Source organism: Amblyomma maculatum, chromosome 9 (assembly GCF_055883805.1).
Source record: "Amblyomma maculatum isolate TAMU_Amacu chromosome 9, ASM5588380v1, whole genome shotgun sequence".
Classification (NCBI taxonomy): Eukaryota; Metazoa; Arthropoda; class Arachnida; order Ixodida; family Ixodidae; genus Amblyomma; species Amblyomma maculatum.
Genome location: NC_139352.1, coordinates 102,518,682 through 102,662,860, shown reverse-complemented (window position 1 = coordinate 102,662,860; position 144,179 = coordinate 102,518,682). Strand labels below are relative to the sequence as shown.

Below are 144,179 nucleotides of genomic sequence, written 5' to 3'. Positions count from 1 at the left end.
TAGGTCGTAAGCTGATCTATCGCCTCGTCACTGAGGTTCCTTATTAGCGAGTTCCGGATCTTGTCCGCCCCCGCCACCGTGTTCTTCGTGGCCGATCTTATCGCCTCGACGGCCTCCTCTCTCGTGATGGGTCGGTCTATGGCCGGGTTCTCTTCGCCACGGTATTCTTCTCGGTAGCTCTCGACCTGATCTTTGCCGTAGCACTTGATCCGAACCTCTTCGAGTAGTTGTTCGTCCGTGCCTTCGTATTGGTGCGCCAGCCTCTGTATCGACTTGCTGCCTTCGGATTTGTTTTTGCTCGGGTCCATGAGGGCCTTGAGGATCTGCCACGTTCTGGCTGTGCTGAGGGTGCCATTCAGCGTGTTGCTGAATTGCTGCCACCCCTGCCTGGCCAGCTGCGTCGCGTACCGGATGTAATTATGTTACAAGAAACAAACAACACCCCAACACTCAGGGGCTAAACGTGTCAGAAAAGCGGACGCACTGCGACCCTCATAAGCAAACAAGTAGTAGCCATAGCACACAAAGAAATAGAGGACACCCAGGTCGAACACGTAATTACAGAGATAATTCCCAAAAAGAAAACAAATTCTAAAAGCACCTATATCGCAAATCTATACAGCCTACCCAAGCAAACAAATGGGAACTTTATTAGGCTCTTTGCGGAGGCGAAAGAGTTGGCGGGACAAAACACCGTAATTATAGCGGGCGATTTTAACGCCAAGAGTGCGAGATGGGGCTATACCAGAGAGGACAAAAAGGGGCGCCGCATCTGCACGGCGGCAGAGAACGTAGGATGCGAGCTGCTAACCGACGAGCCTCAACCGACTAGGCAGGGGAACAGAGTCAGTCCAGACACGAGTCCCGACCTAACCTTCATAAGGGGCGCCAAACAAGCGGAGTGGGAAAACCTACTCGAGAACCTTGGAAGCGACCACCACATAATAAGGATCTGCACAGTGGCGGACAATGTCAGGAGGAAGATTGGCACGGCTCGGCTGACGGACTGGGATGCCTTCAGAGCTCACAGCAAGCAGCTCGAGGGCGACATCAGTTCTGCGGAAGAGTGGAGCCAACAACTCAGACGAATCCAAGACCTATACACGAAAGAAGTAGACAGAACGGAACAAACGCCGGAGGTGGACAAGCGGCTCCTCAAGCTATGGGAGGCGAGACGCGGGCTCACCAAGCGGTGGAAGAGACAAAAACTCAACAAGAAGCTAAAGAGGAAAATTGCGGACAGAGCAAAATCCTGGAGATCCGAAAGTTCCCCACTTCGAACAAAGCAAGGGTCACCTTCGATGGGAAGTACAAGCCCAGAGCTGTGCTGTATAACTCGGAAGTTATACCGGTAGCCACTTACCGTCGCACCATACCAGCGTGTAACCTGCGTGGCACGGTGGGACATAGAGCAGACGCCTGCCCGACACCAAGGCAAGAAAACTGCGGACTCTGCGGAACGCAAGCTCCGTTTGTGGAGGGGGTGCGGGCCCCTCACGAGTGCAATCCAAAATGTGCGGTATGTGGTGGCGAACACGCCACGAACACTAAAGACTGCACTGCGAAATTCCGAAGGAACGAGCAGCAACAATCCAGTAACAAGAACAAGAAAAAGAAGAAAACAAGAAAAAGACAAGAAGGAGCGAGAATCTCCCGCTCCTTTCGATTAACATGGAGCCAAATTCTAAACAAAACAATCAAGAGAGGAACTGGGCCAGCATGGTCAAGAACGGGAAGCAGCCGGTAAGTGAGGTCGCCCCTCCTCCTTCCAATACTACCTCTCCACCTACACCAAATTTGGTAGAAATTGAATTAAGAAAACAGATAGCAGCCCTAAAAGCTAAAATAGAGCTACTAACCAGCAAACTAGAAAATGCACTAGCTAAATCTCAGCCGCCTCAGCAAGAGGAGGCGATGGAAAGCGACGCAGAGCCTAACATGGAAAACAAACTAGAAGCTATGATGAGGAAGATTCAGGAATCCATTCCCTCCATGGTATCATGACAGGTAGCGAAAGCAATGACGATTCGCAAGTATGCTAACACAAGGAGACCCACGAATCCCGTAACTCATAAGATGCGTAGGGTGATCAGTGAGGGTGAGAAGCTGCAGCAATTCCCCCTCCAGAATAACAATCTTCAGGCACAACATGGCGGAACGATGAACTAAGGAGAGTCCTATAATTTTAACACAGTGGAATAATCGAGGCTTTAAATCAAAGACTAAAAGAGCGGACCTTAGGATGCACCTTTCCACGTACGAGCATAATCCGGCAGTGGTGGCCGTACAGGAGCCAGACGGCAACGCGAGCCTCACAAACTACAAAACGTTCCAACTCGACCCCCTAACATGCATCTTCGTGCATAAAAATTTCACAGCAAATCTGATAGATCTGGAATTACAAGCCAGCTTTTCATATGTGGTGGTGACTCTCCTGCCCATAAAAAAGGATGATCCGCCGCTCCACATCCTGAACGTGTACTGCCCACCTAAAGCAAAAATGTAACCTTCTCCACACTCCTGAGTAGGGCTGTCAGGGAAGCGGGACGAGATCCGTTACTAGTGTTAGTAGATTTCAATGCGCAGAGCCTCTCATGGGGCTACAACCGAGAGGACATACGAGGACGGAAGCTAGCGGAGGCAGTGTCCACATTAGGCCTAACCCTACACACCGACCCGGCGTACCCCGCGCGAATTGGGAACTCGGCGCAGAGACACTTGTCCGGACTTAACTTTTTCAAAAAACTCGAGGCGAGTGCAGTGGACGAATACGGAGGAAACATTCGGTAGTGACCACTGTCTGATCAACATAACGATCCGCACTAAACCCCTTACCAGACCGGCGGGGCAGACTATGATGCCCGACTGGGCACAATCGAGAAAAGAATATAATGTTACTTCTATCCAGGAGCAGGGATACCAAGCCTGGACCAACCAGCTGCTGACCAGTCTCCTTTCAACAGAAACGCGGATAAAGCTCTCTGAGGCGGTGACGGATGTGGACATCCACCTCCTCCACCTCTGGGAAGCCAGACGTAGCATGGTTAAAAGATGGCGCAGGCAGAAACATAACCGCAAGCTAAAAACCCGGATCGCGGCGATAACAAGAAGCGGCAGAATACGCGGCGCAACTCACGGACGCTAACTGGGTAGATAGGTGCAACGCGGCAGCAAGGCAGATGTCTGGCAAAAACACATGGCGTCTCTTCCGGGGTCTCATAGATCCAAACCAGACGCGCACCGAGTCGCAGAAACACCTGCAGAGAGCAATACACGCGTTTCAAGGAAATACGGCCCAGTTAGCGCTGAAGCTCCGAGACCAGTACTTGAGCACGACCCAAGACCCAAGGGGAGAAGCTTGCAGGTACAGTGGAGACGAAAATGTTGAGCTAGATGAACCTTTCAAACTATACGAGCGAGAATGAAGCAAACTAGCGAGAATGAAACGCGGGACCGCGCCAGGAAGGGATGAGATCACGGTAAAACTCCTAGCAAACCTACCAGACCACGCATACCAATCCCTGCTAGAACACTTCAATTCGATCTGGACGGGCGAACTTCCTCTTCCCACCGAATGGAAGACGGCACTCATAACTTTCATCCCAAAGGCAGGCAAAGCCATAGGTACGGACAACCTCAGGCCCATTTCTCTCACGTCGTGCGTAGGCAAATTGATGGAAACAATGATTAGAGACAGACTTTTCGAGAATCTTGAAAATAAGCGAGTCTTCGCCGACTCGATGTATGGCTTCAGGCCAAATAAATCGGCTCAGGACGTCCTGCTACAGCTTAGCAGAGAAATATTGAATCCAATAGAACATCCGAACGGGGATAAGATAGTGCTGGCCCTAGATCTGAAGGGAGCCTTCGATAATGTGACGCACGAGGCCATCCTGACACACCTTTCGGAGACGCGGTGTGGAAAGAACGCGTTCGAGTATTTAAAACGCTTCCTCACAGACAGACAGGCCTACGCGAGGATCCAACGCAGACCACGGTCCCTTTCTATTAGGCACGAGAGGTACACCACAGGGAGCGGTGCTATCACCGCTTCTTTTCAACATGGCAATGAAAAATCTCCCGGTCTACCTGGAGAAAGTCTCGGGTGTGCAGTACGCACTGTACGCGGACGACATCTCCATATGGGCCACGCAGGGCTCTCTCGGAGAAATGAAGCCCAGCTTGCAGGAGGCAGCCACCGCTGTAAATGAGTACGCGAAAAAATGCGGCCTTCAGTGCTCACCAAAAAAATCAGAATTCGTCCATATTCTTCCCTCCAAAAAATGCGCAGACAAGATAGAATTGCGACTTGGATCAGAACCAATATCTGAGAGAGAGGAAATAAGAGCACTGGGCCTTTTCATTCACCAGCGTAAACTAGTGACGACCACGCTCGACAAGCTAAAAAAGGTGGGAGACCAGGTGGGTCGAATGGTCCGCAGAGTCTCAAACAAAAAAGGGGGACTGAGAAGCAAAGATGCTCTACGGCTGGCCAGTGTCTTTGTGACAAGCAGAATCCTGTACTCGACCCCCTATCTCCACCTCAAGAAACACGACGAGAACATCCTCGATGTGATCACGCGCAAAATAGCGAAGAAGGCCCTCGACCTCCCTATAACCACGTCGAACCTAGGACTCCAAGGTCTGGGTATGACGAACTCGTTCGAGGAGCTGAGAGAAGCCCACCTCACGAGTCAATACACGCGACTATCGCATACACTGTCGGGGCGTCGCCTATTAACCCGTCTACACATACAACACACGACTGTAACCGAGGAAAGAGTAAGGCTTCCCCAGGAGTGGCGATACGCCCTGCACGTAAAACCACTACCCACTAATATGTCCAAGGACGACCACGAGGGTAGGCGCATGGCCAGGGCAGAGGTCTTAGCTCATCACTACGAAGGGAAACCCGGAGTGTACTATGTGGACGCGTCCGGCCCGCACCAAGGCGGGTGGTACACGGCGGCAGTGATCCACGAGTCCAAAACGGTAAACGGGCTCACATTTAAAGCCCGAAGCGTAACACAGGCAGATGAGGTCGCCATCGCGTTAGCAGCAACACATTCTAATTCCAAACCAATCATAACGGACTCGCGAGGGGCGTGTAGGAACATTCAACAGGGCTGGGTCCCGTACCTGGCCTACCGGCTACTAAAAAACAGCTCGGACCTGACCTACCGACTACTGCAAAACAGCTCGTACGTGGAAAGTCCATCCCGCCGCTTTATAGTCTGGGCTCCGGCCCATTCTGGGCTAGAAGGAAACGAGGCAGCAGATGCCGCCGCCCGCGCGCTTTCTAACCGGGCAACCTCGTCTCCTTCCTCCTCAGAAGAATTTACACAAGCCTACACTTTCAGAGAAATTACGCAGCTGTACCAAAACAGGCACAATATTTACCCCCACCCGTGTAAAGGGTTAACAAGAGCGGAGGAACGCGTGTTTCTTCGCCTCCTTACGAATACCATGATGTGCCCGGCATCACTTAAACACTTTGACAGTGCCTTCTCCGGGGAGTGCCCGCACTGCGGGGAAATGTCCTCGGACACTTTCCACATGGTGTGGGCGTGCCCCTCCAACCCTGCCTTTGCACCAAACCAAAACACCACCCGGGAGGACTGGGAGGCGACCCTACTCGCCTCCTCCGACCTGAAAGCCCAAAAGGCCTTGGTCAAAAGAGCAATGGCGGCAGCAGAAGCCACTGGGGTCCCGTATTAGGGACTCCACCGAGTGTTTGTGAGGGGAAGGGCACTAAGCCTGACCCCAGAGCAACCTTCATGTAACTCCATATTTTATTAAACATTTTCACCACCACCACGAGTAATGTTCTATCGTTCATTCTTTTTACCTTGTGCACGAGGGGCGCGCCGTGAGAGACGGTACACGGTTTGCAGCGAGGGTTCCTTGCGTCCGAAGCGCCCCGTCTGAGACGATAAGTTGAGAAGACTTGAAGGCTGGAGCTTGAGAGAAGAATAACTGGATATTTATATGCACAGCAAATATTTACTACATTAACAGCAAATTTGTAAGGTGGAACTGACTAACACGGAAATATTCCTACCTCGGCATAGCCGAAGATGCAGAGCATCTAAACCTAGCCCAGAACGCTGGACTGGGCCCTCGGGCTCGGTTTTAACCCTCTGAGGTCCAGCCCTCATTTCCACACCGTCCAATCACCACAGACGTCCACATTGTTGGTTCGTTACGACGTAGAACTCCCCCTTCAACCTTAATAGGACTAAAATCCTCTCTCCACGAAAAAAAGGAAAAGCAAAACTACTAGGTCACGTCCTTCCCACATTCCATGGTACACCTGGCAGTTCACCATGCCGTTGTACCGTTAGAGACAATGAGTAACGTTGCTACCAAAAAAAAAATAAAAATAAAAGAGCGGTCAGGTGGTCCTGCCACGGCTCGCCTGTCGCCACAATTGCAGCGCTTTTGTTAGGCGCTCGCCGCCGCATTCCATCAGATGCTGGCGTGAATGGTCGCCTCAAATCGAGACGGCGCGCTCAAGCTGGTGTGCACAGTGCTGTCTGTCTCCCTTGTCGGAGACTCACTACCTGTCATTCAGCTATAGTAACGCACCCTGCGGTTCGCGACGCCCTCCTGTCTGCGCACCACCTGCGTCCACTCCTGCTACGAGAACAGAGAGGAGCTGGGCTCATAGCCACATACTTTTCCCGACTTCCCGCGCTAATCCGTTGTGCCCGTAGGTTCCTTGACCTGTGTCACGTCCAAACATCGAAATGTTCAATCCAACAAATATTGTTGCTTTTGCTCTTAATCCTGTGAGCTTTCTTCGTCAATAAGGCTCACTGTCAGCGTAAAATTCGAGAGGGAGAAGTAAGTACTTAGGCAGAGTTGTCCATATAACATTGACGAAGATAGATGGGGTCCGGGGCCATTCACTATGCCAAAGTCCCGCGAACTTTCCCCAATTAAATGTACTTCCACTTGCTTCACAGAAAGCTTCAACCTTTCTAACCACTTCCGAAATGCTTTGGCAATTAGAGCAGAAAATAGCCACATCATCAGCGTATGCCAGCGCAGGAACCTCTTCTCTGTGCAGTAGTCGAAATCCTCCATACAATTGTTATGTAGGATACTTAAGCAGAATGGTTCAATATAGATGTGGTACTCCCCTGATGGGGCTGAGACAGGTGGCTCACCACCGTTCGCGGCGCGGGCTAGCCTACCGCAGAATGTTTATCTGTTGTAGTCCGTCATTGCACCCGCCACCGTTTCGGTGTGGATGACGGCCGTTGTTGCAGCGCGCGTCTTTCTCTCTCTCTTTCTTTTCTTTCTTCTCTATTTTCTCTTCTGTCTGCACAAGGCATTCCTATAAATAAATCAGTTTTAATCAGTTTTAAGAGGTGGCTCAGCTACAGAGCCAATAGCAGGCCCGTGCATTTTCTTGTCCTGATTTAAAAAAACTGATTTATTTGTAGGAAGAGAAAGGCACGGTAACTGTCTCACTTGTTTTCTGTGGACACCGCAACCGCGCCGTAAGAGAAGGGAGGAAGGTGGGAGTGAAAGTGGAAAGAGAGAAAGAGGAGCCGTAGTGGAGGGCTACGGAGTAATTTCGACCACCTGGGGATTCTTCCTACAGCCACCACAACAACAAAACAACGGCGCTGAACGAGGACACCTTTGGCACACAGAACGTTGACCCCAAATTCTGTTTCCAACCTTTTTGTTCACTATAATATGTGTTGTGCTACCATGTAAGCCATTTTTACTTTTTTGTGTAATATCTTCCAAACATTGACATGCTCTAGCAGTTTAAGAGGAATGTTGTGAGGGACACGCTCAAACGCTATTTCCAAGTCTACTTGAAGCAGTGCAACATGTGTTCCTGTAGAGTCGCATACCCCCAGAAGACTGTGCACTTTCTGTATATTTGTAATTCGTTCTCTAATATCGCGTATCGCGGCTGCCAACAATATTTCTCATCACATTTTGAGGCCTAGTCGTCAATACTTTCTTAAACATTTTGTAAGCCATATTCCAGAGTGTTTCGCTCTAGTATGAAGGGGTGTCTTGGGTATCCTTTGCCGTACACATTGTCTTTGGACAGGAACTATTACGAGGAGCAAATATTTAGGCAAATAACAGTGTACATTTCCATAAATGTCGCGCTTGCTAACATGCAATTTGGTGGCGATACCATGCCGGTGGCAACCACAACTCAGTCTAGTACGACTTCTTTAGGGTGGATGGCACCGCCACGTTACTGGGGGCCGCTCTTCGCTACTGACTAACAGCGCGGAACGTTCGTATATGTTGTCTTCGTCTTCTACAAGTGTGAGTGTTCTATCTATGCCTTACTGCTCAGGAGCCAACTAGAAGTGCGGACGGCGCATGTGCGTCTGGTCCCCGTCGGCGGGGCCGGCCTACTAAGTCTGAAGCCGAGAAGGTGGAGACGAAGGCTAGGCGAAAATGCGCGATTAGGGTTGCACGGGGCGAAAGTGTCGAGATGTGGGTACGAGAGGCGGAGGCTATGCGACAGAAGCGTGCCCGAGAGGCGGATTGTCGTGAGACCCAGGCGGAGGCAAAGCGGCGCAAGCGGGCCGGATATTCTGACTTCCAAGCTAGAGAGGCGGACGCCATGCGCCTTAAGCGGTTTTAAGACGCTCAGTACTGCGTGAGGGAGGTGAATAATAACAACAGTTGGTTCAAAAGAAAGGAAAGGCGCAGTATCTACCACACTGACCCTGCGGACACCTTAACCCCGCTGTAAGGGAAGAGTGGAAAGTCGGAGTGAAGCGAAGAGAAAGAGGGGCTGTAGTGGAAGGCTGCGGAGCAATTTCGATCAGCTAGGGATCTTTAAAGTGCACTCATGGGGCGCCTGCTACTGGCCTACGGGGCTGGAACTGATAGGTCACCGCCGCCTTCGACGGGGGCTAGCCTGCCAACGGACTTTTATCTGTTGTAGGCCGTCATTGCACCCTCTGCTATTTCGGTGATGAACGTCGACTGTTGCGACGTGCGAAGCGCGTATACGTCCCGCTCTTTTTCTTTCTTCTCTATTTTCTCTTCTGTCCGCACAAGGCAGCGCAGGGCCCCGCCGGGGTGGTGCAGTGGTAAGACGCCCGACTACTGTGCCGGAGTACGCGGGTTCGAACCCGACCTCGGCGGCTGCGTTTCGATGGAGGCGAAACGAAGAGGCGTCCGTGTGCTGTGCGATGTCAGCGCACGTTAAAGATCCCCAGGTGGTCGAAATTACTCCGTAGCCCTCCATTACGGCTCCTCTTTCTCTCTCTTTCCACTTTCATTCCCACTTTCCTCCCTTCCCTTGCTGAGGGTTGCGGTTTCAACAAAAAACGATTGAGAGAGTTACCGCGCCTTTCCCTTCCTATAAAAAATAAATCAGACAGCGGAGGAGGCGGGAGGGTGGCTGATCCTGCCCCTGATGGGGTGGGAGCTAGCCTGCCACCGAATTTTTATCTGTTGTAGGCCGTCATTGCCCCCGCCACCGCTTCGGTGGTGGACGACGGCTGTTGTTGCGGCGCGCGTCTTTCTCTCCCTCTACCTTTTCTTTCTTGTCTATTTTCTCATCTGCCTGCCCCGCCGGGGTCGTGCAGTGGTAAGACGCCCGACTACTGTGCCGGAGTACCCGGGTTCGAACCCGACCTCGGCGGCTGTTTCGATGGAGGCGAAACGAAGAGGCGTCCGTGTGCTGTGCGCTGTCAGTGCACGTTAAAGATGCCCAGGTGGTCGAAATTACTGCATAGCCCTCCACTACGGCTCCTCTTTCTCTCTTTTCACTTTCACTCCCACCTTCCTCCCTTCCCTTTCGGTCCGGTTGAGGTGTCCACAGAAAACAAGTTATGCAGTTACCACGCCTTTCCCTTCCTATAAATCAATCAATCAGCGGAGGTGGCTCAGCTACAGAGTCAGTAGCAGGCCCGTGCATTTTCTTTTCCTTCTTCCCACAGCCACAAGGCGCCCACAAAACAACTGAACAGATACTGAGCCTTTTTTCCTGTAGACCACTTATTATTTTTGTTTTTGTTATTATACTATAATTGTTTTAAAACCAACTTTCTAGCCTAAATATTGTGCGTTAATCCTGCTTTTTCTCCTGTTCAAGGTTGTCTGTATAACAAAATTTTATCCGTTCCTTACTTGTATTTTAACTTCAAAACTTTATATTTGAATTTCACTGTCCCGAGTTCAATTGTATTTCTTTATTGTATTTCACTTTATTTGCAGCCTTTGTTTTAGATACCACCATTTGTTGCACCTGGGTCCGTATTCCAATTTTGCGTCGTTATCGAAGTGTCGCTATCTCACGTGACCTCGAGCCATCTGATTGGTCGAAACGCCGGAACTGGGTGTTGCCAATACGGAACCAGAAGAGGTCGCCACATGATATTACGGGGTTTCCACCAATCAGATTTCTCGAGGTCAGGGAGAAAGCGACACTTTCGATAACGACGCAAACTCGGAATACGGGCCTTGGAATGAATGAATGAAAAACTTTAATTCTCCCGGCGTTGGTGGGGCCCTCAGTCCAGGGCCCCAGTGGCCTTTGCCATCTTGCGCGCTCTGTCAATCAGCTTGAGCTGGTCGTCAGGCGTCGAGAAGGACAGCGCAGCCTCCCACTTCTCCGGTGTTGGTGTGGTGTTTATTGGTGCTACCTGTGTTTCTTGACAGGTCCATGTAACATGGTAGAGTGTAGGGGGTTCTCCGCATAGTGGGCATTTATTTTCATATGTAGTGGGGTGGATTTTACTGAGTAGACTCAGATTGGGGTATGTGTTAGTCTGTAGCTGTCTCCAGGCAACCGACTGCTCTCTATTGAGGTCTTCGCGGGGAGGTGGATAGATCCTCCTTAAGGCTCTTTGATGTTCAAGGATGGCTCCATAGCGTCTAGTGACTGCGTCCGGCTCCCCGTCGTTGTGCGCCCCCCGGTTGGCGTATGCTCGGGCATTGGCGTCGGCACGTTGGTTACCTTTGACAGTCTCATGGCCTGGTGTCCACGTTATGAAGCATTTTGAAAGCTGATTTTTCTTGCCTTGAGTATGCGGATGGCCACAGTGGATATGCGTCCGCTGCTATACCTTCTGCATGCTTCTTGCGAGTCCGCAATTATTTTTGTGGTAGCCTCCTCACCCTGGTGGGTGCTAGCGAGCGCGATTGCCGCTTCCTCAGCCTCGAGAATGTTGTTGCTCTTGATCGAGGCGCAGTTGACTTCTTTGCGCTGGTGATCAACCACACTGGCTACCGCTCCGCGTTGTTCTTTGTATGGGGTCGCGTCGACGTACAATATGTTTTTTTTCCCTGCGAGGCTTCTTTCGTGTGCCTCGGATCTTGCCTCTCTTCTGGCCTTGTGTATTTTCGGATGCATGTTTTTCGGAATCGGGTTGACCTTAATGATCTCTCTTATTTCTTTCGGTATGCTGTCCGTGCTGTTTATTTCTCTGCAAGCATCTCTCATGCCCAGTATATTTAGCGTGTTCCTTCCCGTTTGCGTTTGCATGAGTCTTAGTTTCTGCGCGAGAAGGTGGGCCTCGATGTGCTGTTGCACTGTGTTGTTTATGCCCAGTTTATTGAATTTTTCGGTCGAGGTGTTGACCGGTAGTCCAAGAGCGCATTTGTAGGCTTTTCTCAGGATTTCCTCCAGTTGTTCGTGTTCCTGTTCGAGCGGAATTTGGTAGGGGACGCCATATACAATTCGGCTTACAACGAGGGCCTGTACTAGCCTACATGTGTCCTCCTCGGACATGCCTCGTCTTTTGTTGGAGATTCTTGCTATCATTCGCGTGATCTGCGCGGTGGTACTTGCTAGCTGCCTTTTTGTTTCATCTAAACGGCAGTTGCTTTGTATCCGCATGCCTAGGATTTTTATTTGCGACACTTCCGGGATCTTCTTTTCCCCTATGTATATGTCTATGGAGTTGCGCAGATCGTACCCTCTTCTGTGGACTCTGAGCACCTCAGATTTCTCCGGAGAACATTCAAGGCCGCAATGTCGAGCGTATGCGTTGACAGCGTCTGCTGCTCTCTGCAGACAGTCTTGCTTTTCTCCTAAGGCTCCCCTGGTTACCCAGATCGTGATGTCATCAGCATAGATAGCATGTCTGGCTCCTTCAATTTCTTCGAGGTTTTTTGCTAAGCCGATGATAACAATGTTAAAGAGCATAGGGGATATCACTGAGCCTTGAGGTGTTCTCTTTTTGGGGGTCGAGAAGGTGTTTGTCCTGATGCCGCCTATTCCAATAGTGGCGGTTCTGTTACTCAAGAAGGCTTTCACGTAGCTGTGTATTCTCTGCCCGCAATCTAAGTTGCAGAGCCCGTCTAGCACTGCCCTGTGACTGACATTGTCGAATGCCGCTTTGAGGTCGAGCGCGAGCAAGATGTTTTCTCCGTATTTCGGGACCGTGTTAAGCACCTCCTCCTTGATCTGCAGGAGGATGTCCTGTGTTGATAGATGTTTTCGGAATCCGAACATAGTGTGCGGCATGAGGTCATTGTCCTCCAGGTGGGTCTGCAACCCCTGAAGCACAATTCTTTCGTATACCTTTCCCAAACATGACGTCAATGAAATGGGTCGTAGATTTTCCAGGCTGGGAGTCTTTCCGGATTTAGGAATCATTACTATTTCCGCATGAGACCAGTCTTTCGGGATGGTCCCCTGCTCCCAGTGTGTGTTGATGAATTCAGTAAATCTGTGGATTGAATTCTCGTCCAAGTTCCTAATCATGGCGTTGGTAATGCCATCCTTGCCTGGGGTGGTGTTTTTTGTGGCAGACATAACAGTGTGTCTGACTTCTTCTGTAGTAATGGGTTCGTCAAGAGTGGGATTTGCTTCTCCCGTGTATGGCGAGCTGTAGTCGGCGTCCGTTTCGTCACCGACGTATCGCTGCTTGATGTTCTCTAGCAGTTCCCGGTCTGTACCTTGGAATTGGTGCGCGATCCTTTGGATTGTCTTATGGTTTTCACATTCGGTCTTAGTTGGGTCTAAGAGAGCCCTTAGCAATGCCCACGTCTTGGCCAAACCTAGAGTCCCCTGTAGATCGTTGCATTTCTGGTCCCAGTCCCGTTTTGAGAGCTCCATCGCATATTCTTCGGCTTGTTTTGTGACCTCGGCGATCTTTAGCTTGAGCTTTCTGTTGTGCTTCTGCCTTTTCCATGTCTTTAGCAACCCCCGTCTAGCATCCCAGAGGTGTAAGAGATGTTTATCCACGTTGGGCGTTTTGTTGGTGAGAGTGACCTTCTTAGCGACTTTTTCCCTGTCGGATTTGATACCCTCTACCCAATCCTTAATGTCCTTGATCTCTGTATCCTCGGACTCCGCCCTGGTCTTTCTATAGGCTTCCCACTATGTGAGTCTAGCTTGGCCATAATTTTTCCTGATCGGAAGAGTTTCTATCTGGATGCGCAAGATGCAGTGGTCACTGCCTAGCGTCTCCCCGTCGTTTTCCCATCTTGCCTGCCTTATTCCTTTGACGAACGCTAAGACAGGGCACGAATCGCGGTTGATGCTATTTCCCACTCGCGTTGGCTGGGTGTGATCTGTGATTAGGCTGAGGCTTCTGCGATCAGCTTCTCTGGCTAGATCCTTGCCTTTCGGAGTTTCTCTGACATAGCCCCAGCTTTTATGCCAGGCATTAAAGTCCCCAAGGATGAGAAGACCCCTCTTGCCTGCTGCTTGTTCTGCCTCGCCCAGCAGGTAGCTGAAGCTAGCGTTCTTTTGGCTGGGCGGGCTGTATACGTTAAGCAGGAAGATGCTTTCTTGGCTTCTCTTTTGGGTAATGACTTTGATAAGAACGTGGTCAATGTCCGTTCCGTCGAAGTCGTGTCTGACTGCGGTGATAGCTTTGGCAACCAGCGTGGCGACCTTGCTTTCCCCCTGCCCCTCATATGCTGAGTAGCCCGGGAGAGTGGGTGAGCAGCCGGTTTCCTGTAGGGCGATTATGTCTGGCGGTACTGTACAATTTGTGATATGTTGTTTAAGAAGACCCCACTTTTTGCTGATCCCGCGGCAGTTCCATTGCCATATTTCAAGGGTTTCCAACTTGACCAAGCTCTTACGGTGCCTAGCCATGCTCGGTCAATGGCCTATTATAGGGTTTGCCTCTGGATTTCATGCTCGTGAATTGTACTAGGCGTTCTCTATCTCTTTGCGCCTCTGCTTGGATGTTAGAGATGAGATTACTAAGATCAGCTAGTGAGTTGTTCATGGCTGCCATGGCAGTTGCGAATTCTTGCCGCCCTATGGTGGCTGGCTGAGTTTCATCTGTTCGAGCGTTCGTGTCGGTCTGCCCTGTTCTCTGGGCTTTGAGCTCTTCTATAAGGTCGTTAAGCTTCTGTCTCAGTTCAGCATTTTAATCCCTGAGTGTCTGAATGGTCTGTCTTAGTTCTTGCACTTCGTTAAGTTGTCCACTAGTGTTTTTACTGAATTGCGCCTGCGCGTTCGTGTTCTTTGGAACAGTGGGAGAAGTAGAGCAAAGCTGCGCTGCCCAGCGCAACTTACTCTGTTCCTCCTTTTTTATTTTCTTCTGCTGCCCCTTTTTTGTTTCTGGTGGCTCCCTGGTCCTTGATCTCGAGCGCGACGCCGACCTGGACCTGGATGGCGAAGTAGCATCTGAGCTGAACCAGCGTTTCCGAGCCCGGCCGCGTCCGCCCGTGCCGCCATCGCCCTTTGCTGCGCTGTCGATTTCCTGTTTCGTTCTGGTCCGTGGACTCCTCGGTTTTCTTTGGCGTTGCTTGCACTCCTTTGCCTCTGTGGGATGCGCTTCCTTGCACAGCGCACACCTGGGCTCACACGAATGACCGCCCTCGATGACTGGTTCACCGCAGTTCGAGCACACAACGGCGTCAGGTGTCGGGCATACGTCCGCCCTATGCCCAGGCTTGAAGCATATATAGCAAACTTGGCGCGATGATCGGTAGAGGTAGCAACGCGTCTCACCGCCGTAGTAATAAACGTAGCGGGGAACGATCTTGCCTTCGAATGTTATGACGGCGCTTTGAGATTTTCCAAGCATTCGTGCATAAAGGATTTTCACTCCTTGGGTGCGTACCCTAAGATGGGACAGCAATTCGGTAAGTGTTGTACCGACATCCAGTCCGTGGATCACTCCTTTGCATGAATTGTCCGGCGCGGCAACGTAAGCCGTCACAGCGTAGTCTTTTGCACCGAAGCGTAGACTCGGAATGTTCTGTACAACGTTGGCAGTCTCCTTGCTTGGCGTGCTGATTATGGCGATGTTAGATCCGTTGTGCAGCCGTATAAGTAGGCTGCCTTCGTTGCAGATGTCTGGGAGTCCACATGCTTTAGTTATAGCCCGGGCCATCTGATGCGTGCTAAGCTGGCAGATGTCGAGCCCATTCTTTCGTCTAATAATGATTTTGAGTTCTGCTTTCGGCAGTGGAGGTAGTTTGCCTTTGCGAATAAGATTTTCCTTTTGTTTGGGCTGGCTCGATGGTGGTTTGCCTGCCGCTTCGGTCCCGGTCTCCGGAACGGCAGTCAGCCTCGATTTGTGGTAAGTTGAGACGAACCATCCTCCGCTGTCGAGTGTCTTCTGTGAGTCGTTGGTAGCGTTCTCTTTGTGTTTTGTCTCTTGAGTCGGTGTCGAGGCTCCGGTCGACGCCGCTGCGTTGTCAGCAGCTATCCTTGGAGGCTCCCGCGTGAGCTTGAGCAGCGTTTCGTCGGGCCGATGGCCCGAAGCTGCTAGGCTTAGCGCGGCGTTCTCCGCTTCGGATCTGCGAACGGCCAGAATATGGTGAAATCTGGACTTACAGATGAAAATCTGTTATCAGCAGATTCAGCTTGATTAGTGGAAGCCGATGGAGTATCCCACTTTCTGTAGCCTTGATGTTTTCCGGGTAAAATACGGCATCGAAGCAGGAGGTCATGTGGAGCGCGTCCGCTCCATCTGGCCCCCTAGCGGTGTTCCACGGGCCCTGGAGTGGTTATTTCCTGTCTACTTTTGTACTACTATGGTCAATGACTGTTTTTTTTTCGTTTATCATTTTCTTTTGCGTGGTCTGCAACACATATTACTCATTGATTTCATTTTTTCTGTGACTGATTTTACCTAAGCTTCATTTCGCCCCGCCGGGGTGGCGCAGTGGTTACGGCGCTCGACTATTGTTCCCAGGGATGCGGGATCGAATCCCAGCCTCGGCGGCCGCTTTTAAATCCAGGCGCAAAGCAAAGGCGCCCGTGTGCTGTGCGATGTCAGTGCACGTTAAAAAAAACAGGTGGTCAAAATTACTCCGAATCCCTTCACTACGGCTCCTCTTTCTCTTTCCACTTTCACTCCCACCTTCCTCCCTTCCCTTACGGCGCGGTTAATGTGTCCACAGAAAACAAGTGAGACAGTTACCGCGCCTTTCCACGACGACGACGCGAAACCCAGGAACGGGCGCCCAAGAGCTGCGCTTATGCGTTCGTGCCCCCATCGTTCGCCAATGAAGGCAACCCTCCCCCCTCTTCCTGCGAGGCTCCAGTTTCCGAAGCGCCGGCTACGCCCCCACTACGGCCTCTCTCATAGCCTGAGTTGCTTTGGGACGTTAAACCCAACAAACCAAACCAAACCAAGTTCGATTTCATGTGTTATTTATTTCTTTTGTCTTCTCTGTCTATAAAGCTTGAGTGTTCATTTTTTATTCTTATTTGGTGCTGCAGCACTAAAACCATATTATTATTCCTGCGCACATTAAAATAAAGATTGACTTATTATCATAGTTATAAATATTGGTATTATTATTACATTTGAGTAAAAATAAATTGGTTTACAGAAAACGCAAGGCGGTGTCAAACTTTTTCTTCTGATACCTGATCCGCGCCGTAGGGGAAGGAAGGGAGGTTGGATTGAAAGTGGAAAGAGAGAGATGGAAGCCACAGCGGAGGGCTGCTGAGTGATTCAACTAGTAATTTTATTATAATTATTATTATTATTATTATTATTATTATTATTAATAACGTGCACTGACATCGCACAGCACACAGAGAGAGAGAGAAATAACATTTATTGCACCTGCCAAAAGGTTGGTGAGGATCCGAGGCGAAGCTCTGTCCCAACCATGTCCTCCCCCTCAGCCGTCGACCTGGATCCCTTGGATCTTAGCAGCGGCCAGGGCAAGACGGATGACTTCTCGTTGCCCTTTTTCGTCCTGCTTGAGAAGTAGTGCCTCCCAGGACCCATCTGTTTGGTCAGGTTCTCCAAATCTAGGACACGTCCATATCATATGGATCATGTCCGCTATGCCATCGCAACGTTTGCACCTGGGGCTAAAATTTCCGGGTGCCACTTGCTGTAAAGCTGGGGGTTCGGGAATACGCCAGTCTGTAGCTTACGCCACATAACCTCCTCGCTTTTGTTGAGTTGCTTACACGCTTTTGGTAGCACTGATCTGCCTAATTTGTAATGATTTAGGATATCTTGGTAGGTGTTAAGGTCATCGTCGAACTGCAGGGGCTCCTCATTGCGCAAGGGGTACGGGGTTGCGCATAAGTCGTCACTGGGATCCCGGAATGTAGCTAATCCTCGGGCCAGTACGTGCGCTTTCTCGTTCCCCCTCAACCCCTGGTGCGCCGGTGTCCAAATGAGCGCGACCTGCTCTGCCGGTGGTGAACCACTGGCCAACACTCTTGCTGCTATGGCCGAAATGCGGCCCGCGTCAAAGTTTCTAATCGCTGACTTCGAGTCTGTAACTATAATTTTGACCTGTTGTTGTGTTAGAGCTAGCGCGATGACCACCTCTTCCGCCTCCGTTGTGGTCGAATTTCTGGTGCTGCAGCATACTACCGAGCCCCCGTCTTCTCTAGTTGCTACTGAAACACGTCCCCTACCGTTCGCGCATTCTGCAGCATCCGTATATAAGACGTCCTGTCTTCCCTCAAAACGGGCTTGTAGCGCTGTAGCTCTATCACTCCTCCGGCTCTCATGGTAAACGGGGTGCATGTTTTTGGGGAGCGGAGGTATCTTTAATTTGTCTCTAACCTGTCTAGGTACTTTTTCTGTACGTCTGGAGCATGCTTGCGGCTCATACCCCAGTTTTTCCAAAATGCTCCGACCAGTACGACTGCGCAGCAGTCTCTGGTATTGTGAAGTCCTTGCAGCTTCAATGAGCTCTTCGAGGGTATTGAAGACCCCTAGTCTCATAATCTTGTTTGTCGAAGTATTGGGTGGTAAACCTAGTGCCGTTTTTATCCCTTTACGAATGAGAACGTCAAGTTTCTCCTTTTCTGCCTTGTGAAGCCGTAAATACGGCGCCATGTAGACTATCCTACTGATTATAAAAGACTGGACTAGCCTAAGAAGGCTAGCTTCTTTCTTTCCCGCATGTTTGTTTGCGATCCGCTTCAGGAGTCTACAGGTTTGACTCGTGCTAGCGTCTAGCCTCTGTATCGTTTCCGAGTTCCTGCCGTTGGCCTGAATTCGTAATCCCAGAACTCTAATGGTTTCCACCGTTGGTATAACGTTACCGTTGGCCCTTAGTGTTATTTTCGGGTTATCCTGCTTTATACGTCGACGATGGGGCGACCGCATTGATGTGAGAACGAGCGCTTCCGATTTCTCGGCCGAACATCTGAGCCCGATCGGTTCTAAGTATCTTTCTATAACTTCGATTGCCCGCTGGAGTGTCTGTTCAATTTCACCGTCACTGCCCCTGCACATCCACAGAGTCAGGTCATCTGCATATAATGTATGGTGTAGCCCTTGGATTTCGTCTAGTTTTGGGGGGAGACCAATCATGGCGATATTAAACAGCGTCGGGGACAACACCGATCCCTGTGGTGTGGCTTTGTTTCCCAGTCGAATACCTTCTACTGTGTGTCCCCCCATACTGATAGTTGCCGTTCTATCGCTGAGGAAGTCGCGTATGTAGTACGTGCGAACTCCAACATCTAATGCACTGAGATTCTGCAGAATAGCCGAGTGCTTCACGTTGTCAAAAGCTTTTGACACGTCTAGACCAACGATCACCCTGGTGTCTACTGTTGAATTGTGTATGATCTGTTCTTTTAGCTGCAACATGACATCGCATGCGGCCAAATGCGGTCTAAATCCTATCATGGTGTTCGGATATATATCGTTGTCCTCCAAAAACCGGTTCAGCCGGGCCTGAAAAACATTCTCCATTAGTTTCCCCACGCATGACGTGAGCGAGATCGGACGCAAGTGTTCGAAACCCGGCCGCTTCCCCGGCTTCGGGAGGAATACGAGGTTTGCGGCCTTCCATGTCGCCGGCAGCCGACCGGCCTCCCAACACTCCTGCATGAATGCTGCGAGGTGTCGGATCGACGCGTCGTCCAAGTTTCTTAGCATTCGATTGTTGACTCTGTCTGGACCTGCAGCAGTCTTTGTTCTCAGTCTATTTATTTCTGCCCGGACTTCGGCAACCGTTATCGGGCTATCTAGCTCCGGGTTTTCCTGGCCCTTGTAATCAGGCATTTGTTGGCCTATACCCTCTGCACAGTTCAAATACCGGTCTCGGACTTGGGCTATGAGAGTAGCCGCGGTCCCATCAAAGGTATGTATTAGCCTGTGAATTTGCTGCCTGGCCTCCAGTTTAGATTTGTCGGGATCTAGAAGATGCCGAAGTAAGTGCCACGTACTTGCGTTCCCGATATTCCTGTCCAGTTTTTCACAAATGCTGCCCCAGTTTTGCCTCGTTAAAACAAGCGCATATTCTTCAATTTCTTTGTTAAGCACTGCCAATTCTCTGCGCAAGTTCCTATTCCCTCTTTTCTGTGTGAGTCTCGTTTCTAGATCCTTCTTTTTACGCCAGAGCCTGACCATGTGACGGTCTACTCCTTCAATGTCCTCGTCAACCTCCACCTCCTCCGTTGCTTCGTTGACCGTCTGAATGACCTTTTTATTCCAATCGTCAATGTTACTTATGCCTTCTTCGTCACCTGTGCGGCCATTTCGGAAAGCCTCCCAGTTCACCAACGTTGCCTTTTTGGTGCGGACGACCGGTGGGCCGTTATCTACTACGATTTCTATAATTTTATGGTCGCTGCCTAAGTTTTCACCTGTGTTGCACCACGTGGCGTAAATGCAGCCTCCGGTTAGAGTTAAGTCCGGAGATGTGTCTATCGAAACGCTGTTACCCTGGCGGGTTGGTTTCAGGGGATCCGTCAGAAGCAATAAGCCATTCTGCTGAATGCTGTTCCATAGTTCGCGTCCTTTTACCTGCGTGTATCTATACCCCCATGCCGTGTGATGCGCGTTAAAGTCCCCTACTATCAACAGGGGTCCTCCTTTTGCGATCACTCGCGCTTTGGCGAATAGCTCATTGAAGTTGCATTGACGTTTTTGTCGAGGCGGGCTATATACATTGAGGATGAATAGACTTTTGAATTTTCTTTTTTGTGGGATTATCTCGATTAGTACATGGTCAACATTTGTTGTCCCGGTATTATGCTGCAGCACCATTATATTCCTTTTGACAAGGGTGACCACTCGCGTGTTGTCATCTCGTCCCGCGTATGATTTGTAACTCGCTAGCTTAGCGTGCTTACTGCACTCCTGCAATGCGATTACTTCGGGTTTGTCAATGTTCGTCAAAAAAGTTTCCAGTACCGCGCGTTTGCGACTGAAGCCCCTACAGTTCCACTGCCAAATGGTATTTCTACGGTGATGCAGAGCCATTTTTAATGTAATGAATCTCTTGGTAAACCAACTGAATTCTCTCGTCTCTCCTAGCCATTTCGACCCGGATCTCTGCCATAGCACTGTTCAGGCGTTCTAACGCGGTCTAACTTGTTGTTGGAAAATTTTGTCGTCGTCTTCTTTTTTAGCGAATCGTTTTTCCAATCCTTGGACGCGGGTTTCGAGATCCGGCTCTGGATCTCTTTTCTTTTTTGCTGCAGGAGGACTGTCCCTAGGGGTCTTTTCCTGTTGCTTCTGCGGTGCCTCCGCTACCGGCATTTCGGTCTCCATTGGTTGTGAAATTTTGCCTATCGCAATGATTTGTTCCTGCAGTGCCTTAACTTGCGCCTGTAACAACTGATTCTGTTTTTTTAGAGCCTGAACCTCAGCCGAGTCCTGAGAGTCACTACTCACTCCTTTTGATGGTGTCTGCGGCGGTTCCTGCTGCTGCTGCTGCAGCTGCGGCTGTTGCTTTGGTCGAGAGCCCTCCATTATCGTCTTGGACGACGGCGGCTGCAGTCGCGGGAACGAAGAGGAACGGGTTTTTGTACGGCTCTGGGACCGGTTGCGGGACTCACTACGCCCATCGCGACGGCTAAAGTGGACCTGTTGCAGCTTCTTCGCCTCCTCATCGGCGGCTAGCTTCTGTTTGGCTGTCTCCTCGGCGGCTAATTTTGCCTCCCACTTTCTCTTCTTGATAACGTAGGGTGTACGGAAGAGTTCTTTGCAGCGTCTGTCTCCCGTTAGGTGGCCCTTTCCACATAGGCGACATTGGGGAGTGCACTGCTGATCTTCGGGCGGCGATACCACCCCACAACCACGGCGCTTAGGTTTTTCACTATCGCACACATCTGAGCGATGACCAAGTTCCCCACATCTGAAGCAAACTTTATATCTTTTTAAAACAATCGACATGGCATAAGCATGCCTTCAATCCTGACAAACCTTGGGACTTCAGGTTCCAAAAAGGTGATAATAATAGTGGAAGTCTTCCCCATCCGTCGCACCCCAGCGGCCGTTGGGTTCTGTGGATCCTTCCTCAATGCTCTGAACAACTGTTCTTCCGTGTATGTATGACAGATCCCATGGACGACTCCTCGGCCGCAATCCTCCGGTGCGATCAGATTGGCCACCACTTCATGCTCCTTGTCATCGAGTTTAAAGCAACGGATTGCGGCTACCTTCACGCCTCGACTAAAGTCCAAGGAATGAAAGAGCACCGTACCTTGCTTTCCGTTGACACACCAAGAGTCCAGCTCCGACCAGCTGATTCCGGCAGCCATGGCGAGGGCCTGACTAAGCAGCGGGCCCGACGTGCGTTTAATGACGGCTAGGCCTTCACGAGGCCTAATAATCACCTTGATACTTTCTTCCGGGAACCTCGGAAGATTCATAGCTATTGATCGTTCAGCCAATTTTCTTCTAGTTGCTCTAGCAGCGCCATGAGCGGCTTCCCCGTTTGGAACGCGGTGTCGCACCACCTTGTCCTCCTTGGAATCATTTAGAAGCGTCCGCTTGGTTTTCGATTCAACCTTTTTCCTGAGCGTTTGTACCCAGGTGCTGCCGTAGTCTTCTGGATCGAGGTCAGTACCTTCTACGGTCACGTGCATCGTCATTTTTGGTCCACAAACGTGGCGGTAGACCAGCGGTGAAGGGGCCTCCGGGCCGGTCTCCTCGGCCGAAGCTGCGCTAGGCCAAACGGGCGCTAGCGTTTCGCAGGTGGTCCGCACAAGACCGACAATAAAAACCAAACTGCTGCACTCACAGTCACAAATTCGGTGTCCACAAGATCACGACGCCTTTCGACGCACAATGGCAACACTGAAACCAAATTCCGGTGAAAATTTCTGGCACATCGAGACAAAAAGTGTGGAGCCGACGCAAAACGCGTCCGCACTCCTCAGCCCCTGGTTGCCAACCCCACAGCACACAGACGCCTCTCCGTTTCACGGCCACCAATATGGAGCCGCCGGCGGTCGGGTTTCAACTCGGGTACACCACCCCAGTAGTCTGGCATCTTAACCACTGCACTGTCGCAGCGGGGCCATACGTTTTAGTAAATAATAATTGGTTCACAGGAATGGGAAGGCACAGGATATGTCACATTTGTTTGTGTGGACACCTGAACCGCGCCGTAAGGGAAGTGAGGAAGTTGGGACTGGGGGCTGCGAGTAATTTCGACCACCTGGGGTTCTTTAATTTGCGCTGACATCGCACAACACGCGACAACCTCTTATATAATAACTGGTTCACCGGAAAGGAAAGGCACAGTATCTGTCACACTTTTTTCTGTGGACACCTGAACCGCGTCATAAAGGAAGGGAGGAATGGGGAGTGAAAGTGGAAAGATAGGAAGCCTGTTCGGTACTTTAGGCTTTCTGGAACGGGGGGCTCAATATACTGCGGGTGGGCACCACGGAATCGTGGACACCCACACTTCATTAGATGAAGGTCATTTTAAGGTCAAATTTAGTGCCCGCGAAGACCAACTTCACTTAGTGCAGAAACCAGGAATAGCCACCCTTCACCACCTCTCTGAGGTAGGTGGTGAAGGGTGGCTGCTCCTGGCCCTACAGGGGTGACGGTAGGTCGACGCCGCTTGCGGCGGGGGCTATCCAGCCACCGAATTTTATCTGTTGTAGGCCGTCATTGTGCCCGCTACCACTTAGGTGGTGGACGACAGCTGTTTCGGCGCGCGTCTTTCTCTCCCTCTTCTTTTTCTTCTCTATTTTCTCTTCTGTCCGCATGAGGCATCGGAGGTGGCTCGGCTACAGAGCCAGTAGCAGGCCAGTGCATTTTCTTTTCCTCGTTCCTACAGCCACAACAACAAAATTTTCTTTCATTATAAATTAGTTTTAAGAAAGGTGCAGTATCTGTCAAGGTCCTTTGAAGGTGAAAACCGACGTCACGCACGACCACGCTACGAAACACCGTTACGTCAAACCATAGCATATACCAAGTAACCACTCACCAGAAAACGTTGCCCTCCAAAAGCAGTGGCGACATGTCTTTCTCGTTGGCAGCATTCTTCGCCAGCGTGCGAAGCGCAGACGGCGCGTATCCCAAGGCCGTGCCCATGCACAGGCCGCCCAGCCAGGCAGCGGTTAGCGAGCGGTACTGGGTCAAGCATGGAGCCTTCGGGCGTCCCTTGCCCTCCAAAGGCACCGAAGCTTCGATCTCCGGCCCCAAGACGGTCATGGCGGCATGCACGACAGTCAACTATCGCATCACTTGAAGACTGCCAGAAATCGGGTTGTAAGCTGCTGATCCGCGATATACAGAAGCAGAGTTGTCTTTCAAGCATCCCTTCTTGCACCTATCCAGGTTCTACTGGTCCTGCAAGAAATAAGAGGCGTGGAACTCATTTATTTTCGTCTTCTTTTCTTCTGGCACCTTTGCTAGCCTTGTAAGCGCGTCTTGCAAAAATGGGTTCGGCACATCTGTCCTTAACAATAAAAGCTAAAAATGGTCATTGGACCTCAATTACCACTTTCTTTACAAAGTCAGCTGGCAGCACTATTTTCCAGCCTGGAATCTATAGCGCTGGCACTTACCTCCGAGGCAGCAGCAACGCAAATCTTTGTTGTGGACATCGCAGAAAGCAGGAACCTAGCAGCACTTCACTGAGACTTGGATCATCATCATCATCATCATCATCACCAGCCTGACTATACTCACTGTAGGGCAAAGGCCTCTCCCATATTTCTACACTTAACCCGGTTCTGTGCTAGCTGCATCCACTTGACCCCTGCGAACTTCTTAATCTCATCCGCCCCTGCTACGCTTTGCTTTCCTTGGAATCCAGTTTGTTAACCTAAGCGACCATCGGTTATCCTCTCTTCACACTACATGTCCTGCCCATGTCCATTTTTTCTTCTTAATTTCCACTAGAATATCAGTAACTTGAGTTATTTCTCTGACACACTCTGCACGCTTCCTATCTCTTAATGTTACCCCTACCATTTTTCGTTCCATAGCCCTCTGGGCTGTCCTCAACTTAAGTAGAACTCTCTTGGTTAGCCTCCACGTTTCAGCCCCATAGGTGAGTACAGGTAAGATGCAACTATTGTATACTTTCCTCTTGAGCGATACCAGTAAGCTGCTAGTCGTAATCTGCGAGTGCTTGCCAAATGCGCTCCTTCCCAATCTCATTTTTCTTGTTATTTCCGGTTCGGAACTGCGGTTACTACCTCTCCTAAGTAGACATATTCGCCTACTACTTCCAGTACTTCGCTACCTAAAGTAAACTGCTGTTCCTTCCCGAGGCTGTTCAACATTACCTTAGTCTTCTGCATATTGATTTTCAAGCCTACCTTTCTACTTTTCCTGTCTAGGTCATCAATCATTATTTGCAGTTCATCCCCCGAGTTGCTTAGCAAGGCAATGTCATCAGCAAATCGCAGATTACTGAGGTATTCTCCATCTACCCTTATCCCTAACTGCTCCCATTCCAAGTCTGAATACTTCCTCTAAGCAAGCTGTGAATATTACTGGGGAGATTGTGTCTCGTTGCCTAACACCTTCCTTTATGGGAATTTGGTTACTTTCTTTATGCAGAACTTGGATAGAGTGTTGTAAACAAGGCACATTCAAGCGCCCGGAGTGCGCTGTCATATGGTATTTATCCTTATAATTTCGCAGAGTTTCTTTTCGCTGACTAAACTACGCTATGCTAAGGCTACCTTGTCGGAAACATCCGGGTCTGACATTTTCCTGGTGCTTGATAGCTTCCCTGTTCATACTTGAGAGTTAGGGCGATACTTTAAATGGTTGGTTGGTTGGTTGGTTGGTTGGTTGGTTGGTTGGTTGGTTGGTTGGTTGGTTGGTTGGTTGGTTGGTTGGTTGGTTGGTTGGTTGGTTGGTTGGTTGGTTGGTTGGTTGGTTGGTTGGTTGGTTGGTTGGTTGGTTGGTTGGTTGGTTGGTTGGTTGGTTGGTTGGTTGGTTGGTTGGTTGGTTGGTTGGTTGGTTGGTTGGTTGGTTGGTTGGTTGGTTGGTTGGTTGGTTGGTTGGTTGGTTGGTTGGTTGGTTGGTTGGTTGGTTGGTTGGTTGGTTGGTTGGTTGGTTGGTTGGTTGGTTGGTTGGTTGGTTGGTTGGTTGGTTGGTTGGTTGGTTGGTTGGTTGGTTGGTTGGTTGGTTGGTTGGTTGGTTGGTTGGTTGGTTGGTTGGTTGGTTGGTTGGTTGGTTGGTTGGTTGGTTGGTTGGTTGGTTGGTTGGTTGGTTGGTTGGTTGGTTGGTTGGTTGGTTGGTTGGTTGGTTGGTTGGTTGGTTGGTTGGTTGGTTGGTTGGTTGGTTGGTTGGTTGGTTGGTTGGTTGGTTGGTTGGTTGGTTGGTTGGTTGGTTGGTTGGTTGGTTGGTTGGTTGGTTGGTTGGTTGGTTGGTTGGTTGGTTGGTTGGTTGGTTGGTTGGTTGGTTGGTTGGTTGGTTGGTTGGTTGGTTGGTTGGTTGGTTGGTTGGCTGGTTGGTTGGTTGGTTGGTTGGTTGGTTGGTTGGTTGGTTGGTTGGTTGGTTGGTTGGTTGGTTGGTTGGTTGGTTGGTTGGTTGGTTGGTTGGTTGGTTGGTTGGTTGGTTGGTTGGTTGGTTGGTTGGTTGGTTGGTTGGTTGGTTGGTTGGTTGGTTGGTTGGTTGGTTGGTTGGTTGGTTGGTTGGTTGGTTGGTTGGTTGGTTGGTTGGTTGGTTGGTTGGTTGGTTGGTTGGTTGGTTGGTTGGTTGGTTGGTTGGTTGGTTGGTTGGTTGGTTGGTTGGTTGGTTGGTTGGTTGGTTGGTTGGTTGGTTGGTTGGTTGGTTGGTTGGTTGGTTGGTTGGTTGGTTGGTTGGTTGGTTGGTTGGTTGGTTGGTTGGTTGGTTGGTTGGTTGGTTGGTTGGTTGGTTGGTTGGTTGGTTGGTTGGTTGGTTGGTTGGTTGGTTGGTTGGTTGGTTGGTTGGTTGGTTGGTTGGTTGGTTGGTTGGTTGGTTGGTTGGTTGGTTGGTTGGTTGGTTGGTTGGTTGGTTGGTTGGTTGGTTGGTTGGTTGGTTGGTTGGTTGGTTGGTTGGTTGGTTGGTTGGTTGGTTGGTTGGTTGGTTGGTTGGTTGGTTGGTTGGTTGGTGGCGTTTAACGTCCCAAAGCGACTCAGGCTATGAGAGACGCCGTAATGGAGGACTCCGGAAAATTCGACATATGCGTAGCCGGCTGAATTGGTCGTATTCAGGCCCGGCCTCTGTACGCAAGGTGCCATGCTCAGACTACATAACGATGTAGTCAGAGACTTCAGGAAAAAAATGCGAAAGCTATTCTAGGCTTAGATCTTAAGAAAGCTTTCGACAACGTGAGCCACGACGCCACTCTCGACGGGCTCGCTGAGCTAAGAGTAGGCGAAAGAACCTACAACTACATTAGATCTTTCCTGCGATACAGGACGGCGATCATCAGCTTTCAGGGCTTCAATTCGGAGGAGTTCCCGCTGGGTAACAGAGGCACTCCGCAGGGGGCTGTGCTCTCACCTTTCCTTTTTAACATCGTAATGAGGAAGCTCCCCCGTAAGCTTGGTCATCTCGATGACTTAAAACTAAGCATCTACGCGGACGATGTGACCCTCTGGATGTGCGAAGGGAACGACTCGTACATCACATCCCGGCTCCAAGAGGCGCAGATATAATCAGCAAACGCCCAGAGGACGTAGGTCTATGCTGTTCGCCAGAAAAATCGGAGCTCCTGGTAATGACCAGCAGTAGTGGGAAGATAACTCCAGATATCAAAATTAAAGTCAACAGGAACGAAGTCCTGAAAGTAGATGAAATTATAATATTAAGTATGATTATCAGCCGTAGGGGTAGTAACAAAAGCCTGATTAAGAAATTAAAAGATCAGGCGGAGCTCGTAGTCAGAGTATTTAAGAAGACGTCCAACAGCTGATTCTGGATCGCGTATCAGTTCTGTATTCTTTGTTTGTTAATGCTCGATGTTGCGAGACGCACCTTTATCCGTTTCGTTATAACGCAAGATGCACTGAGATCTGTCTCGAAGATTCCGGCCACTCGTGTGTCTTTCTACAATGTTCCAGATTGTGCTTGTAGCAGTCGCGACGTTATCTAGATTGTTCTGAGCAGCCTTTAAATTGAGCGTTGACGAGTGCGACGGGCATTCTTTGTTCGACAATCGCCGAGCACGTTTGTAGCTATCGCCGCCGCCGAGTTACTTTGTTCTTTTACGGGCGCAAGTCAGCCCAATAAAGAGTTAATTTCAGTATCATCAAGCCTGTATCTTCTTTTGGTGTCAACGGCCTTGTCACCACTACGAGACATCTGGTGGAGGTGCTGCCTTTGATCCTTCAAGCGAAGACCCCAGCCTTGTTCCAGTTACCCTGGAGGACTAGCCAACAGGCTACCGAACCAGTCGCCGGCTTCAAGGGCTCCAACCTGAACACGGTCCGCTGCTAGACCTCATTCGATCTCTGAAGGCATCGACGCTGACAATGGCCCAGCCTACAGCACCGTTTGCTTTCGTCCAACCCCGTGAGCCCCTATGCTTCCATGGACGACCGGATGAAGCTGCGGGAGACTGGATGGACCTTTTCGACCGTGTGGCAGAATTCAACGACTGGAACGACGCTGCGAAACTCAAGCAAGTCTACTTTGTTCTTCGAGGACATGCCCGAGTTTGTTACGAAAATCACGAGACTTCTTTCAAGGATTGGGAGGTATTCAAAGCACAGTTTTTGATGGCCTTTGCAAGCTCTGTCCGAAAGGAAAGAGCTCAGGCCCTCCTCCAATCAAGAATTCAACTACCAAACGAGCCAGTTTTAATCTACGTAGAGGAGATGAAGCGCATGTTTCGCCGCGCCGACCCTAACATGACTGAAGGTGAGAGAGTGAAATTGTGAATGCAAGGCGTTAAAGAGTCTCTTTTTGCAGGACTTGTCCGGAACCCGCCGAAAACTGTCGACGAATTTGAAAGGGAAGCATCGACCACGCATCGACCATCGAAACGACGTTGGACATCCGGATGCGCCACTACGAGCTCCCACTTTAGCCGGACTATTCAAGCCACTACCCCAGCGCATCTGCAAATGGAGAGCACCTTCGGGACCTCATCCGGGAGATCGTGCGAGAGGAGCTCCGCCGAGTGCTGCCATTATGAAATGAAATGAAATTTATTTCAGCAGAATCGGGGTACGTATACTTGGGAGTTTTCGTTTTTACATCCGCTGAGGTTCAGAGGCAAAATGCGTCCATATGGCGCCTGACGGAGCCTCGTGACTTTCACAGACGCTGTGCGGCGAACAGTGCCAGTATTTGCTGAAGGAGACCTTGTACATTAGACCAATCAGATCACATTCAAGCGCTGTCTTTTTCAATTCGAAACAAAAAAGAAATAAAAATAAGTAATAAAAGCAAAAACAGAGCATCGACAAGACAAAACCAACAACACAATCAAAACAAAAGGAAGAAATATACATAAGTAATAAAAGCAAAAACAGAGTATCGAGAAGAAAAAGCTAACAGCACAAAACAGTTTCACACATTCTTTGGTGACGTCTCAGGTAACATCAGGTTGAAAAGTTATCAAGGTATAACTCGCCAACAACCACGATTGAAGGTCCTGGTTCTGAGTTAACATACGATATGAGCCGGCTCGTATTGGTTGCCTTTTTTGTTTCTTATTTCAGGTTTTTCTTTTGAGGTCTCGGTAAAATTAAAACATTATCGCGACATTTGATAATAATCTGCAACCTTTAGCAGTAGTGCTCCTTTCACTTGTTTTTTTAAAAGAATAGCGTGTTTTAGAATCGTTTGCGATGGAATGCAGTTCTGGAAACGTGTTTATAATAACGGTAGCTGATAATCTATTGACTCCTCACCGTACGTTGTTCTAGACCGTTGTTTCACGTATTTTTCAGCTCTTAACATATGACCACAGTCTGGTCGTCTGTATCTCGTAAGAAAATTTCGTCCGTGTGATTTATTTTTAACTACAGGTAGTTTGCCAGACTCTGCTTTAACACCTAAGTAATGGGTAATACTTTATATTTTAGAAGCAATGGAAATGCATGTTCAGCTATAAATCTAATACACTTCTTTTGCAGGCCGTACAGTTTTCTAAGTTACCCTTACCGGTGCTGCCCCAAACTGGTATGCAGTAGTATAGGCGGGAGAAAATCATTGCGTAATAGAGGTTCTGTTTAAACCAAGCTGGCAAAATAAACCTTAACCTCTTGAGGAGGCCAAGCGTTTTTGAAACGTTTATCCGCAGTTTCGATACGTGATGTGTCCAGCTCAGATGTTCATGGAAGTACACGGCTAGGAACTTATGTACATCCACCCTAATAATTTGATGGCCCTGAAATGTTAACTTTATATTATTGTTAATTAACTTATTCCTCGCTCGGAATATTATATAATTGGTTTTTTTCCACATTAAGCGATAGTTTGTTTGAGGATAACTATGTCGACAGAATACAAAGCCACACATTTGCCGTATCATTACTTCCACAAGACCGGGACCACTGAAATATAGATTTGTGTCATCTGCGTACAAGATAATGTTAGGTGTCAGCGGTATCATTACAATATCGTTTATATAGCAAAAGAACAGTAATGGTCCTAAAATCTAAACCTGTATCACACCATATTTTATAACTTGCAAACTTGATTTAACGTTACCAAACCCAACGTACTGGAGTCGATTCTGCAAATAACTCTTGATTAAACGAAGCGAAGTTCCACGAACACCGTATCTTTCCAGTTTATGGAAAAGAATTTCATGCTTTATGGAGTCGAAGGCCTTCTTGAAATCTAAGAATATGCCTACTGTGTAGAGTTTATTTTCAATGTTCGAAATTATTTTTTTATGTTTAACAAAGCAGACTCTACTGATTTACCTTTCTGGAACCCTTACTGCTTCGGTTTGATGACGCCCTTGCTGTATAAGAAGCTTCTCAATTTACTGTTGATTACGTGCTCCGCTATCTTTGAAAACACCGGAAGTACGGGAATAGAACGGTAGTTCCCGGAAACGTTTCTCGCCACCCTTATGTACCGCGCCGACGCGGGCAATTTTCATTTTTTCAGGAAACAAACCGTCACGCAAAATACAGTTACAGATGTGTGAAAGAAGTAAGCTGAGCAGGTAAGCCACCGCTTTCACTGGACGAACTGCTATTTCATCATACCCGCTAGCACAGCTGTCCTTGAGACCTTTCAGCACGAATTCAACTTCATACGGCGTAGTTGGAGATAAAAATATTGAATGTGCCAACAGATCATCAAAATACAATTCAGACTGGGCGCTATCGCAAATATGCGTAATGCCCGACGTTAGAAAATGAGTATTGAATTTTTCAGCTAATGTGGAGCCTGAATAAGCAATGCCATCAATTATGAGTTCTTGTAGGGCACTATGCGCACTTTGCGAAACAAGGGATTTCATTAGTGGCCAAGCTTTTTCGCTGTAGCCGTAAACCGTCTTAAACTTGTTAACATAATACTCTGTACGGGCTTTCTTCAGGTCAGTGTTGAGCTTGTTTCTAATCTTCTTATATTGCAGAAGTTTACTTACATCTTTAGTCCTGATAAATTCCTGCAATAACCTGTCTCGATTATTTATTATTTCCAAAAGCTCCCTTGTAATCCATGGCTTTCTTGCTTTGCGACATTTAACGACTTTCTCAACAGGAAATGCTGCTTCATAAAATTTTACTTTGTCAACAAAAGCATTTTACGCATCATTGGCATTTTGAATGCTTAAGACTTCACTCCAATCTGTATTTGATAGCATGCTACCGAAAAGAATCATTCTATTTTCGCTAATGCGTCGTCCATGAAGCAGAGTTCGAGGAGTCTGGTTTTCAATAGGGTGGAAACAGAAAAAAAGCATGTGGTCACTAATACTAGCTGCTAGGACACCTGCACAGACATCTTTTAAACAGCTAGTAAAACACAGATGAATGAGCGTTTCACTTCTGGCGGTCACACGAGTGGGTGCACCAATAACATTTTTCAGTCCAGCTGAATGCGCTGATTCAAGGAGTGCAACTGATGATGAGTCTTTGCACAGTACATTAAAGTTAGAGTCAGCCACAATAATGACGGGAAGACCTTTCGATGTGAGATATTCCATGAAATGTTCAAAAAGTTAAGGAACACGGGAAGGGATCCGGACGGTGGGCGGTATAACACTGTTATAATAAAACCTTTGGAAGTGATTGTAAGCACTTCGTAGTCAATGGTGACCACAGAGTATTCTACCAAGGCAGTATAACTGAATGTATTAATAATGTATAGTGCTACACCGTCGAATGCTGTGACATGGGTCAAAGGCATTAACAGGGAATTTGCGTCTTTCAGTTGATCTTGCTGAGATCACCTTCGGTCTTTATCAGGATGGCGAGCTCACCTGCCCTTTTCCTAACATAGATTCTTCCGTTCCTCTGCCAAGAAAATTCGTACGACTTCTCGGTCGCCCTTGTTTTGACTAGCCAATAGAGCTTCTTATTTTGCGGGCTCAAGTTATCGATCAGTCTGATGCCTGGCACTTTTGTCCTCAAGAGTGATCGTTTATCAACCCATTGGTTTTTCCGCGTACGTGAAGAAACCCGCACTAGCACTGGAGGCACTTTGTCGGGTTTGCAAGGGAGTCTGTGAACTGCCTCGACGTCTCGCGTTGTTGCTTCCGGGATTTCCAGTTTCTGTGCGATAGTGTTTGGTTTTGCCAGCACATTTTCATCTTCGGTATGTTCCATGCCATGAATTTCCAGGTTCTGTGTACGGCTAGACTGATCCATGTCGTTTATCTCTCTTTTCAGTTCTGTAATTTCTTGAAGGAATGCCTCCGACTCGACTTTGTCTACCCTTTCCCTCAGCTCAGTTATCTCTGTTGGGCTGTGACGAGCTCTACGACGCTATCATATTTGTCCGATAAGAACTTGACATTCTTTTCAATTACTTCCACAGTTTCTTTCATGGTCATAAGTTTCTCGATATTGCTCAGGAGGGGGAGAAGGGCTCCAATTTTCTATTCATATTGCCGCAATATCATCGTACTGGCGCCGCCATGTCGCGAGCTTGGGACACTGGCACGCGCTCGTCTTCTTCGCTCTCGGTGCTCGCCCGCCAGTCAGTTCCGTGCCTGATCTTGCCGGTGCTTTTACTTAATCCTAAGTAAACCTGCTGAACCAGTTTCACTGGCTTCTGTGACATTTTTGGTGGAGCTTCTGGGTAGATCCCATGTACGAAGAGCCTCTGGCTGCCCCCTACGCCAATCTACACACCGTGGACACGACACCTGTGCACAAGGCGAGCCGTCGCTTGAGAGGCTTAGCACCCGAGTGTGGTCCTCTTGTTTCCCCACCGCGAACCCCGATGACTACAGCGGCAATTCAGACCACCACTCAGTTTCCCGTGAGTGCCCAGCAGCTGATCTGCCATACTCCACGTATGCCCATGCCGTTTCATGGCGACAAGTTTCGAAGACGTTGAGGACTGGCTGACCAGCTACGACCGGGTCGCTGTGTTTAATGCGTGGGACGAGGAGCGAAAATTGCAGAATGTTTATTTCGCACTAGAAGACGCCGCCAAGATGTGGTTCGAAAACCATGAGGCTACCATTTCCACCTGGCAGGATTTCCGGCGGCAGCTGCTCGCAACATTCGGCAACGATGCAAGAAAAGAGATGGCCGAACTCGCTCTACAGTCCCGAGCACAGCGGCCTAATGAAAGCGTCGCCATGTTTGTGGAAGAAATGACTCAGCTTTTCAACCGGGCGGACCCGTCCATGTCGGAGGTAAAGAAGTTGCGCTACCTTATGCAAGGCGTCAAGGAGCAGCTGTTCGTTGGCCTTGTACGTGATCCTCCACGTACTGTTGCTGACTTTACGAGAGAAGCAACAAGCATCGAGCGTGCCTTGAATCAGCGATTTGTACATTTCGATCGCTCTGCGAACATTGCTGCTGTAGACTTCCGCTTGCCAATGGCCGGAAACGACAGGGAAGCCCTTCGCGAGCTTATCCGAAGCATCGTGCGCGAAGAGCTGCAAAAGCTGCCCTCTCTCGGACAACATCCACGTGTTGGGGGCATCTCGGATATTGTGCGCGAAGAGCTCCGTCAAGCAGTGCCATCAGTGCCATCAGTACCATCACCCCAGCCGCCTGCGCCACAGATCATGCCGTACAGCGACGTGTTGCGTACCCCTGCACCTGAACAATTGGCACCCAGCAACCCTGCTCCTCCCGCACATCCTCCACCGCAATATCCAGTTTCGACTGGTGTGCCTGAACCTCGACCACCCGTTCGCAAAGCACACGCGTGGCGCACGCCGAACAATCTGCCTTTGTGCTTCCACTGCGGCGAAGCCGGTCACGTTCTGCGACACTGCCCGTACCGTCGGATGGGCTTGCGCGGATTTTCCCCGGATGCCCCTCGGCCGCGCTATGGCGAACGACCACGGGATATCGACCAATACCTCAGCGACCACGTCCCACCTGCGTCCCTCCAGCGACGCCAGTCCAGGTCACCACCGCCGAGACAGTTTTCCACCAGCCGCCGTTCTTTCCTCAGGCAGTCCCCAAGTCCGCACCGGGAAAACTGAAGACGGCGACCCTCGGGGGTAGGGCTGCCGTCGATGGACACTACGACCAACATCCTCCGCTCACCGATTCGATCACACAGACCGACCTCCGACCCTTCGCTCCGACCAACAGTCCGACCACTTTTCGACGATCGCCGAAGTTTTCCTCCGACGCCCCCAATCGACGCACCGCACGACCAACGAGTCCGACGACCTCCCGACGATCACAGAAGCTTACCTTCGACGCCGTAATTCGACGCAACGAACGACCCGTCAGCCCGACGATCCCTGACACGCCGCACTTTGTCGACGGTGAGCTACATTCCGCCGAAATACCGATCGTCGTTGATAACCACAACACGACTGCCCTTGTAGATACCGGCGCTGATTTTTGCGTTATGAGTCATGGCCTTGCTACCATTCTGCGAAAAGTCCTGACTCCTTGGCACGGAGCCCCGATAAAGACAGCCGGAGGGCACGTGGTAACGCCGCTCGGAGTGTGCACCGCTCGCGTCGAGATTCACCACGTAACTTTCTCGTGCTGCTTTGTTGTGCTAGCAGAGTGCTCCAAGGAGCTGATTCTCGCCCTTGATTTTCTTAGAGAAAACGAAGCAATCATCGACCTCCGTGACTTCATGGTGACGTTTTCCACTCACCGCGCAATTTCCGACGAGTACAGACAGCACAACGACGACTACACAGACAGGCCAGTTTTCCGAGTGTGCGACGACCATGTCACTCTACCTCCACGCACCAGCTTGTTTGTTACAGTGCAGTGCGACAACCCTCCCGCCTTGCAAGGCCTCGCGGAAACGAACGTGAATTTATTGTTGAGCCTACAAGTCTGCGTCGCTCGGGGGATCTTTGCCTTGAGAAATAAACGAACTGAACTGCTTTTAACGAACTTTAGTGCCGAATACCGCCCCTTACCGCAAGGTACAGCTATTGCTTATTTTGACGAAGTCAGTGCGTCATCCGCCCATTGCGCCCTTTCGCTGGCCAACGAGAACCCTTCCGAGAGCACTGGACATACTGTTCAAACTGACGTGAACCCAGCTTTGTCTCTTACCCAGAAACGCCGCCTTCAAACAATTCTGGACACTTACCGTGACTGCTTTGCCGTCACTTCCAAAGTGAAGCAGACGTCAGTAACCAAACATCGAATTATAGTTGATCCCACCGAGCGCCCTATCCGCCAACACCCCTACCGAGTATCGCCGAAAGAACGAGAGGCTATTCGGGCGCAAGTTGATGAAATGCTCCGCGATGATGTCATCCAGCCGTCCACAAGTCCATGGGCCTCACCAGTTGTGCTGGTCGCTAAAAAGGACGGAGCACTCAGATTCTGCGTCGACTATAGGAGGCTTAACAAAATTACGAAAAAGGACGTCTACCCATTGCCTCGAATCGATGACTCGTTCGACCGACTTCGCCACGCCCGATACTTTTCATCGCTCGATCTACGCAGCGGGTACTGGCAGATCGAAGTCGATGAACGTGATCGAGAGAAAACCGCATTCATTACTCCTGACGGACTGTACGAATTTAAGGTGCTTCCATTCGGTTTGTGTTCCGCTCCCGCAACCTTTCAAAGAATGATGGACACTGTCCTAGCCGGCCTGAAATGGCAGACGTGCCTTGTCTACCTTGACGATGTTGTCATTTTCTCTGCGACTTACGAAGAGCACCTCAAACGATTGACGGCCGTGCTAAATGCCATCCGCGGGGCCGGACTCTTACTAAAACCAGAAAAATGCCACTTTGCATTCCAACAGCTCAAGTTCCTGGGTCACGTCGTGAGTGCTGAGGGAATTTGCCCTGATCCAGAGAAGACGGCTGCCGTAGCTGCTTTCCCGACCGCTACTGATAAAAGCTCCGTGCGTCGGTTTTTGGGCCTCTGTGCATATTACAGGACATTTGTGCACGACTTCTCCCGAATAGCGGAACCATTGACTCGTCTAACAAAGGACGACCAGCCTTTCATCTGGGCCGACGAGCAGCAAAGGGCCTTCGAGGAGCTTCGCAAGCGCCTTCAAACAACGCCCGTACTTGGCCACTTCGACGAGGAGGCCGACACAGAATTGCATACCGACGCCAGTAACGTTGGCCTCGGTGCAGTTCTCGTTCAGTGGCAAGAAGGCGTTGAGCGGGTGATTGCTTACGCCAGCCGCACCCTCTCTCGTTCCGAAGCGAATTAGTCTACTACCGAAAAGGAGTGCCTTGCAGTTGTGTGGGCGGTAACAAAATTTCGGCCGTATTTGTATGGTCGGCCGTTTAGAGTGGTAAGCGACCACCACTCACTCTGTTGGTTAGCGAACCTTAAAGATCCTTCAGGCAGGTTAGCCCGCTGGAGTCTCCGCTTACAGGAGTTCGACGTCACTATTGTGTACAAGTCCGGCAAGAAACACAGTGACGCTGACTGCCTATCCCGAAACCCTATCCCGTGCTCTTCAAGTGAAACAGATGACTCCGTCTTTCTCGGCGCTCTCTCGACGCCAGATCTCGCTCAACAGCAGCGAGACGCCACCGAACTGCGGCCCCTCATCGATTACCTCGAAGGAACCGCCTCATCGCCTCCTCGCCTTTTCACGCGTGGCCTATCGTCATTCTGCTTGCGTGACGGCGTCCTCTACAAGAAAAACTACGCTTCCACAGACATTCAGTATTTATTTATTCAAATACCCTAAAGGCCCGGGCGGGCATTACATAGGGGGGGGGGGGGGGGGGCGGAAAGTGGGACAACAGTACAAACAATGCATCCAAAATTGCGATAAGTATACAGTGGTTAACAATATAGCCAGGCGCAAAATGTTGAAAAGCTAATGCTTCAAACACTCAAATAAAGATACAGATGGCACCTAACATTCACGTTTTTCGAAGAGCAGCGCTTTAATACGAACATAAAAAAAAGAAATGCAAAGATGAAGGTTACAGCTCGAAGTGATTTTTTAGTCCGGTTAAAAACGTTTCATAATCACTGGAAGATGCAATGGTGGCAGGCAGCAGATTCCATTGACGGATGGCGAGGAGGAGAGGCGAGTGAAAGAACAGATTGGTTCGAGCAAAGATGGGTTGCACTTTCAGTTGGTGATCAATGCATGGGAATACATGATGAGCCGGCGTGATATGATACAACGCAAAGGAAGAATTACTATAATATAATTTGAAGAAAAAGGACAGTAAGGAAAACATTCTCCGTCTTTCAAGAAGAGGTAAGTTGAGGGCTGTTTTTATTTCAGTTATACTTGCTGATCGCGAATAGTTTTTAGATATGAAACGGGCGGCTTTATTTTGCAGAGACTCCAATTTTGTTACTAGGTATGCTTGATGAGGGTTACAAATTAAAGAGGCGTACTCCAATTTAGAGCGCACTAATGTGGTGTATGCTAATAGCTTTGTGTCTGGATTAGCTAATCGCAGGTTGCGTCTTAGGAAGCCGAGTGTTTTGGAAGCCTTATTGATGACCGTATCTAAGTGACAGTTCCATGAAAGGTCTGATGCTAAATGTACACCTAAATACTTTATGATGGGTACCGATTCAATACGCACGTTGTTCAAAGTGTAATGGAATGGTTCGGTGTTAGATGTTGTGGTAAATCTGACAAGTTTTGTTTTTGAGGTGTTAATTTCCATTTGCCATTGTGTGCACCAATTGTTGATTTATCAATGTCTGATTGTAAATGAGTACAGTCTGAAAGATCAGTTATCTGTCTGTATACCACACAATCATCAGCAAATAATCTGACCGTGGAATTTAGGTTATTACTGATATCATTTATATAAACTAAGAACAAGATAGGTCCGAGTACAGACCCTTGCGGCACTCCAGATTTAACGGGGGAGTGGGAGGAAGAATGGCTGTTAACAAAGACTGATTGATAGCGATTAGCCAAAAAACTCCTTATCCAACAAATAACCTTATAATTTATGTTTAAATTTTCAAGCTTCTTTATTAGACGTATGTGTGGGACTTTGTCGAATGCTTTGGCGAAGTCTATAAATACGGCGTCTATTTTAGAGTGCACATGAACAGCATGATGAAGGTCAGTAACCAATTCAAACAGTTGTGTTTCGCAAGACCTACCATGTAGGAAGCCGTGCTGATTGGGAAAAAAGAAGTTATGCTTCACCAGATGACCCATTATGGCGGAGGAGATTATGTGTTCTAGCAATTTGCAGCTTATATTGGTTAAAGAAATTGGTCTGTAATTTGATGGCAGAGAGGCATCACCAGATTTGAAAATGGGTATGACACGCGCAATTTTCCAGTCGTATGGTACACAACCCGTATCAATGGATTGCTGAAAAATAGCAGCTAAGATGGAGCATATTGCAGGTTTCGCTATTTTTAGTAATTTAGGACATATGTTATCGAGGCCGGGTGCAGAGTTAGCAGGGAGGCGGTCTATGGCAGAGGATACACCTTCTGCTGTGACAGTTATGTCGGGCATGCTTTCGTGTAGCTCTGGAAATTGCAGGTCAGTAGGTAAAGGGCTCTCATCAGTGAAAACTGAGCAGAAAAATTGGTTGAATTCCTCTGCTACTTGAGGGGAGGTAAGGAGCTTTCCTTCTTTAGTTATTGACACTGAGGTGTTTGCACCATAGTTTGGATTAACAACGCGCCAAAATTTTTGAGGATTGTTCTTTAACAGACGTGAAATGTCACTGTTATAGAACTTGTTCTTTGCGATTTCGATTTCAGTTTTGCACTGTTGGGCATGTGTACGATACTGATTCCAATCGTGCTCAGATGCTGACTTTTTAGCTTTCGCGTACAACCTTTTCTTTTTGTTTATACATCTTTTGACGCTCCTTGTGAACCATGCATGCTCTCTGTAGATGTGGTGATGGTGACCTTAGGTACGTACTTATCTTTTAGCAAAGATAGTTTATCCCGAATAAGAGACCAGCTTTCATTCGCGTCCCGCGAATTGAAGGAGCGAAAAATATCTGCAGAGAACAATGATAGCTCATTAAGTATCATATCAGTATCTGCTCTGGTATAATCAAATATAATTTTATTTGCTTTTTCTGGTTTGTTTCTGGCTACTGTGAAATCGCACTGCAAAACTTTGTGGTCACTGAGACCATCCAGCAAGTTTACAGACGTTTGGTCAGGCTGCGTTGTCAGCACTAGATCTAAGATTGAATCGCCACGCGTAGGTGTGGAAACCATTTGATGTAGGTTGAAAAGTGCTAGCACATCCATAAAATTCTGACATTCACGCTTTCTTGCGCCGTGGAGGGGCCGGCATTCCCGCCACTCAATATTCGGATAATTGAAGTCACCTGCCAGGAATATTGGTGAACGTGGAAATTTGTTCTGCAGGTAAGTTAGGGATTCATTCAGTTTTTCAGCGAATTCCTCGTGTGAATCAGGTGGGCGATAGCAGACCCCAACGGCGCAAGTTACCGATGATGATAGACGTAATGCAACCCACAAAATTTCCAGGCACGATCCTGTATCAACAACATGTGCTTGCAGGCTTTTCCTCACGGCAATTAGTACCCCACCACCGCGCGAAGTAACGCGGTCTTTTCTAAATAATGAAAACTGGCTGGACAAGGATAATTCAGTATCAGCAATATCGGGCGATAACCAGGTTTCTGTACCCAACACAAGGTCGGCTGAGCATGCGTCGACATATGCACACAAATTATCTTGCTTTGGAAACAGGCTGCGAAAGTTTGACACTAAAATTGACAATACGAAGCTTATGGGTTTATTCTGTAGTCAGTGTTCCTGAGCGGCCTCAGAATCAGAAAGGGCAGACATTTCATTTGTTCCGCTATTGTCACAAACATCCACTTCCTTGGGATCGCGCTTTGGGAGAGCAATCACTTTTCTAGTGGCACTGTTAAATGAGTACAGAGTATTGTTAAGAAGAAGCTTATCAAATAATAGCTTATACTTTTCACCAGGATTTCGTATACTTCGAGCGAAGTCTCTAAGCTGTTTCCTAATAAACTGCATCCTAGGTGAAAAGTCCTCCTCTATCCAGACGGAAGCAGAGTCAAGATCCTTAAGTTTGGAAGCATTTTTGAGAATGTTGGTCTTGTCTTTGAAATTTAAGAACTTCACAATTATTGGGCGGATGCTGCCCTGCTTTCGCTGTCCTATTCTGTGTGCACGTTCGATTTCGCCAACTGAGATTCCCAAGTTCCTGGTCACGAACTTAGACACAACTTCCTCGGTATCTTTCCATGTTTCTGTTGCTTCCTCTGTAATGCCTTTGAAGATCAAGTTATTTCTACGCATGCTGTTGTTAAGGTCGTCAACAACTATGCTCGACTGACGCATTTGTGCTGTTTCTATGCCTTGGAGCTTGTCCTGGGATTCCTTCAGCATCGAGCCCAAGTTGCTGACTTCCTTAGACACGTCACCAACAACATCCGAGTTTTCCTCTAATTTTGATAGGCGCCGTTTGATTTCTGTCACGCTGAGCTGGACGTCTTTAATTTTTCCAAGGATTTCTTTTTGAAACTTTTCATTGGACAATGCCATATCTTTGATAGCAGCGAGAACTTGATCACATTTGTCAGGGCCAGGATTTGTTTCAATGTCACCAGCACAAATCAACAGGAGCCATATACACGACACGGCTAAGGTCAGCCGACCGCGTACGCAGAAGTTAGCAGTAGCTGACCCCGGGCGAAACAATACTGGCGCAAATGACAAAAGTTTCTTACCGAATGGTACAAAACAACCTATTCGAACACGGCATGTGCTAAGGTCAACACCCATCACCGCAAGATTGACAGCTCAAAAACACACAAAATATACAGGTGGGATTTGCAGCCAAAGTGTTCGTAGTACTCTACAGAGCCTATGTATTTGTAACACACTCACCTACAGGTGAGGAACAGCAGTGATTAGATGCAAGAATTCGGCCGCAAATCCCACGCGGCGGCTGGTCGTCTGTCTTTTTATAACAAATCCGGGTGGCGCGCTGTCACGGGCAGTGATGGCGCTTGCGCTGTAAACTGTCGGTGAACCGATGCCCTTGCGGCGATCCTAGTGAACGTGTGGCAGCTGGTAGCTGCCGCCAACGGTCAGTAGTCAGCAGATCCGTGTCGATTATGCGTCCGCAGCAGTCATTCCGTCCACTACAGGTGAGGAACAGCAGTGATTAGATGCAAGAATTCGGCCGCAAATCCCACGCGGCGGCTGGTCGTCTGTCTTTTTATAACAAATCCGGGTGGCGCGCTGTCACGGGCAGTGATGGCGCTTGCGCTGTAAACTGTCGGTGAACCGATGCCCTTGCGGCGATCCTAGTGAACGTGTGGCAGCTGGTAGCTGCCGCCAACGGTCAGTAGTCAGCAGATCTGTCGATTATGCGTCCGCAGCAGTCATTCCGTCCACTACAGGTGAGGAACAGCAGTGATTAGATGCAAGAATTCGGCCGCAAATCCCACGCGGCGGCTGGTCGTCTGTCTTTTTATAACAAATCAGGGTGGCGCGCTGTCACGGGCAGTGATGGCGCTTGCGCTGTAAACTGTCGGTGAACCGATGCCCTTGCGGCGATCCTAGTGAACGTGTGGCAGCTGGTAGCTGCCGCCAACGGCCAGTAGTCAGCAGATCCGTGTCGATTATGCGTCCGCAGCAGTCATTCCGTCCACTACAGGTGAGGAACAGCAGTGATTAGATGCAAGAATTCGGCCGCAAATCCCACGCGGCGGCTGGTCGTCTGTCTTTTTATAACAAATCCGGGTGGCGCGCTGTCACGGGCAGTGATGGCGCTTGCGCTGTAAACTGTCGGTGAACCGATGCCCTTGCGGCGATCCTAGTGAACGTGTGGCAGCTGGTAGCTGCCGCCAACGGTCAGTAGTCAGCAGATCCGTGTCGATTATGCGTCCGCAGCAGTCATTCCGTCCACTACAGGTGAGGAACAGCAGTGATTAAATGCAAGAATTCGGCCGCAAATCGCCGCAAGTATCTGCTGGTTGTCCCAACGCCGCTCCGTACCGACGTTTTGCAGGCATGCCACGACGAGCTTTCTGCCGGACATCTCGGTTTTTCGCGCACCTTGGCACGAGTACGACAAAAGTACTACTGGCCCAAGCTTGCCGCTATGGTTCAGCGCTATGTTAGGACGTGCCGTGATTGCCAACGTCGGAAGATACCACCTGTCAAGCCGGCCGGCATGCTGCACCCTATTGTTCCTCCTTGAGTACCTTTTCACCAAGTCGGTATGGACTTGCTCGGGCCATTTCCTACGTCATCATTAGGCAACAGGTACATTATAGTCGCCACAGATTATCTAACCCGCTATTGTGAGACGAAAGCTCTTCCCAGCGGCACGTCTACTGATATTGCGAACTTTTTCATCTTTAATCTGGTCCTTCGTCACGGTGCCCCTGCGATCGTTTTAACTGAAAGAGGCACGGCATTTACTTCAGCTCTAACCCAGGAAGTGATGCGGCTCAGTGGCCCTTGTCATCGCAGAACAACAGCTTACCACACTCAGACGAATGGCCTTACTGAGCGACTCAATAAGACCATCGCCGATATGCTTTCTATGTACGTCAACGAAGATCATAAGAACTGGGACCAAATACTACCGTATGCAACATTTGCTTATAACACCGCCGTCCAGGAAACGACCCGCTTTACACCGTTTCGTTTGGTGTACGGTCGCGAAGCTGTTACCATGCTGGATGCAATGCTACTGCCAGATGTTGCCCAACCATCGATTGCCGGTGCCGACCAATTCGTCCAGCATGCCGAGGCCGCTCGCCAGCTGGCTAGACTGAGAGTCCGGACACAGCAAGGTAAAGATGCTCGACGGTATAACCTTCGTCACAGGGAGGTAATTTACAACCCTGGCGATCAGGTTTGGGCGTGGACACCTGTTCGCCAGCGGGGTCGCTCCGAGAAGCTTCTGCGACGCTACTTCGGCCCGTACGAAGTACAACGCAAACTCAGCGACGTCACCTACGAAGTGACCCCGCAAGGAACTGTTCGCTCATCCCAACGGCAAGCACAATCGGAAGTCGTACATGTCGCCAGGATGAAGCCCTTCTACTCCCGCTAGGTCAAGCTACATGTGTTTTTTTTTCTTTGCTTCCTTTAACTACTTGATGTGAACGCGCATCCCCGCCGACTACGGTTATCCTCGACCTCGCCACTCGGCATCGGGACGATGCCTTTTCCACCGGGAGGGGCAATGCCGCAATATCATCGTACTGGCGCCGCCATGTCGCGAGCTTGGGAAACTGGCACGCGCTCGTCTTCTTCGCTCTCGGTGCTCGCCCGCCAGTCGGTTCCGTGCCTGATCTTGCCGGTGCTTTTACTTAATCCTAAGTAAACCTGCTGAACCTGTTCAACTGGCTTCTGTGACAATATTGACTAGCCTCGCCACAATGTCCACATCATTGTCATGCTTAGCCTTTCCAGTGTTCTAGCTTCCTCTTAACTTCGATGCTTTGTATGTTGGACACAGCCATGATTTTCCTATGTCAGGCTTGGCCTTTACGGCTGCCTCTGCCACTCTTACGCAATTCCCGGCATGGTATATGAAAGCACGCTCAGAACAGCTTATGGCAGTGTAATCTTTCTCGATGGCTACGTGACATGCCAAACAGATATCAGCACTGCCCTCATCAGACATCACGCCAAGTACACCAGTAACAATAACAACAGCAGCAGCAGCGGCGGCAGAAAAACCTATTGTTTGAACTCTTACGGGAGGCAAAAAATTACAACTAACCTGTAACAGCAAGACGAGCGATTAAACGATGGAAGGAACTGCCGCCACTGCTGCGTGCTATATGGCCGCACCGGGGGTAGAGCTCTCTTCTTATAGTCTTGTCCAATGGTGACGTAGCGCTTGCTTCCCTTGTAGTGCAGCTATTGGCCGATGGCCTCCCAGCTGATCATGCGTGCACGTGGTCGGAAGTCTGTAACAGCAAGACGAGCGATTAAACAATGGAAGGAACTGCCGCCACTACTGCGTGCTATGTCAACAACCCGCGACAACCCCAGATGGCGACGCTCGGTGACGTCGTCCGTGAAGACGTCCAGCAGGTGCTGGGCGTTCATCAAGCGACGGCTGCGGCTGTTCCAGCACAAGAGGCAACAGCGATGAACTACGCTGCTGCATTACGTCACCCTGCGCCTCGACGTGATGACTTTTCAAGCCCTCGCCGCTACCGCCCGGTTCCTGAAACCCGCCCCTTGGCCCCCGCCCGCCAAATCTTAGCAACGACCCCCAAGCCCCAGAAAGTGCGACGCCTGGAGGACAGCAAACGACCGGCCATTATGCTTACACTGCGGTGAGGCCGGCCACATTCTGCGCCACTGCCCGTACCGACGAATCGGTCTCCACAGATTTGCAGTCGACGCTCCACGACCACGCCCAGGTGAACGACCGAAAGAAATCGACAAGTATCTACGTAGCGGTGAAATTGCACCACCAAGACGCCGGTTCAGGTCCCCATCGCCGTACAGTGTCCGCTTTGCGTCGCCAGGCCATAACTACGATGAGAGTGTGCGCGAAACGTCCCCAAGCCGGCGCAGGGGAAACTAAATAAAGCAATATTTGGTGGTGAGGTTGCTTTACGGCAAAGACACGAAGATCCTGCATCGCCGGAAGGATGGATGGATGGAATATAGGAGCGTCCCCTTTGTAACGGGGTGAAAACAGTAGCTATCATGGTCATTTTTCTCCCTATATCCTAATTATTGATTTAGATTGGTTAACTGAACCATCATTCTATTTATTAAATTTTTGTTTCCACATTACTAACATTATGTCACTTCTCTGCTTTTAAGCCACCAATCTTCTAGTCGTTTTTTGCTAGTTTCCACCGCCGGTTTATTCACACGGCCACTGGTATCTCTAAACCCCAGAGGTTCAGGAACAGTGATTGTGCATGCATCGACTTCCGGGTGGATACCATTACATTCGAGTATGATATGGTCAATTGTTTCACTGGAGTTACCACATACAGCACATGCGTCGTCTTCATTGTTAAATTTCTTTTTGTAGCTGCGTGTTCTAAGGCACCCTGATTTTGCTTCAAAACGTAGGGCACTGCCTCTTGAGTTATCAAAGAAATCTTCCTTCCTGATCTGCATTTTCCACTTTCGGTATATTTCCACACTTTGCTTCTTTTCCATCGAATTTATCCAATTTTTACCTTCTGTGTTTTTCACCTATTGCTTAATGCTCTTTATTTCTCCGTCCTTGTGACTAGCATACTTACTAGTTAGTTTCCTAGTTATTTTCCTCCATTGTGAGTCAACGCTTTTTAAGTACAGGTATTAAAATACTTTAGCTGCCCATCCGTTACTGTCCAATTTTCTCAGGCGTTCCTCATATAATATTTTACTCTTAGCTTCCCGTACTTAGAAAGATGCCCAGCCCATATCTCCCTGTACCGCCTCATTTGTAGTTTTGCCGTGGGCACCTAGTGCTAATCGTCCAACGGATCTCTGATTTATTTCTAATGCCCACTGTACCTCTGCTTTTAGGCACAAAACCGCATTTGCGAAAGTAAGTCCGGGCACCATAATTCGTTTCCAAATACCCCTCAAACCTCATTCCTATTGTATCCCCACCACAATGCCTTGTGCTTCATTATCCCGGAATTCCTTCGCCCTTTGGCCTTAAGTTATTACTCATGCTTTCCAATGTATGCCAATCCTTCGTTTACCCATACCCCCAGATATTTATATTCTGCTACTCTAGGTATTTCATGGCCTTGTATTTTAAGACCCTGATCAGTTGAGCCGTTAAATATCATCAGACCCGACTTAACTGCGCTAAAACTGAAGCCTACAGCGTCCCCTTCATCTCCGCAATACTTAACTAGAGTTTGTAATTCTTCCAGACGCTCAGCTAGCAGCACAATATCCCGTCGATGAGTGACGACGACGCAGCCGTTAAATCGCCGAATAACAAGACAAGAACATCGACGAGATCACTAGCAGATTTCCCGGCGACGTTACGACGGTGTGCCCAGTCCGCGACCTCAGCACAAGACGAAGCAGAGATCGAAAACCGAAGCAAACGTGCAATACTAGGACGCGAACAAGCGACCTTGAGATTGCTGTCGACGGATGCACGGTTACCGCCCTAGTGGACACCGGTGCCGACTACTCTGTCATCAGTGGAGCTTTCGCCGCCCAGCTCAAGAAAGTGGCGATCACTTGGGACGGCCCGCCAATCCGCAGCGCTGGTGATAACCTTATTACGCCGTCGGGGTGATGCACCGCAAGGGTTACAGTAAATGATTATACCTACCCTACCAGCTTCGTCATCTTACAGCACTGTTCCCGCGATGTGATTCTGGGCGTGGATTTTCTGAACGAACATCGAGAGATCATCGACCTCCGATCCAAACTCATCAAGCTCTCGACCGACAAAGCCATACCTGCTACGAACATTTCGACGCATATCGTTGCTCTCAACGTTCTCGACGGAGAATTGACCATACTGTCCCGATCACGCGTCATCATCCCTGTGGTTACAACTGAAGTCGAATCATGGAAGGGGTTGTCGAAGCAAAAACTGTATTGTTACTGGATAGAGGACTTGGCATCGCAAGAGGCACAGTCCGTTTCCGTCATGGACAAGCTGATGTGCTCGTCACACACTTCACCTATGAATACCGGCACCTGAACACGGGCATGACGATTGCTTTCCTTTGACGAGCTAACGGACACCCGAGAAGTCCTCGCGCTTCCCAGCCAACTTGAAGACTATGCACCCAACCGAGCCAAGCAGCCCTATTTCGACAATAATCCAGCTCTCCCTCAAGACAGACAAGACCGGATTTGCACTTTTCTTGAAAACTACAGCGAGTGCTTTTCTCCAGCGTCGAAGGTGCTGCAAACTTCGTTGGGACGAAAACACTCGACCGCTACGTCAAAGCCCCTACCGTGTATCGCCACGAGAATACCAGGCCATACGCGATCAAGTTTTGGAAACGCTGCGTGATGACGTGATCCAGCCATCCAACAGCCCCTGGGCGGCACCACTCGTTTTAGTGAAGAAGATAAGACGGCACACTTCGCTTCTGCGTTGATTACCGCCGCTTGAATAGCATAACTAAGAAGGATGTCTACCCACTTCCCCGCAACAGCGATACACTAGACTGGCTCTGCAATGCATGGTACTTCTCGTCGATGGACCTGAAGAGCGGATATTGGCAAATTGAGGTCGACGAAAGAGATCCCGAGAAGACCGTATTCATCACACCAGACGGCCTTTTCGAGTTCAACGTGATGCCATTTGGCCTCTGCTCCTCACCAGCGACGTTTCAACGAGTAATGGACACTGTGCTGGCGGGATTGAAGTGGCAGATTTGCCTGGTATACTTGGATGATGTTGTTGTCTTCTCGTCAAATTTTCAAGACCACCTAAAACGACTTCAGACAGTACTGGAAGCCATCAAGTCATCGGGACTGACGCTAAAAGCAGAGAAGTGCCACATCGCATACGAAGAACTGCGGTTCTTAGGTCACATCGTTAGCAAGGATGGTATTCGCCCAGACCCGGAGAAAACAGCTGCAATCGCACAATTCCCACCGCCTGCCGACTAGAAAGCTGTGCGCCAATTCCTTGGGTTGTGCGCTTATTATTGTCGATTTGTCAGAAACTTTTCGCGCATCGCCGAACCGTTGACGCAACTTACAAGGGCTGACGTACCTTTGAAATGGGAAGCGCCGCAAGGGTAAGCCTTTGACGAACTCAAGCGCCGCCTGCAGTGCCCTCCTGTACTTGGCCACTTTGATGAAAACGCCGAGACCGAAATTCACACCGACGCGAGCAGTGTGGGCCTAGGAGCTGTTCTCGTACAGAAGAGTGCCGGACAGGAAGAAGTAATCGCCTACGCTAGCAGGTCCCTCAGAAAAGCCGAAGTCAATTACTCGACGACCGAGAAGGAGCGCCTCGCGATCATCAGGGCCACTTCTATGTTTTGTCCATACCTATACCGCCGACCATTCAAGGTGGTAAACGACCATCACGCGCTCTGCTGGCTGGCTAATTTGAAAGATCCCTCCGGCCGCCTTGCCAGATTGAGCCTACGACTTCAAGAATTTGACTAGACTGTAGTCTATAAGTCGTGCCGGAAGCATTCCAAAGCAGACTGCGTATCACTGTGCGGAGAAGTCTTCGGCCATTTACCACATGGTGTGGGCCTGCCCCTCCAACCCTGCTATCCCCACTCATCCCAGCCCCACCCGGGAGGACTGGGAGGCGACCCTGCGCGGATTCTCTGGCCTACAGGCCAAAAAGGCCTTGGTTGAGCGCGCCCGGGCAACGGCCGACGCTACTAGAGTCCCGTACTAAGGACCCCACCTAGTGCTTGTGAGAACTGGCCTCTTAAGGGCTGGTCCAATCATTCCCCCCTGTGAATACTCTTTTGAGCCAATAAATGTCTTTCACCACCACCACCACCACCACCACCACGCGAACAGCTGCACTTAGTGTTCTTGCAAATGTTGTTCCGTTGCCTATTCATCTAGACCAGTTATGTGCCGAGTTCAAGCTTTTTACACTCCCGCAACCTATAGTATATGTCAACGTCACATACAACCCTTCTAAAACACACCCATTGTTCAATCCCTGGACTGACCATCCCTCAATGAAGTTTAAATTTAATGTTATTAAATTCACCTGCCACGAAGCCATGTTTTGTTCTTCTCAACGCGCACTGCATATCTATACTGATGGGTCGTCTACACTTCACTCCGCGGGGCAGCTTTTGTTGTGCTTAACTCAACCCAAAACATATTATTTGTTCATAGCCTTTCTTTGCAGCCACCTTCCAGTGCGTATGAAGCGGAACTTGTAGCCTTCAATTCTGCTGTTGATTATGCACGTAACAACCCTCCCACTACGCCTATTCATTTCTATACAGATTCTCTGTTTCGGCTTTCTGCCATCTCTTCAGTACCTTCGTTTAACCCCACCATTATTACCATAAAAAATAACCTGTCGCGCTTATCGTCTTTTGCTCCATTCATGTTAATCCATGTCCGGGGCCACGCCGGTATTTAGGGCAATGAGTTGGCCGACCAAGCAGGTAGTAGCGAAGGCCAGTACGCCCGTTTAATCTACCCTTTAATGGCGTTATGTCCGTTCACGCTTACATCGTTCTGCCCTTGTTTTGTGGAGCACATATTGGCGCGAAAATAATGGCAGCACAAAATTATTTAATTGGATACCTGATACCCTCAACATACCACGAATTTGTCCGTCCCGTAATGCGATTACAACCCTAATTGCAGGATATGGCAGATTTTATTTTTATTTTAAAAACGTACGTCTATTCTCCTCTTCACTTTGTTCCTGTGGCAAGATGTGTAATGACATCCTTCACTACTTCCAAGACTGTTCTCTTACTGCTCCTTTTGTTTCTCGCCTAAAATCTTTTTGCTCATCAGATATTACGTCTCTATACCCGACGCTGCTTCGGAATCCTCTCACTTCTTGAATTTTAATTCAAATGGTTCAACACATAAACAGCACTATACCTAACTATTGTCGCTGACATTCTCTTATGTGAACTGTTTGCTCGCTATTTCGCATTGTTTAAATTATATGCCGCAGGTTTTTCTTCATATCTGCTCTGAAAGGTTACCTTGTGTTGTTTTCTTTCCCTTTTTTTTTTATTTACATGATACTGCAGACCTCTTTGGTCTCTTTATTTCTCTCCTAATTCATTATATTATTTTTTTCGCGTTCCAATTATGTACGTAATAATTTAGAGCTGATTTCCTTTTCTTTTCACTCTAATATTTTCCGTGAGTCCATTGTTTTCTTCTGAGGTAACCTTTATTTCTCTATTTTTTTTCTGGCTGCCTTATTACTTGGGTGCATTTTTTACCCGTTTCCAGTTGTGGCGTGCACGCTGCTACTACCAACAGTGCATCCTTGGCTTTACAAGGACCAGCGGATTTCCGTTAGATCCTGTACTTGAGTCTGGGGATGAGCTCGGAGTATCCTGCCGTCCCCCAACCACGCTCTGTACAGAGGAGGAATAATGCTCTTCCTTTCAGCCTGTCTGATCCGGACACGCCCACTTGCTTGCATGGAGGCACCTATGGCTGTAGTGCGCAGGTCAATTATGCCTGCTGTATCATGTTTCTACGTATCCGTTTGTAGTTCGTCGTGGCGTGCCCTTCAATGCCGCCAACTCTCCATCTTTGTTTTTACAAGCACCAGCGAATGACCTGCTGATCCTGTGCTTGAGTCTGATGGTGGTGCAGGTGAGGGTCTCGTCGGAGGGTCTCGTCGAAGGGTCCTGCAGACCCCTATCACGCTCTGCACAGGGGAGGGCTCCGTGCTCCTGTGTTGAGCAGAGTGCTTTAGGCATGCCGTTCAGTTTTCTGGCTGTGCTCCTGACTGCAATCACTCTTGCTTACAAACCCAGGTCCGAATGGGCAGCATGCATACTGCTATGAAATGGGCGGAGTTAATATTTTTTTTATTCTTCTGTGATATGATACTTTTTTCCTTTTCTGCTGCGGTTGTCAGACGAGTCCGATATAGTGTTGCAGTAGTTTGTTTTTTATTTATGTATTTTCCTCCATCGTTTCTCTTACCGAGCTTTTGCGGTTAAAATGACGGACGTCTTTAACATCAGACTAGACTTAATAGTTTTTTTTTCTCTTTTGCTTTGTCTAGGTTTTACAATTCTTTCCCAGCCCTCCCCCCCCCCCCCCCTCTTATTTGCGGTGTCAGCTCGCTCTCTTTTTTTTTATTCTTCTGCTCCTTAATTTAGTTTTTTTTTACTCTCTGTGGATTTGTGGACCAACGATTACAGTGCCACAGTAGACTGCAATTCTCTATTGTTCACCCGATTTTTTATTTCTTTGTTGGGGACTGTCCTGTTTACTATTCTACCTCAGTCTCCCTTTTCTCTTATGTTTTCGATTTGTACGTCTGCCTTTTTCTCCGTACGTTATCGGTCATTTTTGTATGACTGTTGTTTTGCTGCTGTTCCCTTCTTTTCCGGTTCTGGTTCCTGTTTTTGTTTCATTTGCAGGTCTGGATTCTACCTTGTTTTTTTTTTCTTATTCCTCTTTAAGCCAGCGTGGACCACCTTGCGACACGGACCTCGTATTTTTTCTTTTTTTTGTAGTACCTTAATACGCTTTTTAAAAAAGTTTTTTTTTATCTCGCGCTTTTGCTCCCTTTTATTTATTCTTAATTGGTTTTAAGCCTGGCAAAGTTTTTGCTGTTCCGGGCTCCCTCTCTTTTTCTTTGTTTTTTTTTCTCGGTTCGAGAGGACGAATAAAATGATAAATGGTACTTGCGCACGGTGAAGCAATGTCTGTTCAGCGCACTTCTTCTTTGCAGGATCATCCCCAAATTTTTTCTTGACCACGCTTGTAAAGATTGTCCATGTACTTCATGAATCCTCATGATTATCGAGCCAGTCGAACGCAGTGGCGGCAGGGAAGAACACCACGTTAGCCACCTTAGTAGCGGCGTTCCCGCGATTTATTTACTCACTCTTTTGTAGTGTTTCAGCCACTCGTCAACTTCCTCCTCGAGGTTTCCAGAGAATGTACGGGCTCTCAATAATGAGGCCAGTTGTTCGCTGTGGATGGTCCTGGCTGCTCGGTACTGCCGTCGTCAGTCATGTCCGATGGCATTATTGGTAAGCCAGCGAGACTATGGCTTCTTCGGTAGTTGGAATGCTCCGACGTCGCCACCCTCCACCTCTACCAAGATGTTACGTGCTTAGTACGCACGAGTGGAGGAGGAGGTGGGGGGGGGGTATTTACAGGGATCGGTCAAAACAGGACCGTGGCGAAGCGTGCAAACGTCCTTCTGCCCCTGCTCTTCTTTTTTCTTCACCGATTCACCCGACCGTTATTCATCTTCCGTCGACGCTCTGCGAAGGCGCGTGACAATATTGTCGCCTGGTGGCGACAAGATCGGTGACACAAATGACGAGTCGGCGATTGCACTGAAGAAATTCTTTACTGGGCTGACTTGCGCCCGCAAAAGAACCGAGAGATTCGGCGGCGGCGATAGCAACAAACGTGCTAGTCGATCGTCGAACTAAGAATGCCTGTCGCACACGTCAACGCTCAATTTAAAGGCGGCTTACTACCATCTAGATAATGTCGCAAAATGTTACTAGCGCAACCTGGAACATTTTAGAAACATACGCGGGTATCCGGAATCTTCGACATTGATCTCGGCGCATCTTGTGCGGCAAAGAAACTGATAAAAGTGCGCCTCGCGACATCGAGCATTACCAACAAAAAATACGGAACTGCTACGCGATCCAGAATCACAATGATAAGGCCGCATGCCGGCGGCTGCTAAAAAACAACAAATAAAGTTTTGAAGGTTTTGCGGCATTACTCCCCCCTTACAAACCTTCGCCTCAATGTTACAAAATAAACTAAGCAACTTATACATAAACATTGCAAAGTTTAAACACTATGAATTCTTTAACGCGCGTAATAAGGATTCAAACGAACAACAGGAACGATTTCTTGGTGCTCGCGTCGCCTTTGTGATGGTGTCGTACCGTCGGGAATGACTTCATAGTGTAGATGTCCGACGCGGCGAATTAGGATTTTATATTGTCCAATGTACCGACGCAGTAACTTTTCACTTAGACCACGGCAGTCCAAACCCAAAGGTGCAGCGGTGGCGTAGAGTTAGAACATCCGCCTCGCATGCAAGAGGACCGGGGTTCAAATCCCGGTGCCGCGCAAATCTCCACCGGATGAAAAAAAAACAAAAAATTTGGAGGACGCTTATGCTTCGCCTTCAAGAGTGGAACGCGATAGCGTTATTGCACCTCGTCGAGAAAACTTACTAAACGCAAGGGTATTGGGACATCCTCGCACCGGTACCCGCGCGGTCCGAAGGGGAGAAGCGGGTGAGCGAAGATAGTGATCTAAAGAAAGGAAAGACGCTTGATTCTACAACCTGTGAGGGTGCACGGCGAAACGTCAGGGGCGAGTGGCGCGCCACGTATCGGGGCAGCGCCGCACATTGCGAGGAGGGGTTCTTCTGTGTTTGCCGCAAGATGGCTCTGCATGTGCGCAGAGCGCAGAAGAAATGTAGCGGAAACGTACTTCGCTACTCGTGTAACTGCGACTTCTGTAAGTAACATGCTCATAATTACCGATATACACTGCAGTATAACGTTCTATGGCATGTTTCTAAGGCAACACCGCATTCACTAGAAGCGCTTTTGTACCGCTTTCAAGCATCGAACTCGTGGCTGAGTGATTCTGCTTCCGGCCACGCCAGTGAACGGACGCAGGATGCAGGGCTCCGCAGGAGCGGCTTCAGCGGCCATGTCGGGCCGCGGTAACAGGGCTATGGAACAAGATAATGGCTACCAGGTTGTTCTGCCAAGTCTTCCAACAGGGCGTTTTGTGTTAAACACAGTTTTTTTGCACGCGGATATCAGGGCCCGCCCGTACCGGGTGGAAGATTTCCGAGACGCGTTGGCTCAGCGTTCGCTGCTCCCTGACGTTATCGCCATGGGAGCGTATCGCATGAGCCACGTCTGGGCCATCACTATGAAAGACGCGGATGCTGTGAAGAAGATTGCTGGAGTGGGTGAGTTGTGTGTGAAGCAACGTCGCTGCCTCGTTATTGATCCCGCTAACCAGGATGTCAGGCTGAAGCTCCACTGGTTGCTTCACAACGTTCCGGATGAAGATGTGCGTGTGGCCTTCGCGCCGTATGGAAAGGTTTCCGAAGTGGCCAGGGAGCGCTGGCGCGTGCATGGCATATCGAATAAGGGTTCAACTAGCAGGATTGTCACCTTGAAGATGAAAGTGGGGGTCAAACTGGACGACTTGCCGCACCAGCTGAACGTCGGCGGTGAGTTGGCGCTCGTCGTAGTACCTGGAAGACCTCCGTTATGTCTCCGGTGTCGAAGTACCGGCCACATTCGCCGAGAGTGTAAGGTTCCGCGTTGTGGTGCATGCCGTCGTTTTGGCCACGAAGAAGGGCAGTGTTCTCGCAGCTACGCGAGCATCGCTGGACCTGGGTACAGCGAAGATTTTTCCGAGCATCTGATGGATGAGGCGGACGCGGAAGAGGCAGCCAAAACAACCGGGCAACCGGCAAGGAATGATGGGCCGGTGTTGACCCCTTTGACAATGAGGAGGACGTCCACGGCCGTTGCGACGGCGAATTCTGCACCAGTGGAGAATGGTTCCCAACTGGACGCAAGTAACAGCGTGGCGGACGCCAGAGAACCTGTGCTCGAAAGCCAAGGCAGCGCGGAGTCTCCCAACTCCGAAGTTATGGACTTCAACGCAGGGGTAAGCGGCTTACCCGTTGGGAAGCGGCCCCATGATGAGAGCGCCGGTGAGGATCTGCAGCCTGATGGTGGCAGTGACGAGCCGCCATCGAAAGCACCGGGGGTTCGACGTTCGACGTTGAGGCCTCGGCTGAACGTTTCGTCCGAGACGCGGCAGGCGGGGAAACCGCCTCCGTAGTTTGGACGTGACCTAATGCATGTGAGTGCAGGGGGTGCGTCAGCCGTCATAGCCTGTTTTCGGCTGTGGCTCTTTAACTGTGTTTATGGAAGGTGGCAAGTGCGGTGGTCAGGCACGCCTCAGTACACATTCAGACATCCCTTTGGGAGGCCGGATACGAGCACGTACGCTTTGGAACCTCGGACAAGCAGAGCAACATGGACGATTGAGGTAGGCATCACATGGATCGGGCGCCTTTTTCTCTAGATGCATGGCAATTAGGCTAGATGTCCCATTACGTGTAGCAACCTTGAATGTTAGAGGGCTTGGAGCCCGAAGGCGGCAATGCCAGTTGAATCGCCTGCTGCTAGATAATGAAATCGACTTATTAGCCGTTCAAGAGTCAAAGATAGAATCTCAGGTCCATGCAGACCGCATGGTGTCTGTTTTGCATGCAAACTTTGATGTGTGTGTTTGTCACTCTGTGGAGGCATCAGGCGGATGCTTTCTTTTCATTCGCAATACTTTGGGTATAAGCGTACACTGCGTATTTGCATGCGAAAGTGGCCGACTCTTGGTTGTTGACTTTTTGTTCTCAAATTTATTTTGGCGTGCTGTCTGTATGTACGCCCCCAATGTTGAAAGTGATCGTCAAAACTTCTTTTATTCAGTCGAGCCGTACTTGAAATGTGACAAAATTTTGCTTGTATTGGGCGATTTTAACTGTGTGTGTGCTGCTACTGATCGAGTGAAGATTAGACCAGTGAAAGACAAGAGCGCTGAGCTGTTGAATGTATTGGTGCATGACTATTGCTTGGAAGACATTGGAAATGTGTTTTCTGCTGGAACCCGTCCGGAATACACGCACTTTCAACGCGATAGTCATGCGAGACTAGACAGGCTTTATGTATCTATTGATCTCGTTCCAATCTGTACCGACTATAATGTAAAACCTATTTCGTTTAGTGATCATTGCCTTGTTAGTGCGACTTTTGGAATGAAGGTTAAGAAATCTGTTTTCAACTGGCATTTATGGAAACTGAACGAGAAAATTTTGGAGGACGAAGAGTTTGTTAAGGCAATCACGAACGATTTGGAATGTTTGCTTAAGGTGCATGAAGAAAGCCATGGAGATAAATGGGAAAGATTTAAAGAGCAGGTGAAGATAAAAGCAATAGAAAAGAGCAGTGTTATTCGGTACAAACAGAAAGAAACAGAAAAGGAACTTCATGGACAACTTGACTGCCTGTTGTGCATGGAAAGCTGTGCGCCAGGAAAGTTCACGAAGCAAATAAGAGATGTGAAATCTCATTTAGAAAGAATCGACGCTGAGAAGTACAGAGCCGCGGTTATACGTGCAAGAAGCAATAAACTGTGGGCTGGCGAGGCGCCGACAAAGCGAGCGCTATCAGATGAAAAAAGGTATGCTTGCCAGAAGGAAATCAGGCAAATAAGACATGAAGGGCAGGTTACAAACCATGCTAAAGATATAAAGTGTGCGATTCTGAAACATTTTGCTGAGCTTCTGAGTAATACGCGCGAACATAGTGAAGGGTTTCCAAAAGAATATTTACGGCTAATGCCAACGCTCGAAGATCATGTGAAAGAGAGCCTTGAAATGCCTATTACATTGCAAGAGATAGGAAAGGCCATAGATGACCTCCCATGTGGGAAAGCCCCTGGACCAGATGGGCTGAGCGCCTCCTTTTACAAAGCATTTAAAAACCATGTTTCCAGCCTTATGTTGGAAGTGATAAGAGAAGCCTACGAACGCAAACAAGTGCCATTATCATTTACTACGTCACACATCGTACTTATTCCAAAAACTGATGATCCGGAGAAACGCCTGTTGGTGAAGTCCTATAGGCCAATAAGCCTGACAAATGTTGATTACAAAATCTTCATGAAGGTTTTAGCGAAGAGATTGCAGAGTGTAATAGCCAAATTAGTCGGACCGCACCAAACGTGCGGCATAAGAGGTCGCAGGATCGCCACAAATATACATGTGGCACGAACCGTACTGGAATGTGTAGACACGCTTGGAAGTCAGGTTGCCATGATTCAGCTGGATTTGGAAAAAGCGTTCGATCGCGTATCACACGACATCCTTTTCTCCATTCTAGAGCATTGTAACCTGGGCTCGGTAATCGTGGAGGGAGTGAGAATGGCGTACGCAAACTGCTCGACGCGTATTATAGTGAATGGCGATCTCACTGACAGTCTCGCAGTGCGTTCTTCGGTGAGGCAAGGATGCCCACTCTCTCCTCTGCTTTTTGCAGCCTATCTCGAGCCATTATGCTTGGCCATTCTCAATAATGAATGCATCTCGGGTTTCAAGCTTCAATCGGCGCATGTGAAGCTACTTGCATACGCGGACGACATTGCAGTATTTTGTGAAAACAGAGAGAGCATTTGTGAATTGGTTAACGTTGTTGAAAAGTTTTGTGACCAGACTGGATGTCGGGTTAACTGGGAAAAAAGCTCCGGATTTTGGCACGGCTTATGGGATGCTGAACCGGCTTCTTTCTCCCGATTGCAATGGTCTTCCGTGCCAGTGCAGTATCTGGGTGTGCCCCTACAATGTTATCGCGATCCTAGCTTACATTGGAAGGAAGAAACAAATAGAATGCGAGAGAAAGCGGAAGCATGGCAGGGAAGGCAACTGTCAATCTTTTCACGCGCGTTCATCTGCAATGTTTTTTTGATTTCAAAGATATGGTATGTAATGAATGTTCTATGTGCGTCACGAACTGCCATTCAAAAAATTCATCGTGTGTTTGCGGTTTTTCTTTGGACTTCGACCTGGGAAAAGACGAGGCGAACGAATTTATTTTTTTCTTTAAAAAGCGGAGGAGTCGGTTTGATTCATTTGTTTCTGCGCCAAGTGGTATCGTGCTTTTTTTTTCTTCGCGACCAAAATGACACCTTTTTAAGAACAGTCATGCAAGTGCGGCTGCAAAGGCTGTTACCCGGATTTGTTGTCCCCTCAAGTGAAAACATGCGTGGTGCTGTCACAGGATATTTGCGCGAGGTAGTTCTCTCTTACAAGTTGTTAGAAGTGCGTTTATCCCGTGAATATTTGTACAGTGTTGGCAAGAAAAAGCTGTATAAGGACCTAGTGGAAATAATGCTGCCGGCACCTTTGTATCGAGAGCCCTACCGTGGAGGCCCAGGGCAGGATATTTTAAAACGAGTGAAGAGGATGCCAGTTCGACCGGCTGCCAAAACGTTCTTTTTTAAGTTGCACTCGAACACTCTACCCGTCAAAACCTGGCTTCACGAAAAAGGAATCTATGTACCCTGGACGACAAACTGCCTGCTTTACAAGACGCCAGAGACAATTGAACACATATTCTTAGACTGCTGGGATGCAGTATTTCATTGGGACGTGCTACAAAGAACAATTAAAAAAGAGCTACCACTAAACCCTTATGGCATCCGGTTTTTACCGGTGGAGAACGAAGACGTACCCTATGATTTATTAATGCTTCTGGGCCTCCACAGCTTGTGGAAAACACGGATGCAAGTAAGGCATGAAGATATTAACATTCGCAGTGTACGTGAAAATTTTGTTGAAAGTGCTGTTTATCTACGGGAATGTATCTGCGCGCTCCCCGACCCACCACAGTGGGCAGAAGTTCTGGATGACCTGGTAAAATTGAAGAAATTTTAACCTCGCACGCATCAGCTGAAGGGCAGCTGAAGTGTTTTATTAAGTGTGATAATTTGTTGTTCATGTATACCTCGGAAATAACGAAAAAAAAAAACTCGTGGCTGAGTGGTAGCGTCTCCGTCTCACACTCCGGAGACCCTGGTTCGATTCCCACCCAGCCCATCTTGGAAGTTGCTTTTTATTTATGAAGTGCATGTTTATTTATGAAGTGCATGCCGGGATTTATGCTCACTGGACGTCGACGACACCGGCTTTTCTGCGACACGAGCTCCTTAACGCAACCGCGTTAATAAATAAATAATTAATAAAAATATCCGCGTGTCGATAGAATTGCATACACAGGTTTGGGGTGCGACCTGATGCCGGTGAACACCTCCGGCAACGCACTCCCTCACCAGAACAGGAATTGGCCACCCTGGTGCAGTAATTGGCCGCAACCTCCTATGATAAGCTCCATAAAACCCCGGCCCTCAGTCACCAGCGGCTGCGGAACAACTGACCACGGTGGCGGTCAGACCTGTGACGCAGGAGGGGGTCCTAAGAAAGCTTGGCTCCGCTGGACAGGCCGCCATTGGAAACTGACCTTGGCAACGTTTAATGCTAGAATCCTAGCTAGTGAAGCTAGTTTAGCAGTGCTGTTAGGGGAACTAGAGGGCATGAAATGGGATTTCATAGGGCTTAGTAAGGTTAGGAGGCCGAATGAGGCATATACTGTGCTGAAGGATGGGCATGTACTGTGTTATCAAGGTTTACCAGGGAGGCGACAACTAGGAGTAGGTTTCCTTTTCAATAAGTATATAGCGGGTAATATAGACGAATTCTATAGTATTAATGAGAGGGTTGCAGGAATTGTACTTAGGCTTAATAAGCGGTATAAACTGAAGGTTGTACAGGCCTATGCACCTACATGTAGTTATGATGACCAGGCAGTTGAAAGTTTCTATGAAGATGTAGAATCGGCAATGCGAAAAGTAAAGACACAGTATACTGTACAAATGGGCGACTTCAATGCCAAGGTAGGGAAAAACACACAGGCGACAAGGCAGTAGGTGACTATGCCATTGGTTGTAGGAATAGCAGGGAGGAGTTACTAGTTGAGTTTGCAGAACGCAATAACTTACGAATCATGAATACCTTCTTCAGCAAACGGAAGAACCGGAAATGGACATGGAAGAGTCCTAACGGAGAGACTAAAAATGAAATCGACTTCATAATGTGTTCAACCCTCGCCATTATGCAAGATGTAGAGGTAATCGGGAAAGTGCGATGCAGCGACCACAGGATGGTGAGGTCCCGAATTAGCCTAAATCTGAAGACGGAACGCAACAGATTAGTAAGAAAGAACCCATCAACGAATTAGCGGTGAGGGGGAGGACCGAAGAGTTCAGGATGTCGCTACAGAATAGGTATTCAGCTCCAACCCCGGGTGGCGACATTACCCTAGAGGCAAGGAACAATAGTTTCAGAGATATCATTACTGAGTGCGCGGTAGAAGTAGGCGGTAGGATAGTTAGAGAGGATACCGGTAAGCTGTCTAAGGCGACGAAAGATTTAAGAAACGCCAGAGTATGAAAGCTTCCAATCCAACAGACCAGATCGAATTGGCCGAGATATCAAAGCTAATCAATAAGCGCAAGGTGGCCGATATAAGGAAGTATAACATGGAGAAAATTGAGCATGCTGTAAAGAACGGGGGAGCCTTGAATCGGTAAAGAAGAAATTGGGCATCGGCAAAAACCAGATATATGCGATAAGGGACAAGGCGGGCAACGTCATCACTAATATGGAATAGATAGTCAAAGTAGCCGAGGAGTTCTATACAGATCTCTGTAACAGTAGCCTAAGTAGCCAGGACCGTAATGAGATTGGAGGTAGGGAAAAACAGTCAGACATTCCACCAGTGACGAAGGACGAGGTCAAGAAAGCACTAGAAACTATGAAAAGGGGGAAATCAGCTGCAGAGGATCAGATAACTACAGATTTGCTGAAGGATGGGGGAGATATCGTGCTAGAAAAACTAGCCACCCTGTATACGCAGTGCCTGGTGTCATCGACGGTACCGGAACCATGGAAGAATGCAAACATTATCCTCATTCACAAGAAAGAGGACTCTAAGGACCTTAAATATTACAGACCAATCAGCTTACTGTCTGTTAAGTATAAGGTATTTACTAAGGTAATCGCTAATATAATCAGGACAACCTTAGACTGCAATCAAGCAAAGGTTCAAGCAGGGTTTCGGAAACGGTACTCAACTATCGATCATATCCATACCATCAATCAGGTGATAGAAAAATGCTCGGAATATAACCAGCCCTTATACATAGCATTCATTGATTATGAAAAAGCATTTGACTCAGTTGAAACCTCGGCGGTGATGCAGGCATTGCGAAATCAGGGTGTAGACGAGCCGTACGTGAAAGTGCTGGAAGATATATATAGTGGCTGCACAGCAACCATAGTTCTGCATAAAGAAAGTAACAAAATTCCCATAAAGAAAGGTGTTAGGCAAGGAGACACAATCTTCCCAGTACTATTCACAGCTTGTTTAGAGGAAGTATTCAGAGACTTGGAATGGGAGCAGTTAGGGATAAGGGTAGATGGAGAATACCTCAGTCATCTACGATTTGCTGATGACATTGCCTTGATAAGCAACTCGGGGGATGAACTGCAAATAATGATTGATGACCTAGACAGGAAAAGTAGAACGGTAGGCTTGAAAATCAATATGTAGAAGACTAAGGTAATGTTCAACAGCCTCCGGGAAGGAACAGCTGTTTACATTAGGTAGCGAAGTACTGGAAGTAGTAGGCGAATATGTCTACTTAGGACAGGTAGTAACCGCAGATCCGGACCATGAAAAGGAAATAACAAGAAGAATAAGATTGGGATGGAGCGCATTTGGCAAGCACTCGCAGATTATGACTAGCAGCTTACCCGTATCGCTCAAGAGGAAAGTATACAACAGTTGCATCTTGCCTGTACTCACCTATGGGGCTGAAACGTGGAGGCTAACCAAGAGAGTTTTACTTACGTTGAGGACCACCCAGAGGGCTATGAAACGAAAAATGGTAGGGGTAACATTAAGAGATAGAAAGCGTGCAGAGTGGGTCAGAGAAATAACTCAAGTTACCGACATTCTAGTAGAAATTAAGAAGAAGAAATGGACATGGGCAGGACATGCAGTGCGAAGAGAGGATAACCGATGTGTCGCTGAGGGTAACGAACTGGATTCCAAGGGAAGGAAAGCGCAGCAGGGGGTTGCAGAAAGTTAGGTGGGCGGATGAGATTAAGAACTTCGCAGGGGTCAAGTGGATGCAGCTAGCACAGAACCGGGTTAAGTGGAGAAATATGGGAGAGGCCTTCGCCCTGCAGAGGGTATAATCAGACTGATGATGATGATGAGTCCAAACCCACACTTCTCTCCTGGATTGTACTCTGCGTGGCGTCATCGTAAGTTGTGTCGTAGGGTGTCAGTGCGCTGTTGGTCTTTAATACGCAGCCGTGCGAGTAGTCGGGCTTTCTCTGCACGCTGCAGGTAGGCGGCGAACGTCAATGTTGTCCTCATTGGTTACGTGCAGCAGCATTGCGTCGAGCATCGTTGTGGGCTCCCTGCCATACACAAGCTTGAACGGGGTCGCTCTGGTCGTCTCCTGGACTGCCGTGTTGTACGCGAAGATCACGTACAGCAAGATGGCGGCCCAGGTCTTGTGTTCAGCGTCGACTTACATGGCGACCATGTCAGCGATCGTTTGTTTAGATAGATAGATGGATTTATTAAAAAGAAAATTCAGGAAGGTTGGCCTGAATAATTGAAATCTGGCCTGCTACTCCGCACTGGCGAAGGGGAAAGAGAAAAGAAGGAAGATCATGATGGGTGACGATGTGGGAGAAGGCATATGAAATACATATCTACTGGCAGAGTGGCTTGCTTCACAAGCGCGAATCAAGTCCGCTGGCGTACAAAAAACGGCAAAGAGCACGCACTACCCGGACACCCTTCCCCTTGTCCTGCCAAGCGCCCAGCAACAGTTCCTCCGAGAGGCCTCTTGTCCAAACGCTTCAAAGAAGCGGCTCCGTAAGTTCATTGGTTTGGGGATGGTACGCAGTTGTTCGTCGATGGATTGTATGACTGTATTGCAGGATGGCTTGTGACAACTCTGCCGTAAACACCGTTCCTCTGTCCGTGATGAGCCATTGTGGGGCGCCGTGTAGCAAGAGAATTTATTCGACAAAAAATTTGGCGACTTCAGCTGCGGTACCATTTGGTAGTGATTTTGCTTTGGCGTAACGGGTAAGGTAGTCAGTGGCCACGATGATCCACTTGTTACCCATAGATACAGGTGGAAAGGGGCCGAGGAGATCAATCCCAATTTTTTTAACGGGCAGGTGTGGGGGCGGAATCGGGTTTAGTAGTCTTGCTGGTCTGATCGGCGGAGTCTTGCGCTGTTGGCACGCACGACATGTCTACACGTAGTGGGCAACTTCGGCAGGCAGTCGAGGCCAGTAGTACTTCTCCCGGACTCGACGCAACGTGTGTGCAAATCCGAGATGGCCTGCTGTGGGCTCATCGTGCAACGCTTGTAGAATTTCCTACCGGAGGTTTTTAGGCACAACAAGAAGCTGCGCTGTCCTGTTTGGTGCACAGGTCTTCTTAACGAGGAGACCATTGCTCAACGCGAACGATGATAAATGTCGCCTGACCACAGCAGGAGGGTAAGCGTTCTTTCCTCCTAGGTAATCGGCTAGCGCTTTCAGCTCAGGGTCTGATCGCGGTTGTTCTGCGAAATTGCTGTCGCTTACCGGTCCCTGAAAGGTATCTTCGTCGTCTTCTTTCGGCGGCGCATCAACGGGGGCTCGTGACAAGCAGTCTGCATCGGAGTGCTTGTGGCCTGACTTGTAGATGACAATGATGCCGAATTGTTGAAGACGTAGACTCCATCGGGCAAGTCGGCCGGAGGAGTCTTTCAAGTTTGCCTGCCAGCAGAGCGCGTATTGATCGCTTACCATCTTGAATGGTGGCCGTAAAAGTATAGGGTGGAACTTTGAAGTGGCTTAGATGATAACGAGGCACTCCTTCTCGGCCGTTGAGTAATTGGCTTCGGCTTTCAAGAGCGACCTGCTAGCATAGACGATTGTTTTCTCCTGTCCGGTATTCTTCCGAGTGAGAACGGCGCCTAGGCCTAGGCTGCTAGCGTCGGTATGTATCTCGGTCTCGGCGTTCTCAGTTAAAGTGTCCATCTCTGGAGGGGACTGTAGGCGGTGCTTAAGTTCTTCGAAGACTTCAGCTGGCGGTGCTTAATTCCCATTTAAATGACACGTCTGCCTTTGTAAGCTGCGTCAAAGGTGAGCGAAAAGTTCTTAATGAATCGTCGGTATTACGCGCAAACTGCGAGAAATCGGCGCACAGCTTTCTTGTCACCGGGCTGTGGAAACTGCGCGATCGCAGCTATTTTTTGGGGTCGGGGCGGACTCCGTCCTTGCTGACAATATGACTCAGAAACAATATCTTTTCGTAGGCGAAGTGACACTTCTCTGCTTTCAACGTTAAACCTGAGGACATGATTGCGTCGAGTACTGTTCGAAGCCTTCTCAGATGGTCTTCAAAGTTTGACGAGAACACAACGACGTCATCCAAGTGTACCAAACAAATCTGCCACTTTAACTTAGCAGGGTACAAGTGTAGGCCAGTTGGTGAGACATAAGAAAAATAAAACCACAGCAGGCACAGGACTGCCACTTGAAGCCAGCCAGGACAGTGTCCATTACCCGTTTAAACGTGACTGGCGCGGAGCATAATTCAAGTGACATTACCTTGAATTGGAAGAGGCCGTCGGGTATTATGAACGCCGTCTTCTCGCGGTCTCTTTCGTCGACCTCAATTTTCTAGTACCCACTCTTCAGGACCGTAGACGAGAACTACTTAGCGTTACAGAGCCGGTCCATTGTGTCGTCGATGTGGAGAAGCGGGCAGGAATCCTTGTTAATTATGCTATTCAAGCGGCGGTAATCAACGCAGAAGCGAAGTGTGCCGTCTCCACCAAAACGACTGGTGCCACCGAAGGGCTGTTCGATTACTGTATCACGTCATCACGCCGCATTTCCTTAATTTGATCGCGTATAGCCTGGCATTCTCGCGGCGATACATGGTAGGGGCTTTGACATAGAGTTCGAGCGTTTTCGTCCGTGATGATGCGATGCTTTTTCAAACGAGTTTGCCGCACCTTCGACGCTAAGGAAAAGCACTCGCTGTAGATTTCAAGAAGAGCGCCAATACGGTCTTGTCTGTCTCGGGGGAGCGCTGGGTTGATGTCGAAATAGGGCTGCTTGGCTCGGTTGGGTGTATCGTCTTCAAGTTGGCAGGGAAGGGCGAAAACTTCTCGGGTGTCCGCTAGCTATTAAAGGAAGGAAATCGTCATGCCCTTGTTCAGGTGCCGGTATGCTTTGGTGAAGTTCGTGAAGAGCACTTGAGCTTATCCATGACGGAAACGGACATGTCTATGCGATGCCAAATCCTCTATCCTATAACTGAGTGTTTCCTTCAACAAACCCTTCCGTGATTTCGATTTCTTTTGTAACCACAAATACGATGACGCTTGATCTGGGCTGTCGGTCAATTTTACATCGAGGGCGTTAAGAGCGACGTGATATGTCGAAGTTCTTGCCGCATGTATGGCTCTGTTGGTCGAGGGTTTGATGAGTTTGGATTGGAGGTCGATGATCGCCCGATGTCCATTCAGAAATTTTATGCCCAGAATCACGTCGCGGGAACACTACTGTAGGACGAAGAAGCTGGTAGGGTTGGTACGTTCATTTACTGTACCCTTGCGGTGCATCGCCACGACGGCGTAATAAGGTTCCTACTATCTATGCGGACTAGCGGAAATGGTCGTCACTTTCTTGAGCTGACGGAAAAAGCTCCACTGATGACAAAGTAGTCGGCTTCTGTGTCCACTAGGGCTGGAACCATGCGTACGTCGACAGCAACGGCGAGGTTGTTTGTTCGTGCTCTCGTATTGCACGTTGCCTTCAGTGTTCGATATCTGCCTCGTCTCGTGCTGGGAGTCGCGGCCGGGGCACACCGTTGTTACTTCGCTGAGCGGCGATATTAGTATAACGTATGGTCACGTGGTCGTCGATGTCATCGTCGTGTGTAGTGGCGGGATATTTACTAATGCATCGTCACTTGTCGTCGCCGGTGGACGATCTTCATTAGTTCACCGTACAGCAGCCTCACCTCCAAAGATTCTGCGTTTAGTTTCCCCTACGGGGGCTTGGGGACCTTCCGCGCGCACTGTTATCGTAGTTACGGCCTGGCGACGCACAGCGGGCCCTGTATGGCGATGGGGACCTGAACCGACGGCTTGGTGGCACAATGTCACCGCCACGCAGATAGTTGTCGATTTCTTGCGGTCTTTCACCTGGGCGTGGTCATGAAGCGTCGACTGCAAATCCGCGGAGACCGGTTCCTCGCTACGCCCAGGGGCGCAGATTGTGGCCTGCTTCACAGCAGTGGAAGCATGATTGCCAGTTGTGCACAGTCCTCCAGGCACCGCACTTCCTGGGGCTTGGAGTCCGTTGATCGGCTTGGCGGGCGGGTGCAAGGGCGGCTTTCAGAAACAGGACGATAGTGGCGAGGGCTTGCAAAGTCATCACGTCAGGGCGAAGGGCGACGTAATGCAGCACAGTAGTTAATCGCTGTTGCCTCTTGTGCTGAAACCGTCGGAGCCGTCGCGTGAGGAAGGCCCAGCGACTGCTGGACTTCTTCACGGACGACGCCCGCAAGCGTCCCCACCTGAAGTTGTTGGGATGATGGCAGCCATCAGCGCAGCTCCTCCCACACGATCTCCGAGTTGAGGTCCCGAAGGCTCTCTCCGTTCGGAGATGCGCTGCTGTAGGGTCTTGTGTAGACCTTTTTTTTACCTTTTATTATTCCTCTCAGAATATGACGAAAAAAATGTAAAAGAAAGAGAGAGGGAGCCCGGACCAGGAAAGCTTTGCCAGGCTTAATCCAATTTAAGATAAAAGAAAAGGAGCTAAACGCCCAAAATAAAAAAATAATAATTTAGAAAAAAAAACATGGACATAAAAATGTAAAAAATGTACATTAAAGATACAAAAGGAAACAAAGATCACAACTGCCTAGTCACAATAGATAGATATATGAAATGGAAAAAGGATAAAGAAAGAAAGAAAAAGCGAAAGAAAAGCACAAAAAGATAAAGAAGTCCTGGAAAGAAGGAAGCAGAGAAGAAAATGTCCGTGGGTAGCCAGAAACTGCAAAAGAAGAGAGAACAGAAATATAAAAAATGTGCATTAACGATTAGCCAATTCGCAAAAAATACATCTTTAAAGTGAATATGTGAACGACACTTAAGCCTAGAAAAAATAAATATATGTATATAAAGCGGTTACCAAAGTCTGCAATGAAATGAGAAAAAATAGTATTGAAAAACGTCGCGAATACGAAATTAATGGAGGCACAAAGAAACACAAAACATCACGCATAAAATCCTTGACAGCTTGAGAAGACGTCCATTACTATGAAATTATATAATAAAATTCTGTCCGAATCGATTGGGAGAAAGCTGTACATTACGTACACACAAAAAAGGAAAGAAAACTGAATTCTGAATTCTGAAAATATAATATACCGGTTTATAAAAAATAATTAAGGAAACATGAAAATGGAAAATGCGGATAAATGTATACATAAAAATTGGCCACAAAGAGGTGAACAGAGAAAAGAAAAGTAATGGTAATTACATTAGTAAATATCAAATGACAGATTTAAAAGGAAAAGAAAACAGAAAAGAAAAAGACAGAAGAAAAATGTTATGCAATACAGCTGATATCAGAAAATAGTCCAGTGCTGCATAAGAAAGAGGAAGACAGCAGATGCGCTGTAAAGGGCATGCCCATTAAGAGCCTTTGTCGATCTCTTGGGCTCAAGCCTTGGTAAAGAAAGGTGCGTGGTGTCGGTATGACTCTGCCGCAATAAGGCAAATCCGTCAGGCGGGAGTGACTCAGACCGGTTGGAGCGCTGTAGCGTCAAATTCCGCCACGGTTTTTGGCGGATTTCTGAGAAGCCCTGCAAAAAGATACTGTTTAACCTCTCGCATTAAAAATTTCACTTTCTCACCTTCGGTCATGTTATGGTGGGCGCGGCGAAGAGGCGCTTAATCTCCTCTACGTAGATTAGGACAGGCTCGTTTGGGAGTTGAAGTCTTGATTGGAGGAGGGCTTGGGCTTTTTTTTGCAGACAAAACTTGCAAATGCCATCAAAAACTCTGCTTTGAATGTCCTCCAATCCTTTAAAGAAGTCTCGTGATTTTCTAACCAAACTCGAGCATGTCCATGAAGAACAAAGTAGACTTGCTTGAGTTTCGCAACGTCGTTCTAGCCCTTGAATTCTGTCACACGGTCGAAAAGGTCCATCCAGTCTTCGTCACCTTCAGGGGGCAGTCCTTGGAAGATGGAGGGCTGTCGTGGCTGCAGAAAGATAACCGGTGCTGTTGAATGGGCCATTTCTAAAGTTGATGCCTTCCGGGGTCGAACGGGGTCGGGCAGCAGACAGTGTTCTGGTTGGAGCCCTGAAGTCGGCAGCTGGCTCGGTGACCTGTAGGCTGGTCCCCCAGGGCGACAGGAGCTAGGCTGAGGTATTCGCTTGAGGGATCAAGGGCAGCACCCCCACCAGATGTCATGTGGTGGTGACAAAATCGATGACACAAATGGAAAGTCTATGATTGCCCTGAAGAAATTCTTTACTGGGCTGACTTGCGCACGCAAAAGAACTAAACGATTCCGCGGCGGCGACAGCAGCAATCGGGCTCGTCTATCGTAGAACGAAGAATGCCTATCGCACGCGTAAACGCTCAATTTAAAGGCGGTTTAGAACCATCTAGATGACGTCGCAAACAGTTACTAGCACATCCTGAAACATTGTAGAAACATATGCTAGTGGCCAGAATCTTCGAGACAGATCTCGGCGCATCTTGCGCGACTGAGAAGATGATAAAGGTGCGTCTCGCGACAACAAGCATTAACAAACAACGAATACAGAATAGATACGCGTGCCAGAATCACAGTGATAAGGCCGCATGCCGGCGGCTGCTAAAAAACAACATTTTTGAAGATTTCGCGGCAATATCTCTGAACGACTTCTTATACATGGGCTGTGGTCTTTGATTCTAAGCCTGATCTACAATGTCTTCGATTGGTCTTGAGCATGGCGATCATGAGTAACATGGCATTACAAGAGGGTCACAACACCATGGGGGAATCCTGGGAGAGAATTAGCTGGCAATGCTTTTTGATCAGCTTGTGATACATCAATATTGTCCACATACCATTGACAATAGCCGACGCAGCAAGGCACCTTCAGCTGCTCGCCCAAAACGTGACTACAGAGTGATCGTCACATCTGGAAGCTACACATCCCACTCGCACCCCTTTGGCCAACTAATTAAACTGGAAATACCATTCAGCCTTGTTTTCATGAAATTTTTATACGTCTTCACCTTTTCACGAATTTTGCCTTGTAAATTGTTAGCTCATCCTTACTATTTTTCATTTGTTATCATTCCTTGTGCTTTAACTTTCTTGTATGGCTGATTTTTAGTCTAATGACCGTTCTTGCGCAGCATTAGTGTTGTGTTCCGGCCTTTCAACTTTCTTTCTGCTTTGTCCTGGTAAAAACACGCGACTACTCAGATTGTGATCTTCAATATAGATGCGCTTCAGCGTACATGCCCTTCCGTCAAATATAAAGCGCGGATAAAAACCCGTCCAAATTAAAGTTGAAAGTTCATCCCAGTGGCATGTCTGCGTATCTCATCGCTGAGTCTTCATCTGCCAGCGCTGCGATAGTTATGCTTGGCAATAAATGTATACTATACTCCATTTCTCCTTCATGGATCACTGGCTTGTCGTGGCGGAGGGGCTTGCGAAACTCGATAGTCGTGAGCTCTGCTGTGTAGGGCCACCCAAGATTGGCAGGTCACGGCAGAGAGTTCTGACAAAATGTTATTCACTGGAGAAGGTAATGGCAACCCACTCCAGTATTTCCTGCCAAGAAAACCCTATGACCAGTCACAATAGCATTAATGATAAGGCGCCAGAAGATGAGCCCCCCAGGTTGGAAAGCGTCCCACATGTTACTGGGAATGAACAAAGGGCGATTCCTAGTAGCTCCCTGACGAACGAAGCGTCTGGGCTAAAGCCAAAAGGACGGATGTGTCGGGAAGCGACTGGAAAGCCCGATGTAGCAAGGGGATATATCACATAGCAACATGGAATGTAAGATCTATGACGCAATGTAAACTGGATGTCGTCAAGCGAGAAATGGACAGATTGAACATTGATATCTTGGGCATCAGCGAGCTCAAGTGGACCGGAATAGGAGAATTTATTTCCGGCGACCATTATGTCTTTTATTGTGGGCACGAATAGATGAAAAGGAATGTGGTCGCTATCATAGTAAACAGAAGAATGGGCAAAGACGTGCTAAGGTACAACCCCAACAACGACCGAATGATTTCACTTCGGATCCAAGGTCACCCTTTCAACATAACAGTTATCCAAGTCTATGCACCAACCACTACTGCTGAAGAAGCTGACGTTGAGAGATTTTATGCTGACCTGCAATGCCTTTTAGACCGCACTGCATCATCAGACGTCCTTTTTCTCATAGGAGACTGGAATGATAAGGTGGGGAGTGAAGAAATATCCAGAATTACAGGCAAATTCGGTCTTGGTGAGCCAAATGAAGCTGGACAGCGGCTAGTAGAGTTTTGTCAAGAAAACAACCTGACCATAGCAAATACTCATTTTCAACAGCACAAGAGGCGCCTCACATAGACTTCACCGGACGGTCTGTACAGGAATCAGATTCATTATATTCTTTGCGGCAGAGATGGAGAAGCGCTATACAAGCAGTAAAGATGGGCCTGGGGCCGGTTGTGCCACCGATCATCAGCTTCTTGTTGCCAAATTTAAGCTTCGATTGAGGAAAACACAGAAAACTAGAAGCCCTTTCAAGTATCATCATCAGCCTGACTATACCCACTGCAGGGCGAAGGCCTCTCCCATATTTCTCCACTTAACCCGGTTCTGTGCTAGCTGCATCCACTTGACCCCTGCGAAGTTCTTAATCTCATCCGCCCACCTAACTTTCTGCAACCCCCTGCTACGCTTTCCTTTCCTTGGAATCCAGTTCGTTACCCTCAGCGACCATCGGTTATCCTCTCTTCGCACTGCATGTCCTGCCCATGTCCATTTCTTCTTCTTAATTTCTACTAGAATGTCGGTAACTTGAGTTATTTCTCTGACCCACTCTGCACGCTTTCTATCTCTTAATGTTACCCCTACCATTTTTCGTTCCATAGCCCTCTGGGTTGTCCTCAACGTAAGTAAAACTCTCCTGGTTAGCCTCCACGTTTCAGCCCCATAGGTGAGAGCAGGAAAGATGCAACTGTTGTATACATTCCTCTTGAGTGATACCGTAAGCTGCTAGTCATAATCTGCGAGTGTTTGCCAAATGCGCTCCATCCCAATCCTATTCTTTTTGTTATTTCCTTTTCATGATCCGGATCTTCGGTTACTACCTGTCTTAAGCAGACATATTCGCCTACTACTTCCATTACTTCGCTACCCAACGTAAACTGCTGTTGCTTCCCGAGTCTTCTGCATATTGATTTTCAAGCCTACCTTTCTACTTTTCCTGTCTGGGTCATTGATCATTATTTTCAGTTCATTCCGCGAGTTGCTTAGCAAGGCAATGTCATTAGCAAATCGCAGATTACTGAGATATTCTCCATCTACCCTTATCCTTAACTGCTCCCATTCCAAGTCTCTGAAAACTCCCTCTAAGCAAGCTGTGAATAGTACTGGGGAGATCGTGTCTTCTTGCCTAACACCTTTCTTTATGAGAATTTTGTTACTTCCTTTATGCAGAACAATGGTTGCTGTGCAGCCACTATATATCTCTTCCAGCACTTTCACCTACGGCTCGTCTACCCCCTGATTTCGCATTGCCTGCATCACCGCCGAGGTTTCAACTGAGTCAAATGCTTTTTCGTAATCAATGAATGCTATGTATAAGGGCTGGTTATATTCCGAGCATTTTTCTATCACCTGATTGATGGTATGGATATAATCGATAGTAGAGTACCGTTTCTGAAGACCTGCTTGATCCTTTGCTTGATTGCAGTCTAAAGTTGTCCTGATTCTATTAGCGATTACCTTAGTAAATACATTATACGTAACAGACAGCAAGCTGATTGGTCTGTAATTTTTAAGGCCTTTAGCGTCCCATTTCTTATGAATGAGGATAATGTTTGCATTATTCCATGCTTCCGGTACCGTCGATGACACCAGGCACTGCGTATACAGGGTGGCCAGCTTTTCTAGCACGATATACCCCCGTCCTTCAGCAAATCTGTAGTTGTCTGAACCTCTCCAGCTGATTTCCCCCTTTTCATGGTTTCTAATGCTATCTTGACCTCGTCCTTCGCCACTGGTGGAACGTCTGACTTTGTATCCCTACAGCCAGTCTCATTACGGTCCTGACTACTTTGGCTACTGTAGAGGTCTGTATAAAACTCCTCGGCTACTTCGACTATATTGTCCATATTCGTGATGACGTTGCCCGCCTTGTCCCTTATCGCATACATCTGGTTTTTGCATAAGCCCAATTTCTTCTTTACCGCTTTAAGTCTTCCTCCCTTCTTAACAGCATGCTCAATTTTCTCCATGTTATACTTCCTTATATCGGCCAAGTTGCGCTTATTGATTAGCTTTGATATCTCGGCCAATTCTATCTGGTCTATTGGATTGGAAGCTTTCATACTCTGGCCTTTCTTAATCAAATCTTTCGTCTCCTTAGACAGCTTACCGGTATCCTCTCTAACTATCCTACCGCCTACTTCTACCGCACACTCAGTAATGATATCTCTGAAATTATTGTTCATTGCTTCTAGGGTAATGTCGCCATCCTCTGTTAGAGCTGAATATCTATTCTGTAGCGAGACCCTGAGCTCTTCTGCCCTCCCCCTCACCGCTAATTCGTTGATGGGTTTCTTACTTACTAATCTATTGCGTTCCTTCTTCAGATTTAGGCTAATTCGGGACCTCACCATCCTGTGGTCACTGCATCGCACGTTCCCGATTACCTCTACATGTTGCATATTGGCGGAGGTTGAACACTGTATGAAGTCAATTTTATTTTTAGTCTCCCCGTTAGGACTTTTCCATGTCCATTTCCGGTTCTTCCGTTTGCTGAAGAAGGTATTCATGATTCTTAAGTGATCGCGCTCTGCAAACTCAACTAGTAACTCCCCCCTGCTTTTCCTAGAACCAATGCCATAGTCACCTACTGCCCGGTCTCCTGCCTGCTTTTTCCCTACCTTGGCATTGAAGTCGCCCATTAGTACAGTATACTGCGTCTTTACTTTTTTCATTGCCGATTCTACATCTTCGTAGAAGCTTTCAACTGCCTGGTCATCATAACTACATGTAGGTGCATAGACCTGTACAACCTTCAATTTATACCGCTTATTAAGCCTAATTACGATGCCTACCATTCTCTCATTATTACTATAGAATTCATCTATATTACCCGCTATATATTTATTGACAAGGAAACCTACTCCTAGTTGTCGCCTGTCTGGTAAACTTCGGTAACACAGTACATGCCCATCCTTCAGTACCGTATATGCCTCATTCGGCCTCCTAACCTCACTAAGCCCTATGACATCCAATCTCCTACCCTCTGGTTCCTCTAACAGCACTGCTAAACTAGCTTGACTAGCTAGGGTTCTAGCGTTAAACGTTGCCAGGGTCAGTTTCCAATGGCGGCCTGTCCAGCGGAGCCAGGAATTCTTAGCACCCCCTTTTGCGTCACAGGTCTGACCGCCGTCTTGGTCAGTTGTTCCGCAGCCGCTGGTGACTGAGGGCCAGAGTTTTATGGAGCTTATCATGAAAGGTTGCGGCCAATTACTGCACCGGGGTGGCCAACTCCTGTTCTAGTGAGGAAGTGCGTTTCGGAGGTGTTCACCGGCATCAGGTCGCACCCCAAACCTCTTTATGCAATTCCATCGACACGCGGATTTTTTTTTTATCTGGTAAGTAGCTGCGTGGCACCGAAATTTTAACCCTTGTCCTCTTAGATGCGAGGATGATGTTCTACCGCTACGCCGCCGATTCCATCAGAATATTCTGTGGAAGTGAGGAATCGATTTCAAGAATGAGATCTAGAAGACAGAGAGCGTGAAGAGATGTGGACTGATGTTCGTGATATAATACAAAAAGTTTCTACTAAGGTAGTTCCAAAGCAAAAAAAAAAGCAAGAAAGCAATCTGATTGTCTGAAGAGGCTTTTCAAATAGCTGAGGAAAGGAGGATGACAAACGTTATGGGGGAAAGAGAAAGATACAAGGTTCTCAATGCGGATTTTCAGAAAATAGTAAGAGATTAGAATGCCTTCCTGAACATACAGTGCCAAGCAGTTGAGGACAACAGCCAATTGAGGAACACAAGAGCTATGTATAAGACCATCTAAGATATCGAAGGAAGCTTCTGTGTTAAGCTGGGCGTGATAAAGGACAAACGAGGCAGGGACTTCACTGAAGCCTCAGAGATAAAGAAGAGGTGGCAGGAATACACAAAACTGTACAAGAAGGACCCGGCTGTGCAAACCCAACATAAGACGGTTGTGATTACTGATCTCGAGCCGGGCATCCTGAAGAGTGAAGTTGAATGGGCCTTAGCCAGCCTTGCTAAGAACAATGCTAGCGGAATTGATGGCATTCCAGCTGCATTGCTTCGAAATCTCAGCCATGCCGACGCTGTTACCGTTCTGTATACATTATGTCAGAAACTTTGTACAACCCTGCAGAGGCCACAGAATTGGAGGAGGTCAGTTTACATACCCATCCCAAAGAAAGGCAGTGCCAAAGATTGTTCCAACTACCGCACTATCTCGCTTATTTCGCATGCTAGCAAGGTGATGTTGAAAATCCTCCAAGGAAGGCTGCAGCAGTATGTGGATCGGGAGCTTCCGGACGTGCAAGCTGGGTTTCGCAAGGGCAGAGGAACTAGAGACCTGATTGCCAATCTTCGCTGGTTCGCGGCAAAAGCATGAGAGTTCCAGAAACGGATCTACTTCTGCTTTATTAATTATGCGAAAGCGTTTGACTGCGTAGATCACAGCAGATTGTGGCAAGCTCTCCAAGAGATGGGAGTTCCAATTCCCCTCATCTTCTCCTCAGGAACCTGTATGAAGGGCAACAGGCCACAGTCAGAAATGGGCATGGTCTTACTGATTGGTTTCTGATTGGGAAAGGAGTGAGACAAGGCTGCGCACTGTCGCCCTGCCTATTTAACCTATACGCTGAGTGCATCATGAGGAAGACCGGTCTGGACGAGTCTTCAGCTGGAGTGGAGATTACTGGGAAACCTATCAACAACCTTAGATATGCGGATGATACCACTTTAATGGCAGAAAGTGAAGTGGAACTCAGTAGACTTTTGATGCGCGTACAAGAAGAGAGTGAGAAGCTTGGGCTTAAACTTAACATTGAAACGACAAAGGTCATGGCGTCTTGCCCTATCAAGTCCTGGAGCATCAAGGGACAAGATTTGGAAGCTGTGACAGATTTTCTCTTCTTAGGCTCCAAGATTACCCCGGAAGGAGACTGCAGCCATGAAATTAGGAGACGCCTGCTTCTGGGAAAGAGAGTCATGGCTAGCCTTGACCGCCTAGTAAAGAGCAGAGACATTAGACTGTCAACCAAGATCCGTATAACTCGTGATATGGTATTTCCAGTTGTGATGTATGGATGCGAGAGTTGTACTGTGAAGAAGGCTGACCGCCGAAGAATTGATGCGTTTGAATTGTGGAGCTGGCGGAGACTCTTGAGAGTTCCTTGGACGGCCAGAAGATTAAATCAGTTGATATTGTCGACCATAAACCCTGACAGCTCACTGGAGGGTCAAATTCTAAAGTTAAAGCTCAGCTACTTTGGTCATCTGATGAGAAGAGAGGAGTCGCTGGCGAAAGATTTAATGTTGGGAAAGGTTGAGGGTCACCGGAGAAGGGGTAGGCAGCGAACGCGATGGTTGGATGGCATCCTCGAGGCGCTGCAGATGAACATATGTGATGTTAGGAAGATAGTGAGAGACCGGAAAGCATGGCGTGATATGGTCCATAGGGTCACGAAGAGTCGGACACGACTGAACGACTGAACTGAACTGAACTGATACTTCATTTAGTTCACATCGCCGCTAGATCCAAATCCTCGAGTGACTGTGATAGTTCTGACTTGAAATCTTTCATATCAGCACACTAGGTGTGTCAGTATCGCGGCTTGTATTATTGTCGCGTTTAAGTGGTTAAATAGAAAATTTAGAGTTTCACAGTTGATTACGGGCAGCTTTCGTACGGCGAGGTGTCGTTATCACTGTCGTCCGCACGCAACAAACTTATATATCTCCCATGACGGATTTAGGTAGGCCTATCAATATAACGTATGTGGAGCAGCGTGTTTACTCCAGCTCTCCACGGTGTAATCTGGTCAAGAAAACTGAAACCTGTGGCATTAGTCCACGCGCTGACTCTGTAATATGGTGATCGACCAGCTCGCTACAGCAAGTGCAAGCAGTACTAAACGAAACCTTTACACACACTTGGGCTATGCTAGAGTTGTACACCTTATATGCTGAGGAACACAACGATCATTATGATGCTTGTCAACATAAATAGTTTTCAGCGGATATTGGGTTTAATTCTCTGCATAGTTGGTTGTCATACCTCCGGTATTGCGCACAGTCTGTAACTTTGTATAAAACTGCACCTCTGATGCTTGCCTCCCACTTCGCTCATGCGGAAGCCAGCATGGCGAATTCGTCTTCGACAGCAGAGAGTTGGCGGCGCTAGAGCATCGTGAAACAATTCTGTTGAAAAGTGTACACTGGCTATTTTTTATTAGCAAAATTGCCGTTATCGCATGCATGAAGTATGAAGGGGGGTGTTCCTTGCTGCGAATTGCCACTCTGTATATTACCGGGAAAGCAAGCCCCAGAAAGTGACAAGTTAGACGAAAGTCCATGGTTATTAAAACGGGACATTTTCGGCTTTTCCCCTTGCATTAGAAAAGCGTGCCCACACTGGACTAATTCAAAAGAATGAACGCATCAATACCGACACTGCAGAAATGCTTTGTAGCCAGTAACAGATTACTTGAATTGTTAAATATTTCAGTTTCTTAAGTGCCACACTGTGAACGTTGAGTTTCGATTTTTTCAGTGAATCATTTAACTGTTTATACGTTGCGTACGTTGCGGCAAGATAACACAAAAGAACGCCAGCGTTGCCACCCCAAAACCTTGAGACTGAAATCTTGCGAAACGAAGTGGCGTCCGTGTGCTGTGCGATGTCAGCCCACGTTAAAGATCCCCAGGTGGTCGAAATTACTCCGTAGCCCTCCACTACGGCCCCCCTTTCTCTCTTTCCACTTTCACTCCCACCTTCATCCCTTCCCTTACGGCGCGGTTCAGGTGTCCACAGAGCAAGTGTGACAGATACTGCGCCTTTCCCTTCCTATGAACCAACCAAACAACCAACCAACCAACAAAGTTTCCAGCAAGTCTTCCCACGTAGATAAGGAGAGAAGCGAAAGGAGCGGTTACACATCCTCGCAATCTCTCGACCGGACTTGCACGCGTCTGCCACCGCAACTCTTATTTACCTCAGCCGCGTCAGGTACAGCTTTCTTTCCCCAGTAGTCTACGGCTTACGCCAAGGCTCAAGCGGTCGGAAACATGGTATTGCCATCGGGTGACTAAACTAGCGCTTGATTTCTACACAGTTCAAGATTGTGGAGATGTGAAAGTGATAATCGCTTACCTAAATTTTTTCTTCAAAGGCTTACTGCACTTTCAATATTTGAGAACTGTTTTTAAGACGAACGCCTTCCTCATTGACTGATTTATAGGAAGGGAAAGGCGCGGTAACTCTCTTTTTTTTTATTTGGACACCTCAACCGCGCCGTAAGGGTAGGGAGGAAGGTGGAAGTGAAAGTGGAAGGAGAGGAAGAGGAGCCGTAGTGGAGGGCTACGGAGTGCTTTCGACCACCTGGGAACCTTTAACGTGCGCTGACATCGCACAGCACACGGACGCCTGTTCGTTTCGCCTCCATTGAACCAACGCCTTTCTAGACTCATGGAACGAAATCCCGCGGGCGAGAATTGTGCGCGATATTTGTGGGCGAGATTGGTTGGTTGGTTGGTTCACAGGAAGGGAAAGGGGCAGTATCTGTCACACTTGGTCTGTGGACACCTGAACCGCGCCGTAAGGAAAGGGAGGAAGGTGGGAGTGAAAGTGGAAAGAGAGAAGGGGGAGCCGTAGTGGAGGGCTACGGAATAATTTCGACCACCTGGGGATCTTTAACGTGCGCTGACATCGCACAGCACACGGACGCCACTTCGTTTCACCTCCATCGAAAAGCAGCCGCCGAGGTGGGGTTTGAACCCGGGAACTCCGGCACAGTAGTCGGGCGTCTTACCACTACGCCACCCCGGCGGTGCTCGAGATCTGTCATATTCGTCAATTCGACGAGATTGGTTCGTGTCTAGCGTTCCTGCCGTCTTCATTGCCACACTTGAACGCGCTCCAAGGAACGCCACACAGCAGAAGCGATGGTGTACGTCCAAACACGCCGGAGAAAGACAATCAGATATTTCGCTATTTCTTTCCTGTAAACCAAATATAACTATATGTAGCACAGCAACGAACGCCGATAATAGGCAAAAGATGTTGTTGTGGCTGCAGGAAGAAAGAAAAGAAATGCACGGGCCTGCTACTGGCTCTGTAGCTGAGCCACCTCCACTTCCTCGTACGGACAGAAGAGGAAATAGACAAGAAAGAAAAAAAGGAAAAGGGAGAGAAAGACGCGCGCCGCAACAACAGCCGTCGTCCGCCACCACCACCTAAGCGGTGGCGGGTGCGATGACGGCCTACAACAGATAAAATTCGGTGGCTGGCTAGCCTCCGCCGCAAGCGGTGTTGACCTACCGTCTCAGCCCCGTAGGGCCAGGAACTGCCACCCTTCACCACCCCTCAGGCAAAAGATGAGAGGCAAAACATGACAGGACTGGTAGGCTTCCGCGTCTCCCCTCTAACGAGAGGTATAAGAGACCACCAAATTTTTAAGGGGTGCGGTTAAAAGTATTTTATGTGTTGTTAGCAACAAAATACAGATAACAGACAGACCACCATCAGGCAATAATATGCGAGGAGTTTATAAACGTCAATATACCCTTCACGCTTTGTGATACACGCCTGTAATTGCTCGCAATCTTTTTTTGCATCTATTCCAGTTTTCTTTAATGGCATGCTTGCACCGCAACCCGGTTCTCTTGAGGGACCTTTTTTTAGCGGTCGATCTGTTCGTAGTTGGGAGCCTGCCGGAGGTGTTGAAAGGAGGATGACGGGGTGATGAGTCATGTGTGGCTCTGGGGCAGGGCACTTCGGGTGTCAAACCTCCCTCTCATCTGGCAACGGTGGGCATGGCATTGCCGTATCCCTCATCGTGGCGACCGATTACCCGACTCGTAGCCACATTGCTCGTTCGTAGGGCGCGAATCTACCTGCAGGTTTTTTTAGCCCATACGAGTCCTACGCGGTACCTGGACGATCGGTGTTTGCTTCGCTGGCACTAACGAGAGACGTTTTTGTTCCAAACAGATCACTGGAGCTTTCGTTTGCTTCGACCAGGCGAAGGCCATTAAAAGTATTTTATGTGTTGTTAGCAAAAAAATGCAGATAACAGACAAACGATCATCAAGCAATAAGATGCGAGGGGTTGATAAACATCAATATACCCTTCACGCTTTGTGATACACGCTGCAAATTCCTACAATCTTTTTTCGCATCTATTCCGGTTTTCTTTAATGGCATGCATGCACCACAATCCTCTTGAAGACCATTTTTAGCGCTTAATTATGCGTCGATTGTTTTTGCTCGGGATTTCAATTGTGTTTTATACACAATACGCGACATCAAGGGGCCTGGGGCCACAGTGGGAGCCGAATAGATCGCGTTTACATCCCCTCCGCCATGGCACCTGACTTTCTACAGTGTGAGGTATTGCCTTTCCCACCAGGTCTTAAACTAGGATCACTTCCCGGTCACGGTCACTCTGCGGGCAGCGCCGGGCCGTGCAAGCAGCCCCTTGATGTGGCGCATGGATGCAGCGGTACTACGCGATGAATAGTGCTTCACTGATATACGCAGAGATTTGTGCTTGTCTGTGACCGCAGTTGGTGACATAACACCTGCTAGCTGGGACGCGCTGAAAACACGCTGGTGCGATGTTCTTGTGTGTGCGGGGAAGGCGCGGCGTGTCCGCATTACGACCATGCTGAATGAAGTTCTGCGTCGTATGCGCATCGTACGTGGCGGCGAAACGCTTACGTTCGCGATGCGCGAATATCTCGAGACGCTGCGCGCGCGTTGTCACCGCATCCGCGAAGACAGTTCACGCACATCACTCTCAGCGGGACCATCAAATGTGCCGCTTGAGGATGCCGCGGACCTCGGACATGCTCGAGCCGTTGCCAACGCAGTAACAGGCAAACTCGCGTGGAGAGCGTCACGCTTGCGAACGGTACGACGTCTTCGGAACCCGCGGACATCCGCAGCTCGTTTACCGCGATTTTCGCAGACCTCTTTTCGTCGCAAGGCCTCGACTAGGAGGAGCATTTTCAAGAAGCTGTCGGCTCCTTCTGTGGGCCTCTTCTTCAACTTCCAGAAGACGTATGTTCGGCACTTAAGGAGCCGGCAATTTTGGAGGAGGTGCGTTGTGCCTTAGGCGCCATAAACCAGTCGACCGCTCCCGGTCCTGACGGACTTGTAACCGGTTTTTATTCCACTTTCTTTGACATCCTCGGTTCTTCTTTACTCAGGCTCGTAAATTGTTTCCTCGAGAACGGCGCCAAGCCACCCTCGTTCAGTGTCGGCCGTATAGTTCTAATACCGAAGGAGGGCATAACGCAGTCGAGTCCCTCATCTTGGCGACCGATTACACTCCTTAACACCGACTATAAACTTGTAGCCACATTGCTGGTCCGTAGGGTGCGAATATACCTTCAGGATTTGGTTAGCCCATACCATTCCTGTTCGGTACCTAGACGATCTGTGTTCGCTTCGCTGACACTGACGAAGAGACGTCTTCGAATACACCTGTGCCAAACGGATCACTGGAGCTTTTGTTTCCTAGGACACGGCAAAGGCCTTCGACTGCGTAGAACATGGTTACTTGTTCGCCGTGATCCGCTCATTTGGCTTTTCTGACGGATTCGTTCAGCTCCTACGCGGCCTTTACAAAGATCTTAGCAGTGAACAAGTACTGAATGGCCAAATTGCCGGCAGGTTTCCGATGACACGGGCAGTGCGTCAGGGGTGCCCGCTCTCGCCTGTTCTCTTCATACTTTCATTTCACTCGACCCGCTGCTGCGTATGGTCGCGGCGGACAGGCGTATTCGAGGTTTTCCATCAGTAGTACAGGAGACTGTCATTGTATCTGCATACGCGGACGACATTGCGCTCTTTGTGCGTGACAATGACAGCTTCATTGTTTCGTTTTTTTAACATCTTTTCAGAATACCCGGCTATATCTGGAGCGCAGCTCACCCCGAAGAAAATTAACGCACTCCGCTTCGGTCAGTTCAGGGGCCCTTTAGCCGCCGCCGTACCGTTTGCGAACGCAGTGCGTGTACTTGGCTTGCTGTTTGAGCGAAGCGAGGTTTCTCCCCGCACCTGGGACGTAGTTCTCTCGTGAGCAATGCAAGCCCTTTCTGACGCAGAGCGTTTCAACCTCACGCTCAATACTAAAGTCAGTGTCGTCAAGACAAAAGCGTGCGTTTTCACCCCTTATGTGGCGCGTATCGCGACAATCCCGCGTCGCGTGACGAACAGACTCGCGTCTCTTATAGGTACTTTTGTTTGGGATGGCAGGACAGCGCTAGTCGCCCGTCACATCCTACACCTTCCGAGGAGCAAGGGAGCCCTTGGCCTGCCGTGCATCCCTGCATTCCTCGCGTTAAGGCTGGTGGAGAGGCTATTGGCTGACGAGTTTTAACCTGGTCGCTCGCTCACCCTGTACTGGATGAGCACGGCGCGTCGTGTGCTTACACCCGAACATTACCTCAGTCCACAGGCGGACAGACCTCTGCCTTTTTACCTCGATGTTGCCGAGACAAGGTCAACTCTCGATGCAGACCTGCCAGATGTTAGTGTAGGCGACCTACCAGCCATACGCATCAGCAAATTAGTAGCCGTGCGCAGGCTTTCAGCTGATGAACAACTAGAGACCGCTGTACCCAAATGGCGAGCGTGGGCAGCTTGTCGGCAGTTGCATGAAGTGCGAGATTTTGACTAGCTTAGGCGCTGGGGCGTCCTCCCCGCGAGACAGCGCCTTGCCAGCTGGGGTACTGTACCCAATGACCCATGTGCCAACGGCAGTGCTCCCGAGAGCCTCTCGCATGTTGTTTTTTTTTTTTTCGAATGTATAATTGCGAGAACAATGTGGCGGCTCGAATAGAATGTTTAACGTTCGCATCAACCCCAGCGTCAGGCGCCGGCGCAAGCCTTTTAAACATCTTATGTTCACTGTTCTGTTTGTGTTGTCGCGTCGCAGGTGCCTCGCTGAGGCGCGCCGCACTCCCGCCCGCGCAATGTACCCAGCCTTGCAGAGGCTGCGCCTCGTCGTCTGGAAGTATCTGTCTGGAAAGTTAGAAACGGACGGCAAGACACGGTTTCTGTGGCACTGGCACACGCGCTTCTATTTTGTACGGGACAGCAGACTTGAGATGCCTGTCGTCCTTTATTAAAACACCACTCCCTCCCCTTTCTATTGTTTTCCCCTCTCTTTGGAATCATGTTTTTCAGTGCGTCCGTGTGCTGTGCGATGTCAGCGCACGTTAAAGATCCCCAGGTAGTCGAAATTACTCCGCAGCCCTCCACTACGGCTTTTCTTGCTCTCTTTCCACTTCCACTCCCACCTCCCTCCCGTCCCTTACGGCGCGGTTGAGGTGTCCACAGAAACAAGTGAGACAGTTACCGCGCCTTTCCCTTCCCAGTCGGAAACAACTACAGAACATTTTCTGATGTTACGACAGAATTTCTGTGCGGTTTTTGACGGGAAACCTGTTGCGACAACAGAACATTCTGTAGTAACATCAGAAATTTCGGTAGTTACAACAGAAAAGTGCTACAGAACTACAGACAACAAAAATATACTACAGAAAAACTACAAAACTATAGAAAAGTACTACAGAACTAAAGAAAAATCTGATGGTTACGACAGAACTATAGGATATTTTGTCGTATTTTTGACACAGTTCTGTAGTTTTTTTCGACTGGGTTCCTACAAATAAATCAGTTTTTTTTATGTATATGTACTATAGAGTGTTTTGTATACTGCTTTAGCCTGTGAGTAATGTGCGTTTTGTATGTATATACCCAATAAATTCTCTTTACAATCGTTTACCTTAATTGTTTTTTCTTCAAAGGCTTATTGCACTTTCAATATTTGAGAACTGCTTTTAAGACGAAAGCCTTTCTAGGCGAAATCCCGCACCGTTTGGGCGGTTGGCTGCTCCTGGCCCTACGGTGCTTGGACTGGTAGGTCACTGCCGCATGTGCGGGGGCTGGCCTGCCACCGGATTTTCTTCTTTCGTAAGCCGTCATTGCACCCACTACAGTTTTCCTTTAGAGCGCAGCTCTTTGGAGCCCGTGCCTGGGTTTCGCGTCGCCGTCAGAGTCGTATTTGGCCGCGTCGGCCTCGTAACCAGCTCTGTCCCCCTTTCATCCCCCCAGTTCGAGTCGGCGCTTCGGCAACTGGAGCCTCGCTGGGAGAGTGGGGAGGGTTACACTCATCGGCGAGCGATGGGGGCACGAAAGCATAAGCGCAGCTCTTTGGCGCCCGTTCCTGGGTTTCGCGTCATCGTCGGCGTTCGTAACAAGCTCCGCCCCCCTTTCATCCCTCTAGTTCGAGCCGGCGCTTCGGCAACTGGAACCCCGCAGGAAGAGGGGGGGGGGGGGAGGGGTACACTCAGCGGCGAATGATGGGGGCACGAGCGCGCGCAGCAACTGGAGAACACGAGGAAAAGAAGAGGGGGAGGGGGGGAATGGAGGCCGCCGGAGGCAGCGCTAGCAGCGACTGACTGATGCCGCTGCCGCCGCTAGCGAGTCGACAACGTGGCTGCGTAGACTGATTGATTTATAGGATAGGGAATGCGCGGTAACTGTCTCACTTGTTCTCTGTGGACACATAAACCATGCCGTAAGGGAAGGGAGGAAGGTGGGAGTGAAGGCGGAAAGAAAGAGGAGCCGTAGTGGAGGGCTTCGGAGTAATTTCGACCACCTGGGGATCTTTAACGTGCGCTGACATCGCACAGCGCACGGACGCCTCTTCGTTTCGCCTCCATCGAAAGGGACTTCCTTCATGGCGGTTGAAGCAGGCGGACACGCGTCACTTCGGCTCCGCAAATTTTGACCGATTTCACCGGACCAACGCTTTTTCGCCACCGGATTTCATTCGGAACTGGAAGATATCAAGTGCTGGATCCCCTGAATGCCATATTTCAAGCGGTAGGACCATTTTTCGGATCTTTACCGGACTTGAAAGTTCCAAAGCGGGCGCCAGCCCGCTAACCCTGACGGGACGCCCAGCACGACATCGGGAGAGCATGGGACGCTAGGCTTATTGACGACGGCGGCGCCTAGCACCGAAGCTTCTTCAAAGAGAGACCATATGGCAGGGCCAAGCCAAGCCCCAAGTGCGTCGCCACAACCACCAAATGCCCTCCTTGACGAATTCCAAGGGATGGATGAAGACGACTTTGGAGACGCCGAGTCAGGAAGCGAAGACGGAATCCCGTCAGATTCCTCATCGGAGCGCGTCGGGTACAACAACGATGCCAGTTGGGAGCTTGTTCAATCCAAGCGCCAGAAAAAACTTCAGAGACAAGGACAACGGAAAGGCACGGGAACCGGCCCGGACGCCCAACCTCATGATCGAAAATCACAGGGTAATGCGACCGGCTGCAACAAGACCGGAGAGGTGGAGCAGAGGAGGCCTAGGCGAAGACTGCCGCCACTCCCCAAAAATGACATCAAAATAATTTTTCGACCCAAGAAAGGACTCATGGTGAAATCACTCACCCCACACCAAGTAGCGCGCGCCGTTATCATGGCGTGCGGCCAACAATGCAAGGACGAGGACATAATTGTAAGGCTTCGCACAGGATCAAATATCATTATCGTTAGCACCCCACATGAAGAAACGGCTGACCTGGTGCGGCGCATTACCCACCTTAAATTCGCCGGAAAGTCGTACGAGGTCAACGCTTACGTGGCAGCTCCGGAGGACGTCTTTCGCGGCGTAATTCACGGTGTTGACCCAGGTACGTCTCCCGAAGAGCTGAAAGCACACCTACGAGTCAGAACTCAAGGAGTAACCATTCTCCAGGCAAGGATGCTTGGAAAATCCAAGACCGCCGTGATCACGTTCGACGGCCCGATCTTGCCGAAATTCGTAATATACTACGGAGGTGAACTACCGTGCTACCAGTACCGCCCCACGAGGCAAGTGTGCTACGTCTGTTTCCAGCAAGGACACCGCTCCGACGTGTGCCCCACACCGGACATTATTGTGTGCGGACTGTGCGGAGATAAAAATCCGACGAAAGACCATGTGTGCGAGCTCAAGTGCCTAATATGCGGTGAGGCACATCGCACCGGATCCAAAGAGTGCCCCGAGAGACTGAAAAAAGCAAGACCAAAGCCCAGCGGAGAAAGAGGGCGCAGTGGCCAACGCGGGCGACCACGCAAGCGATGGTTCAGCTCAGAAGGAGAGACCTCGAGGAGCCGATCAAGGTCCAATTCCTTCCCACCTCTGTCGCCGGCCGGTTCACAGGAGGGGAACAAACAAGAAAAGCAGAAAAAGAAGCTTTCCCAGAAAGGCGGCAGCAAGGTAAGCTGGGCATCTACCATTGATCCGCACTCGGTAGAAAATAGTAACACAAACAATACAAACAACAAAATATTCCTGTCAAAGAAGCTAAAGACGCGAGCAGTGATGCACTCAGACGCGAGCTAGAACTCGCTCGACTCAAACAAAATGAGCTCGAACGCAAGGTTGAGGAACTAACAAAAACACTAAAGGCACAACAGCGGGAGCTTGAAATCACTAGAGCCTTTCCAAAACAGCCACAAGCATCCAACAATGGAGAACTTGAAACACGAATGCAACAGATGATGCAGCAGATGATGCAGGATATGACGCGGCAAATCCAATCTCAAATGCAACAGATGCAAGCACAATTTCAGGGGCAGATCTCAGAAATCAAAAGTGCTTTTCGAAAACAAAGACATAACGAAAACATTAGGGAAAGAGCGTACAACCGTCCAGCGTTAACGGCGTTCGCTGTCGAACAAGGCAACAGCACGAACACGTAAACATGACCAAGACGCGTCAGCAAGACCAAGAAAACTTAGAAATTTGGCAATGGAACTGCAGAGGCTACCGCAAAAAACAGGCCCTACTAAAACAATACATAAACACACAGCTTACACCCCCCGATGTGATTGCGCTCCAAGAGACTGGAACCAGGCCCTCTTTACAGGGGTACGATGTTTACGAGAGCCAAAACGGAGGTAAAGCAGCCGTTCTAGTCATCAAAGCCATCACCGCAATCAGGCACGATACCATCGCCGACACGGACATCGAGCACGCGCTTGTCGAAATCATTCCGAAAAAGCGAAAGGGAAGGAGCACATTCGTACTAAACGTGTACAGCCCGCCAAGACAAAGAAAAGCCAAATTCTTCGAACTCTTCCACGGAGCGCACAAGCTGGCCAAAGAAAATGCACTCATTATTGTGGGAGATTTCAACGCCATGGACACGAGTTGGGGATACCGGAAACAAGATATCAAGGGAAGAACATTAGCGGACGTAGCCGAATATTTTGGCTGTAAGCTAATCACAGATCCCGCGACCCCCACGAGAATCGGTAATAGTGTGAGCACGGACACTTGCCCGGACCTCACGTTCGTAAGGAAGAGCAAGGAGTCACAGTGGGAAAACATGATGGAAAACCTAGGTAGCGATCACTTTATCCTCCGGACGCGAATAGCATCGGAAAGGGTAAGATGCCGGATCGGACAAGCAAAACTCACGGACTGGAACGCGTTCCGCGGGACTTGCAAAAAATCTGAAGGCGGCATTCAATCACTAGAAGACTGGAGCGGCATGTTGACAGAAACGCGAGACAAATGCACAAAAAGTGTAAGACGAACAACAACAACGCCCGAAGTAGACGGGCACCTTCTGCGACTATGGGAAGCCAGACGCTGTCTCACCAAAAGATGGCGGAAGCAAAAACACAACAGGAAACTAAAACTAAAGATAGCAGAAGTTACGGCAAAAGCTGAAGAATACGCAGCGCAACTCGCGAGACAAAATTGGGAACAATTCAGCGACTCGCTTAAGGGAACCTTAGGTACGGCCAGAACCTGGAATCTCCTAAGAGCACTAATCGATCCGACCAAAACAAAATCAGAAAACAATAAAAGCATCCACAGATTCATCCACTCCTTCGAGGGTTCGGACACCGACCTTTTAGAGAAGGCACGAAAAAAATGTTTCGGTGATCGCAACCCCTCACGATACCAAGGAAACTATCGCGGAGCCGAAAACGAGAGACTCGACCGCCCAATAACTGTGGAAGAAGTTTATGCGGCCATAAGGAATACGACCAGAAACACGGCAGCAGGAGCCGACAGAATCGACAATGCCCTGATCCGAAACCTGAGTGACGACCTCATACAAGAGCTCGTAAGTTTTCTAAACAAACACTGGGAGGCGGAGACGGTTCCCGAAGACTGGAAACACGCCGAAGTAATTATGATACCTAAACCTGGCAAACAGCTCCAAATTGAAAATTTCAGGCCCATATCGCTCACGTCGTGCCTCGGCAAGCTTTACGAGCGGGTGGTGATGCTCAGACTGCAAAATTTCATGGAAGATAATGAACATGTACCCCATACCATGTTCGGCTTCAGAGCAAAACTCTCGACGCAGGACGTGCTGCTTCAATTACAAGATGTGCTCCGCAACGTACCCCGAACAGGTGAAAATGTCATAATGGCCCTTGACATCAAGGGAGCATTTGATAACGTCAGTCACGAAGCGATCCTTAGAGGCCTAGACGACCTGGACTGCGGACGCAGAATCCACGGGTACGTCAAAGCCTTCCTGTCAGATAGAACTGCCACCATCGGCATGGGAGACCTTCGATCGAACAAAATTCACGCGCCAAACAAAGGAACACCACAAGGATCAGTCATCTCACCTATCCTCTTCAATATAGCTATGATAGGTCTAGCACGAAAACTAGAGAAGATCGAAGGCATCAGGCACGCCATGTATGCAGACGACATAACAGTCTGGACGAACACCGGTTCCCTCGGGGAGAAGGAAGAAAAACTACAGGAAGCGGCCTCCTGTGTACAGAAATATCTCAGAGAAAGAGGACTCGCATGCTCGACTGAGAAATCGGAACTGCTTCGAGTGTGGAGAGGCAAACAAAACCGGATCGTCCCAACCAGTGAGAACCTGAAACTCAACATCTACCTGGAAGGAATGCCCATCCCTGAAAAGACAAAAATAAGAATATTAGGTATGTGGGTTCAATCGAACCAACGCAGTAGTCACACTTTTACCATGCTCAAAGCAACAACGCTACAAGTGACACGCATGATCACCCGCATCACCAACAGGCGGCATGGCATGCGCGAAGAGGACACACTAAAACTAGTTAGAAACCTGGTAGTGAGCCGAATTATGTACAGCCTGCCTTACCAGTGCCTCAACAAGAGTGAAATACAACAAGCTGATGCCCTGCTACGCAAAGCGTATAAGACGGCGCTCCGATTACCGCGCAACACGTCTACAGAAAAGCTCATGGCGCTTGGATTGCAAAACACATTCGAAGAACTACGCGAGGCGCAGCTTGAGTCGCAAAAACTCAGGCTGCTGCAGACAACGACTGGAAGAGCGCTTTTACAGAGACTCGGATACTGTGAGCAGATGCGAGAAATAGCGAGGACGGTAACGATCCCCGACGAACTTCGCAAGTCCCTCAAGGTAGCTCCAATCCCGAGAAACATGGACCCTAACCTCCACCAAGGTAGAAGAGAAGCAAGGGCCAATTTTATTCAAAAAACATACGCTCCTGAAGACACGACTGTGTATGCAGACGCGTCCTCGAGAGGAGGACAGAACAAAATTGCAGTGGCCACGGTGGTCAATTCGTCTCTACGCGAAGTGACCAGCGCCTCTATCCGACACTGCACAGCAGCAGAGGCCGAGGAAGTAGCCATTTCTCTAGCGGTGGCGGAGGGCTATAGAGCTGGGCGGTCGCTAACGATACTCACGGATTCTCAAACAGCCTGTCGAAATTTCATGAATGGTAGGATTGGTCGTCACGCGCTCCGTATACTCCTCGAAGCGAGCGACAGATTTAAAAACCACGAAGAAAACAAGACCAGACACAAAATTATATGGGTACCGGGGCACATGGGGGTGGCAGGGAACCAAGAGGCTGACAGGATAGCTCGAGCATACACTACTTTCCGAGCATCCGACGGGTCCGCGGAACTTTTGCCAGCACCCAAGGCATACTCGGCCATACTAGAAAACTATAGAGGAAGAAGAATGCGATATCCCCCACCGCACAGTTCTCTCACCAGAGAGGAAGCTGTCATATGGAGACAATTACAGACGGGTTCATACCGAAACCTACACATACTAAACAAAATGCACCCTACCATATACGCTGACAGATGTCCGTGGTGCTATGAAAAACCAACACTATATCACATCACATGGGCATGTCAAAACATAGATGTGGTCCCCAAAATTCGAAACCCGAGTGCGGAGCAATGGGAGACTCTGCTGTCCAGCGACCGCTGCGAAGACCAGCAAGGTCTGGTACAGCGAGCCCAACGGGCGGCAGCAGCCAGCGGAGCCCTGGACTGAGGGCAACCGACCATTGTAAAAAAGTGGACGTCGACGGAGAAGACTCTTGTGGATACAACAAGCAGACATCTCTGAAGACGTCCAAAAACCGCCAAATAATATAGGACTAAATAAAGTTTTTCCTCCTCCTCCTCCTCCTCCATCGAAACGCAGCCGCCGAGGTCGGGTTCGAACCCGGGTACTCCGGCACTGTAGTCGGGCGTCTTACCACTGTACCACCCCGGCGGGGCTGACTGCGTAAGACCGGTTTATTTGTAGGAAGGGAAAGGCGCGGTAACTGTCTCACTTGTTTTCTGTGGACACCGCAGCCGCGCCGTATAGATAGGGAGGAAGATGGGAGTGAAAGTGAAAGAGAGAAAGAGGAGCGGTAGTGGAGGGCTACGGAGTAATTTCGACCACCTGGGGATCTTTAACGTGCGCTGACATCGCACAGCACACGGACGCCTCTTCGTTTCGCCTCCATCGAAACGCAGCCGCCGAGGTCGGGTTCGAACCACTGCGTAGAACACCGTCGCCGCCATGCAGAAAGAGGAGGAGGGGGTCCCCTGTCTGCCTGCATGGCGGCGAAGGTGCTCTCGGTTGCCGAAAGCCGGCTCGCTATCAGCGGATCGCAGTTCGTGCATCCCGTTCTCACTCGCTAGCGGTGTCAGAGTCATCAGTCAGTCGCTGCTATCTGTTCGTCGTGCAACGTTCCTATGGGCCCATGCGCTGCTTCCCGCAACCTTCACATGACAGCCAAGAACTGCTAGTGGACTGTTTCTTGAAGGAATACATTTGAAAAATTAAAAAAAAAAGTCTAAATATGCATACGTATCTTGTTCGAAATCTTTGCCTCAATCTATCGAAAAGGTGAAACAGGTGATGAGCTGCGCTCAAATTTCGCATTAGGAAGTAACGTAATCATGGGTAATTTTTTCTCCCTTTTCTTTTTCTTTCTATGTTTTCGCGATAGCAATACTGCGCCAGGTTTCGAGCCGTCTCGTGGTCCCGTCGGATTTATTGATTTATTTATAGGAAGGGAAAGGCGCGGTAACTGTCTCACTTGGTTTTCTGTGGACACCGCAACCGCGCCCTAGGGAAAGGGAGGAAGATGGGAGTGAAAGTGGAAAGAGAGAAAGAGGAGCCGTAGTGGAGGGCTACGGAGTAATTTCGACCACCTGGGGATCTTTAACGTGCGCTGACATCGCACAGCACACGACGCCTCTTCGTTTCGCCTCCATCGAAACGCAGCCGCCGAGGTCGGGTTCGAACCCGGGTACTCCGGCACAGTAGTCGGGCGTCTTACCACTGCACCACCCCGACGGGGCGGTCCCGTCGGAGGCCACGCTTGACCGTGAACAGCCGAGGAGGACGAGGAGCAGAAGAAAACTGGTAACTTAGGATCTCGCGTCATACTCCTAAATGATGAGCTTAATGTCCTCAATAATGTAACACCTTACAATGATAGGGTGTAATAGGGCAATAATGTAGAAGGCAAAAGAAGCTTCTTCCGTTGCTATCGCAATTCAACTAAGGTTAACCAGAGTTAAACCACAACTATTTTTTTATTTTTATTCTGTCCGCACTAGGCAGTAGAGGTGGCTCCGCTGCAAAGCGAGTAGCAGGCTAATGCATTTTCTTTTCCTTCTTCCTTCAGTCGAAACAACCAATTTTCTCTTGATCTTGCTAAGCCGTTCCAACCGCGTCCCTTCCTTCCTCGCTACTTCAGTAAACCTAGAGATGAGCAAAGCAGTTCCCTAAATGAAAACGGCTCGCTAAAATCTGTAACTGGGGCTGACTCGTTCTGGGGCGAGCCTGAGCTATAGCCTAATTCAAGCGTTTTTGAGGCGAGAAATTTACTATGCCAGCTTTTCGAGCCGTCAGTGTCACGGAGGTTGTCATCTTCAAATGACCTTGACAGATACTGCGCGTTTCCTTTGTTTAAACAAATTTACAACGGAACCGAAAGCTTCACTACGCTAGGTATAGACGATTATTTTCGATGCCTGGGCGCAGCCATCTTAGTTTGATGGTGGCGCCCCGTATGAGCCAAACTGGGAAGTCCGCTCCGGCTCCTCTTGACGTCATCTTGGGCTGTGGTGTGCTTGTTGATGCTGCGATGCGGCAAAGTAAAAGTGCTGTTTGCGGTGCTTGGGATAGCTATCGGACACCTTGGTGCTATTTTGTGGTTTGTATGAGTGGGCCAGCAGACCGTATACCATCCGTTTCATATGGCGGCAGCCGTTGGAAACACCACTAGCGGCTAGGGCGACTGCTAAAACCTGCGCTCCGCTTCTGCAGACCGAACTCGTCAGAGTCAACTGTGAGAATGCATCTGTTGTATCTTTCACGACGCATGTATTTTTAATTATATTTTATAATCGCAATGGTAACCGTACACACAAACACACAGCGAATGAACCGTATGGGCAGCTACAGAACGCGGAATAAGATATACGAAGGATGCTTTCCAGTCATCGCCGCAATGATTTAACTTGAAGTGTATTTCCTCTCGACAGTGCATATTTTTATTAGATGTTACGCTGGTTTAATTTCGGACTAAAGGCACGGGCACCGTTCACCGTGGTTACGCCGGTAACCACTGATATCGCGTACCGAGCTTAGCAAATGCATGCGTGGTTGTGGGGCGCCGGCGACCGAGTGCGAAAAGCATACGATCCAGCTGAACTGCATCAACAACGTATACTTTCAAGTTAAACCACGGTTCAAGAATGGCACATAAAAGAAGTGTCTAAAGTACCATCCATCGACGTTTTTATGCCGCCTTGGTGTACGTCCGGCGGCGCAGCAACATGGTATCCCCCTTCCGTCGTAGCAGACTCGTTTGCACGATGAATTGTTGAGCAAACCGTCGAAAAACGTGCGCTCTTGTCTGTACCATGACAGAATACGACAAATTCGCAGCGCATACAGCAGCGCTTACGAAAGCGGCACCACCAGCTGGCGCGGCGGACGACGGCCCTCTAACCGGGTGCTACTCACTAGTCGTCGCTAGACCTAAATTGTTTCGCATCTAAGGCACATCCGACTGCCCTTCGTAATTGCTCAGCGCTAGAGTAAATGGTCTCACGTAGAACTGCCTTACTGCCTATCCCATTCTATCAGCAAAAGAAAGATGCACATTTTGGTGACGCCTTAGCAGCGTAGCCAGCGTGCAGGCCATGAGCCGCGCACTGCACCAGCGGCAACTGGCTGTGTCGAGAAACTTGTTTGTATTGCAATTATAAACAACGCAGTATGGGTCAGAGATCCGCAAGGAAGAATTTTTTTTTTTTTTTGCTGGCTGTCGGCTTATTGTCTATGTGAAGAACAGATTTTAGCCCGCTCTTCTCACCGTATCGTTCACGCGGAGGGCTTGCGGGAGGCACGACCTGCCAGGCGTGCGTGTTTACTACGGCGGGGGAAGTAAAATGGCATCATATTCGTGAGTCCGTCATTGGTACTAAGTCTGTCTGGCTTACAGAAAACGTTCATAGGCGAATAAAAACAGGATGAAGAAAGCGGTAGAGGAGAAACATATCGCCGTCGCACTCACACTGTCGTTGCATGCTTCCCGCGTACGCTCTCGGCAATCATCTTGTGATTTATTTGATTGTGCAGTCCACGAACACGCATTGCTGTCCCTATGACATTACGACTAAAAAAGGCGCAAATAAAGGTATTTAAGTATCTTAAATGAGAATGAACCGAGGTGCAAGGCCGCTCTGCTATGCATATGAAACGTGCGAATGCACAGCCCACTCGGTACTGGTAACAATGGGCAGGCGCAATGCACTATACTCGGACCAGTCTTCGTAGCCTCAGTGAGCATCGCATGCAGGTGGCCACACAAGACTAACCTTTTACGTGAAAAACTCATCTCACGCGAAGTCAAGAGGTCTTTTTGAATAAGCTCATCGCCCATGCGGCTTACACGCCACGTATTATGGCCCGCTGGAGTCAGTATAGAGAGGTTAGTATAGAGCGGAAATGATTACTTGCCCCCCCCCCCCCCCCCCCTACGACTCTAAAGCGCGGCGGCATATCTATCTACTCTGGGATTGCCCTGCTTTTTCTAATGGACGCTCCGAGATCAAACCCTATCGCCTGAACTACCATTCCCTTTTAGAAACTGATGCTAACACACAGATATTTGCCAAGTATGGCTCCCTTAGTGGCCTGGTTAGAGCATCATGATTTCAGTGACTACCTAAACAATGAAGATTCTGTCTACTCCCCTTTACCCCCATCCATGGCCATGAGCCTTCCCATTCAATACAGGACATTTAATCAATCTGGTGAGAGAGTACTTTCTTCCTCTCCTGCTTGCTCTCTGTAAAGCGTGCTACACTGTCCTTCAAGCGACTTTGACCTAATTCGGTGGGGGTGCCACGACTTCATGTTCCCCCACTGTATCCTGTGCCTTCCTTTCCCCAGCCCCGCCGGGGTGGTGCAGTGGTCGGACGCCCGGCTACTGTGCCGGAGTACCCGTTTTCGATCCCGACCACGGCGGCTGCGTTTCGATGGAGGCGAAACGAAGAGGCGTCCGTGTGCTGTGCAAAGTGCAGTGGTAAGACACCCGGCTGCGGATTGACAAACCATATCCCGTAGGAGCACTCGAGCAGACGACGCTCTGACGCGCAAGCACGTGACACAACGTCACTTCCGCGAGTAGCAGCGACGTTGTTTCTCCCTAGCGCCTTGTGACGAGACTACTCATGGTTTCAGTTTCGTTTCACGCAGGGCTGGCATTTACGTTTTTTTCCCGCTGATGTTTGTCAAAGGTTCTCATGTTTCGGTGTCGTTTTCGCGCAGCGCCCGTATTTTCGCACGGCTGTCGGCTGAAGTTCACGTAAAAATAATGCGAATTGCCGTCGGCTAAAAGTTCGGGCAAGGTCAATGTTCGGGCGCGCCTTATGACGAGGCTCCTCATGGTTTCAGTTTCGTTTCGCGCAGGGCTCGTATTTACGTTTTTCCCCACTGGTTCACGCGATCACGTTAATTTCGGTCCATTGACCACTGCGCGGGCTTTTTGCTCTGGTGTTCTGTAAACGTCGGTCGGTTACCGGTCACGTGTCACGTGTCACGTAAATTTCAGTCCAGTGGTCACTTGCGCGGCTGTTCTTGTTCTGGTATGTTCTGGAATCGTCGTTCGGCTCGGCTACACCCCGAAGTTTGCACTCCTCCCCATCCGCATAGCTCCGCGCGGTTCGTCCGGTGCTTCTGGGTTGTACGCCCGTACACTTGGCTCATCCGTTGCGCACTGCGCTAACCAGGGTGATTTTGTGCTTGGCGAACTTGTGTGTCAATTGCGAATAACTAGAGATGATGGACGAGCTCCCAGAGCCGCTCGAGCTTGTAAAAGATGAGCTCGCGTCAAAATGGCACGAATCAGTGTATCGCGCGAACCTGGCAAACGAGGCAGCCGTCAACGAATGGCTCGAAACCTACAGCGTCGAAGCCAACACGTCTTGGATCGTGCAAAAGGTTCAAAAGGATGGAGTAAGGTACGTACATTGCCGATCAGCCCGTATTGCTCTTAGCAGTATATTTCAATCATTGTCAAATAATTTATACTCGGCTAGTGCTATATGTGGGTTGGATTTTAGTCAATTTAATAAAACGCGGAGCTACACTTCTCCCTTATATTGGAGTCGAAAGTACACGAGTGCAATATATTAGGCGATAGTTTCCATTAAGACCTATGCAGTTAGCTGCAAGCGCGAGAAAAGAGACTTTTGAAGGAAGTCATAACCTCGAAGCTAAATGACTAATTGTAGAAATGATGACACAAAGTGCTAGTCACATGCCGTTAATCTGATAACTTTCCCTTGTAAACGTTCGTAAAATCAGTTTACAAAAAAAAATCTTAGCCAAAGAACTTATACTCAGTGAACATCCAGTGAATATTTGCCGCAAATGTTAATAATATATCATTATAATATACATTATAACGTCAACGTTGAAGAGAGTATAAAGTGAACATGTACCGGATACCCACATATGCCCACACATCTCTTGATGAGATATTAAATGATATTCTATAGATATGTAGCCAACATCTTTTTAGGGGTTGTGAGCTGTGTAGTAAGAGTACAGCACTTTATAATAAGAGCAATTAGAGCAATTGCTGAAAAATGCAAAAGAAGATAATTGTTTATCTAAGGTAAAATTTCCTGGTTTCTTGCTGGGATCCTACTAGTTCCAGTAGTACTGGTTTATTAACACATTCCCCATAGCCACTGGAATCGGTCGCGGCTGGATCTCCCTGCAGAAGGTCGGTTGGGTGCATTGGTTCTGGTGGGCCTGTTGACCTATGAAAATCTTGGTGCAGCAGCTGCCTAGGGCCGCACTATCAAAACACAGACAAGGGCAAAGGTTTCATAAGTATGAATCATACTTTATTATTTTCCATGTCTACAAAAGTTCTGCAATATGCATGGACACTTTTGTCTTGCTGTCTGGTACTGCTGCAGGTGTTCTAGCTTCAATCAGATGTTGCAATGAAGTTAGCTGCACAGAAATATTTTTTCAGAAAAACATGCTAGCAACACCACACTACTTTAATTTAAATATCAACAATTTGGAAAGCAGCCATTCAAGAGCAATGCATTTGGATTACGTTTGTGTACTTGCATCGCCAAGGGCTTGGATTATTTCCAGCCAAAGCCATCATCTCAGCTTTTAGACATTAGTTGATGGCATGGTACCCTGTCAATTTAACAGTCAAACCATTCCATATATGACACACCACAAATTGTTAGTGCTGTGCTTCACATGCCTATACAGCTGCTTACAGTGCGATCTATCGTGTTTCTGTCTAGTTTGAGCTTTTTCAGAATCAGTGCGTGGCGAGCCTGTCTACGCATTTGTACTAGAATATGAGAAGGAAAGTGTGTAGCTGCGAGGTGTATGTGTGCAATGACAACTGGTGCATGTGGAGAATATGCACTTCATGTGTTATACGTCGACTATGCGAGACGAGTGCAATCCACTGTGTGCGTGGTCTCCTCTATAACTCGAACCAATTCACTGCACTACAACATTGTCATCAACCATTTGTATCCTTAATCTCCTTTTATTTCCCTTTTCTCCCTTCTCTAGTGTGGAGCAGCGCGCTAGGGTCATATTGCTGCTGGCCGAACTCTCCACCTTTCTTTTCATTGAATTATTTTCATCGCTATCTTGCTTATTCACTGTGCTTTGGGCCTTCTTGAAAACACAAAGGTGGCTATTTGCAATTCAAAGTAGGTTCTTTGATGGCTTGGCTGCCCAGTGTCATTTATAACACTGAAGTCACATCTGCCACTTTTTCCTGCCAAAAAGTTGTAGGCATTTGCCAGTAAAACAAACTGCTTCTGCATAAATGGTTTACAATGTATTGCATGCCATGCATTTACTAAACAGCAAAAGCATTGTTTCACCTAAATTTAGAAGCAGTGCATTTCAGTTTTGTTAGTATAATGTCCCAAATTGACTTAGGCTCTGCAGGATTATGTAGTGTAGGTCTCCAGCTCATTTTTGACCAATTATTTTTTTTTAACATGCACTGACATCACATAGTAAATGGGTGCCTTACATTTTTCTGTATTAAAATATGGTCACTATGGCTTGGATCGAACTCAGGTTCCTCAAATTTAAATGCCTAAAACTGGTTGTTTCACACTATTTCCTAGACGACTTTCATCGGGGTAGCCTTGTAGTACCTAATTTACTATAGCCACAAGTCCTTGTAGTACCTAATTTACCATAAACACAATTGTGGCACATGATGATGACATTAACAAGCGTTTCTTTAAATGTTGGATTACTAGCTGACCAGTGTGCAAACCATAAGGGAGTGATGTCAAAATACTCTGGTTCTCCCCTCTTCAAGTGTTACTATAATTTGTGAGCTTAATCCTTTAATTTTGTAGCAATGCTTCCTTCTTCAAAAAGATTGGTAGGCATAATGGTGCATGTACAACATGTCACCTAATTCAGAAGCTTTTGAAGCGGCTGTACGATAGTTTGGAATTAAATTTAGCCAAGGTCACTTTGAGATGTATACAAGGAATAAACAGTTGTTGTGAAAGCCAGCACTTATTCGTTTGACTTAATATTGAACTGCACCATCCTGCGTAAGCATGTTATGAGGTACCCACGACTTCAAAAATAAACACTCTTGTTTCTTCTTGTCATGACACTTGAGAAGAATACCAATCACATACATAAAGAGTTACAAAAAACAATATACACAGCATGCTATGCCACTGCCTCTGCTTAACAGGTGCAGTTAAGTTAGCTACCGCGTTCAACAAATGCCTATTCAACGCAGTGCTCTCAAACAAGCTTGAGTACTTTAAGAAGGTGGAAATTCTGGCTGGTTGGTGCATGATCTGTGGCTAAAAACAGCGCTAACACGACACGAAGCAGACAAAACCGCATCGTGTCCCCTCTGCTTCGTCTTGTGCCAGCGCCGTTTTTAGCCACAGAAGCGTGAGTACTTGGTTATCGAGTTCACCTAATATCCCACTACTTTCAGAATCAATAGTTTGACGTCGTCAGATTATGAGCTTCAGAAAAGGGCGGTTGCCGCTATGAACAGGGCGCCGTAATCATGCGTGCGTTCACAAAACGAGAGCATGTTATCATTTCAAGGATTACCGCTAATTTCAGAAAGCTGGTTTCGCTGTCCCAGCATGTTGCCATATAGAAACATTTCCGTATTTAAATGCCGGAAAGTGGAAAAAAAAATCCTGAGTGCAGACAGCTGCTCACAAGGTAGCATAAAATGAGAGACGGCCTTTGAGATATAATTTAGCATCGGTAGTAGTCTACATACGCCCTTGGGTAGGCCAGTAGCTTTAGCATCCTTAGCGAAGACCCCCTCGAGCAGCGATGCAGCATCACAGCAAATGTTTCACAAATACATCACGTAACCACGCTTCTTTTTCTCTTTTTCCCTCCTTTTTACCCCCCACATTCCTGCGGTGCTCATCCAAACTTGCAGTGCTACTAACCAAGGCGGCACTTTCAGCGACTAGAGGCTCCAAGGCGAGCATCCAACGGCGCTGCGCAGCTTCCTTGGAATCGACGCACTTGCACATCCAGCACCAGCACAGTCGGCATCCAGCATGCTTAGGCAGCAAAAGTTCAGCAGTCGTAGCTTCACAAAATCGCTTGCTCTCAGAGTCGACTTCGAGATGATGGCCAAAACACTTGTTTCGAACTGCAAGCATCACAGTATCCAGCATCCAAATGGCACGGCTTGGGCCACTGCGTTTATAAAGCCTCAAAACTGCGGCCGCAGCACCCCTTAAGCCACAGGCACTACCACTGCCATGGTAGAAGGATACGCGCTTGTCTGGCTAACCAAATCAAATCAAATCAGATTTTATTTTCCAACAAGTGGATGGTCGCCTGGGCTAAAAAACCGACGCCCCAACGCCACCGTCGGCGAAGCGTTTAACGGTTTAACGGCGTGCGCGTGTGCGCCGCCATCTTTATTTGGCGTAAAAAAATAAAAACAAGCAAAAAACAAATTAAAGGAAGTGACGTCGTGTCACGTGCTTGCGCGTCAGAGCGTCGTCTGCTCGAGTGATCCTACGGGATATGGTTTGTCAATACGCCACCCGGCTACTGTGCCGGAGTACCCGCGTTCGATCCCGACCACGGCGGCTGCGTTTCGATGGAGGCGAAGCGAAGAGTTGTCCGTGTGTTGTGTGATGTCACCGCACGTTAAAGATCCCCAGGTGGTCAAATTTACTCCGTAGCCCTCCACTATGGCTCCTCTTTCTATCTACTTTCACTCCCACCTTCCTTCCCTTCCGGCGCGGTTCAGGTGTCTACAAAACCAAGTGTGACAGATACTGCACCTTTCCCTTCCTGTGAGCCAATTTTTATATATTTTCCCCAATACCTAATTACTGTGCCGGAGTTCCCAGGTTCGAACCCGACCTCGGCGGCTGCGTTTCGATGGAGGCGATACGAAGGGGCATCCGTGTGCTGTGCGATGTTGTTGTGGCTGTAAGAAAAAGGAAAAGAAAATGCACTGGCCTGCTACTGGCTCTATAGCTGAGCCACCTCCACTGCCTCGTGCAGACAGAAGAGAAAATAGAGAAGAAAAGGAAGAGGGAAAAAAGACATGCGCCGCAACAACAGCCGTCGTCCACCACAGAAGCGGTGGTGAGTGCAATGACGGCCTATAACAGATAAAAATTCGGTGGCAGGCTAGCCCCCGCCGCAAGCGGCAGTGACCTACCTGCCCCAGTCCCATGTTAGCGCGCGTTAAAGGTCCCCAGGTGGTCGAAATTACTCCGCAGCCCTCCCCTATGGCTCCCCTTTTTACCTTTACACTTTCACCCCCACCTTCCTCCCTTCCCTTACGGCTCGGTTAATGTGTTCACAGAGCAAATGTGACAGATACTGAACCTTTTCCTTCCCGTGAAACAATTATTAATATTTTTATTATTACACCCCGCCGCGATTGAGCAGTGGTGACACGGTGTACGAATAGTAGTGGTGAGGATGCCCGACTAGAGTGCCGGAGTTCCTGGTTTCTATCCCGACCGCCAGTGGCTGTGTTTCGATGCAGTCGAAACGGCGAGGCGGACGTGTGCTGGTCAGTCCATGGTAAGATCCCCAGGTGGTCGAAATTTCACCGGAAGCCTCCGAAGTGCACCGCTTCCTACCTTTCCACTTTCACTCCCATCTTCCTCCCTTCCCTTACCAGCGGGGCCAGGCGTTCAGAGAATAAGTGTGACCTGGTACTTCTCAACCCGATTGAATATTCCCTCAATGATAGGGCAGTACTCGCTTTGAATTTGAAGGGGGGCCTTCGACAACGTCACCCATGAAATTATTCTAACACATCTTTCCTAAACAGATCGCGGCCAACACACCTTTAACTACATTAAGCAATTTCTCACTGACCGTCAGTCATACATCCGGATTCAGGTTACCGAATATGGCCCATACGAACTTATCACGCGAGGGACCACGCAAGGAGCGGTCCTCTCGCCACTCCTATTAAATCTATGATGAAACTTCCTGCTCAGCTGGCGAGGGTCGACGGTATCCAGCACGCGCTGTATGCCGACGACATCACCGTCTGGGCTAAATACGGCTCGGTAGAAGAAATGGAGGCCAACCTGCAGCAAGCAGGGGACATTGTGGACAACTACGCCGCCGGTCGTTGTGGTCTGCAGTGCTCCCCGTCAAAATCAGAACTTGTGCACATACGCCCCTTATCAAAGTGCCCACCAAAATCGACCTCACCTTTAACAGTGCACTCATACCCGAACACGACGAGATCCCAATACTGGGCCTCTTTGTTCACAAACATCGTAGAGCTGACACAGCACTCGCCAAATTGCGTAAGGTGGGAACCAAGTGGGCCGCATGGTCCGCCGGGTTTCGAACAAGCGCGGGGGATTACGATGCAAGGACGCCTTGCGGCTGGCGCATGCCTCTGTAACCAGTCGAGTCCTATACTCTGCTCCATATCTTCACCCGCGCAAATTTGACGAGAATGCACTAGAAGTCATTCTTCGTAAAATATCCAAACTTGCCCTCGATCTCCCGGTCAACACCGCCAACGAGCGCCTACTTGGCCTAGGGATCGTTAACACCTTTAATGAACTGCGAGAGGCACACTTGATGAACAAATACACAAGACTTTGTAAAACGCAGTCGGGTCGCCGTCTCTTTGCCCGACTACATATCCACCATTCAATACATTCGGAAGAGCGCGTACATATGCCAACGGAATGGAGATATGCTTTGCACGTAGCCCTCTTCAGGCCAACGTGACACGAGAGGACCATACTGGCAGACGTCTCGCGCGGGCAGAAGCCTTGGCTCGCCACTACGGACACAAACATTGAGTCTTCTACGTGGACGCCTCCGGCCCGCACCATGGGGGTTGGTGCACGGCCGCAGTCGTTCATCAAAGCACTGCAATAAACGGACTCACTTACCGTGCGCACAACATAACACACGCGGAAGAGGTTACCATCGCGCTAGCCGCCGCAGATCAGGACTCACGGGCCATCATGACCGACTCAAAGGGTGCCTGCCGCGATATCGAGCAGGGGTTCACATCGTACTTCGCCAGCAAAATTTTACAAAACAGCGATTATGTCGGTGTCCTCCTCCTCGTCTCCCACCAATCCGGAATCCGAACCCAATCCCACCTACACTTTCAAAGAAATAATTCTGTCTTATCAATCCAGCCATGAAATCTATCCTAAGCCCTGCAACGGCCTGACAATAGGCGGAGGAGCGCATTCTCCTTTGCCTTTACACCAAAACTTTACTATACCAAGCAGTCCCACTTGCACGGGGAAATGCCCTCACTGTGAGGAAAGGTCCTCGGACATTTTCCACATGGTGTAGGCATGTCAAAAAACCTCCAATCTACCCCCCCCCCCCACCCAACAATTGCCGGGACGACTGGAAGGCGGCCCTGCTCGGCTGCTGTGACCTGACGGCGCTACGAGCCTTGGTAGAGCGGGCTGGGGCCGCAGTGGACGCCAATGGGCTCTCGTAAGAGGGAGACCACCTAGTAAGTTTAAGGGGGCATCTCCTTAAGGACCGCTCTCATACCCTCCCTGTAATAAAAAAATAAATGTTTTTCATCGTCATCATCATCCACGGATATGCGCCGCACCCCACTGAGCACAGAATATCTTGTAGCTGTCTTAATATGTCTATAGTGGTCACATATATATCTTGAGCTACCAAAGACATCTACAAGACGTCGCTTGGTGCTAGTCTAGAAGACATCATTGGCAAGATGTCTGGAATCTGTCTTGTGAAAAGATGTCTTCTAGAGTTCTGCTTCAAAAGTCTACCATACTTCTTCACAAGACGTTTCAGGGTCACATATCTGTAGTGCAATATGTACACAGTTTGACTGGACGACACTGTTCTGCATACTCTAAGTATAAATTGTCGAAGGTTTGTTCTAGCAATTTTTCAGCTTGTAAAATGCTGCATCCAAAAAGTGCCTGCGCTTTTGAATTAAGCATGCAATCTGGGCTGTTTCCAGCATGCAGAACCAATATGGCACCAAGAAATGCTGTTTAGGCAATGGGTATCTGAACATAATGTACAAACGCCGCTGACACCTTCATTTCTGCATCGTTTAATTGGTGCAGCCCATAGCCACACCTGTGTTCGACCTCGCTGGACGCAGTCCAGTCGGCCGGAAGACTCCAAACTCCGAGTGTTCACTACGACAAAGTAAACTAGCGATGTATCCATGTGGGATAAAAGCCAGTAGTTCGCAGAGGAACGATTTGCTGCTCCGATGTTAACACGGAACGCCAGCTATGCACGATCCGCCATTCCCAAACTTCACGCGCTGCCCCGCCGGAGTGGTGCAGTGGTAAGACGCCCGACTACTGTGCCGGAGTTCCCGGGATCGAATCCCGGCCTCGGCGGCTGTGTTTCGTTGGAGGCGAAACGAAGTGGCGTCCGTGTGCTGTGCGATGTCAGCGCACGTTAAAGATCCCCAGGTGGTCGAAATTACTCCGTAGCCCTCCACTACGGCCCCCCTTTCTCTCTATCCACTTTCACTCCCACCTTCATCCCTTCCCTTACGGCGCGGTTCAGGTGTCCACAGAGCAAGTGTGACAGATACTGCGCCTTTCCCTTCCTATGAACCAACCAACTAACCGTGGCCTTTTTGCACCCCTCCTCTTTACAGCGAGATAGAAAATAGTGCGCCAAAATAATTACGCAACACGCAGGTTGTATTTGCCGTTTTGAAACAAATACGTCATAAGCAACAGTTACATTTTACTTGTATAGCTTGTTTAATGAAATATATTTCAGATTTCTATTGTTTTTAAAGTTATTGTATCAATGCGCTGCTCGGCCGCTGGCCATTTCGTTGTGTCTAGTCGTGTCTGCACGTTAGGCCGTTGGTTTGTGACTGCGTTGAAAATGTATCCCGCACAGCGGCTGCTACTTCTGGCTGCAAGGCAAGCTTCGCTGGGTGAGTAAGTTCTTCTAAATGAGTCACTTAATGGAGCAGTAAAGTGACTGAGTGTTTTCTTTTTTCGATAAAAATGCTGCAAGGACCGTTGTTTGCATCCGCCGGCGCAGGCTGTATGGGCAAGCAAGATAGCGCGCGCGGACCGTTTAGTCAGCACGAAAGGCGGTGTTTTATGGCGCATCTTAAGTTTTGTGCATGCAGGAAGGTTTTTCGCTTGTAATTCCACTCGCCGTGGTTCGTGAACTGCCATTGGTGGCGGAACCTCGCGATGTAATTCTTCACAATGAGCTTGGCGATCCGACGTCTTTCGTTGATTGCCGCTGGTTCTAACACTTTCCCAGGAAACAGAACTGGGCACGAGAGTCTGCATGTTTAGTGTGGCCTTCACTCTGCAGCAAGATACAGAAAATACGCACCGTCGAGTGGAAGCCGTGCATTGTTTATGGCAGCCTGCAGAGCTCTATACGCGCTAAGTTATGCCGCGGTTGTGAAAAAGAAAAAGAACGATCTCAATGAGCCGCCTTAGAGGGGAGGGTAAGGTGCATTCTGGCCACAGTTACTCCCCCAACTGCTAGCAAAATATTCTCCGCCTGTTCACAGGAACAAGTTGAAACACATGGCGAGATTGGAACGGCGTACAAACATTTTGCAGTGATTTAATTTTAATAGTTCATAAAATGTTTACAGTCAGGCATTACATTGCCACAACAATACCTAATCCGTAGACATTCAGTGATTAAGTGATTTTGCATTTTCATGTAGTCAGAAAGCACAATTTAGTTCTTTTTAAGTTCCTGAAATGCATGCTGTGTGATGTGCTGGTGCTCTATTTGCTTTGGTCCTCAGGTTTTTTTTTATTGGCGGAAATGTTCAAGAAATTAAGCTTCAATTCAATTGGTACAGAAGGCAGTCGAAAGCAAATCTTTTGGAGGGACCTCGTATAACGAAAAGCCTAGTATTAATACACAAAAACATATCAATTGCATTTGTTTTCTTGCTTAGGGCCAATAGACTCTTCTTGTCCAGAACTGGGAAAAGAAAAGAGAGTACTGAATCTTAACTTACTTTGAAGGCATACAGAATGTAGCCATGTTATAATGTGGGTTCAGTGTATGCCTTCTGGCTGTCCTCAGCAACAAAGCTGTGACTCCACGCAAACCTTTTGATAGAATATCGACTGCTCCCAATGTGAAGGTGTTTGGCATCAAAGGTGAAATGCCTTCATTTAGTTTAATGCTCTTTTTCACATTGTGCTGTTGTGTCTGTGTTTGGTGCTCTTGTTTTTTTGTGTCTGCGCGAATTTTCATGTAAACAAAACACTCACCCAACAGCTCAAGCAAGTGAGCTGTGCATTCTTTTTGTTTTGTTTTTTTTCTCTGGGTGCATGCTCACTGTTTAGAATATTGCTTTCATTTGTTCTAGGAAAAACTGGTGATGCATACATACATAGGTTTCCCTACATATATACATGCATAGATACATACATAGGTGATGCATCCATACATAGATACATGATACATAGATTTATTTCCTCTCTACATGTGTCGAATGGAACACTTGGCAAACTCAGAGGCAGAAACCTTACCCAGCATTGAAAGTGACTCTCAAAAAAAAAAAGGAATGTATAAAACAGGAAAATGGTGGTTCTTTTCAGGTGTGTCTGTTGGTGAAGAAAAGGAAATGTTTTAGCCTTCGAGGTCATCAAGGAGTTATTAATATATATATATTATACTCAGCACTATTTTGTGCTGCTAGTGCGTGTCTTGGTTAAACATATTTCTATTGTGTACTCAGTACTCTCACCCTTATGTGACATATTTTGAGGTTAAATTCTTATCCCATAGCGGAATTTGTGCCAGTGTTTTGTAGTCAGTGGTTCGCTTTATTAAACTTAACAAGAAATCATTAAAGCATTGGAACACCTTGCAAGTTGCCACCACCTCCACGGCTGCCCAGCAACTATCCTTTTCCTGTCTGTGCTGCAAACACAACTTAGCGATGAGGGCCACGGGACTGACATCTCACTGGGCAGTCGCGGGCTACTGACTGAATACACAGCACGATTTAGATATATGAGCTCCCAAACAGAAGGAAAAAGTCCCACTGTTGCCAACTCCAACTGTTTGGCACAGTCAAACCATACCTGTGTATTCAGTCAGTAGCCCGCGACTGCCCAGTGAGATGTCAGTCCCGTGGCCCTCATCGCTAAGTTGTGTTTGCAACACAGACAGGAAAAGGATAGTTGCTGGGCAGCCGTGGAGGTGGTGGCAACTTGCAAGGTGTTCCAATGCTTTAATGATTTCTTGTTAAGTTTAATAAAGCAAACCACTGACTACAAAACACTGGCACAAATTCCACTATGGGATAAGAATTTAACCTCAAAATATGTCACATAAGGGTGAGAGTACTGAGTACACAATAGAAATATGTTTAACCAAGACACGCACTAGCAGCACAAAATAGTGCTGAGTATAATATATGTATATTAATAACTCCTTGATGACCTCGAAGGCTAAAACATTTCCTTTTCTTCACCAACAGACACACCTGAAAAGAACCACCATTTTCCTGATTTATACATTCCTTTTTTTTATTGAGAGTCACTTTCTATGCTGGGTAAGGTTTCTGCCTCTGAGTTTGCCAAGTCTTCCATTCGACATATGTAGAGACGAAATAAATCTATGTATCATGTATCTATGTATGGATGCATCACCTATGTATGTATCTATGCATGTATATATGTAGGGAAACCTATGTATGTATGCATCACCAGTTTTTCCTAGAACAAATGAAAGCAATATTTTAAACAGTGAGCATGCACCCAGAGAAAAAAAACAAAACAAAAAGAATGCACAGCTCACTTGCTTGAGCTGTTGGGTGAGTGTTTTGTTTACATGAAAATTCGCGCAGACACAAAAAAACAAGAGCACCAAACACAGACACAACAGCACAATGTGAAAAAGAGCATTAAACTAAATGAAGGCATTTCACCTTTGATGCCAAACACCTTCACATTGGGAGCAGTCGATATTCTATCAGAAGGTTTGCGTGGAGTCACAGCTATGTTGTTGAGGACAGCCAGAAGGCATACACTGAACCCACATTATAACATGGCTACATTCTGTATGCCTTCAAAGTAAGTTAAGATTCAGTACTCTCTTTTCTTTTCCCAGTTCTGGACAAGAAGAGTCTATTGGCCCTAAGCAAGAAAACAAATGCAATTGATATGTTTTTGTGTATTAATACTAGGCTTTTCGTTATACGAGGTCCCTCCAAAAGATTTGCTTTCGACTGCCTTCTGTACCAATTGAATTGAAGCTTAATTTCTTGAACATTTCCGCCAATAAAAAAAAACCTGAGGACCAAAGCAAATAGAGCACCAGCACATCACACAGCATGCATTTCAGGAACTTAAAAAGAACTAAATTGTGCTTTCTGACTACATGAAAATGCAAAATCACTTAATCACTGAATGTCTACGGATTAGGTATTGTTGTGGCAATGTAATGCCTGACTGTAAACATTTTATGAACGATTAAAATTAAATCACTGCAAAATGTTTGTACGCCGTTCCAATCTCGCCATGTGTTTCAACTTGTTCCTGTGAACAGGCGGAGAATATTTTGCTAGCAGTTGGGGGAGTAACTGTGGCCAGAATGCACCTTACCCTCCCCTCTAAGGCGGCTCATTGAGATCGTTCTTTTTCTTTTTCGCAACCGCGGCATAACTTAGCGCGTATAGAGCTCTGCAGGCTGCCATAAACAATGCACGGCTTCCACTCGACGGTGCGTATTTTCTGTATCTTGCTGCAGAGTGAAGGCCACACTAAATATGCAGACTCTCGTGCCCAGTTCTGTTTCCTGGGAAAGTGTTAGAACCAGCGGCAATCAACGAAAGACGTCGGATCGCCAAGCTCATTGTGAAGAATTACATCGCGAGGTTCCGCCACCAATGGCAGTTCACGAACCACGGCGAGTGGAATTACAAGCGAAAAACCTTCCTGCATGCACAAAACTTAAGATGCGCCATAAAACACCGCCTTTCGTGCTGACTAAACGGTCCGCGCGCGCTATCTTGCTTGCCCATACAGCCTGCGCCGGCGGATGCAAACAACGGTCCTTGCAGCATTTTTATCGAAAAAAGAAAACACTCAGTCACTTTACTGCTCCATTAAGTGACTCATTTAGAAGAACTTACTCACCCAGCGAAGCTTGCCTTGCAGCCAGAAGTAGCAGCCGCTGTGCGGGATACATTTTCAACGCAGTCACAAACCAACGGCCTAACGTGCAGACACGACTAGACACGACGAAATGGCCAGCGGCCGAGCAGCGCATTGATACAATAACTTTAAAAACAATAGAAATCTGAAATATATTTCATTAAACAAGCTATACAAGTAAAATGTAACTGTTGCTTATGACGTATTTGTTTCAAAACGGTAAATACAACCTGCGTGTTGCGTAATTATTTTGGCGCACTATTTTCTATCTCGCTGTAAAGAGGAGGGGTGCAAAAAGGCCACGGTTAGTTGGTTGGTTCATAGGAAGGGAAAGGCGCAGTATCTGTCACACTTGCTCTGTGGACATCTGAACCGCGCCGTAAGGGAAGGGATGAAGGTGGGAGTGAAAGTGGATAGAGAGAAAGGGGGGCCGTAGTGGAGGGCTACGGAGTAATTTCGACCACCTGGGGATCTTTAACGTGCGCTGACATCGCACAGCACACGGACGCCACTTCGTTTCGCCTCGAACGAAACACAGCCGCCGAGGCCGGGATTCGATCCCGGGAACTCCGGCACAGTAGTCGGGCGTCTTACCACTGCACCACCCCGGCGGGGCAGCGCGTGAAGTTTGGGAATGGCGGATCGTGCATAGCTGGCGTTCCGTGTTAACATCGGAGCAGCAAATCGTTCCTCTGCGAACTACTGGCTTTTATCCCACATGGATACATCGCTAGCTTACTTTGTCGTAGTGAACACTCGGAGTTTGGAGTCTTCCGGCCGACTGGACTGCGTCCAGCGAGGTCGAACACAGGTGTGGCTATGGGCTGCACCAATTAAACGATGCAGAAATGAAGGTGTCAGCGGCGTTTGTACATTATGTTCAGATACCCATTGCCTAAACAGCATTTCTTGGTGCCATATTGGTTCTGCATGCTGGAAACAGCCCAGATTGCATGCTTAATTCAAAAGCGCAGGCACTTTTTGGATGCAGCATTTTACAAGCTGAAAAATTGCTAGAACAAACCTTCGACAATTTATACTTAGAGTATGCAGAACAGTGTCGTCCAGTCAAATTGTGTACATATTGCACTACAGATATGTGACCCTGAAACGTCTTGTGAAGAAGTATGGTAGACTTTTGAAGCAGAACTCTAGAAGACATCTTTTCACAAGACAGATTCCAGACATCTTGCCAATGATGTCTTCTAGACTAGCACCAAGCGACGTCTTGTAGATGTCTTTGGTAGCTCAAGATATATATGTGACCACTATAGACATATTAAGACAGCTACAAGATATTCTGTGCTCAGTGGGGTGCGGCGCATATCCGTGGATGATGATGACGATGAAAAACATTTATTTTTTTATTACAGGGAGGGTATGAGAGCGGTCCTTAAGGAGATGCCCCCTTAAACTTACTAGGTGGTCTCCCTCTTACGAGAGCCCATTGGCGTCCACTGCGGCCCCAGCCCGCTCTACCAAGGCTCGTAGCGCCGTCAGGTCACAGCAGCCGAGCAGGGCCGCCTTCCAGTCGTCCCGGCAATTGTTGGGTGGGGGGGGGGGGTAGATTGGAGGTTTTTTGACATGCCTACACCATGTGGAAAATGTCCGAGGACCTTTCCTCACAGTGCGGGCATTTCCCCGTGCAAGTGGGACTGCTTGGTATAGTAAAGTTTTGGTGTAAAGGCAAAGGAGAATGCGCTCCTCCGCCTATTGTCAGGCCGTTGCAGGGCTTAGGATAGATTTCATGGCTGGATTGATAAGACAGAATTATTTCTTTGAAAGTGTAGGTGGGATTGGGTTCGGATTCCGGATTGGTGGGAGACGAGGAGGAGGACACCGACATAATCGCTGTTTTGTAAAATTTTGCTGGCGAAGTACGATGTGAACCCCTGCTCGATATCGCGGCAGGCACCCTTTGAGTCGGTCATGATGGCCCGTGAGTCCTGATCTGCGGCGGCTAGCGCGATGGTAACCTCTTCCGCGTGTGTTATGTTGTGCGCACGGTAAGTGAGTCCGTTTATTGCAGTGCTTTGATGAACGACTGCGGCCGTGCACCAACCCCCATGGTGCGGGCCGGAGGCGTCCACGTAGAAGACTCAATGTTTGTGTCCGTAGTGGCGAGCCAAGGCTTCTGCCCGCGCGAGACGTCTGCCAGTATGGTCCTCTCGTGTCACGTTGGCCTGAAGAGGGCTACGTGCAAAGCATATCTCCATTCCGTTGGCATATGTACGCGCTCTTCCGAATGTATTGAATGGTGGATATTTAGTCGGGCAAAGAGACGGCGACCCGACTGCGTTTTACAAAGTCTTGTGTATTTGTTCATCAAGTGTGCCTCTCGCAGTTCATTAAAGGTGTTAACGATCCCTAGGCCAAGTAGGCGCTCGTTGGCGGTGTTGACCGGGAGATCGAGGGCAAGTTTGGATATTTTACGAAGAGTGACTTCTAGTGCATTCTCGTCAAATTTGCGCGGGTGAAGATATGGAGCAGAGTATAGGACTCGACTGGTTACAGAGGCATGCGCCAGCCGCAAGGCGTCCTTGCATCGTAATCCCCCGCGCTTGTTCGAAACCCGGCGGACCATGCGGCCCACTTGGTTCCCACCTTACGCAATTTGGCGAGTGCTGTGTCAGCTCTACGATGTTTGTGAACAAAGAGGCCCAGTATTGGGATCTCGTCGTGTTCGGGTATGAGTGCACTGTTAAAGGTGAGGTCGATTTTGGTGGGCACTTTGATAAGGGGCGTATGTGCACAAGTTCTGATTTTGACGGGGAGCACTGCAGACCACAACGACCGGCGGCGTAGTTGTCCACAATGTCCCCTGCTTGCTGCAGGTTGGCCTCCATTTCTTCTACCGAGCCGTATTTAGCCCAGACGGTGATGTCGTCGGCATACAGCGCGTGCTGGATACCGTCGACCCTCGCCAGCTGAGCAGGAAGTTTCATCATAGATTTAATAGGAGTGGCGAGAGGACCGCTCCTTGCGTGGTCCCTCGCGTGACAAGTTCGTATGGGCCATATTCGGTAACCTGAATCCGGATGTATGACTGACGGTCAGTGAGAAATTGCTTAATGTAGTTAAAGGTGTGTTGGCCGCGATCTGTTTAGGAAAGATGTGTTAGAATAATTTCATGGGTGACGTTGTCGAAGGCCCCCCTTCAAATTCAAAGCGAGTACTGCCCTATCATTGAGGGGATATTCAATCGGGTTGAGAAGTACCAGGTCTAGTTGAAGCAGAACATCTTGTGGGGACAGGTGTGGGTGGAACCATGGTGCCTGCAAAAACATTTTTGCTCTCTAGAAACTTAGATAGCCTGTCGCGCACCATCGTCTCCACTCATTTTCCACACAAGAAGTGAGGGAGATGGGGCGGAGGTTGTCTGTGTGAATGGTTTCCCAGCTTTGGGAATGAAGGTGACCAGCGCCGTCTTCATTCAATTTGGAATGGTGTTTCCCCGAGCAAGATAGAGTTGATGTAAGCGAGAAGTGCGAAGTATGCTGAATCAGGCAGATTGGCAAGTACTTTGACTGTGATTTGATCCCGTCCTGGTGCCGTTCCTCTTTGCTAGGGCCACCTTCAGGTCGTGTATCTGGAGCAGTTGGTCCAGCTCCGAGTTCTCGGAACCTGCATACAAGTACGCGGACCCTCGGGGGTCCTGTTGTGTACAGAGATATTGATCTCGGAGTTAGCATGCCAATTTTGAGGTGTCTCCATCGAAGCTGTGAACGGCTCGTTGTAGATGTTTTTGTGTTTCTACTCGGGTTCGGGTGGGGTCAATTGGGGTGCGGAAGAGGCGCCACGTACTCCGGCTTGACATTTGTCGCGCCGCAGTGTTGCATCTATCCATCCAGTTAAAGTTGGCGAGTTGGGCCGCGTACTCTGCCGCTTGTTTGGTGAGATCGGCGACGCGAATTGTGAGCTTCCGATTGTGTTTTTGCCGATGCCATCGGCGGAAAAGGCTGTGCCGGGCCTCCCAGAGGTGAAGGAAGTGGCTGTCCACCTCCGGGGTCGCCCCGAAAAGTTGAATTTCAGTTTCTGTGGAGCCAAGGGAGGAGATCAATAGCTGGGACCAGGTTCGGTACCCTTGCTCCTGAATGGGGGTCGAGTTTGTGTATTTTTGTCGGAGTTTGTTCCAGTCGGGTAATTTTGCCTTTGCGAAGGCTTTTTGCTAATGGGAGGGCGCGAATGGTTGTATTGATTATGCGGTGGTATCTGCCGAGGGTTTCCTCGGTGTTGACCCAATCTGCATATCGAATGTTTTTAGTGAGGGTAAAGTCCGGACACGTGTCGCGAGTACGGTGTTACCCACTCGAGTTGGGTGGGCAGGGTCCGTGTGAAGGAGTAAAGCCCAGCATGCAAATAAGTTCCGCCAACTTAATGCTTCTCTTCACGCGCGTATCCCCAGAGCTTACTGGGGGCTACCGAATAACGACATCACAGGTGCCGCGTGAAATGAGAAAACTGCTTCGGAATATTTCGGTTCCACGTATTCCTATGGACGCTAACCCTATTTTTCACCCCCAGTCGGCTGCGGCGCCGAGAGCGCCCACTTTGTAAACACGGTGTTGGTCTATAGACCTTTGCATTCAAGCGTGTGTGGGCGCCGCCATATTTGGATACTGGCTCCGTCTAGCGTCTGCTTGGAAGCGCGGCCATTATGGACAGTCGGCGTTCATGTAGAGTCGGCCCTCAGCACCGTGGCTGCTGTCTGCATCTGTGTTTCTGTCTATCTTCCGTCATCACAGCGTCATCCTGCAACATTCGGCTAATCTCACCAGTGTCTTGAGTCATCGCCGACACACCGAGACACACACTGCTTCTGACAGCGTCCGTATACGGCTGCCTAGCGACTGCCGAACAGCAGCGGAAAGCGTCGGTTCAGTGCTGTATTGCCGTTTGTATCTGCGTGCCTTTCGACATCTCAGTATCGCTTTTGACCTTTAGGGCTAGTCACCTGGTGTTGAGAAGTGTCCTTTACTCATCGAGGCGAATAGTTTCTTACTGTGAGTGCCTGAGGCGTCGGATCAATCCGTGCAACTGCCGGATGGCGTCGGCGTCAGCCACTGTTAGGTTGCCGCTGGACTCCGAGGCACCTATCGATATCGGAGGTAAGTATAATGGTTCACCCTTTAATCATTGCTATCTGCGCGGAAATCATGACATTGAATGCCATCAGTGCCGTTCGGTGCAAATCCACAGTTTTTCGATGCAGATTGTTACGAGAAACGAGGAAGTGCATGCCAGAAAGTAGTGGCTGGCTTTTGAACTTCTTCATTGCATCATTGCTTCAGCGTAAATAACTATAGAATTCGCGATAAATCTCGCCTGGAACGACCGGGACCGTGATTCACGCACTACGTGTGACGTCTGATCGGTTTTCGCCATCAAACCTGTAGCTGCTGATCAGTTAATGAGGCAGGTTATGTACCGTACCGCGCGATAACGTACTTCACGTAGGCTAGAAATATACGCTTATAATGCGCTTAGTGTTGTTGGTGCCCTGACGGGGTGGTGCAGTGGTAAGACGCTCGACCACTGTGCCGGAGTACCTGGGTTCGAACCCGACCTCGGTGGCTGCGTTTCGATGGAGGGGAAACGAAGATGCGTCTGTGTGCTGTGCGATGTCAGCGCACGTTAAAGATCCCCAGGTGGTCGAAATTACTCCGTAGCCCTCCACTACGGCTCCTCTTTCTCCCTTTACCTTTTCACTCTCATCTTCCTCCCTTCCCTTACGGCGCGGTTGAGGTGTCCACAGAAAACAAGTGAGACAGTTATTGCGCCTTTCCCTCTCTATAAATAAATCAGTTTTTTTGTGTGTGTTGTTGGCTGTTCGTTCCTGACGCGGAAATGCATTCAGAACAGTGTTTACACATACATCGTAGCTACAAGTGTACTTCCAACTACCGCTGTCAGGGAGGTTCACTCTAGACAAAGTGCCAAAGATAAAGACGCCGGGTACAGTAATCTGAGTCATATTCCTTCCTTTACTTACAAGGCATAGATTACTGTTATTTCAAAGGCAGGGAGATCAGATTCTCAGTGTTACTCTCATCGCGCATGCAATCCGCCCTTCTACATTCGATTATCACTCGTCTTTGTGATAAATTACGCCTATGTTTGCTTCATCTGTGTGCACTTTTCTATGTATTTCTCTCTTGCAGCACAAAAGTGATGAAGTTGCAAACATTGTTTTTTCAGACAATCTCACATACAGCCACCCTGATGCAGTCACTGCATGGACAGAAGACATTCGCGAATGGCCGTGTGTTTCTGCTGCGGATATATTTTACTTGGTGAATTCTAAAGCGTGTGATCTTCAGCAGATGAGAAAATTCAGGTCCCTGGAGTCATACAACTATCTGCAAAGTGGGTGGGTGGGTAAAATCCTCACGCACAAAATATCTAGTCACCTGTGCTATGTGAAAGGCACGGTATGCCCATCTCAATCTTTGAGTGCAACGCCAAGAACTGCTTGGGCATGCATCAAGCAACAAGGAGAAGTTATAATCGCCGGATGCACTTGTATGGCCGGGAAAGGGAAAGTCTGCAGTCATGTTGGCGCAGTGCTGTGGAAAATATAAATGGCGGTTTCAAAAGGCTTGACCACATCATCTTGCACCGACAGGGCAGCTCTATGGAACAGCGGCACGAAACGCAACGTAGAGCCAGCCATGCTTGAGGACATATCCTTTAAGATTCAAAAGCAGGTTGTGGATAATCCCTCCACAAAGCGTCGGAGGCCATCATTCATGCCAGTGACCAGAGAAGAGATCCGGAAATTCCATGCAGACTCACCATTTCCTCACTTGTTTGAAACCCCAGGTAATTATAATTGACAATATCTTATATATTGTGCTTAACTCCTTAAATTACTGCAAATATCTGACTTAATTGTCCCTGGACAGCTTTGCAGTTAAAAGGCGATAGCACTGCTCAGTGATACTTAAAAGCACAAACTCGAGAATTATTCCCTGTGTTCATCTTTTGAGCTCCTTTCGATATCTCTGACCATCACTAAAGGCAAAAACTAAGTACATGATAAGTTCAAAGTAGAATGCTAACATAGACTTGAAAAAAAAAGAATTGCGCAGTGCCACGGCACGGCATGCTCTGTTGGTTCAGGTCTCTACAGTTTCATGTGTAGTATAAAAACAGTGGTGCTTCTTAAAGAACTGTTGCTTAAAGTGCTTCTCCTAGTTTCACGTTCACATAGTAAACTAGCAGAAACATTCAGTTCACTGCAAGCTCTGAGCTACTTACTAAAGAGCTTGCCCAATAAACAATTAGTTTTGAAGCCAAGACACTCAAACTGGCTCACTGACTTATGTCGTGAGGAACGGGATGGAGAAGGACTTAGACTTCAGCCACAAAGCTTTTTATGTGCACTAACATTGCACAGCATGCAGGTATTTTTCGGCAAGTTAGGCTAACTATAAATTGTTTTTAGAGCTTATTTTAAGTTTTACATTGGGATAAACATGTTTCACGTGATTTATGATCTATTCTATTTTGTGCAGGCACTCTTCTTTACGAGACGTTTCACCCGCAAGTACAGCGGCAAGTGCCTCCCCTGTCCAGCAATGATGGAGACAAGCATGGTGACCACAGCAGCGACAACTGTGCAGTGTGCAATACGTTTTATGAGCAGTATGTGGTATTGTCATCCCGAGGAGCTGAAAGGCTTCAGTTAGAGACAGCTACCCAAGCAACGCCACTGTGGTTTTTTTCCCGTAAACTTCGTTTGACCGCTTCAAATGTAAGTCCCAAAAAGGGAAAGCACAGTATGTGAGAAGGCGGCGGTGAAGATGCTTTCACCCAGCTTTTCTGGCAATGCCGCCACCAGATATGGCAAACAAATGGAGCCTGTTGCCCGCAAGCAGTTCTCGAAAAAGACTGGGCTGACTGTTAGGCAAACTGGAACCGTCGTAAACACTGAGCTTCCATGGCTCAGCGCCAGTTCTGATGGGCTTATTGAAGGCATGGATGCAATACTTGAAATCAAATGTCCCCATACAAATGACTGTGTACCATTAATCGGCAGTGGGAAGTATGATGTTAGGCTCAACAAAGATGCCGAACTAGAGCTTCAGGACTGTGGACCAAATGGCTATTACAGCCAGGTCCAGTTTCAGATGTTCTGTAAAAGACCCAGGTGTGCTTTTTTATGTGTGGAGTGTAGAAAATGATGTGATTGTTCAAGTTCCTTCTGATGCAAAGTATGTGTCACGGGCTCTACCGCGGCTGAAAAAATTCTATTTTTCAGAGCTACTTCCGCGCTTGACAGACTTATACATCAGTGGCAGGATGGATGTGCTGCATCGGTACAAGCAAGTCTGCTCAGTGTAGTTAAATGTGAGCAGTCGCTCATTATAAAGGAGGGCACACTAAGTTTGCAATTCACTTGTTGAGCACTTACTTAGGCACCATGAAAGTTCACTCCAATTTATTTCCTTCAGTACCACACTTACAGATAAGAAGGTTCACAAATAAGGCAGAGTAATAGTGTTTACGATTGAGAATGCCAGCATACTGATGGAAGCGACTGAAATTCCTAATCACTTGAGTTTGCAAAAAAATGAGAAGTTAACATTATTTTGGTGAACAATGTACAACCAAGAGCTAAATTTTTAATGTCCATTACAACATTGCATTTCACCTTTTACTGAAGCAATGTGTCTCAGTATCTCACCAAAGGACAAATCAGTCATTTTTCATACATTAATGATCTTTGCCTTGACAATGACTTTATACAGTAGAATTGTGTGCATATTTTTTCAATTTGGTGAGCTTTGCTTTAGTTGATCACAATAGAAATTTGTAAGACGGTTGTACACATGAACTTTGTGCACAACTTTCTGACATCTGCAATAGCCATCAGGAACACACTGGTAGCCTGCGAATGGAGTTCACAGTAAGCCCCTAAACCCTGAGTTAAATAAATTATGATGAAGCAGTGTGGTGAAATATATCAATAGTTAAGATGCTACTTTTAAAAAGTACTGGAGTAAAACTTTCTAGAGTAAAACACTTTAATTCAAAGTCCAACAGTTGCACCATTTTTGCTGTGAAGTTGAAACCATTGCTCCTTCAACCCTCTCTGCATTTAACAAGGTGTCGAGCAAATTACCCTATTGATGTCTTGAACAATGCGTTTTCTTGCCATTAAGGAAAAAGTAAAATTGTAATCAACAGAAATGGACAATATACACAAGCTGATGTAGCAGTAACCTTTGTACTGCAAGTGTTGCTCTGAACACATATTTGCTGTTCAAGTTTGTTGATATATATATTTTTTATACTCATTTTATGCTCTTCAAGTAGATTACAGGTTGAGTGTATGAGCATCATGCACTTTTGAAGTGCCCAAGATGAAACTAGGAAAAGGTATAAACCGAGCCTTTGGGATAATCTAATATTACAGCGTGAAGGCTCGTACAGGCAAGGAAGCCACTGAATATTACCCTGAAACGCTAAGCTGCCACACTTGTTCTCCAAGTATGCAGTCCTTACCCCACTTCAGTACTTGAATACTACTAAGAACAGGGTATCTCTTGCCAGTGACTAGCTCTGCAATGTTGGAGCAGCTAAAAGCTTGCTTTAAGAGAGGTATGGCTTTGTATATTGGTGCAAAAAGGGTGAAAAACAAGTAAGGACCGAGTCTGCAATGTTAGTGATGCTTTAGAGAAACCGCCCCTTCAACTCCTCCACTATTTTGGTTGTTACAACTCTGCTGCTGTCAGTACAATCATTCATTTGGGTGGATGATGAGAACTAAATATGAGATCAAATGAATATAACTATCATGGACTCATAGTTAATTGCAGAAGAAGACAATACGTAGACAACGCTGTCCTAATCTTGTTTCAAACCTGTATACATCTCAGCCCGTACTTAAAGCAGAGTGAGGTTAATAATATCTGAGCATGCAAAAGTGCAGCTGTATGGCTTTGTGAGTTAAGTAATAGTGACTGGCACTAACAAGCCTTAATGCTAGCATCATTGCAGCCACTGAAATGTTATCTGTATTGCTAGATTCGTAAAACTACCGTTCTGCCGAAGTGGCTCGGTGGTTATGGTGCTCGGCTGCTGAACACAAGGATGCGGAAATCCTCATTGGCTTTTGATGGTGGCAAAAAGCAAGCTGCCCATCAGCGCACATTAAGACATCTAGTGGTCGATATTTCCAGAGCCCTTCACTATGGCGCCTCTCATAATTCAGATCACTTCACGACGTTAAACTCTATAAACCAAACTAAACCACCAAATTGCACATCCACTTTTGTCATTCCAGTTTTGTAGTCTCCTTACAGCAGGCATCAACAACTTACTGCTGTGCTTTTACAATGGTGGTTTTCAAATGCCAATCGGAGTGCTTTCGTCATACTTTACGTCTTTTATGCCTCCAAGAAACAAACAACTGGCTTTCATAAGACTATCATCATTGATAAACATGTGCAGGTTTAGTTAAAATAAAGAGCAACTCTACCTACGAGGACTACAGGATATGCCCCAGTTGCCTCCATATTATATTACTGAAAGCACCTTCTTTAGGTCATGCGAAATTGGCAGTACAGTGCCCAATTTGATGAGGGAACTGAAACCAAGTCAGAGAAAATAAGCCAGATGTGCATTGACGGCATGCTGTGCACTATTACAGCACCCAATATCAGGCCATCACATTAATTTTAGTTTTTAATGATATTCTTGACATTTCCTTGATTTCCTAGTACATGCAATTTACCCCTGTCAACTTCACATTGCTAGACACCCTGTTTAATGAGAGCAGGCTTAAGGTTGCACAACCCTGCACAGACAAAAACCATATCGCTAATTGTCTTCTTTGACGTGATTGGAAGAGCTTGCTTGAAAATCCTGTAGGTCTTAATTCTGTTGATGCACGCTCCACGTGAATGCGAACAGATGCAATTCGTCTTGTGGCAGTAACCTCTTTTTCAGTCAGTTGTTTTTTTCCTACAAAATAAAATGACAATGTATTTAGTGAAAACTCTTCCATGATGTGCGAACGATAACACAAACCTTTTGTGAAAGTTGGTGTGTTTAGTCGGACTCCTTGCACAAGTAGCTCATCATCAAGGGAGAAACCTCTGTCCGCCATGACTTCGTCTCCTCTCATGAAGTAATCTCCAATGCCGCTCTCCCTTGTTATCACCTTATCTGAAGCACGTCCACTGTATGCTTTTGAAACAAACATTATATGCTCGTTAGGGGCAATGGCCACGAGAAACTTAACTGTGTTATGTGCTTTGTAGCTACTGTACGTCTGTGCTCTGGCCATTAGGTTTTTCGGGCGCTGCAACATTACCTCTGTGAAGTCAAGGATGCAAGTAAGAGAACCATATCCACAGTCTGTAAAGGATGCTGGCATGCTGGCTTTGATATCTTCTTTTGGAAGCCAAGTCACAACCCACTTCATCACTTTAGAAAGCACTTGAAGCATGTAAAGGACATTGTTGCCCACAGCAGAAACTGACATCTGGAAGATTCTTGCTAAGTGTTCATACAAAAGGCCGAGACGAAGCCTCATAAGGCACATCAGCAACTGGTCAGCACGTGACAGTATGCTTGCTTTTTTGGCTAGTGCTGACACAGCTTTTACAAGGTTCCGGAAAGCTGTCAGTGGAATTCCTGCATAAAACAAGATATCGTCAGCAGGAAGTCTCTCCACAATCGACTGTCTGTGTAACCCAATTATGGGCAATTTTGCATAGCAGTGGTTCTCATAAGTGACATTCTCCCACTGTGTGGACTTGTTGAACTTTGGAACCTAAAAAAAAGAAAGGCAGGATGTCAGAATCAAGGCACCAAGCAGCTAAGCGTAATGTTTTGAGTTACAGTTCAACCGCGCTCCGAACAGCTGAGCCCAACTGATTCGTATCTTATGGCACCGCGAATCGGTGCAAGCTTGAAACATATGTCCTTGTGCATTATTCTGCATAGTCTTTATTGTTTGTGTGGTCGGTTCCATGACACCGAGTAAAATAATTGCTGAAATAGCTATACACATATGGTGCACTTTGGTATGCTACTCTTCATCCACCATCTTAAGGGTATTCATCCAAAGAAATTTCAATGCAATGCTAAGGGAAAATCAAAATGGTTCGTTGGTCTCAAATGTTACAGCAAACTGTTTTGGTAGCAGCAGGTATGGTTCTCAAGAACCAGTGTCTGTGATGAAGAGATTGTGCAGTTTTTCGGTGGATGCTAGCTGTGTGAAAAAAATGTTTGAAAAATTACACGTGTAACACAGCATTGTTTTAAAAAGAAGTTCATGTGTAACAGTCAGTCAATTTCACTTTTGCCAGACGAGGCCAATAACATTTGTGAAGGCAATGTATTTTCCTTGTGATACTAGGTAAATGCGGAATGCAAAGTTTCACTCACACTGGTTGTGCACTGTACTTCGGGTCCTTCTGTGTCACTGATCTTCGTAGCAGCCATGGTCTGCGTACCCTGAAATAACATTTTTGGTCAGAAATGCTTAGCTACAATTATAAGACTTCAGTTAACGTGAGCAAAATGATTCAGTTTGTGTTCTTCACCTTGTCTTGGTGTGTTCTTGGCAATCCTACTTCAACATCGCTGGTAGTACTAGCTGTTTGTACAGCCTGAAATAAGTAAAAGAACCAGTTTTCGTGTGAAACCACTTTTTATACTGTCAAACTGAGCTACGAGCCCTTTTTGAAGCCTCTGCCAAGCTCAGGGGAAAAAATAAGTTGGAGTGGACTCAACGAAGCATATCTGAACTGAGGAATTTCATGTGGGAAGCACGTACAGAACATTGTAGCTATTGCACAGGTGGTCACCCCGACTGCTAAACTGCACCACACTCTTGGACTTTGCACTGCACGTCAGCTCTATCAGCTTAAACCTGTGCACAAGAAGTTTTCGCACGTCCTACTCAGTTTAACTTCTTTAAAACCCTACCATATTTTTTCTATCTGCTGATACAGCAAACTTGTTATTCTAAAAAGACAGAAAGAGGTCCACACAGCCATTCCTGAACTCACTTTGTCTATCCTCAAACAAGCCTTGACCTGCAGCATACAGACAACAGGACTGCTGTACTCTGTCTGGGTAGCCTGAAATTAAAAGCATGATATAATGTTTCCAGAAAAAAAAATCTTCTCATAGTGCATCGCAGAAGTAAGTAGTCTTTTCTTCATACTCTTGACAACCATGTCAGCATTAGGTGCATTAGATGCATGCCAAGCCATGCCTCCTCAGGAGATTACATGGTTGGACGACACAATGTACGATTGCATACTACCACACTGCAATGATGTCATGCACAATGGTAACTGGAACTGCAGCTATTTTCATTCATTGACAGTTCTGATTGTGGCTGTTATGCTCTTTCAAACCGTGTTTATATTGTTGTAAAGTGTTTTGCTAATAAATATATTTTCATTTCTTGTCACTTGAGAATATATTTCTTGAGTCATCCTCATTATCATAACCAGTCAAACTACACTCACAGCAGGGCAAAGGGCTCACCCATTTCTCTTCAGATAATGCAGTCCTGCACCAGATTGCACCAGATGTATTCCTAAACTGCCCCCTGACTTCCTGCCTTCCCCTGCTTCACATGCCTTGACGTCTGTTTACATCCAGACCATTACACTTATGATGAAAAGTTTCTTGCCTCCAATTTATGTGCCCATTTCCTTGTGCTGATTTTTAATAGACATTAAATCACATTTCTTCGTAACCCACTCTGCTTACATCCCATCTCTTAAAGACGTACAGATACCAGAGTTCAGGTACCTTTTTGTGCTTTTAAAGAGATGTGCACGCCGAGCAACATTGAAATCCAGGTCAAATAAACTACTGCGCACTATGAAAATTTAATTAGAAGTAATTTAATCAAGCACATTAGCTCTAGATCAGTACAGGACTGGAGTGCAATCTGCTTTCACATCTGCCACAATGATGCTTGGCTGCATAATTTGCTAATGGTTTTTTCATCAACCACCCACTACTACGCTGCAGGCAAGCAGCTCTTCTGTCAATGATTTTATGGGTGGAATCCCCAACATCACAGTATTTGAAGCCATAGGTGTGAATACAGAAAGTGTGTGGAAGGGGGGGGGGGGGTACAATTTTATTTGTCCTCTCGATTAACTAAATAAAAGCATAAGAAAAGCAGAGGGAGTCTGGACCAGCAAATGCTTTGCCAGGCTTAAAGCCAAGAAAAAATAATAAAAGGTAGCTAAAGCTTAAAAAAAAACTTTAAAATGACGACATAAAAATAATCCCCTAATCTTCTAAGAGGGATGCCATACGTTTACTCTGCCGGACCAGAGCTCTTATTTTTGAATGTTCAGGGATATGGCCGAGCAGGTTTTTCGACAACAATGGTCACGACAATAAACTTTTGTGAGAAGCATGTCATTTTCAATTACGCATCTATGGCAAAGCTTGCTTTGTATTTTAAGCGCACAATATTTTGTATACATTGCAATTCCATCACAATAAAATAAATGTTTTATAAACATTCGTTATCTTTGCACTGCATTTTGGCTGTGAATGCCTTGATGCAAGGGGGGGAGGGGGTGGGTTGCAGTGAAACTTGGCTCCCCCCAATGCAGAACCCTATGCACGCCTATGTTTTAAGCAATAAAGCCCGTCATCACACGATGCTATTATGCCGAATGTGAAATTATAAATGATAATTAATAATGTTCCACTCGGCACTTGCAACTAACTGGAAAGATGCCTCCTCACCTTGCAAAAGTAAATCATATAATTTGTTAGCATTCGAAATTTGTTGTCTTTACCCTTCAAAGTTACGTGTGTCACTTTCCGTTTTTTCATTTGCCCTTCAATGTTACGTGTGTCACATTACCCCCAGTTTAGGTGCAACTTTTTTCATTAGCCTATACGTTTTCACGTCATACATTAGTACCGGTAAAATAACAGCTGTTACATCATTTCTTCTCGTGCCATTCTTGGCCTGACATTACTTTTCATATGGCCTTCCAACTTTCCTAATAGTTGCATTTGTACTATGATTTGGATCTGCAGTGAGATACTTTTTACACCTCCCTAAATAATGACCACACATTTTGGAATTTGTTATTTTCTTTGTGGAGGCCCATGTTTACTACCTGTGCAGCCGCTATGGATGCTTTCCAGTACTCTTACGCATGCGTCTTTTGAAACCACTCCTCTAACGCTTTTCATATTTAATGTGTTTCAAAAACTGCTTTCTTTACAATTAATTCCAAATGTTTCCTACAACAGAATCAAATAAGACATAAGGTTATGATTGCACTTACTGCATCAGCACGTGCCTCTCTGTAGCTGGTTTCAAAGGCAGCAGGTTCTGCTCTCTGTGCTGTCTGAAAGAAAACGCTAATGCAATTAATTTTGTAGATGTAACAAACTGGCACTGAATCCTGCGCAAATGCAACACATTGCAAGTGAACCCAGTTCCAAGCGACAACTGGCTTACTGTATCTGTCTGCTCGAGCTCAAGAATTGTCACTGCAGCTTCCATAACGTCACCATCCTGTGACACCTGCAAAAGAGAGTGGATGTTTGACAGCACTCCACAAATATCCTTTTTGAGAGCACCATGCCCTTTGGGGTGAAAAAAATAAACAAACTGTGTCTGTGTGCTGCAGCTCGTGCATTGCCATGTCAGCTTCCATACTGCAACTGTCATCTGATGTCTGCAGTAGAAAAAAAGTACATAAATTCGATATCTGTACGCTAATAAGCACACTCCAAAGGGGTAAAAAATATGCAGCACTGACAAATAACGAATGGTTTCAGCTTTGAATTAAATCTTGCAGTGTAGTTTTGATTCAGAGTATAAAAGTGAATTGCATGTAAACATTGGTTATCTTTTTTTTTCATATGTGATACGATAGTAGCTGGCCAATATAAAGGTTGCAGTGCAAATACAATAACAACATTACCAGCGATTTTATGTGCAGCTTCTAAAAAAAGATATTCCTTTGAGAAGAAGTCAATGCTATTATTTCAAATACGTGCTAATGCTGTGTAATGTCCAAACTTTGCCCTGCCTTGCCTCGGAAAGTTCCCGGTGCCGGCGGCGCGCGGTGCTGTTTTTATGGCGCACATTTCGCGTTCTTAGGCACAGAAGCCAAACATGGACAATAAGTCATCGCGATGGCTCCAGTAGCATTGAAAAACCGCATCTAATTTTATAACAACGGTAATAAGCCGTGAGCACATGCCTTGGGAAAAGCAGCAGAGCAAAGCGGTTGCGAACCAGTACTGGGACCAGAACTGGTTCCGTGTACCTGCAAAAAATGCATAGAGAAATCAAAAACCGTCTAAATCAATATTTGGCTACCGTACATACATTCATTGCAGGACTGGGAGGTGAGGCTTGCAGTGAAAGGTTTGCTTTTGCTTTCTGGAAATGAATGAGAGCGTTTATTACCGGTGGCATCGCCAGCACAACGCGTAAACCTACCATCGTCTTCGGCGCTTCGATCTCGTGTTTCATGATGCACCGTCGTCCCTTCACGATCTAGGAAAAATTGGTGGTGTCAATAACGACAAATACTGAGCTTTTCACGTATGATGCCTAATATTTAGGCAGCGCATCTCAAGACTGGAGGCTGACAATGGGGACACTCGCACTGCATCTCACCTTTCTCGCGTATCCAAGATGAAGCATCGGTTCCGGATTCTGAGATGTCCGCTTCCCGTCGACAAAATGAATGGAGCAGACGCGCGACGACACCGTAGCGACGAAGTCCTTACGATTCACGGCACTAATCCAGCGCTGCCTCAGGCCAGGGTCGGCTGGAAATCGATGCAACAGGTACGCGTTGCAGCCGCAGTCCTCTTGCAGAACATTGTGTGTGCTGCAGTGCTGCTTTCTTGCTGCATTGCGCTTCTTCTGGTTGTTTCAACAACCGTACACAGCACAGTGCTGCCCAGACGTTGCCATAGCCTTTTAGGATAACCTTAAGATCGTGAAGCGTCATACATCCAATGCAGAGAAACGCACGCGCGGCACTCTACAAACGCGCGCGCGACAGTCCAGCACTGTAGTCCAGCGAGCGAGGGTAACCATGGGACGCCAGCTACTCTCGGTACCGGGTGTCTAATATCCGTTTCTGACGCTTTGGTTTCGAGGTTTCCGGTGCAAAGGTCTATAGGCGATGCCGGCAGAGAATGGCGAAGGTAGTTATTCTAGTTCACTGTAACGAGGGGACTGCGCAGCTGGTGTCCCATTAACTCTCGCGTCGAGCCAGAAAAAACTTAGGAATGGGAGCCGCTTAGCTCGCCAAGCCTAATAGACCAGTTGCATAAATGCCAGCAACACTGTAAAAATTTGTTGCGTGTTCTGGCAACAGTGTGCTGCGGCGCCATTATACAGGAACGCGAGTACGTGCGCAAGCGTTGTTGGATTACAGTGAACTAGAAATAGTTCACTGTAGTTGGATGGTTGTTGGCGTTGTTGCAGCGGCGTTCAAACCTGCTACATCAAATCGCAGGCAACAGGCCAACAGCGAACGGCTGCCTTCCCCCGTGGCTTTGCAGTTATGTTACGGTCTGTTATATTTCCCATTACGGGATGGCGGAATGACTTGACTGTGATCCCGCCGCTCTCGGATCGGGGCATCCGTGACTTCTATGAAGGCAAGGTGGGCACAGAGCGAAGTTATGAGCGTAGCTACAATTTCCACGTTGAGTCCTACGTCAACGTGGCTGCGCTGAAGACCAACACCAGCCAGAGCAGGTAAGGCTATGTTCTGTGCAAGCGTTTATCGACCGTAACGTTGTGCTCATTTTACTCGCATGCACCGTTTCTTTCCCTAAAGCGTGTAGAAAACAGAGAGGACTTTTCACGGAGAACAACGTGTTCAGAAAATTAACTTTTATTTACAGCGACAGTCTCGTCTTCGTGAAGGCACCGTGCTTTCGAAGCAAAAAAAAGAATGCGCCGCTATACGCCGTCATGGCTGCGTTCGACGACTCGGCCCATATCGTCGACGGCTGTTGTGAATTCCCTGCAGGAAAGCTGGCCTGCAACCACCTGCTGGCCGTCTTGCGCACCGTTATGCTGCTGCAATCGAAGGGATTTGCCGAGGCGCCAGATACGCTGGCATGCACAGACTTGCCCCAGCAGTGGAGAGTACCTCGGGGCAAAGCAATAAAAGGGGTCTCAGTTCAGTCGGTAGACTGGCCTAAAGTGAAGGAGGGTGGAGGCAGCACACCGAGAATGGCACTGCCAAAGGAGCGTCGTGTGCACCGTAGAACTCGCCCCAGCATGAGGATGCAAAAAGGCGACTGGCGTTGGACCTTCTCGCTTGCGACCCAGACAATGAGTTCGCCAAAGGCCTCCTGCTAACAGAGGAAGGGGAGTCGAGACAGTCCAGGTTCGGGGCCGTTTCCACACTATCACCACAGAGCTACCAGATGTCATTGATACCTCACGGATTTGAAGTCCTCATATCCAGGGTGGAAAATGCTCCAGCAACTTCGGCAGAAGACATCCCACCCTGGAAATGCTTTGAGGGGTTAATGCATGGATTCCTTCAACACACCTCAATGGAAAAAGCATTGTGCAGGTCAGTGAGTGCTAAATGATACATTGCTTAAATGGTGTTCTGTAGTGCAGTGACTGTAATGTTCAGAACACTTGCTAGCCAGTGTTTTATTTTGCAAGGCGGCAATAGAAGAGGATGTGTCATTATTCACTTAGTGTTTGTGTTGCAGGTGAATGTGAGGTATCACTTCTAGAGCATTAGCGATCACCTACTTACTCCATTTTACGCCAACAGTAGGAACAAGGATGTGTTGCTGTTACATGGGTTGGCCTCTCACAATGCAGGAGATACGTGTGACGACAGAGGCAGCAAAAGCACTGGAAAGGGATACTCGGCAGCAAGCAAAAAGTGCAACATGGCAGAAAGAGCGGAAAATCCGACTAACATCATCTAAGTTTGGCCAAGTATTGAAACGGAAGTCAGCATGGACGACCAAGGGTCTTCAGGGCATTACAACAGCTAGAGACCTTTCCAGGGTCCCTGCGGTGAAGTGAGCATCCTTTTCTTTCGGCTGTCATGAATTCGGCTATAATACTGATGACGTGTACTATGTAATATTCACATGCGTGATGGTAAAAAGGGCCTGAGAAGCAAATCTGTTTTCAGTACTTCTACGTTGTGATTCTCTTCAGCTACGGAGTCAAAATGGAAGCTGTGGCTGCTCAGCGCTATGAAGATGTGCTGCGAAAAATGGGCCACGCTCCTGTCGTCACCAGCTGCGGGCTGCTCATCAATCCAGGCTTTCCATGGTTGAGCGTCTCACCTGACAGGATTGTGTACGATTCTGTAGAAGGCTGCTATGGAGCTGGTGAAATCAAGTGCCCATATAGCCTGCGGGATCACAAGGCAAATTAAATTTTGGCAGCTGATTTTTGTAGCTCTTTAACTAACATTGTGCCACATCTGAAGAGAGACCACGATTATTTTCATCAGCTTTCTGGACAGATGGCCATTTCCCAGTTAGCTTGGGGAGACTTTGTGGTATTTGGCACACACTTCATTCTTATTGAAAGAATAAGGTTTGAGCCAAGTGAGTGGGAGAATTTCAGGCGTGTACTAGACGAATTTTACTTCAGTACACTGCTGCCATACCTCTCTGGCGACATAATCTAAGGTAAATGGAGCTAACAAACTTGTGTGTAAATATCGAGAAAAAGCAGGTGGGCTCTCCATGTGAGAAAATGGATACAGTCGATGTTATCTACCAGTACCAATTAGGCTTTGCAAATAGTGAAAAACCTGAAAAATTGAATATGCAGGGGTGGAAGCACTTCTCCATTTGCTCCAAAATGCAATATTGCTCCAAAACTGCTCCAAACATTAATGTTTTGCCATCAAATTTAGCAGAACCTGGTTTTACCGCTCAGTGGACCTAGCAAACTTTTCTGTCTGCAATGAACTACATGAATTTTTCTAGTGATTCTGCTGTACAAACAAGTGACTACTTCACCATTGAGCCTCTTTTTTGAGAACAAATGTGGCAAACCTACATGAGGCAAAAGTACGCTTGAAGCATTACAGGGCGATGCCACGAAGGTGCATTTCTCAAGAGTGCTGGAAAGTCATACAAGGCATATCGTTAATGTGTTGAACTTAATGTAGCCTCAGCATCGCTAAAGCAAAAAAAAAAGAGCCACTGGCAGAAGCTTACGAAGTTAATAATCTGATGAGCAGAAAAGACTCCCCATAAGTGCGGTCAATCCTTGCAGGGAGCACTGACCAGTGCTCAGGAATTTATCGACACAAAGCATTCCATTTGCTAGTGTTGTTCCACATTGTTGCTCATATCAGCTGTGATATTTTAAGCATCTGTACATGTTTTGGTTGTTTGTCTTGCCTTGTCAGAGATGCATGCACAGTCAAGCCGAGGAGTGAACTTTGAAAAAAAAATCAATGGATTTTTTATATGTCCGAAATAGATATTTTCAATTATTATAAGCGGTAAATCCTAAAAACATGCTCCGAAACATAATTAGCATGCTCCAAAACTCTTGTTTTACTGCTCCAAAGCTGCTCCAAAATGGCATTACTGCTCCCTGAGCTGCTCCAAAATGCTCAAGCCTGCTTCCACCCCTGAATACAGCAAGCTATTGTAACTGCTATGAGAGCGATTGAAAGAGCAGCATATGTCAAGAATGAATTCTTTTCATTTTCAAGCTGAAATAATGATAGGGAAATGCACTTTGCACAGGATGTATTGTACGGACAAGACAGAACTTCCATTTATTAAACAATTAGTTGGGCAAGTGGTTTGGAAAAACCGTTGTCTCTTGCCCATATGAAAACTGAGCTGTTCAGGAAGTTACTGCCACACCGCAGTAACTTGCACATGTCAGCAAGTTTACACAATACTTGAAATCTCTTATCACGCTACGTCCTTTAGGAGTGGTAGCTGAAAGTTTGTGAGGATTGCACACACCGTCCACATTTGATTCACTAAGGGCACCAAGGCGATTGGAATGGAACGGTCGAATATATGGTAGCCCTTGATTTTTCTTATCTTGCGTTCCACATGAATCCTGACAGCAGCAATTTCTTGCGTTTCTTCCACTTCTGTAGGAGTGAACTGCCCACGTGTGAGAAAGGGTGGAATGTTAGCTTGATCTTCTTGCTCTCTAGCAGGTCTGCTATTTTGAACCCTTTATCGGCCATTACCGAGTCATCTGGATCAATGGCAGGTTCAAAAATTCGCTCTGTATCACACATTCCCTATCGGAAGTGCTTCCTGTATACAGTTCGGAAACAAATGTCAGTATTCCGTGAGGGGAAATTCCTACAAGTCCTTTCAGTGTGAGAGTTGACTTATAGGCAGAGTAGACTTGTGACTGTGTCACAAAAGATGTAGGCACGTCACATCGTATTTCCGTTGCATCTAAAATGACGCGTGTCGATGAGTACCTTTCTTTGAAGGCTGGGGGCATGGAAACGTCAATTGCTTGCCGCGACAGCCAGTGTCATCTCTGTCAGCTGCAAAAACATATAACCAATCCAAGTGGAGAAAATTCTTGACGCTGTGTTGACAGAGATGTGAAACAGATGACCGAGGTGCTTATGGAAAAGGCCAACTCTAAGTTTCACAAGTAGCAGAAAGAGTTGGTTTTCTATACTGATTTTGTGCCGCCTTCCAACATTTTCAGTATTGCGAAGATCGCAGCTTTTTCTTTCGCAGCGTATAAGGTTCTCCATATTCCCCAACATCCAGGAAGTTCAGGAGAGAGAGAAAATTATTATAGTTTGGAAGGCCTGTGTAAAACTTTATGTCGTCATTACTGTCCTTGAACTGTTCAATACCAAATGGAGGCGACTCTTCCAGCTTTTCAATGTTTTTCTGTGTGTGAACCAGTTCCCTGCGAAGAACACTTAACTCATTGTTCTTAGATATTAACTGCAATTTCATGTCCTGTACTTCTGCTCTGGCTTCTGATTCTTTTGCTTTGCATGATTCCAGTTGTTCTTTCAAGAGTGCAATGGTTTTACTGCATGTGCAAACACTCTTCGACACTGTTTTTCCTGGAGTTTCCTGCTGGCTGTTGGCAATGTGACTCAAGTTTTCATCTTCTGCAGGGAACAGATCAGTTCCTCCAGTAACTGCCTGATTAATCTGCATGTCAGCTGAGTCTTCATCTGACGAGCTCTTCACATTCGGATGCATTTTTTGTGTAGGCTGTAAATCCACGACACTCCGCTTCGTTTTCTGTGCTCGCATACTCCGCAGTGGTGCCCTTTTGGCTGGTGGCTTCCTTGCAGCCTTTGTCTCTTTGAATGGAAAAACTGATGGTACAGAGGCCTTGTACAAATGCCGGTGACCATTTGCAACATTAGCAACAAAGTCGCTCTCAAGAAAATGGAGAGAGCACACCTTTGTCGCTTTCGACACTGTAAAAAGTGGCCCTTCATCCCTCTTGATGGCCACAATCCATTTCCTGTAGGTGTCTGCCTCTTTTGGAAATCTGTGGTAGGAGACCTGAAAATAAAACATTACTTTTATGTGCGTTGTCATGACTCGCAGCTGTCGATTGCACAGACATCCCTCCCCTCATGTCTTTTTTCCCCTTGGCCAGGATTTGAGATCCTATATGTCGTGAGAGACAGAACGGGAAAAGAATGATCAATACTAACAGCTTAACTGTGTCATGCATACGGCTGTTTCTCTCAGACACTTCCCTCGCTGTTTGCAACGTGAAGTTCAACGTCACAGTCAAGAGAATGCACAGGGTGAAGCAGTGGGGTCCCAAGAATATGACAGCATGTGTGTACTTTCCTAGAGTTTCCTTAGAAAGGCAGCATCACATCAGGTAACGAATGCCCTCCTTCCTCCCTTGCTTTCTTCACAACCCACCCCTGGCTCTAAACCCCTTCCTAAGTCCTGCGCTGACAGTAATTGCTGGATACACACAAGCATGCAAGGAAAGTCTTTTACTCCAGGCCTTTAAATGTGGGCCATGCAGCTTTGAGTTGCCACTGTTGATAGAAGTAAACAGTAGGTTATATGTCAACTATGCAACGACATTTATGCAGCTCATATCCGGAGTCGTCACTCGACCTGCTTTCACTGGCCATACGCATCATAAGAATCTGCGCTTCTGATTTACCCACCGTCGCGCACTTCTAAAAGGCGTCGACAGAAATGCATGGTGAAACTGCGCGCATGAGGCTAAGTCTCGGATCAGAGCATCCGTGACTTCTATGAAAACAGATCGGGCACAGAGCAAAGTTATGATCGTAGCTACAACATCCATGTTGAGTGTTACGTCAACGTGGCTGCGGTGAAGACCAGCTACAACAGGTAAGGCTATGTTCTGCTCAAGTATTTAGCGACCGCAACACCGCGCTTCAAATTTACCCACCGTCGCGCACGTCGAATCGGCGTCGACGACAAATGCATGGTGAAACGTGCGCATGAAGCTAATCTGAGCTCGCATATTTAGCATGTGCCCACCTTGCCTGAAAATGGTCAGAATGCGTTAATCTGAGCTCACATATTCAACATGTGCCCACCTCGCCTGAAAAAGGTCAGAATGCGTAGACTTCACCACTCGAAAACCGCTAGGCAAAAGAAGAGAACACTTACTTTTCGTCCACATTTGCCAAAGCTGCCGTATTGCGTGCACAGCGGCACGCAGCAGTTTACTGGCATGACATCAGGTCATTCGGTGGTAAAAGAACAAACAAACTAATAAACAGATGCACACTGTGAAAAGCGAGCGACACAGACCAAGGAAATCCTGCGGAGTACACTGCCTTCGTGATCTCTCTCCTGTATAATGGCCGCCGTAACGAGCTTCGTGCAAGTGCGTGTAGATGGCGCTGCTCTGGATCTTGTTTTGACAGTTGACAGTTGACAGCCGTGTTTTGGAGTTGACAGTTGACAGCCGTGTGGTGCGGACGCGTGTTCCATCGCTCCTCCGATTGCACGTGGCTACCGGAAACGGACGGACTGGCGACAGCGTTAGCTTCCGAAGCGTCAAATAGATGAGTTCTTTCTTTGATTACCTTATTTCTTTTTCAGCTAGTTAGGTTAGGTGCAGCCTAAAGAATAGATTTTAGCTCTTGGTCCTAGCGGCCTGGTTTTTCGTGCCGACAGCTAGGTTTTCTTGGCGTTCATTGTTTAGCTATCTTGTTTAGATAAATATTTTTCTTTCTAGGCTATTGGCATTCGCAGATTTGGATTTTAACGCGTGTTTGCTAGTCGTTTCTGGTGTCTTCTTTTGGCAATTTGTATATTCTAAGAATTCGTAACAGTTATAGTTCAGTCGATGAGCGCTTAAGATGTGCAATCAAAAGAAGGTAAAGTGTACTCAGTGTGAGGCGCAGGTTAATCTCAAAGAAACGCGTTTTGATTCTGTAGGTGAAGCGGAAGGCAGCGACTTTTTGTGTCGATGTTGCGTACTGAATGCACGTCTAGATAGATTTGATCAAGAAAGGGGCAGTTTAGTGTCTCGTGTGGAGGATTTAGAAAATGAAGTACGTTTGCTAAGGACGGAAAATCAGAAACTGCTTGGACAGCTTACTCAGATTGAAAAGAAAGGGGTAGACTTTGTCCTTGGAACCAACAAGGACGAACATTCCAATGCGGGCCACGTGGCTGGGGCCAGCACTGGCATGGAAGGCACAAGCAAAGTAGGTCAGGCGGATCCGAACCGTCAGAGTTATTTAGAAGCAGCTAAGACGCCGGAAAAAAAGGAAGTAAGGAAGAATGAAAATCCCAGAGATAAGGACACAGATAACCGAAAGCAGGAGCCAACAGTTGGGGGAGGGAGAGAGAAGGCCCAGGTGCTTATCGCCGGAGATTCTAACATGAACAGGTGCAAGCGACATATCTTGGAACGTGTAAGGGGAGATAAGAGAGTGTTGGTTGGAGCCTTCCCAGGGAGAACAATGAGGCTGTACTAAAAGAGAGTAAAAATAGGCTGTTGAAGAATTCCGCAGAGCGCAGTATGGTAATAGTAGCCGCGGGTCTAAACGATGTCCTAAATGGTGACGCTGCAGGAGTGGTGGAAAGTTTAGCTAAGGGAGTTGACGAGATCAGGGAGATAGCACAGCAGACGCAGATAGTTGTATGCACAGTACCAGAGGTGCTAGGATTGAACGGAAAGATGGAAAAGGACGTGGTGACAGTTAATCAGGACATAAGAAAGTTAAGCCTGGAGAAGCGTTTCGAAGTGGTTGAGGTAAACAGGGAGGTACATAAAGCAGGTTTTGGCAGGGCTTTTCAGCGAGATGGCATTCATTTTAACAGATGGGACGGAGCAGAGATCGGCTGGCGCTTGGCAGGCAGGGCTGTCGCTTTTTTAGGGGGTCCGCGAGGACTCCGTGCACAGAGGTAGTTAGAAGTGAAGCAGAAGAAAGTGTAATAATGGAGGCTGAGCCCCCAAAAATGGCAAAGAGTAGGTCGAGAAAGAAAAGTACAAAAAAGAAATTTAACACTAGGATCAGCTACATAAACATGCAAGGAGGTAGAAAAAGAGTGAAATGGCTAGAAATAGAACAGCAGTTGAAGGATGACAAAATAGGTGTGTACGCTCTTTGCGAGACTCATCTCAGGGATCTAGAAGATCCGCCGTTTACAGAAGGCTACGTCTGGGAAGGGTGCAACAGAACGAGAACGGAAAAAAAAGGGTGGAGGGGTAGGTATGTTGATACACCAGGGAACAAATTGGCAAAGAATTAAATCATCTTGTAAAGAACATATCTGGGTTTCAGGAACCATTGCAGGCATAAGGACATGGCTAGGAGTAGTTTATTTAGGAACAGGACATCAATGCAGGCAAGAAAACAGGGATCTTGTTGAATGTCTCAGTGACGATATAAGCCAGTTTGGAAACGGGGCCAATATTATTCTGCTGGGGGACATGAACGGCCACATCGACGATCTGGATGGATACACGGATTGTAACGGGAAGCTAATGCTAGATTTCTGCGAGCGACACGATCTAGTTATAGTAAATAGAGAAACAAAATGTGAAGGCCAAATCACGTGGGAATTCCGCAACAGGCAGACGACCATTGACTATTGTCTAATGTCGCAGGAAATTTATAGCAAGGTCACAAAAATGGAAATAGACGAAGAAGGGGAGTGTAGTCTGGGAAGTGATCATAAACGTATTAGTCTGCAGATGGGGCCCTTGATGAAAAGAGAAAGGGAACTTAGACAAAACGTAAACGCAAAATTAAACGACGATCAAATAGCGCAGATAGCAGCAGACATAGAGGAAGCAATAGAGAAAAGCCCCATGGAAGACTGGGATTATGAACAGGTAGAACTACTCATAAGGAGTAAAATTCAGGAGGTTAAAGTAGCAAACCGCTGGAATGGAAAGAGGAAGCCACGGAGCTGGTGGAATAAGGAATTCAGGGAAGCTATTGAACAACGACGGGCTGCTTCAAGGGAATACCGAATGACAAAGAAAGCACATGTACACCAGGAGAAAATCGACCAAAAATGGGAATCATATCGACAAAAGAAACTTCAAGTGCAGGCCCTCGTCCAAAGTAAAATAAGACAGTGACCGCTGGATGGCTGATATACACGATGCCTCTAGAGGTGGAGGAAGAAAATTCTGGAACCATATAAGCTGGCTAGGGAAGAAGAATCAAAGAAAGCAAGATCGGACTCAAGATAACGAGGGAAATTGTTTAAAGGGATACAACGCAGTCAACTACATTACATCAGTTATAGCCGAGTCATTTAAGAACGACGATAGGGTAATCTCTGCAAATCAGGAAGCAACACAAGGTAGCAGAATACAAAGCACCTTAGAACTGACCAATCTAAACTGGAAAAAGGCAGAAAAAATATTCCTAAAAACACATCTACAGGAATAGATGAAATTCCGATCAAGCTGATTAATGAACTCGGTCCAAAAAGTAAGGAAACGTTGTTAAAAGTTTTGGAAACAGTCATAGCGAATAAGCAAATTCCGGACAGCTGGCGGCAGAGTAAATTGAATTTGATTTATAAAGGGAAAGGATGCACATAAAATCCTACAGGCCGATTACCATAACCATAACATGGGGATTCGCAGCCACAACTGCACATGTGTAACTCGTGTCCTTTGCTGTTATAGATCGGCGTACCTTGCCTCGTGCCAGCCAAGCCCTATTGATTCATCTTTGCTATCTACCGAGGACCAGCTCGCCAGCTTATCTGGCTCCCAAGTGTGCCAGCTGAGGACCGGCGATCATCCTGCACCGCACCGTGACTAGGGACGCCGGCCAACCACGAGAGGTCACCGCGCCATCAAACCCTATAAAAACCACCGCCTGGCATCATCGCCCTGGGATTCGCAGCCACAACTGCACATGTGTAACTCGTGTCCTTTGCTGTTATAGGTAGGCATTTTGTTTCTTTGTTCTTTCAAAGTTCCTGACCTCAGTGGCTGCCAATCCCTATTACTGTGTCTTGATATTTGCTTAAATGGGTATTGACGTGTGTACGTACCGTGCTCGCATTGGTTCATTTTTTGCTCGTCGGTCAATTCACTGCTCCCGTAGTGAGCGTTTCGCATCAGAATGTGGCCTTCTACGTATGCTGTGCCCTAAAACTTCTTCGCTTATGTTATCCATGTGTATTGCAATGCTCTTACTCTGTGCGGGCGACGTAGAGGCTAACCCAGGTCCTAAGATTGATGATGCACTCACGCTGCTAAAAGAGTGCCACGCTGAAACCACTACGTCGTTAAGAGAAATCAATCAGCAGATCAACTCCATAAATGCGCGAGTGTCCACTATTGAACAATGTCTGACTGGTGTATCGGGGCTCAAAAACGGCCTTGTCACAATGAGCGACTCTGTGCAGGAATGCAAGGTGAACATTAACGAAACAAACAGTGAATTGATTGGTGTGGTAGAGGACATGAACAACCGCATGCGAAGAAATAATTTGATCATCAAAGGCCTTCCTGAAGTCGAACAAGAAGGATATGCTGAATCCGAGCGCATTGTCAAAGAATTTATAGGTACCTATCTTGGTATTCAAGTCGGCGACATCGAAAGAGCCCACCGGTTAGGACAGCGTCGTGCTGATAGTCATCGTCCAATCATTGTTAAATTCCTTAACTTTAAGTCTAAAACCGAAGTTCTAAGTAATGCATTCAAGTTAAAGGATGTCAAAACACCAAAAGTCTGGTTGGATGAGGATTTTTCTCCTAAAGTTCTTTACGAAAGAAAAAGGCTACGCGACTTCGCCAAGGATCAACGCAGTGCAAACGAGCGTTTCAGTGTGCGCTACAACAAACTACACATGAGGGGCGGCATTTATCGCTATGATTCAGCCTCAGACTGTGTTATCCGTATCTCTGCCCCTCATGTGCAAGAACAAAGCGCCTCTGCTACTGTAATTGACAGTTCTGACTCTCAAAACCAAGAGGAAACCACTGAATGACAGTATGTAAAACCACGTAAGAAAACGGCCACACCAAATCCGATTTCTCTGCTCTTGGCAAATTTCCGCAGCATATTTCGTAAACTTGATGTTTTAAAAACAATAATTCACACTTGTTCTGCCGATATCCTTGTGGGAACTGAAACTTGGCTTTCTAATGACATCGCCAGCAGCGAACTAATGTTCCCATCGTCGTTTGTACTTTTCCGTCGAGATAGGATCGGGGCTAGAGGAGGAGGAGTGCTTATTGCGGTAAAGGAACAGTTCCAACCATCGCTCATAGATATTGAATCGCCTCTAGAAATAATCTGGGTCTCTGTTCACTTTTCGCACATTCATTGTGTCCTTGGTGCTTGCTACCGACCGCCAGACTGCCGCTCTAATTTCTCTGAACTGTTCAGTGACGCAATTGATCAAATCTCGATCAAATTTCCACGCTGTTTTCTAGTCATATGCGGTGATTTTAACTATCCAGCCATAGATTGGAGCACCTCATCTATTAACACACAGCATGATCGCGCAGAAAATCTTCGGTTTCTTCACTGCCTTCACTACCATCACCTCACCCAGGTAGTCGATAAACCAACTCGCGGAAATCACATATTAGACCTCATCCTGACAAACAGTCCTGACCTTGCATGTACTCAAGTCATGGAAAACATCAGCGATCACAGAGCCGTTCATTGCTCATTGTCTCTACCTCGCACTGAAAAAACAAAAATAAAAAACAAATACTAAACCACGGCCGCTCAATGGAGGCGCACTTGGGTGCGGCCCGTCGCGTCGCCCAGAAGAGCCGTATTGCGCCTAGTTCTCATCGCCACCGCTGCGGCGCAACCACTCCGGGACGAGTCCGGGCGGAGAGCTGCGCGCAGCGGCAGTGGCTGTGCTTTCGTTTCGGCATCCGCGTGGTCGGCGCTTGCTCAGCGGCGCTTCACTCAGTATGTGATGCTATGTGCAAGTTTGCTATTGATAAGGTGATAGCGGCAAGTCATCATCACTAGGCTTTTCCAAATCATTCGTGGTCTTCCGTTTACAACGAGAACGAGGCAGTCGTGTGCTTCGCTGAGTGCGCACCCATTTAGTTGCGTTTCAACCACTGTAATAACGTATTAGATATTGCAATCTCTAAATCGGGACATGGTTTGGGGCCATTTATTCAGCGTGCGCGTTTCTGGAAACTTACAATTCAGCAGCGTTCAACATTATTGTTCAGCCTGTTCCTCCGTTTTCACTGGAAATAATATTCAAGTGGGTACCACCACCAAAACATACTAGCTAACACAAACTGTTGCAAAAGAAACAACACAAGACAGCCAGTTCAACAACACGCCCGCAGGCTCTGGCAATTTTTTTCTCGTTTGATTATGAAGCCGCATGATGCACAGAAGACACGCAAGCTTATTTTACAAGCGACGAACTTTTCTCGAAAAAGGTGCAAGCGTGATTTTTTCCACTGTCTGATTGATGTTGCCTGTCCAGTTGGTCAGCAGTGGTCGCATTAGTTTAGTTAGGTCCTTAGTGTGACTGCGGTCTTCTATCTCGCAAATCAACCCCGGAAATTGCACAAAATAGGGAAGAAGAGATGAAATTAACATGTTGCATAGCTTGCTGCTTCTTATGACCTGCGGGAACTTCATCACCTTGCTAACAAAGGTACATGGTGATTTTCAGTTACCTTAGGCGTCCATCATCAAGATTTTTGATAAGTCCAGGGTTTTGCAGGAATCTCAAGGCACAAAGTTAATAAATGGATGGGGACTAATAAAATAAAATTATTGACACTCTAAAGTAAGCACTAGAAGTTATTTAAACTTTGGTAATATATAAATAATGAAAACATGGGCAGGCACTGAAAACAGAATAAATAAAAATGTTTCATGAGATTCTGTAAAACTATTCATACTTTCTCTTCAGATGAACGTGCAAGGTAACCAGCCAAGAATTCAATCGGTGCTAACTCTATGTCAGCTGCTGGTTCACACCACACATGAATGAATCCAAGCTGACTCGAAAACTCTCTCGCAGCAGACGTGATATGGCAGTTGGCAAGGTACGAGTTTCATAATCACGAATGCCAAGTTTTATAGCTGTCTTTTGTTGATAGGTGCATTTGCAGACTGATGCTTGCAAGATGCCAACCTGCACAAAGCATGGCAAAATGTGTATAATCTCAGTCGATATATATTTTTTTCGCTATTGGTACCTTCAGTATTTTCTCCGAAGTGAAAACAGCCATTGCGTCAACTCTGTCGTTTCCGCCTTTGAATTGCCTTAGGCTGCTAAAAAGCGATACTACAGGCCCGCTGTTGAAGGCCTGCTTTAGGGCGTATCGGAAGCTTAAAATAAAATTCGGTTAAACGCAATGCACATGTAAGGCACACAGAAGACGTTGTAAGATACTTGATGTGATCAAGAAGGTACTTAATTTGTGCCACTGTGGATCTGGTTGTCATAATTGTTGCTTCGTACGTTTGCTTGGTTAGCCTTTGCTTCGACGTGCCTCCTTGGACCTAAATGTCTTCCATATGGCAAAAACCAACTCTAACCAAGAGAGTCACATCGTCATCTGACAAATAGAGCGGCTCCTCTTGGTGTCTCCATGGCTTCAATTATGCGATGTTGGGCAAGGCATACCATTTTGATATCATCGTCATAAAAGTGATCGTGGCGCAGCCATCTTGAAACACACTAGCTTCAGGATGACACGGGGGGTTGTCCAGGAGGAAATGAAGTGTAGCTATAACAAGTTGAGAAAATATAAAGCTATTGACCTGCGCACATTCATTTTTTCAAGGTTGTTTGGCTCAACATGAGCCCGCGTGAGTAACTTAACTTGTAATGTGGGCAGTTCGGGAACACGGAGGGGACAGCTGAAGGAAGCAGGATCTTCAGTTTTATGTTCTTCCTGTAATCGTCATATTTGAAGTGCAGTGAGTATACCAGTGACTTGTCACTCGGCTCCTACCGGCTTCCTTTTCCGTCCTAGCCCTCCCGAGATATGTTTTTCGGCCATGCTGCTCGACGTTGTGAATCGCACGGGAACTCATGGTAACCGATCTTTTCTTGCTTTCGTGGTGCACAGCGGCACACTGCAGTTGCCTGGCATGATGCTGCATACGCTTAGGATGCTGTTGAAACAGGCACCGATGACACGCATGCAGAACTATCAGAACCACACGGTTATGCTGAGTAGCCAAACAATAACACGCGCCAACCCAGCCAGCGCGCTCCTTCCGCGTAGTCTGCTCGTCCGTGCCGGCGGCGCCTTGTCCTGGAGTGGTGGCGCCTCCGCGGAGAATGACGGCGGAAACTGTAACTTCTCCCAATACGCGCTTCCCCAGCCATTGAGGCGCGACGTGACGGGCCGCACCAAGTGCGCCTCCATTGAGCGGCCGTGACTAAACTATGCGCGCGCAGATACCGAAAGAATAAATATCATGTTAGATAGTTTTTTAACCGAGTTTCACTAGAGCTTCGCGTGCCGTTCGACTAATGAAAACTGGTGCTTATTTCGAGATCAGCTAACCAGATGTATGCGATAAGGGACAAGGCGGGCAACGTCATCACTAATATGGAAAAGATAGTCAAAGTAGCCGAGGAGTTCTATACAGATCTCTACAGTAGCCAAAGTAGTCAGGACCGTAATGAGATTGGCGGTAGGGAGAAACAGTCAGACGTTCCACCAGTGACGAAGGACGAGGTCAAGAAAGCACTAGAAACTATGAAAAGGGGGAAATCAGCTGGAGAGTATCAGATAACTACAGATTTGCTGAAGGACGGGGGGGGATATCGTGCTAGAAAACCTGGCCACCCTCTATACGCAGTGCCTGGTGTCATCGACGGTACCGGAACCATGGAAGAATGCAAACATTATCCTCATTCACAAGAAAGGGGACTCTAAGGACCTTAAAAATTACAGACCAATCAGCTTACTGTCTGTTACGTATAAGGTATTTACTAAGGTAATCGCTAATAGAATCAGGTGAACCTTAGACTGCAATCAAGCAAAGGATCAAGCAAGGTTTCGGAAACGGTACTCTACTATCGATCATATCCATACCATCAATCAGGTGATAGAAAAATGCTCGGAATATAACCAGCCCTTATACATAGCATTCATTGATTACGAAAAAGCATTTGACTCAGTTGAAACCTCGGCGGTGATGCAGGCATTGCGAAATCAGGGGGTAGACGAGCCATACGTGAAAGTGCTGAAAGATATATATAGTGGCTGCACAGCAACCATAGTTCTGCATAAAGAAAGTAACAAAATTCCCATAAAGAAAGGTGTTAGGCAAGGAGACACAATCTCCCCAGTACTATTCACAGCTTGTTTAGAGGAAGTATTCAGAGACTTGGAATGGGAGCAGTTAGGGATAAGGGTAGATGGAGAATACCTCAGTAATCTGCAATTTGCTGATGACATTGCCTTGCTAAGCAACTCGGGGGATGAACTGCAAATAATGATTGATGACCTAGACAGGAAAAGTAGAAAGGTAGGCTTGAAAATCAATATGCAGAAGACTAAGGTAATGTTCAACAGCCTCGGGAAGGAACAGCAGTTTACATTAGGTAGCGAAATACTGGAAGTAGTAGGCGAATATGTCTACTTAGGACAGGTAGTAACCGCAGATCCGGACCACGAAAAGGAAATAACAAGAAGAATACGATTGGGATGGAGCGCATTTGGCAAGCACTCGCAGATTATGACTAGCAGCTTACCGGTATCGCTCAAGAGGAAAGTATACAACAGTTGCATCTTGCCTGTACTCACCTATGGGGCTGAAACGTGGAGGCTAACCAAGAGAGTTCTACTTAAGTTAAGGACTACCCAGAGGGCTATGGAACGAAAAATGGTAGGGGTAACATTAAGAGATAGAAAGCGTGCAGAGTGGGTCAGAGAAATAACTCGTTACCGACATTCTAGTAGAAATTAAGAAGAAGAAATGGACATGGGCAGGACATGTAGTGCGAAGAGAGGATAACCGATGGTCGCTGAGGGTAACAAACTGGATTCCAAGGGAAGGAAAGCGTAGCAGGGGGCGGCAGAAAGTTAGGTGGGCGGATGAGATTAAGAAGTTCGCAGGGGTCAAGTGGATGCAGCTAGCACAGAACCGGGTTAAGTGGAGAAATATGGGAGAGGCCTTCGCCCTGCAGTGGGTATAATCAGGTTGATGATGATGATGATGAAAATATATAGAAGATTCATGTGTGCCCAAATGTACAATAACATCTCGTAAAAGCGACCCATGGTTCTCTCGGGATGTTGGAAGACACCTAAACAGGAAGAAGAGAGCTTATAGAAAAGCTAGTCGGTCAAATGCCCATGAAGATTGGCAGAAATACAAGGAAATTTCCAGGCTTTCCGAAAAAACAGTCGCTGATGCGAAAAAGAAATATTTTAATTGCACTCTCCCAAATCTTTTAAAAACAGATCCTAAGAAGTTCTGGAATATGGTAAATCCTAAGCAAAATCAGTCCATTCCAGCCATGACAGGGACAGATGGCAACATACTACCACCAGAGGAGTGCGCCGAACACTTTAACAGGCACTTTGCCAGCGTATTCACACAAGAACATCCAATCTCCGATTTCCCTTACGCTCCCCAGGCTAAGCATCCCGTTCGCATACCCGTCCATTATCATCACCGCCCATGGCGTGAAGTGCGCTATAGACCGTCTACCGTTGAAGACTAGCCCAGGGCCCGACGGCGTGAGTGCTAAACTTTTAAGGCTAACAAGTGAGTTTTCAGCTGTTATACTTTCCCTTATATTTCAACAATCAATTGATTCTGGATGTGTACCTGATGACTGGAGATTAGCCTATGTTCTACCAATACCTAAATCTGGCGATAATACACTTTTCAGCAACTATCGGCCTATTTCGCTAACTTCAATCAGTTGTAAACTGCTCGAGCGCATTCTTTACACCCACATTATAGCCCACCTGAACCTAAACAATTTGCTGATAAACAATCAGCACGGTTTCCGTCCGAAGCTTTCATGCCAGACTCAACTTTACGAACTAGTAACAGACATTCACACTTCATTGCATCTGATTCATTATGTGGATGGCATCTTTATCGATTTTTCAAAGGCTTTTGACCGTGTACCTCACAAACGATTACTAATCAAAATACGCAATCTGGAGTTAGATAATAAGACAATAAGATGGCTTGAAGCATTCCTCACCAATCGTCTTCAGGCCGTTAAACTGAACAGTACTATTTCCAGTCCAGCACCAGTCAGGTCTGGTGTCCCTCAAGGTTCGGTAATAGGCCCGCTTTTATTCTTAATATACATTAATGATATAACTGATAATATTACTTCTACAGTTCGGCTTTTTGCCGATGATTGTATAATCTACAGAGATATAAGCAGCCCTAACGACACAACTACTTTGCAATCTGACTTGGACAAGCTAACGGCATGGTGCTGCAACTGGCAGATGCAAATTAATGCAGAAAGGACTAAACATATAAAGTTTTCTATAGGTTCAAAGTCTTCTCCCAATATCTACACTATAAGTAATGGTTTAATAGACTCGGCCTCCTCGATTAAATACCTTGGCGTCTACCTAAATTCTACATTAACATGGACTGACCACATAGAGCAAATTACGTCTAAAGCACAAAAGAAACTTGGCTATCTCAAGCGTCGCTTATATCTCGCCGACAGGGACACCAGACTTGAAGCTTATAATTTCCTTGTACGTCCTTCTCTGGAATATGCAGCAATAATTTGGCACCCTTATCAAATCACCCTAACATTCTTGAATCCGTCCAAAATAAGGCGGCTCGATTCATCTTGTCATCCTATTCACGATATCAAAGCGTTTCATCTCTGAAGGAAACACTCAACATGCCATCCCTATCAGTGCGCAGAAAAATCACCCGTTTATTGTATTTTCATACACTTTATCATAATATCACTCCGTTCACCCGGTCTCATATTTCTCCAGCCCCTCATACGTCACATCGCGTTGATCATGCCCATAAAGTTAAACCCATTTTTGCCCGGACGGAAAAGTACAAACATTCACCATTAATCTTATCAATAAAAGAATGGAATGAACTGCCACCCAGAATCGCCACGATAACAGAATCATCTTTATTTCAGTCAGCATTGAAAACTTACCTTGAATCATTACACTCCCGGTAAATGTTTTGGACCACTCTGCCGTCTCTTTTCCTACCGCTGTCTTCTTTCTTTTGCATGAATTTTCCCCGCGATTGCACTAAACTCAGTTTCTAGGATATAATGCTATGTTATCTCTGGGTGTGTTGTTATATGAGTGCTACTTCACTATCTCCATTGCTCTGTTTGTTTGTTTTTTTTTTGTTGTTTGTTTGTTTGATTGATTGTTTCTTTAACAATGAATTGTATTCTGGCTTGTGTTCCCCCCCTATGTAATGCCCCCAAGCGGGCCTTTAGGGTATCTGAATAAATAAATAAATAAATCTGTAATGTACAGGTTAGCCATACAGGCGGTGAAATTAAAGGTGCAAGCATGGGTTGAAAGTAACAAGATACTCGGAGAACTTCAGAAGGGCTTTAGAAATGGTAGGCGCTTAGATGATTGCCTGTTCGTGCTTACCCAATGCATCGAAATATCTAGAGTGGAAAATAGACCTTTGTATTTGGCCTTCCTGGACATAAACGGGGCGTACGACAACGTAAGCAGGGAACTCCTGTGGAACATATTAAAAGAAGAAGGTAGCGGTTATGAGATAATAGAGTTCCTACAGGAAATATACCGGGATAACAAAGTAGAAATTACGTGGGAAGGGATAAGAAGTACGGAGGATGTCAAAGTATGCAAAGGATTAAGACAAGGCTGTCCTCTATCACCGGTTCTGTTCATGCTTTATATGATAAACCTGGAACGGAGGATACAAGGCAGTAACCTAGGTTTTAACCTGTCATACAGATTAGGTGGAAAGGCGGTAGAGCAGCGCCTCCCCGGTTTGATGTATGCAGACGATATTGTGCTGCTAGCTGAGAGTCTGGAAGAATTGCAAACTCTAGTTAAGTATTGCGGAGACGAAGGGGACCATCTAGGCTTCAGTTTCAGCGCAGTTAAGTCGGGTCTGATGATTTTCAACGGCTCAACTGATCAGGGTCTTAAAATTCAAGGCCTTGAAATACCTAGAGTAGCAGAATATAAATATTTGGGGGTATGGGTAAACGAAGGATTG

At 47.6% G+C, this 144,179-nt stretch overlaps 2 protein-coding genes, 1 long non-coding RNA gene and 1 pseudogene across 3 annotated transcripts; 1 reads left to right on the top strand and 3 right to left on the bottom strand.

The window, feature by feature from the left end:
• Nucleotides 1–53,399: 53,399 nt before the first annotated feature.
• Nucleotides 53,400–54,648, top strand: LOC146180069 (uncharacterized). The gene has a single exon (XM_084579930.1). It carries the CDS (start codon nucleotides 53,411–53,413, stop codon nucleotides 54,599–54,601), a length of 1,191 nt encoding a protein of 396 aa, XP_084436056.1. The 5' UTR covers nucleotides 53,400–53,410; the 3' UTR covers nucleotides 54,602–54,648.
• A 13,004-nt stretch (nucleotides 54,649–67,652) lies between these two features.
• On the bottom strand, nucleotides 67,653–119,997 carry LOC146180068 (uncharacterized). The gene is made up of 5 exons (XM_084580318.1): nucleotides 119,941–119,997; nucleotides 118,576–119,323; nucleotides 111,113–111,162; nucleotides 110,292–110,465; nucleotides 67,653–67,745 (listed from the first exon to the last, which is right to left on the bottom strand). The coding sequence occupies exons 1-5, from the start codon at nucleotides 119,995–119,997 to the stop codon at nucleotides 67,653–67,655; spliced, it is 1,122 nt and encodes a 373-aa protein (XP_084436444.1).
• Nucleotides 119,998–120,592: 595 nt separating this feature from the next.
• Nucleotides 120,593–123,054, bottom strand: LOC146180067 (uncharacterized). The gene is made up of 3 exons (XR_014700950.1): nucleotides 123,014–123,054; nucleotides 122,838–122,900; nucleotides 120,593–120,638 (listed from the first exon to the last, which is right to left on the bottom strand). It is a non-coding gene; the product is annotated as an uncharacterized LOC146180067 (long non-coding RNA).
• A 5,250-nt stretch (nucleotides 123,055–128,304) lies between these two features.
• On the bottom strand, nucleotides 128,305–129,074 carry LOC146180066 (uncharacterized; annotated as a pseudogene).
• Nucleotides 129,075–144,179: the final 15,105 nt, after the last annotated feature.

Bases quoted from the DNA above. Each gene is read 5' to 3' on its own strand.
- LOC146180069 (XM_084579930.1), top strand. From the start codon at position 53,411: ATGCAGGGCTCCGCAGGAGCGGCTTCAGCGGCCATGTCGGGCCGCGGT.
- LOC146180068 (XM_084580318.1), bottom strand. From the start codon at position 119,997: ATGGCTGCTACGAAGATCAGTGACACAGAAGGACCCGAAGTACAGTGC. The intron at 110,466-111,112 runs GTGGCCCTAGCA...CTTCCTGCTCAG, and splicing joins TCCAGATACACGACCTGAAG to CTGGCGAGGGTCGACGGTAT. The intron at 67,746-110,291 runs GTGCACATACGC...ATCTTTCTGCAG, and splicing joins CCCCGTCAAAATCAGAACTT to CCACGACAGCCCTCCATCTT.